Source organism: Diceros bicornis, chromosome 16, assembly GCF_020826845.1.
Source record: "Diceros bicornis minor isolate mBicDic1 chromosome 16, mDicBic1.mat.cur, whole genome shotgun sequence".
NCBI lineage: Eukaryota > Metazoa > Chordata > Mammalia > Perissodactyla > Rhinocerotidae > Diceros > Diceros bicornis.
This window is the reverse complement of record NC_080755.1, coordinates 58,483,804-58,627,982: the sequence shown is the minus strand read 5'-3', so window position 1 is coordinate 58,627,982 and position 144,179 is coordinate 58,483,804. Positions and strand designations below refer to the sequence as shown.

The window sequence follows — 144,179 nt, the reverse complement described above, 5'->3', positions numbered from 1 at the left end:
CACTTCCTGAATCATTCTATGAGGCCAACATCACCCTGATACCAAAACCAGACAAAGACAATACAAAGAAAGAAAATTACAGGCCAATATCGCTGATGAACATTGATGCAAAAATCCTCAACAAAATATTGGCAAACCGAATACAACAATATATTAAAAAGATCATACACCATGATCAAGTGGGATTTATACCAGAGACGCAGGGATGGTTCAACATCCGCAAATCAATCAACGTGATACATCACATCAACAAAACAAAGAATAAAAACCACATGATCGTCTCAATAGACGCAGAGAAGGCATTTGACAAGATACAACATCCATTTATGATAAAAACTCTCAATAAAATGGGAATAGAAGGAAAGTACCTCAACATAATAAAGGCCATATATGACAAACCCACAGCTAACATCATACTCAACGGGGAAAGACTGAAAGCCATTCCTCTGAGAACAGGAACGAGGCAGGGCTGCCCACTCTCACCACTCCTGTTCAACATAGTACTGGAGGTTTTGGCCAGAGCAATTAGGCAAGAAAAAGGAATAAAAGGAATCCAAATAGGTAACGAAGAAGTGAAACTCTCACTATTTGCAGATGACATGATTGTATATATAGAAAACCCTAAAGAATCTGTTGGAAAACTGTTAGAAACAATCAACAACTACAGCAAAGTTGCAGGGTACAAAATCAAAATCAATCTACAAAAATCAGTTGCATTTCTATATGCTAATAATGAACTAACAGAAAGAGAGCTCAAAAAGATAATACCATTTACAATTACATCAAAAAGAATAAAATACCTAGGAATAAATCTTACCAAGGAGGTGAAGGACCTATACAATGAGAACTACAAGACATTATTGAGGGAAATCTACGATGACATAAAGAAATGGAAAGATATCCCATGCACGTGGATTGGAAGAATAAACATAGTTAAAATGTCTATATTACCTAAAGCAATCTACAGATTCAATGCAATCCCAATCAGAATCCCAATGACATTCTTCACAGAAATAGAAAAAAGAATACTAAAATTTATATGGGGCAACAAAAGACCCCGAATAGCTAAAGAAATCCTAAAGAAAAAGAACAAAGCAGGAGGCATCACAATTCCTGACTTCAAAACATACTACAAAGCAATAGTAATCAAAACAGCATGGTACTGGTACAAAAACAGACACACAGATCAATGGAACAGAATTGAAAGCCCAGAAATAAAACCACACATATACGGACAGCTAATTTTCGACAAAGGTGCTAAGGACATGCAATGGAGAAAGGAAAGTCTCTTCAATAAATGGTGTTGGGAAAACTGGACAGCCACATGCAAAAGAATGAAAGTGGACCATGTGCTATCGCCATTCACAAAAATTAACTCAAAATGGATCAAAGACCTGAAGGTGAGACCTGAAACTATAAAACTCATAGAAGAAAATATAGGCAACACACTATTTGACATTGGGTTTAAAGGAATCTTTTCAGATGACATGCCTACCCAGACTAGGGAAACTAAAGAAAAAATAAACAAGTGGGACTTTATCAGACTAAAGAGCTTTTATAAGACAAATGAAACCAGAATCAAGATGAACAAACAACCAACCAGCTGGGAGAGAATATTTGCAAAACATACATCTGACAAGGGGTTGATCTCCATAATATATAAAGAACTCACACAATTGAACAACAAAAAAACAAACAACCCGATCAAAAAATGGGCAGAGGAAATGAACAGACACTTCTCCAAGGAAGATATACAGATGGCCAATAGGCACATGAAAAGATGCTCAACATCACTAATCATCAGGGAAATGCAAATCAAAACAACACTAAGATACCACCTCACGCCCGTTAGAATGGCTATAATCACCAAGACAAAAAACAACAAATGTTGGAGAGGATGTGGAGAAACAGGAACCCTCATACACAGCTGGTGGGAATGCAAATTGGTGCAGCCTCTATGGAAAACGGTATGGAGATTCCTCAAAGAATTAAAAATAGAGATGCCCTATGATCCAGCCATCCCACTACTGGGAATCTATCCAACGCACCTGAAATCAACAATCCAAAGAGGCTTATGCACCCCTATGTTCATTGCAGCATTATTCACCATAGCCAAGAAGTGGAAGCAACCTAAGTGTCCCTCGACTGACGATTGGATTAAGAAAATGTGGTGTATATATATACAATGGAATACTACTCAGCCATAAAAAAGACAAAATCGTCCCATTTGCAACAACATGGATGGGCCTGGAGCGTATTATGTTAAGTGAAATAAGCCAGAAAGAGAAAGACAAACACTGTATGATCTCACTCATATGTGGAATATAAACCAACACATGGACAGAGAAAACTGGACTGTGGTTACCCGGGAAGTGGGGGTGGGGGGTGGGCACAAGGGGTGAAGGGTGTCATATATGGGGTGATGGACAAACAAAAATGTACAACCCAAAATTTCACAATGTTAGAAACCATTAAAATATCAATTAAAAAAAAAAAAAAAAGAAAGATCCTGATCTCTGACAGACCTGGGTTCAAATATCAGTTATGTGTGCTCAGAGTTAGATCTCTGAGCCTCAGTTCCTTCATTGATGAAATGGATATTATAATCTATGGAGAAATTCTAAGGGTTAAGAGAACATGAACATAAAGTACTTAAACAGTACCTAATACTAAATAAATTAAAGCTATCGTTAGCAGTAATTATTTTAAAAAGCAGTTATGTTGATCTAACTGCAATGTCTACAAAATAGTTTTAAAGCAAATTTTTATATTCTAAGTAGGAACATGAAGCAAATGTCGGCTTGGCCCAGATATGACTTATTTCACTACCTTCCTAAGTGGTAGCTTCGTAGCTGTAATCTTCTGTCACCCAATACTTGGGCTCTGACGAAGACAATTTGACACATTACATATGCTTATAATAAACATATGATGAATTTATCTTTGTGAGACTTTGAACATTTTAGGAACATTCCTTGGGAATACCTACTTATAGAAAAAATGGCCCAGAGACAAATACTTTCTTTTTAAATAATCAGATATATTTTACATAATGAGGATTAAAAATTTAGTCATTGGATTTTGATCAATCTCATAGGCAAATTGAATGGTTAACTGTTCTTTCCTTGATTAATAACGGTGCAATGTGCTTCACTTTTTGGGAAGGATTTCTCAACTCAACACTGTTGACGTCTGGACCAGATAACGCTTTGTTATGTGGGGCTGTCTTGTGCTAGGTGTGAGGTGTTTACCAGCATCCCATTGCCTCTACCCACTAGTTACTAGTAGCACATCCAAATTGTGACAACCAGAAATGTTTCCAAATGTCACCAAAGGGGTAAAATCACTATCAGCTGAGATCCGTTGTTCAGAATGATGAACTGGAGTGGAAAGACGAGACTAAGACATGGCTTAGCTCTGCTAATAACCAGCTACCAGCTGTGGCCTCGGATAAAGTGACTCCATCATTTTAAGCCTTGTTTTCCTCATATATATAAAGTGAGGAAATTAGACTAGATAATCTTACTAAAATATTAAGTGTTTTAATCTCTCTCTCTCACATATACATAGACACACAAACACACACACACACCCTACCACTCTACTCACATCTTTCAAACATTGTCACTCATGTAATCTGCATGAATTAGGGTACCAAATGCACAAGGAATGAGAACAAAAATTTTACAAAACCCATTTCTAACACAGGGAAGCAGTGTCACAGTGCTATAATTAATTTTTCTTAGCTACATCAACTCCAGGATTACCACATACACAGAAACAAAAACACTTCTCCTTGATACATCTAAATTGATAAGGCCAAGAATTGTTTTTTCTCAAAAGAACACAACTCAATAATCACTACCTTGAGGAAAAGTGCTTTTTACCACTCAGGAACTATATTAAATTACAATTTAACTTGTTGACCAAACTGAGGAAAGGCAGTCCACATAGAGAAAAATTAATTTTACTAAGTTGATTTAGGAAACGTATATTATTTCTGAATACTTAAACTACAACCATTGGACATCCCTTGCTAAATAATCTCACTCAAGACAGAACTAATCCTCCTCAATGCGTAACTGTTCTGATTAATGTTAATACATATTCTTGGTATCCGTAGTAAACTACTACTTGCTAAGGCTTATGAATAAATTTTCTCCACATAGCACAACTTTCCTTTCCTATTTTCAAAATGGGTTTTAGCAAATCTATCTTTTTGGAATTCTTATAAAAAAGAATTACCTGCACTCTGTGAAAGAAAAAAAATTTTATTTCCTTACATTGTAAAGGGTTGCCATTTTTTAGTAATATGCCCCAGCTACAAATAAAAACGCAAAAAAAATGACCAAAACACAGCAATGCTTCATAGCATAATCTACTGTTTTAAAGAAGATTTGAATCAAGTCCTAAGAAATCTGGGTTTGTTCTTGATACCAACATGTCACCTATGTTAGACCATATATTTAACTTCACTGAAAGAAAATTTGAGCAATAAAAATGTATATATGTATAAAATTATTATTTTTCTCACGTTATAAGGATCTCTATAAATGGCAAAAATACTCTTTGATAAGAACAATGTCATCTATTATAATTATGAGGCATGAATTCTTAAAGTATTGTATTCAACCAGCCTTTCAATTCTTTGTAGCATGCATTATCATCACAATATTAACCAAGATTGAAGACTCTTAATAAATATTTAAAATTCAGAGTATATTTGAGGTAAACCAATGCAGTTCAAGGATTAAAGTTCCTATGAGACAGACTGTGATTTGTGATTATCGAAGTATTAGACTACTAAGTATTATTTAGATTACTAATACTAAGTATTAGATTAATGCTAGATTAATAACCATGATTATCAAAATATTAGAATAGTTATAAAATTTCCTTTCAAAAAAGAGCAAAACATGGAGTTTAGTTTCGAATGTCAATTTTTAAATCTGAGACAAGGTATTTCATGAAACACATAAATGGTGTCAGCAGACTTTAGTTTACTACAGTGGACTCCAAATACGTGTTTTCCTCTCTTCACACCCTATATCCCACTGGCATAACAAAAAAGTGATGTTGTTGTTCTTGTTTTAAAAATAAACCCATAACAGTGCTGAAATCAAAAAAGAGTGCTTATATCAGAAAAGATATTTTTGGAAATTTCTAAACATCAAAAGTATAAGGGATCTGATGACAGGAAAACCAAAGCAAGGGAAACTACAAAACCCAACATCCAAGAGAGATGGCTGCCACAAGGTAAAATTCCGTGTTCCCAGACTGCCCAGGAGAAAACCTATGTTCAGTGTAAACCCACACCGATGGGGTACTCGTCACCAAGATCATCCTGCACCACCTGCCTAACCACAGGGCCGGGGCATCCCACCTCTCCTTCTCACACACACAGCAGACGCTTGGAAGACAGAGTTGAATGCCTACAGAAATGACTTTTCTTTTTTTTTTTTTTTTTTTTTTTGTGAGGAGATCAGCCCTGAGCTAACATCCGCCAATCCTCCTCTTTTTTTTCGCTGAGGAAGACGGCCCTGGGCTAACGTCGGTGCCTATCTTCCTCCACTTTATATGGGACGCCGCCACAGCATGGCTTACCAAGCAGTGCGTCGGTGCGCGCCCGGGATCCGAACCAGCGAACCCCGGGCCGCCGCAGCGGAGCGCGCGCACTTAACCGCTTGCGCCACCGGGCCGGCCCCTACAGAAATGACTTTTAAATCCACCAGAAAACCATTAGAAATACTGAACAGCTACAGCAAAGTTGCAGGGTACAAAATCAACATACAAAACTCAGTTGCATTTCTATACACTAATAACGAACTAGCAGAAAGAGAAGTCAAGAATATAATCCCATTTACAATCGTAACAAATGAATAAAATATCTAGGAATAAATTTAATCAAGGAAGTAAAAAACATCCACTGGAAACTATAAGACATTATTGAAAGAAATTGAAGATGACACTAAGAAATGGAAAGATATTTCATGCTCATGGATTGGAAGAATAAACATAGTTAAAATGTCCATATTACCTAAAGCAATCTACAGATTCAATGCAATCCCAATCAGAATCCCAGCGACATTCTTCATGGAAATAGAACAAAGAATCCTAAAGTTAAATGGAACAACAAAAGACTCTGAATAGCCAAAGCAATCCCGAGAAAAAAGAACAAAGCTAGAGGCATCACAATCCCTGACTTCAAAATACAATCCAAAGCTATAGTAATCAAAACAGCATGGTACTGGCAGAAAAACAGACACACAGATCAATGGAATAGAATTGAAAGCCGAGAAATAAAACCATACATCTGTGGACAGCAAATCTTCAACAAAGGAGCCAAGAACATACTATGGAGAAAGGAAAGTCTCCTAATAAATGGAGTTGGGAAAACTGGACACCCACACTCAAAACAATGAAAGTAGACCATTATCATACATCTTACACAAAAATTAACTCAAAATGGATTAACCACTTGAATGTAAGACCTGAAACCATAAAACTCCTAGGAGAACACTCTTTGACATTGGTCTTTGACATTGGTCTTAGCAGTATCTTTTCGAATACCATGTCTACTCAAGCAAAAGAAAACAATAAACAAATCAGACTAAAAAGCTTCTGCAAGGCAAAGAAAACCATGAACAAAATGAAAAGACAACCCACCAACTAGGAGAAAATATTTGCAAATCATATACCCGACAAGGGGTAATTTCCAAAATATATAAAGAACTCATATGACTCAACAACAAAAAAAACCAAACAACCTGATCAAAAAATGGGCAGAAGATATGAACAGATATTTTTCCAAAGAAGATATACAGATGGCCAACAGGCATATGAAAAGATGTTCAACATCACTAATTATTAGGGAAATGCAAATCAAAACTACAACGAGATATCACCTTATACCCGTCAAAATGGCTATAATTAACAAGATAAAACATTTAAAATGTTGGAGAGGATGGAGAAAAAGGGAACGATCATACACTGCTGGTGGGAATGCAAACTGGTGCAGCCGCTATGGAAAACAGTATGGAGATCTCAAAAAATTAAAAATAGAGATACCATACAATCCAGCTATCCCACTACTGGGTATTTATCCAAAGAACATGAAATCAACAATTCAAAGAGATTTATGCATCCCTGCGTTCATCGCATTATTCACAATAGCCAAGACATGGAAGCAACCCAAGTGCCCATCAACTGATGAATGGATAAAGAAGATGTGGTATATATATACCATGGAATACTACTCAGTCATAAAAAATACAAAATTGTACCATTTGCAACAACATGGATGGACCTTGAGGGTATGATGTTAAGCGAGATAAGCCAGACGGAGAAAGACAAACACCGTGTGATTTCACTCATATGTGGAAGATAAATAAACACATGGATAAAGAGAACAGAGTAGTGGTTACCAGAGGGGAAGGGGGGTGGGGTGGGGAGGGCAAAAGGTGTAAAGGGGCACAAGTATGATGACAGATAAAAACTAGACTATTAGGGATGGGCAAAATGCAGTCTATATGGAAACGGATATATAACAATGTACATTTGAAATTACACAATGTTATAAACCATATGACCTCAATAAAATAATCAAATAAAACAAACAAACAAAAATGACTTTTAAATAAAGTAAATCATCTCCCTGTGGATGGTTCCTAGCATGAGCACCAGGGACAGGGAGAGAAGTATAACAAAGCTCAGGAAAATGCAAGACCGCAAAAGACACTGAAGAATAAAGAGACCCCCCTGGTAGTGAAATACACTAAAGGAATCCACTCAAACATAAAAGACTGTTGTTTTTAAGACTGCGGACATACTACAGCTTGCTTTCCTGCTCTCCACCCACACACCGCAATGGAAAACCTGCCTAGAAAAGGCTTTGTCCTCCCTCAAACCCCTTGTCGGGGGTCCTTTCAGGGGCAGGGTCTACTGGGTAAACAAATGTACCCACTACACCAACCCTCACTGAGCCCCAGTCACCTCATCTGCAAACAGAGGCCAATAGGTTGTTGTAAGGATTATTCTGAATCTGCAAAATAGAATCCAGAGTCTGGCACGTAGTAAGCACTCATTAAATGGGAGGTATAATAATAATAAAAACAATAATAATAATAGTAGATTCAATTATGCAATAAACATGAAAAAATGAATGATATTCTTTTTTTTCTAAGACTTAAAAGGAATAAGTTTACCTCAGGATTTCATTTAATTCTGGTTAATCATTATCGATGAATTCAAATCTTTTATATCTGACTATTGGAAATCAGAGAGTTAAAATGGCATCTGTGAACTGTGGGAGAATAATATTCCTCTGGTCCAGATCTAGCAGAACTGATAATATTAAAACTCTAATGAAAGGCAAAAGATATACAAAAACATCCTTTTAGTTTAAAATAGGCCACAAAACAAGTCTACATAAATTTAAGAAGATTGAAATAATACCAAGCATCTTTTCTGACCACAATGGTATAAAACTAGAAATCAACTATAGGAAGAAATTCAGAAAAGCCACAAATATGTGGAGATTAAACAAAACGCTACTGAACAATGACTGGGTCAATGAAGAAATCAAAGGAGAAATCAAAAAATACCTGGAGACAAATGAAAATGAAAATAACGACATGCCAGAATTTATGGGATACAGCAAAAGCGGTTCTAAGAGGGAAGTTTATAGCGATACAGGCCTATCTCAACAAACAAGAAAAATCTCAAATAAACAATCTAACAATGCACCTAAAGGAACTGGAAAAAGAAGAACAAACAAAGACCAAAATCAGTAGAAGAAGGGAAATAATAAAAATCAGAGCAGAAATAAATGAAATAGAGACCAAAAAAACAATAGAAAAAATTAACAAAACCAAGAGCTGGTTCTTTGAAAAGATCAACAAAATTGACAAACCTTTAGCTAGACTCACCAAGAAAAAAAGAGAGAAGGCACAAATAAGTAAAATTAGAAATGAAAGAGGAGAGGTTACAACAGACACCTCAGAAATACATAAGATTATAAGAAAATACTATGAAAAGCTACATGCCAACAAATGCGACAATCTGGAAGAAATGGATAAATTCTTAGAATCATACAACCTTCCAAAACTGGATCAAGAAGAAGTAGAGAATTTGAATAGACCAATCACCAGTAAGGAGATCGAAACAGTAATCACAAACCTCCCCAAAAATAAACGTCCAGGACCAGATGGCTTCCCTGGTGAATTCTACCAAACATTCAAAGAAGACTTAATACCTATCCTTCTCAAATTCTTCCAAAAAATTGAGGAGGGGGGGAAGCTCCCTAACTCATTCTACGAAGCTGACATTACCCTGATACCAAAACCAGACAAGGACAACACAAAAAAAGGAAAATTACAGGCCAATATCACTGATGAACATCGATGCAAAAATCCTCAATAAAATACTAGCAAATCGCATACAACAATACGTTAAAAAGATTATACACCATGATCAAGTGGGATTTATTCCAGGGATGCAGGGATGGTTTAATATTCGCAAATCAATCAACATAATACACCACATTAATAAAATGAAGAATAAAAATCACATGATCATCTCAATAGATGCAGAGAAAGCATTTGACAAGATACAGCATCCATTTATGATAAAAACTCTGAATAAAATGGGTATAGAAGGAAAGTATCTCAACATAATAAAGACCATATATGAGAAACTCACAGCTAATATCATCCTCAATGGTGAAAAACTGAAAGCCATCCCTCTAAGAACAGGAACCAGACAAGGATGCCCACTGTCACCACTCCTATTTAACATAGTACTGGAAATCCTAGCCAGAGCAATCAGGCAAGAGAAAGAAATAAAAGGGATCCAAATTGGAAAGGAAGAAGTGAAACTGTCACTATTTGCCGATGACATGATTTTATATATAGAAAACCCTAAAGAATCCACCAGAAAACGTTTAGAAGTAATAAACGAATATGGTAAAGTTGCAGGATACAAAATCAACATACAAAAATCAGTTGCATTTCTGTACACTAACAACGAAGTAGCAGAAAGAGAAATTAAGAATACCATCCCATTTACAATCGCAACAAAAAGAATAAAATACCTAGGAATAAACTTAACCAAAGAGGTGAAAGATCTGTACACCGAAAACTATAAAACATTTCTGAAAGACATTGAAGAAGACACAAAGAAATGGAAAGATATTCCGTGCTCTTGGATTGGAAGAATTAACATAGTTAAGATGTCCATACGTCCTAAAGCCATCTATAGATTCAATGCAATCCCTATCAAAGTTCCAACAACATTTTTCACAGAAATAGAACAAAGAATCCTAAAATTTATATGGAATAGCAAAAGACCCCGAATAGCTAAAGGAATCCTGAGAAAAAAGAACAAAGCTGGAGGTATCACACTCCCTGATTTCAAAATATACTACAAAGCTGTAGTAACCAAAACAGCATGGTACTGGCACAAAAACAGACACACAGATCAATGGAATAGAATTGAAAGCCCAGAAATAAACCCACACATCTATGGACAGCTAATCTTTGACAAAGGAGCCAAGAACATACAATGGGGAAAAGAAAGTCTCTTCAACAAATGGTGTTGGGAAAACTGGATAGCCATATGCAAAAAAATGAAAGTAGACCCTTACCTTACACCATACACAAAAATTAACTCCAAATGGATTAAAGACTTGAATGTAAGACCTGAAACTGTGAAACTTCTAGAAGAAAACATAGGCAGTACGCTCTTCGACATCAGTCTTAGCAACATCTTCTCAAACACCACGTCTGACCGGGCAAGAGAAACAATAGAAAAAATAAACAAATGGGACTACATCAAACTAAAAAGCTTCTGCACAGCAAAGGAAACCATCAACAAAACGAAAAGACAACCTAACAATTGGGAGAAGATATTTGCAAACCATACTTCTGATAAGGGCTTAATCTCCAAAATATATAAAGAACACATGCATCTTACCAACAAAAAAACTACCAACCCAATTAAAAAATGGGCAAAGGACCTGAACAGACATTTCTCCAAAGAAGATATACAGATGGCCAACAGACACATGAAAAGATGTTCAAAATCATTAACTATCAGGGAAATGCAAATCAAAACTACAATGAGATATCACCTGACGCCCGTCAGAATGGCTATAATTAACAAGACAGGAAACAACATGTGTTGGAGAGGATGTGGAGAGAAGGGAACTCTCATACACTGCTGGTGGGAGTGCAAACTGGTGCAGCCACTATGGAAAACAGTATGGAGATTCCTCAAAAAATCAAGGATAGAACTACCATATGACCCAGCCATCCCACTGCTGGGTATTTATCCAAAGAACTTGAAAACACCAATTTGTAAAGGTACATGCACCCATGTGTTCATTGCAGCGTTATTCACAATAGCCAAGACTTGGAAGCAACCTAAGTGCCCATCAAGGGACGAATGGATAAAGAAGCTGTGGTATATATACACAATGGAATACTACTCAGCCATAAGAAACGATGAAATCCAGCCATTTGTGACATCATGGATGGACATTGAGGGTATAATGCAAAGTGAAATAAGTCAGAGGGAGAAGGTCAAATACCGTATGATTTCCTTCATTAAGTAGTAGATAATAACAACAATAAACAAACACATATGAACAGAGATTGGATTGGTGGTTACCAGAGGGGAAGGGGGGAGGGAGGAGGGTGAAAGGGATAATTTGGTACATGTGTGTGGTGATGGGTTGTAATTAGTATTTTGGTGGTGAACATGATGTAATCTATGCAGAAATAGAAGTACAATGATGTACACCTGAAATTTTTACAATGTTATAAACCAATGTTACTGCAATAAACAAAAAATTAAAAATAAAAAAAAATAAAATAAAAATTAAAATGAAATATGTAGTACCATTGGCTACTTAAATAAAGACACCAATATTTTCATTACATATCTCCCATTACCCAGGCAAAACTTCTATTGACTTTGAAAATCTATGGTAGAGAAGAAAAAAGGAATAGAAATTCATATTTCAAAAAAAATATTTATGAAAGGCAATTTTATTTTAGTATATTCCTACACAATAAGGACATAGAGATGCATATGCTGATTTTTTTCATGAATTTTAAAATGTCTGAAATCAATAAGAATAGAAACATTTTGGTGATAAGCCAAATAAAAATGTATAATTTCATCCCAATCCTACAAGTATAAACATAAAAATATGCGAAAATTGGGCCTATAAACATTACTAAATACATTTCCAAAAGAATTCAATGATAATGTGTTTGGCAGGATAGTATAAGAACAGGACAACAATTGTTTCTTCAAATAGATATTGCTTTCTTACTGGCTCAAACTAGTGAAAATTTACCTTTCTGGTTAAATGATAGAAATTAACAAAAGATAGCTATAATAAACTTATCTGTTGATTTCTAAAAACCTTCAAAAATATCTCAATGACTATTATTCTATTTATAATCTCTCTTAGATCTTACAAATTAAAACTAATGTATTTTGTCACTTAATCTACAAGGGCTTGGCAATACACGTTATTATAAAAACTTTTAAAATATCCATAACCCAATACTTTCGTCTTCTATTTATTCCCCAAATCATTATATAGGCCAAGCTCACATGACGTTCCAGGCAATTTGAAAAATAACAAAATAATAATCATATTTTAATATTTTGACAGCATATAGTCATAATTAACCCAAGAAATTATTTTTCACACTGGCTTTCAAAATGTTTTTAAAATAATAGAGTCCCTTCTTTTAAGAATAAAAAAATATATATATTACACAGAAGTCCTGTAAGTAAAAGTGGAACTGCTCCCATCAATGCTCATAGGAGGACTTGGATACCCGCCCACTTGGAAATTCTCATCACGTCTAATTTCCTCCAACAATGGTCCTTGGGAGGTCATCCATAGACTTCCTAGACTCTAAGGAGCAATTTGGAAAACAACTAATATAATAAAATCATTATTTTACAGATAAAGAATCTTGACTTCAGTGTGGAAAAATTATATGTCCAAATTTTTTTCTGTCCATCCACTTATTCTTCTCTTATTAATTTTCTGAGAATTAAATACGTTTTTATGTGAAAATAATATTTATTATATAAGTAGTGGATCTTTATTTTAAAGAGATCAGAAAATACTAATAAGTACAAATAAGACTATTATCCTTGATCCCCACGATCAGATAAGAAACGAAGACATCTTGTTATGTACCATTCACAACATTGTTAGATAATTACTACAGATGACAGACAAGTTATGCTTCCTTTATCGTGGTGGGTGATGCAGGATACGCTAATCTGAATGTGTTATCCGGTATACCCAAACTTTTATTGATGTGGTAGCGTTTTTCCTTCACCCCCTGTAGGGCCTATGTCTTAGCAAGGCCATCAACATGCTGGCCACTTCTTCCTCACCTGGTGTAATGACTATTATGTCACTGTTCTCACACTGGTTCCGGTCTCTTCAGACCATATTGTGACATAAGATAGAAGAGTTCACATAGATCCGTGGCAAGAGTGTCCATTCTAAGTGAATGCAAAGTATTTCTGATGCAAATTACATCAGCAAAAAGGATGGAGTAGAGAACTGTGGAGCTCAGAAACACTGAAAACTTGTTAAAGCCGCCAGAATCCACCTGTTGGAACTCTGAAAGATAGGAAAAAGCTTACGGCAACCAAGCAAATATGTAACCAGGAGAAAGTCCACTGAAACAGGGCAGGAGAGCTTTGTGGCTCAAATTCATAAACTAACTTTACTCCTTAAGGGACTATTTAACAAAAAGAACACTAAACCCAAAGCTAGCAGAAAGAAGAAAATAAGGAAGAATAGAGCAGCAATAAACAATAGAACAGAAAAATAATGCAGAGCATCAACAAAACCAAAAGTTTGCCTTTTATCTTGGATGATAAAAATGTTCTAAAACTGATTGTGATGATGGTTGCACAACTCTGTGAATACACTAAAGCCACTGAATTATATACTTTAAATGGGTGAACTGTATGGTATGGGAATTATATCTCAATAAAGCTGTTTTATTAAAAAAAAACAAAAAGCAGCCAATGTGTGAGGGAGCACGTTTGCCTAAGTTATCAGAGCTCCTTACAATCAATAGCAAGCCTCTGTAGAATTACTAATATAACTCATTTCTATAGTATCTATATTTTTCACTGCCTTTTTCCTTCCCCCACTGCATGATTTCCTGCTTCTCTACTTTAGTAATCTCCAAACATTTTTGATTATGCAACCATCAGCAAATTATACTTGGTATGAAGCCACAATATAATTGCATGTATTCATTTATAATATATATTCATGTACTCTCGTGCCAATATATGATGTATATTATTATGCTATGAAAATACAAATTTAAGAAAGATGAGATTTAAAAATGTAAATAACTATTTATTATTCTCTTTATACTTTCCAATTGCCTAAGCAATCCACCCACCTACTACATGGAAAGGATGTAATTCCCAGTGTGCACTGTTAGTAGATTTTCTATTGTCATATTCCCTCATAATTCTTTTCTGAAGAGGACTATACTTTTTATAATTTCCTGCTGTACTTCCAGCTCACACACCTATATAAAGACACGAACACCTACGTGTGCACAAAAATGTCGTGCCAGAATAAATTTTTGGCATTTGCATTCTTTGTTTACCAGGGTACTGGGGGGACGAAAGCAAGGCATTTGGGAACAACATCTGCTAACCTCTTAGAAAAACACTTGAGAGTGGCTGTCCAGTTCTCTGGGCAGTATATGTCATTAAACAGGAACACATAGAGCATCTTTGTACTGTCATTAAGAACAACCTCTATCAAAATTGAGGATCAGTCAGATGGGGAAGATTAGTCATTCACATACCCACTCTATCTGCCCTGTAAGTGTCTTCAATTCTTCAAAATTCTGGCCCTAGGTTTTCTCAGGTTTTGTTTTGTTCCTGTGTTTCCTTGAGTTTTGCCCTTTTTCTTTGCAGTGATAAATTTGCAAAGGATGCATTAAAGGCTATACTCAGAAATTATTTTGACCAGCAGTCATAACTACTTCTTTACAGTAGTACTCCTCCAACTCTGTGCCTTCCGTCAGAGCAGCTCCCAGGCCTTGTTCACCTTTTATCCCCTGTTTCCAGAACATTGGCTTGATAAGCACTAGGTTTTTAATAAACATATTTTGAATAAGCATATGATTTACTCAATCAGTTATGCATCAGGGATTTGGATAGTTTTTTTTTAACATAAACATATTTCAATTAATTCAGTGACTTTGGGGAAAGTTTCTCACATCACTGTGACTTGATCTTTATTTGAATGTTTCTTATGAAAAAAAAGAAAAGATTTGGTCTGATGACATCCAAAATCCTGTTCATCTTTGATTTTGCCGCATCTGGTGAGACAGCAAACTAAAACTGGGTACATCTCACACCAAATGGTGGCAGCTACTCAATGATAAATACAAGATCGTCAGAGGTAAAAGAAGGCATTCTTGGCAATGAGATTCACACAAAACTGGTGGATATTCAATATGAACTCATAAAAAGTAAATCAGTTGACAAAAAACAAATGACAAAACTTAGATAAAGCTAGATGATGTTATACTTGGAATATTAATCAAGAAAATTTCTTCACTGGCAAATAAAGATTTTGGACCCAGTAACCAGTAACTTTTGTCATTGATTAAAAGAAATATTCTAGGACAGTTAGGCATATGGGGAGAGAAAATATCGATTTTCTCAGGATCCTCAAGTATATCAAACTATCATAAAGTTGTTTTTCTACTATTAGATTGTATGTGCAAATATCTTGAGTTATGTCTCTCATCTCCTTGCCAGAAAGTGCTACCTAGAGCGGTGGTTAACTAATATCCTCACACAAGTCCTATCGTTCTAAACTAGTTTCTAATCTAGTACCTCTAACATGCCAGCAAATTACTTCGTAATAAGAATTTTCCTTTAAAAGATCAAAGAAGTATTTCCGTTTAATTCATTGCAATATGCTTGTCAACCTTGAATCTTTCTTTTGCCCCTTGAGAATTGAACAACTGTAATAACTGTGTTTGATGTATTTAAGAAACTGTTCTTAGTTTTTGTTTGGTTTTTTTTACTCCCAGGCAAGGAATTCTTAGAGTTACTCTTTAATCTGCTTAATTTGAGGCACATGACATTGAGTCCTTTGTTTTGGATAGTTTATCACTTACACCATCTTTAAAATTCTATATGCTATGAAATAGTTTTCTCTCTCTGGCAGCATAGCGATCTAAATACTCCCTTAAAACTCTTAATGATAAGATTTTAAATAGCTGGGATAAAAAAGAAACAATGTTTTGCTGAACCGTAAAGAAAGTAAGAAACATCAGGCCAAACATGAAAGTTAGAAATCAAGGGGGAAAATAGTACTAATATCAGCTTTCGTTGTGAAGTAATTTTCCTAAAATCGGTAACCTTGAGCCTCCATTTTGAGGACTTCTCGGGATACAGGAGAGCGGAAAGCCTAGAACCTGTCAAGGAGGGGATCTAATAGCAGAGATCTTCACACTGAACTGGAACTTCAGATAGCTATTCCTTCAGCACAAACGTAAATGATCGATTAGCCTGCTAATCGCTGATGCAGAACGTGAATGACCAACTAACATCTGCCTGTCTTGAGCTTGTTTTGAAGGTTGGCGATGGAAGTATTCCCTGAATATCTGGAAGCAGAAACTGGATCTGCATGAGTTTGCAGCTCAACTTCCCATGACCTGCTTGGTCTAAAAATTCTCAGCAAATTTATTTTAAAATGGTTCTGAATTGAAAGTACTCCCAGACCTCAAATAGTTCTCACAGATAAAGTTCCAAGGGAAATGATCTACACACACACATACACGGAGCACAAAATATGAGTATACATTATGTGATGAGTGGAAACAGGAAAAAAAATAGAGTATAGTAGAAACTAGAAAGACTTCATGTATTAGAATTATTTGAGACAGACTAAAAGCAATTATGTTCAATGTGCGTCAATATAAGCAAAATCAAGAGATTATGAAAGTTGTCCAAGTAGTTTTTAAGTAAACAAAGAGACATTCTAAATATAAAAGCTAAATGATCAAAATTTTTAAAATTCATACGAAGTGGTTAACCAGCAGATTAAACCCAGGCTAGGTGGCAATTAGTGAACTTGAAAATAGAAGCAAAAGAAAAATCTAGAATGCACTCCAGAACAAAAGATATGGAGAATATGAAATAGAGGTTAAGAAATATGCAGGATGATGTGGACATATAAAACATATATAATCATAATTCCAGAAATAGAACACAGAGAGAATGGGGGAAAGAAATAATAAAAAAATATATTACAATAGAATTAGAGTATCATCATTCTGTGTATCACTAAGTAATAATGAATCCAGGAAATAGTTATCAATGGCTAGCAACATCACACAAGGAGAACCATCCAGTTATTACGTGTCTCCTGATGGGAGTATCCAACAATTCTTGTATAGAAGTTTTTGGCACTTCTCGACAAAAAAAAGAATCTAAACCAAATAAAACCTCTAAATCTAGCATTTAGTTTATAAGCAACACAGGGAAGAGAAGAAAATGAAATTCTGTACACGGTTACATCAACAAATAAATTTCAAGGGAAAAAGAAAGAACAGGGATATATAAATTAAAAGAAACTTAAAATATGTATCAGCCAAATGCAATGAATGGATCTTATCTGGATCTAATTCTAAAGAAAAAAACATAAAAAATAAGCTCATATAATAAAAGGAATTTGGCACCATCTAGCAAAATTAAATATACCTTGTACTTTTTCATGCAATAGAAAAACCCCTTTTAGAAATATATACCAAAAATAAACTGGTGAAGATACAAAAGGACATATACAAAACACCATTAATTACAGGAATAGTTGAAGAAGCAGATTAGAAGTAGCACAATTATTTGTCAATATTAGAATGGATGAATAGGTAGCAGCATATTAACACAAGAAAGTATGTCCAGTTATAAAAAGAAATGAGGAATTTTCTATTCTTGACAATAAAGTTATGTCTAGGACATAGTGTTAAAAAAACGGAAGAAAACACAGAAAAGAAAGTATGGTATGCCACAATTTATCTAGGAAAGGCAGGACACAAATATATACATATATTTTAATATATAATATCATACATACATTATAATATATTTTATATATTATCTACTAAAAATAAATGGATAAACTATACTATTTTAAGTGAAAACTGTGAGTGGTATTGATTATATAACCAATATACATTAAAAATTAAAGGATAAAACATAATAATTTTTTGTGTGTGTGTGTGTGAGGAGATCAGCCCTGAGCTAACATTCGCCAATCCTCCTCTTTTTTTGCTGAGGAAGACGGCCCTGGGCTAACATCGGTGCCTATCTTCCTCCACTTTATATGGGACGCCGCCACAGCATGGCTTACCAAGCAGTGCGTCGGTGCGCGCCCGGGATCCGAACCAGCGAACCCCGGGCCGCCGTAGCGGATCGCGCGCACTTAACCGCTTGCACCACCGGGCTGGCCCCAAAACATAATATTTTTTAAATGACAACTATTGGGGTTATTGGATGGGGAGAATAGGATAGAAGTTAAACTTCTTTGAGTGCATCTTGTTTACTAGATTCAACTTTGGGACAATGTAAAATTAAATTAAAAAGCAGTAAATATCTAAAACGAACAAAATGAAACAAATGAACTTATGTTACGTATATGTTCAGTTAGTGGCATAAGTATACAGTGGTTAACAATTCCAAGTTATTTAAATCATGATAATTTGACCAAAAAAACTGCAAAAAATTTAAACTATTTTCAGATATCATATTCTTGGTAGTTAGCATTGCTACTCTGAGATTGCTGTGTGCATATGATAAATAAAGCAAATGAGAAATTATGTGATCTGTGATATGCTAATGCTACCATTCTCAGTGTCTTCAAGAACCAAGATTTGCAATATGGGAGAAAAGAGATACAGATGGAAGACGGAAGAGGTCAGTAGAAATCCTAGTCCTGATTGCTAATGGAAGTATCAGCGATAATTCATTTTGTATTTTATACAAATATATATGTAATTTTTATATATAACTATATGTAAAGTATATAGTTTATAAAACTATATATATAGTTACATATATATAAACACACATACATATATATATATATACACATATACATACACATATATTTATCTTAGCTTTGTTAAATGAAAGGCTCTAGGAATAATGACAATCTTGGTAGCAGAGATTATCTCTAACACAAAAAAATGGTCTTCAAATACAATTTCTCACTCAAAGGAACCAGAATAAAGAGATAGAACAATTAAGCATCGATATAAATAATAACTTCAATGTTGCCTATTGGAGGATGCTAGTGAACCATTGCCCCAATTTTAAATTTTATTGTCTTTTAATGTTTCCTTTTTTATCAGATTTTTAAACTAATAACACTATAATCACTTTTACTTGACCCTTTAACAAAAAATAAGTACTATTTAAAGAAAAAGTGTACATTTTTGCAAACTTTTTTTCTCTTAAACACAAGCAAAATTTCAATCATGGGCAGAATTCATGCCTAAATTGATGGATATAATATTTGACTAGAATAATTGTGATATTATTACTGTTTTTCTTGTTCAAAGAAAGGAATGGATATTTGAAGAAGAGAATATTTAGTCAAAACTAAGTATGTGCTAATGTGAAAATCAGTTATGCCATCTTACTGTTTTTCCATTCAAATATTTTAATATCAGTCAACATCAAACATGCTTTTATTTCAGACAACTATCTTTAAAACGAAAGAATAGGAGTCAGCCCTGTAGCGTAGTAGTTAAGTTCGCACACTCTGCTTCGGCAGCCTGGAGTTCACAGGTTCGGATCCCGGGCATGGATCTATACACCACTTGTCAAGCCATGCTGTGGCAAGCGTCCCACATATAAAATAGAGGAAGATGGGCATGGATGTTAGCCCAGAGCCAATCTCCCTCAGCAAAAAGAGGAGGATTGGCAACAGATGTTAGCTCAGGGTTAATCTTCCTCACCAAAAGAAAAAAAAAATTACAGAATGTTTTATTTCTCTCAAAATCTACACCCTTAATGATATCCAATAAATAATATTCTTTACATTTTTATATACATGAAAAAAATAATTTTATTAGGAAAAATTATGTTCAATTTTAAGAAATTTAAGCATAGCTGCTGAAAAACAATCATACTTTAGTATTAATTTACTATGAGGATAAATTTATGTTAGGGTGCTATATAGCAAAGGTTTTTTTTTTTTACAAATTCAGGTGGATACACTTAAACAAAAACATTATAGAAAAAAATTAAAATACAGAAGATTAACTTTAAAAACCTTCATTTGGGGTAAATTCTATCTGCTCTTCACCACATATGAAGTAAACTGGCTTCTTGGATCCTGCAGGACGTGTCAAATTAACCTTCCCTCTCTCCCTGGCTCCTCTCCAGACTTCCCTCTGCCTCATTCTGACAACTTTTGGAGTTCAAATTATCTACAGCTGCAGATATCCTCCAATAATGTAAACAATGATCAGATTTAAAATGGAAGGGAGAAACTCAACCCAATTCCTTTGTATTGGCATTTTTTTTCTAGTTATGAAGAGACTACTTCCAAGAAGGAAAATATGTTACTCTGGAAGAAGTTCTTATAGCTAACGACACAATTTTGAGTGCATGTTGATATTGATTCAATCCTTTTCTTAGTTTTGTAATTTTTCTTTCAGATTCCACCTTTCTTGGTCCATATACCAGAAATCAAAACTCTGTAATGTTAATTTGCCTTTTTTCCCACTTACCAGAAAGCTTTAACTCTCTTTTCCAGACTCATGCCAGTTTCGTCTCTCTCTCTCTGTCTCTCTCTTTTTTATATATATAAATATTTTTCATCTTCTTTATATCCTTCCTTGCGTAAATTTTTCTGTTAAACTATAGAGCTTTCTGGGAATGTGTACCACCTAGCTCTCCCAAAGAAAATATTAATTCTATTCTTTTAATTATTCTGTTTGGAGTGACCAAGAAAAATCTGGCTCTCCTCCAGTGTTAACATTCCTTCTTTCCTTAGACTAGACAAACTATTTCTAAATCTCAATTTCAAAATAAACATAAAATTGATATTTTGAGTATTTAAACTAATTATCAAGAGAGAGTATATCTCAGTGAATAATAAATGATTTGCTAAATAATTCAGCTTTATTTTACAAAATTAAGAACAAAATTATCCAGTTCCTTAGCAGTGCAGATTTTACCCCAGCCTGTAAAGCACAAAGAAAAAAATGGAAAGTTGGCCATAATGCTTGTGGAAAGACAAGCCAGACAGTTTGGGTCAAAAAGTAAAATTTTATTCCACTGTTTAAATATTAGAAGTTTTTAGCAGCTGCAGATAGTTTGTATTCTACAAGTTCTAAGAGTATAGTGCTGAGTGTGGCTTAGTTCTAATGATCTGGTTTGGCTGCCTCTGCTGACAAGCTTTTCAGGCTTATTTCCAACTTTCCATTTCACCTGGTGCTGGCAACAAAAAGATCTCACTAAAATAGATCCATTTGAGTGAATAAATCTTCATTCTGTTGAATGGTACTCGATTGGGTACAAGGCTCTGGCAGGTTGTGACTTTGATAGTCGAGCCAAGGTGTTCAAATCTGGGGTCGAGAACTCTTGGATCTTTGGCTGACATCACAGGAGAAGAATTTGATTCTGTTCCTCATTACATTTGATTCTGCACTTTATTACATTAATCTCTAACCTTGGAAATGTGTGGAAGTGAAACAATAAAAATCAAAGCAACTGCATGGTGAAGCAATAAGTCTTGAGAGTTACAAAACAGAAGAGATCTATTTACCTTAAGAGACTCTGACCAGACATTTAAGAACTAAGCATCTTGAGAAGTCTCAATTCCAAATGGTGTGTGTGTGTGTGTGTGTTTATATTTCATAGTAACAACTCCTATGTGCAGAAATGTAAATTTCCCTCTTTTTTATGAATAAGCTCGACTTCTAGGGGACCTCAATTTTGACCTGTACTTCCACTGATAGCACAAAGCTCTTATTTTTCCCAATTCAAGGTAACAGTCACTTCCAGGTTGAAAATTTAGACTCCGTTGGTAGATATCCAAATGCGTTCACAGCCACATGTCTACATAGCTCTAAAGCCCTTGCTCCTCTGACACCACCCCTCCTCATTCTGTAGAGCAAGTGGTCCCACCACTCCCTGTTTTACAAACTCGCACAATATGACACAAGCATTTAAAAACGGTGACAAAAGGTTTCTCCAAACCTCTTTCTCCTTTCCTTTTTTATAGGAGTTACCTAAATCCCAGGGAGCAAGAGGTAAGGAGAGGCAGTCAAATAAAGGGTGTGTGGTTTGCATTCATCCTGAGTGGGAGACGTGAGCACCTAAGCCCATCTTTAGTCATTGCTCTCTGTACCCTGACATACACCATCCCTGATAATTTTAAGTGTTTAGAGGTGGTATCAGCCATGGGTGTCACCAGTCCCTCATGGTTGCTCATCTTGACTTGTCATACATTCTACATTTTCTTATTCTGACTCAAGGTCCCTTCAAAGGGCCTTTCCCCTTTACAGGGCTTGGGAACTCTTGGTTGCTTAGACCACACCACTCTGGAGTATATCAAATTCTACAAGGCTATCTTCAGGCCTATTTGCCTAAATACCATCCCTTAGCCATTTGTCATTTAAACAGATTTTATGTTTTGCCCCTTGCAATCTGGAAGGCCAGACACAAAACCCCTAATTTGCGAATCCCCCAAATCTATGATCTCCCCACTCAGAGGCCTTCTTACCTGACCAGTATTGATGCCAATCTCAGTCCCCTTAGAACCACCTCTTCTAACCTACTGACTACACTTTTCTTTCTTTCATAGTAAAGCAATAAGTATTTTACAATATCAAATATTTTTCCTTTGGTAGTATAAAACTCTATGCTTAGTACTCTGGGCTTAGCTCTCAATTTTTAAAACTTAGCTTTTTAAAATCACAGAAAATTCTTTTTGCCTTCTACAAAGCCTGGCTCGTATGAATCAAAATATGCTTGGCTTTCCAAATGTCATTACAACTTTGCATTTGAGAAAAACCTTAGAAAATTACACAGACCTCTTTGTAAATGAATTCATCAACCATCCCCCTAAGAACAATGTACATAGAAAGGAAACACTCTGCCCCACCCACTAGAGCACTGATTTAATCCAGTTCAGCCAGGGCATGCAGCTCACCCTAGGGACTGGCCCCACCCAACAACAAACCCTCAGGCAACTTGTGGGCCTGCATAGATTGGTTAATGGATTCTCTGCAGCCTGGTGACTGGGCCCACTTCAGTGGGGCAGGGCATGCACAAGGAGCAGGTGGAGAGTGTGGGGTGGTGGTCGAGTGTGTGGGGCCACCACCACAGAGAGACTGGGTCCATTTCAGGAGGTTGGGGTGTGCACAGGGAGCAGGACTGTGTTGACTGTGTGTGTGGACCTGTGGGCAGTGGGGCTTGTCAGCTGAAGAAGACTTGTGCTTCTCAAAGACCCACAGAGGGGTTTGCCCCACCTTCAAAGCCTGAAAGAATTGGGTGCTTCCATACCTGAGGCCAGCCCCACCCAGCTGCAATCCTCAGAGAGCTGACAAGAGACCTAAAGGCTGGAGGCTTATAGCAATTGTAATCCCCTGAGCCTAACAACCTGCCATGCTGGGGGTCTACTCACTGAAAAGAAATACTAGAACACAAATGTTCTATTAGAACTTGCAGCCAAATGTGCCGGGGCTCCCCACACCCAATAAAGAGACTGAAGGGCCCACAACAACTACAAGCAGCTGAGCATTACGACAGCTGGCCAGGAGCATAACTAGGCCTCCCTGGGCACCTAAAGGGAGAGCAAACATGCCACAACAGAAGAACACATGTAGCCCACAAAGGGGTCACTCCTGGAACATTCAGAACTGAGGGAAGCACACTGTGGGCCTCATAAGGCATCACTTACATAAGGTCACCTTTCCAAGAGCAGGAGACGTAGCTGACCTACCTAATACATAGACACAAGCACAGGGAAAGAGGCAAAATGAGGAGGCAAAGGAATACATTCCAAGTAAGGGAACAGGACAAAACCCCAGAAAAGGAACTAAGTGAAACAGAAATGAGCAAACTTCTCAACAGAGAATTCAAACAAAGAGTGTTAAGGATGTTCACCGATCTTGAGAGAAGAATGGATGAACTCAGTGAGAATGTCAACAAAGAAATGGAAGATATAAAAAAGAACCAATCAGAAATGAAGAATACAATACTGGAAATGAAAAATTCACTAGAGGGACTCAAAAGCAGAGTAGAGGATACAGAAGGATGGATCTGCGAGCTGGACGAAAGACTAGAAGAAATCACCCAAACTGAACAGGTAAAAGAAAAAAGAATTAAAAAGAGTGAGGACAGTCTAAGGGACCTCTGGGACAACATCAAGCACACTAACATCTGCGTTATAGGTGTCCCAGAAGGAGAAGAGCGAGACAAAGCGGCAGAGAATCTATTTGAAGAAATAATAGATGAAAACTTCCCTAACCTAAGGAAGGAAACAGACATCCAGGTACAGGAAGCACAGAGAGCACCAAACAAGATAAACCCAAAGAGGCACACACCAAGACACATCATAATTAAAATGTCCAGAATTAAAGATAAAGAGAGAATCCTAAGAGCTGCAAGAGAAAGACAAGTTACATACAAAGGAAACCCCATAAGGTTATCAGCTGACTTCTCAGCAGAAACCTTACAGGGTAGAAGAGAGTGGCACGATATATTTAAAGTGCTAAGAGGAAAAAACTTACAGCCAAGAATACTCTACCTGGTAAGATTATCATTCAAAATGGAAGGAGAGTAAAAAGTTTCCCAAACAAGCAAAAATTAAAGGAGTTTGTCACCAAGAAACCAGTACTACAAGAAATGCTAAAAGGATTTATTTTAAGGGGAAAAGAGAAGATCACAAATAGGAAAAATTATCTATTTCTGTGATAAGAGGGTAATGGATACAAATGCACAAAAAAGAGGTTAGATATGATATCAAAAACATAAAATGTGAGAGGAGGGGAGTTAAAGAGTAGAGGTTTCAGACAGAGGTCAAACTAAAGAGACCATCAATTCTGTATATGGACCCCATGGTAATCACAAACCAGAAGCCTATAATAAATACACAAAAAACTAAGAGAAAGGAACCCAAACATAATACTAAAGAAAGCCATCAAACCACAAGGGAAGAGATCAAAAGAAGAAGAAAGGAACAGAGAGGGACTACGAAAACACTGAGAAAAAAAAAGTTAAAAAATGGCAGTAAGTACCTACTTATCAATAGCTACTTTAAATGTCAATGGACTAAATGCTCCAATTAAAAGACATAGGGTGGCTGACTGGATAAAAAAGCAAGACCCATATATATGCTGCATACAAGAGACACATTTCAGAGCTAAAGACATTCACAAACTGAAAGTGAAGGGATGGAAAAAGATACTCCACGCAAATGGCAATGAAAAGAAAGCTGGAGTAGCTTTGTCTGATATGAATACTCATATCAGACAAAATAGACTTTAAAACAAAAACTGTAAAAAGAGACAAAGAAGGGCATTACATAATGATCAAGGGAACAATCCAACAAGAGGACATAACACTTGTAAATATCTATGCACGCAACGTCGGAGCACCTAAAAAGAGAAGTAGACAGTAACACAATAATAGTAGGGGACTTTAACACTCCACTTATTGATCAGAAGGTCAATAAGGAAACATTGGCCTTAAATGACACGCTAGAACAGATGGACCTAGTAGATATATACAGAACATTCCTTCCAAAAACTATTCTTTTCAAATGTACATGAAACATTCTCCAGGATTGATCACATATTAGGCCACAAAACAAGTCTACATAAATTTAAGAAGATTGAAATAATACCAAGCATCTTTTCTGACCACAACGGTATAAAACTAGAAATCAACTATAGGAAGAAATTCAGAAAAGCCACAAATATGTGGAGATTAAACAAAACGCTACTGAACAATGACTGGGTCAATGAAGAAATCAAAGGAGAAATCAAAAAATACCTGGAGACAAATGAAAATGAAAATAACGACATGCCAGAATTTATGGGATACAGCAAAAGCGGTTCTAAGAGGGAAGTTTATAGCGATACAGGCCTATCTCAACAAACAAGAAAAATCTCAAATAAACAATCTAACAATGCACCTAAAGGAACTGGAAAAAGAAGAACAAACAAAGACCAAAATCAGTAGAAGAAGGGAAATAATAAAAATCAGAGCAGAAATAAATGAAATAGAGACTAAAAAAAACAATAGAAAAAATTAATAAAACCAAGAGCTGGTTCTTGGGAAAGATAAACAAAATTGACAAACCTTTAGCTAGACTCACCAAGAGAAAAAGAGAGAAGGCTCAAATAATTAAAATCACAAATGAAAGAGGAAAAATTACAACAGACACCTCAGAAATACAAAAGATTATAAGAGAATACTGTGAAAAGCTATATGCCAACCAATTAGACAATCTGGAAGAAATGGATATATTCCTAGAATCATACAACCTTCCAAAACTGGATCAAGAAGAAATAGAGAATTTGAATAGACCAATCACCAGTAAAGAAATCAAAACAGTAATCCAAAACCTCTCCAAAAATAAAAGTCCAGGACCAGACTGCTTTCCTGGTGAATTCTACCAAACATTCAAAGAAGACTTAATACCTATCCTTCTCAAACTCTTCCAAAAATTTGAGGAGTGGGGGAAGCTCCCTAACTCACTCTACAAAGCTGACATTACCCTGATACCAAAACCAGACAAGGACAACACAAAAAAAGAAAATTACAGGCCAATATCACTGATGAATATCGATGCAAAAATCCTCACGAAAATATTAGCAAATCACATACAACAATACATTAAAAAGATTATACACCACGATTAAGTGGGTTTTATTTCAGGTATGCAGGGATGATTCAACATTCGCAAATCAATCAATGTAATACACCACATTAATAAAATGAAGAATAAAAATCACATGATAATCTCAATAGATGCAGAGAAAGCATTTGACAAGATACAGCATCCATTTATGATAAAAACTCTGAATAAAATGGGTATAGAAGGAAAGTACCTCAACATAATAAAGGCCACATATGGCAAACCCACAGCTAATATCATCCTCAATGGTGAAACATTGAAAGCTATCCTTCTAAGAACAGGAACCAGACAAGGATGTCCACTCTCACCAATCCTATTTAACATAGTATTGGAAGTTCTAGCCAGAGCAATCAGGCAAGAAAAATAAATAAAAGGGATCCAAATTGGAAAGGAAGAAGTGAAACTGTCACTATTTGCCGATGATGATTTTATATATAGAAAATCCTAAAGAATCCACCAGAAAACGAATATGGTCAAGTTGCAGGATACAAAATCAACATACAAAAATCAGTTGCATTTCTATACACTAACAACGAAGTAGCAGAAAGAGAAATTAAGAATACAATCCCATTTACAATTGCAACAAAAAGAATAAAATACCTAGGAATAAACTTAACCAAAGAGGTTAAAGATCTCTACACCAAAAACTATGAAACATTGCTGAAAGAAATTGAAGAAGACACAAAGAAATGGAAAGATATTCCATGCTCTTGGATTGGAAGAATTAACACAGTTAAGATGTCCATACTTTCTAAAGCAATCTACAGATTCAATGCAATCCTTATTAAAGTTCCAACAACATTTTTCACAGAAATAGAACAAAGAATCCTAAAATTTACATGGAACAACAAAAGACCCCTAATAGCTAAAAAGAATCCTGAGAAAAAGAACAAAGCTGGAGGTATCACATGCTCTGATTTCAAAATATTCTACAAAGCTACAGTAACCAAAACAGCATGGTACTGGCATAAACACAGACACGCAGATCAAATGAATAGAATTGAAAACCCAGAAATAAATCCACACATCTATGGACAGCTAATCTTCGACAAAGGAGCCAAGAACATACTATGGAGAGAAGAAAGTCTCTTCAACAAATGGTGTTGGGAAAATTGGACAGCCACATGCGAAAAAATGAAAGTAGACCATTACCTTACACCATACACAAAAATTAACTCAAAATGGATTAAAGACTTGAACGTAAGACCTGAAACTATGAAACTACTAGAAGAAAAAATAGGCAGTACGCTCTTCGACATCCGTCTTAGCAACATATTTTCAAGCACCATGTCTGACCGGGCAAGAGAAATGATAGAAAAAATAAACAATTGGGATTACATCAAACTAAAATCTTCTACACAGCAAAGGAAACCATCAACAAAATGAAAAGACAACCTAAAATTGGGAGAAGATATTTGCAAACCATACATCTGATAAGGCGTTAATCTCCAAAATATATAAAGAACTCATGCATCCCAACAACAAAAAACCTAACAACTCAATTGAAAAATGGGCAAAAGACCTTTGCCCATTTCTCCAAAGCAGATACACAGATGGCCAACAGGTACATGAAAAGATGTTCAACATCATTGACTATCAGGGAAATGCAAATCAAAACTACAATGAGATATCACCTCACGCCCGTCAGAATGGCTATAATTAATAAGACAGGAAACAGCAAGTGTTGGAGAGGATGTGGAGAGAAAGAAACTCTCATACACTGCTGGTGGGAGTGCAAACTGGTGCAGCCACTATGGAAAACAGTATGGAGATTTCTCAAAAAATTAGTGATACAATTACCATACGATCCAGCTATTCCACTGCTGGGTCTTTATCCAAAGAACTTGAAAATACCAATGTGTAAAGATACATGCACCCCTCTGTTCATTGCGGCGTTATTCACAATAGCCAAGACTTGGAAGCAACCTAAGTGCCCATCAAGGGATGAATGGATAAAGAAGATGTGGTATATATACACAATGGAATACTACTCAGCCATAAGAAACAATGAAATCCAGCCATTTGTGACAACATGGATGGACATTGAGGGTATTATGCAAAGTGAAATAAGTCAGAGGGAGAAGGTCAAATACTGTATGAGCTCACTCATTAAGTAGTAGATAATAACAACAACAACAAAACACACAGAGACAGATTGGATTGGTGGTTGCCAGAAGGGAAGGGGGGAGGGAGGAGGGTAGAAGGGATAATTAGGCACTTGTGTGTTGTGATGGATTGTAATTATTTTTTGGGTGGTGAACACGAGAACATGATGTAATCCATGCAGAAAAGGAAGTATAACGATGTACACATCAAATTTATACAATGTTATAAACCAATGTTACTGCAATAAACAAAAAATTTAAAAAAAATGAGATGGTACAAGTGAAAAATACGTTCACTTCAAAATGGGTCTTAGTAAAAGCTTGAAAGATAAAAAAAAAAAAGGAACCACTTTTGAGCAAATAGTGGGAAAACAATTGGAGTAAAATGAATTGTCATAAAATCTTCCAGGTTTTATTGGGCAAAATATGATCTAGTTTAGTTTTTGTGACACGTTGAATTATTAGCCGCAACTCTCCTCTCCCCTGTAGTAGTAGTAAACATCTCCATCCTTGCGTTGCCCTCATGGAGGCAGAGTACATTTCCCCAACTCACTGATGTTGGTCTTCACCGTGCAACTTGCTTTGTCCAGTGGGATGTGGGAAGAAGTAGCACTCTGCCACTTCTAAGCCTCAGAAGCATCAGTTATTTATTCTTATGCTTCTGTCTTTGCCATGGAGAGGGCTTTCCCTGGGTGGCTGTGGCAACTGCAGCCTGGGTCTCAGAATGATTACTCATGAATCATACCTAAGCCCAACCCTAGAGGGGATCCACACCCCCCATCTTGAAGCAGAAACCACAGTTGAGCCTAACCAAGGTCAGCTGACCCCAGCTGGCACACAGAGGCATAAAAAATAAACAATGTTTGCTACTGCGCTGTTGTGGCGTCTCTTCAGCAGACTGATACTGTTTGGAATGGAGAGATGTGGGTATTGTTTTCCTTGTACTCTATCAACTGGTGGAGATTTAAAAGCAAAAGAAAATTGAGGAAATAATGATTTTTAATAAGTTTCTTACCTTTTAGTGAAATAATCAGACAGTCTCTCACAGGAGTATTCAGAGGAGCCACTATAGCCAACTGGTCAAATCTTTCATTAAATGTAGAAATGTTCTTTTCAAAATCCCAAGCAAGGTTCCTATGGTCTCTGCTTTCAACCTCCTTCTAAGCTACCACCCTTTCTCACCTGAACTAATGCAATAGCCTCTAAACCCATCTCCTGGCATCCACTCGTCACCACCTACCCCTTTCTAGTCTGTTCCTCACGCTAATATGTTCAATGCAAATATGACCATATTGCTCCACAGCTTACAACCCTTCAATGCTTTCCCATTTGTTTTGAGAGAAAGACCAAAGGGTTCAACATGTCCTACCAGGATCAGCATGATGCACCCCCATTCTACACCTCCAGCCTCAGTTCTTGATCTCGGCCGTGCTCCATGCATTCCAGCCATAACAGTACTCTGTCAGTTCTCGGAACAGAGCTCGTCTCTTTTTGCCTCGCAGCCTTCACTTACCATTAGCCACAGTGTTCTTGACTATCTGCCAGTGAGTTCCACAATCCCAACATGAGAGTTTGCTTTCCAGTGCTAACTCCTTAGTCTGGATTCTTGTTGAAAAGAAAGCCTGAGACAAAAGTTTGAGTACAGTTAGCTTATCTGGGGATGATTCCAGGAGCAAGAGTAGGAGTAGAGAGAAAGGCAAAAAATGGAAAATGGGGGGTGATATGTACTAAATTGTATCCCCCCAAAATTCATATGTTGAAGCCTTACCCCCCAATATGATAACATCTAGAGATGGAGGCTTTGGGAGATAACTAGATAAAGATGAGGAGAGATACCAGGGAACATGCTTCCTCTCTCTCTCTCCACTATGTGAGGATACAGTGGGAAGGGGGCCATCTGCAAGCCAGGAAGAGGCCCTCACTGGGGAACTGAATCAGCCAGCACTTTTATCTTGGACTTCCCAGCCTCCAGAACTTGTCATTTAAGCCACTCAGTCTATAGCATTTTCTTATGGCAGCCTGAGTTGACTAATTCAGGGTGCTGTCAAATTTTTATTTATTGAAAATCTAGTAGATGTATAATATTGAAATTAATATTTTCTTTTTGGTTAGATATTTTTGTCTTGTTTAAGAAATCCTACCTTGTTTAAAAAGAAGTAGATATGCTATCATTCTACTAAAAGTTTTTCAGTTTGGCTTTTTATATGTATGTCTATAATCTACCCAGAATTTTTTTAAGATGTGAGATAGGAGTCCAATTTCATTTCTTCCCATATGGATATTCAACTCACTCTGGTATTACTCCCCAAAACTCATTTACATACTGCTCCATACTCGTAACCTTGTTATAACATAAGTTTTACCAGGTTGTTCTCTTGCTTAAAAACCTTCAATGTTTCCCCATTACTTACCAAATAAAGTCCAAGCTCCTTGGCATTCCATGTGAAGTTGATTACAGTGACAGCTCCCACCGTCTTCTAATTCCTTATGCTCTAAGCACACCGAATTATTAATTTCACAAATATAACACATATTCTCTTCCCAGTGAACTTACCCTTGACTCATTTTCATTTCTAACTTATAGTTTGTTTCATGTATGTCATCCTCGACTTCAGAATTAATACACATCAATATTTGTATACCCTTTGTCTTTGATTATTCTCCCCTCACTCTGAGATAGCTTTCATCCACTTCTGCATGTGTGAAAAACAAGTCTATATTTACATTTTACCATATTTCTCTTTATCCCAGTTAAAATTATCCCTTTGTAATAACTTCTATAGCATGTTATGGTGTTTTAAATGAATTCGTTATGCATGTTTCCCTCTTCATCTTGGAAGCTACTTGAGGGTGATAATACTCTATCTCATATATTCATTGCACATTAATACAATGATGATTAATTGAATTAATCCAGAAATGAATGTTAATACATCTAATTCTATTCATTGAACCTAGGGGTACAGATTACATGACATTTTGAGGCAGAAAAGAATAGTTTATACATATTTAACTTGCATTTAACAAAAACACTGAATGTCCCCTCGTTGAACTTTTATGCTTTTGATTTTTGTTGACTAAGTTCTTTCATTTCCCATTTGGTAGCCACATGCTAAATAATTTATAAAAGTTTGCAATGTTCCAAAGGAAAGTAATCAGAACACAAAACGAGAGGAAATAAGACCAATGAGGCACTCAGCTTCATGACTCTGGATAAGAGACAAGTAGTGATGCCGTGACTGTATATGTTTAGGTACAGGAAGGTTATCAGAAGTGATGTTTACTAGCGGCTCTTCCTTTCTGAAAAGAAGAGTATGAATTTGGCAAGACTAAAAGAGAATTCTCTGGCTGAATATGTGATTAAGCCCTGAAAAAAGCTATCATCAGGGGAGCAACTACTGTCTCTGAGATAATAAAACCCATCTTTCCTGGTATAAGAACAGTCCTTTGAAGTAGGAAACTGGGCCCATTGCCCCACCATGCAATGGGAAATCAACAACTCCATTCTGTAAAGTCTTTCTTCTCATATTATAACCCCTGTAGACTCCCATTAGAGTGTGGCCTTGTAATGCTATCAATGTGATTACCAGTTGCAATAAATTAGCCTGATAGTTTAAACTGAATATTGATAATGGCAAACCACAAAAAGACTCAGAAAAAGATCAATCTCCAAAAGTAAGTGCTTATTTAAGTACCACCATTTTTATTTTGGTTTATTCTTAAAATATATACAGGTATAATAATGATAACTTGAAATCTCGAATTTAATTCCCAATTCAATATACTAGACATAAGTATATAATGATTTTAAAAATGCTTGCACATATTTTATAATATATGATTTCTCATACTAAAATGTTGTATTTTGTGGAAGAATAAACTTGAATATATTTAACATTAATTTTGCTCATTTTTGTTGAAAATTTTAAGTGACTGTAAATAACTATTATTATTACACTATTCTTTGTAAATCACATATTAGTGATTAGAATAAGCTTTTCAGAACATTACTATGTTTAATACAACATTGTGAATGTACTCAATGCCACTGAACTATACACTTTAAAATGGTTAAAATGGTGAATTTAATGATATGTGTATTTTCCCACAAAAAAAATTATATTGTGCTACTTGAATTGTGGATTAATGTTTTTTAATTCTTCTGTAAATATTGCTGTTAGTGTTTCTTTTAATAATTCTCTCTGCTGTCTTCTCTTCTTCTAGGACTCCAATTAGTCATTATTCCATGCTTCATATCTCCTCACCTCTCTTTCTGGTTTTTCCACCTTCTTACCCTCTTAGCCACATTCTAGATTATGTATACATTGTTCTGAATTCTAAGTTCACTAAGTCTTTTTTCAACTGTGTCTAATCTGCTATCCAACCTGTTCACTGGGATTTTATTTCAATAGTTACTTAATTCTCATTTCTAAAAGTTTCATTTGTGTTCTTTTTCAAATTTATCTGTTCAAATTCCTCATTGTATAACTACATTTTTAACCATAGCCTTTATTACTTTAAATATTTATACATATTTTTCTCATATTCTGTATTTGACAATTCCAACACCTAGAGTTCCTACATGATTAAATCTATTTCTTGTTACTGTTGAATACATGACTTCTTATCTCACTAATTTTCAGAGCCAAGCTCTTTTTAATTCTCTTGGCTTACATCAAGGACCCCACTTAGCTGAAAACGAACCTGGGAAATGTAAATGTAGTGGAGCGTGTGTGTGTGTGTGTGTGTGTGTGTGTGTGTGTGTGTGTGTTTCTAGCACATAATCCCCCACCTTAAAAAAAAAATGGAATTCTGTTAGTAAGAAAGAAGAAGAAAATTGTCATTGCCACAGTGTTCCTGGAAAACTCCATGCTACTTAAGGTTCCTGGGTATCTGTATATGTTTCTCAACCACCTGGAATATCATTCTCCACATTCTTCATATGGATGATTCCTACTTTTACCTCCCAGGCCCATCACAGGCATATCCTCCAGAAAGCCTGTCTTGACACTCCGTCCATTCCTCCACAGTGCTCCTGAGCACCTCTTACCTACTTTTATAGAAAAGTTCACTTCCTTGCATTATCATTTTCTATTTTGTATTCTTAGTCCTTCACTAAACTATGGAATCCCTGAAAGCATATCCTATCTTTTTCCTCATTTTTCCCTATCTCAGTCTTAGGCACTCAGTAAACATTTGGCAAATAAAACACTGAATACAATGAAAATCTGGAAAGTTGAAAAAGTGAGTTTATCTACCAAGGTATTTAATAATTGTGCTGGATATTTTCCCCTCTCCTTTCCCCTCTCTCAGACGCGCTCTCCATTCTACCTGCTCTGTGCCCCAGAGACTGACACTTATGGACTATTTCTGATTCACTTGCTCTTTGGCTTCCTGCTACATCAGGCCAATGAGAAGCACAAATCAAAGATGGGAAGCAAAAGAGTGTTTCCTCCTTTCATGGAGTCTTCTCCATTCAGCTATTTTCCTTTGGGTTCTGTTGTATCCCCTCCCTTTCCTCCAACTGAACTGTGAGTGGTACTGCCAGTCCACTGAGGCTAGTTCCAGCATCCTGCATTATCTCTCATCCATAATATCTTGCCAACAGCTTTGCAAATATTCCCTTTAAACTCTTCTCAAATTACTCAATTTGAGACTGCTGGCATTTGACTGATAATAACATAACACTGCAGAATTGCTTGTGATTGGGGGAAAAAAGCTACCATACCTTATGAAAGACAACATAATTTCAGAAGAATTCTTAGAATGTAGTACACAAAATTCAAATAAAATGTTCAAAACAACAGGATGAACCTGGAGGATGTTATGTTAAGTGAAATAAGCGAGTCAGAGAAGGACAAATACTGCACGATTCCACTTTTATGAGGTATCTAAAATTGTCAAACAAAAGCAAAGAATAGAATGGCAGTTTCCAGGGGATGGAAGTGGGAGAAATGGGAGATGTTATTCAATGGATATAAAGTTTCAGTTATGCTAGATGAATAAGTTCTAGAGATCCGCTGTACAACTAACTAGTTCCTATAGTTGACAATACAGTACTGTGCACTTCAAAATTTGTTAAGAGGGCAGATCTCACATTAAGTGTTTTCAACACCAAAAAAAAAAGGTGTGGGGGGATGACACAGGAAACTCTGAGAGATACGGGGTATGTCTATTACCTTGATTATGGTGATGGTATCATGGGTGTTGGCATATGTCCAAACGCATCAAATTGTACACTTTAAAAATGTTCAGTTCTTTGTATATCAATAATTCCCTAGTAAGGTTGTTAAAAATGATATAAATTATTCAAGGTTTACCTTTAAGGCAGAACCAAATGTAATAGTAATTGCTTTTCTTGAAAAAAGATGAAAACCTTAGTATAGATTCTGTGGGGCAGAATCAGAAAAAATAAGCAGCTAATTTTAGGGCTAATATTCATAGGACTGGAGTATAAAGCCAAACACTCAGAAGGAGAATTTCAGAAGTAAATTTTTGTCTATAGAGGTAAAAGTTTCAAGATTGTATTTTTCTTAAGATCAAAGAAGATATTGGGCTATTGCTAGTTCTGAAGCCATACCAGTACTGTTCCTCCAAAATTCTATGAGTAGGGACTTCCTTATCCCTCTGTGCAATCTCAGTATGATTTGGATGAGAAAAGAAGCCTATCACATTGGGTAACAAACTGTTTAAGATTCCTTTCTGAGAAAAATTTAATAAATCGTCCAGCAGCCCTTTGAAATTTCTTTTTGATAGAATAGGATTCCCACCTGAAAACATTTAAAGTGTCTTTTTAGGAATCTCCAAAAGTTTTGTCTCCTCTTCAGATGCTGAATTGTATTCAGAAATAGTTGAAGGAAGGGTAACTCTAAGGGCCCAGAGGTTATGCAAAGTTCAGTTCCTTTAAAAGAAGCTCTTAATATGGTAGTAATACATTGAGAGACTGGTTTCCAAGAATACATATGGAGTCTGTTCCTAAGGATTAGAACAAGATGTCATACATTGTATTTTTTTTTAATTTGCTACAGGTTATCAAAAACATTAAAGGTCTACTCTGTCCTGTATTAGATAATTCACATGACAGTGTAAATAATATGACTGAGTGTATGATATAAATACAGAGGAATTGTCTTGGCATCTTAAGGAAGCCCAGTAAATGGCATCCTTCATCCTTACCTGAATTCCGAACATAATAAAAATTAAGCTAGGAATAAGGCCTTTGGAGGACAAAGCATCATCCTTTTTATTCATAAGAGTAAGTTGTAGGAGGCAGCACACAGTAGAGGGTGAAATAAGCTATCTGACCCGCAGACTTAGTCCTAGTCACAGAAGAAGCTAGAACACCACATGCTTTCCTTACAAGAGCAGGGCCCCCTAAGAGTAGGACATGATCAAAGGAGCAGAAAATGCGTGTTGCCTATGGTCAGACTGGCTCCCAAAGAGAAAAGCAGAGGATCTGAGCTGAAACAAGCGTAGTCCACTTCTTCTCAAATTTCCAACAAGTACATCACTCCCTCCCACCTCTGAGAGAGTGACTGAGAAGGTAGAGGGATTGGAAGTGTTGAAACAAAGTCTCTCCTCCTGACTCCCGAAGTGGGGAAGGACAGGTCTGCCCCAACATCGCTCAGATCTTCATTCTCTTAGCTCTCTGGGCCAACCCCATGATCAATCCAGTTGTGTCTATACTTCTAGAGGAAGGAAACCAAGTGTCAGTCAGGATGTCCTGCTTCAGCCTTAATTGGGTTGCATCCCCAATGCCAGCTACTTCTCCCTTGGATAGACTTCTGAATCCATGTGCTGGTTATAGTTGCCGCATCACTAATCACTAAAAACATAGTGGCGTACAACAATGATTTTTTTGATGCTCACAGATGACACACTGTGTGTGTCTTGTCTCTGCTCCACCTTCTCTGGGGCTTTGACCAGGGCAACTTGACAGCTGGGGGTAACTGGATATGATGAGAATCATTCGGAGGCGTCTTCACGTACATGTCTGGTGATTGACACTAAGTGGTTGAAGCCGTTGGATGGGACTTCAGCTGGTGCGTTCGCCAGAGCACTACCCACTGCCACTCCATGTTGTCTGAACTTCTTTTCCTCCTGGAGACCTCAGTGTGGTTGGACTTCTTACAGAGCAGCTCAAGGCTCCAAAACAAGTGTCCTGAGAGAACCCTATGGAAGCTGGATGGCTTTTCCTGACCTAGTCTCAGAATTCAGTCGCTGGAATTCTGCTGCATTCTATTCTTTACAAGCAAGCCACTAAAAAGGTCCAGATTCAAGAGGAGGGGGCATGAACTCTCAACTTACATGAGAGGAATACCAAAAGATTTTCACACATGTTGTACACCTCCACAGTCCAGCTGTTAGTGTTGATTTTGTCTCGTATGGATCTGAAATTAGAAGAATACATTAACTCCAAGACAAGTCTGCCACCAAGACTGAAAATTACTTCTGTTCTATTTCCTATCCAAACTGTGTTCAGTTAAGCAATTCAACAGAGTATATCAGAAGACCTTCAAAAAGATTAAATGACAACAATAAAATATTCTAATAAGTTGCATAAAGATACTCCAATAGTAAAATTCCAACAATATGTAATATTCCACATATTGAATATAGTTTCTCATTAATAAAATTCCCTGGAAGAAATTAAATGCGAATACCAAAAGTTTTCAAGTTCAAAGACTTCAAAACCCAAAGGAATTAAAATCCAAGATAAAAATTTCTTGCACTCGTAAGTTAAAAGTCCAAAGAAATTAATTCCTCCTCAATTTTTTTTTCTTCTCAGTCTCTGCTAAAAAAGATTCTTAATAACTGGATAGATTTGAGGTTCTTTCAGCAGCAACAGGCTGGGAAATCGCTCCCTGAAATGACTAAAGTTCCTTCAGGCCTCAAGAGTTGTACTAATTCAATCCCAAGTCTTCCATCAGCCTCTGCAAAGATTTGAGAAGTTCAGATATATGAAAGGACACAACTGCACAGCGCTTACTCATAGGAGGCTTATTTAAAGGCAAAGTACATGATCCATTAAGAGAAAGAGATTGGAGTGTAGGCAAGCATTAAGGTTCGGAGACATCTGGGTGATAACTCCTCAGGGTACTTATTCACACACTGACCTACTCTCTGGATTGAACCACCAAGATGTGTGCAATAAGTCTAGGCTTCTGGAGAGCTCAAAGCAGAAGCTCCAAGAGAGATTTTTCATGTGCCTCTAATCACGTAGTCAGGCCAGACTGTCTAAGCCATTATGTTGAAAATCATAAGTAAACAAACTGGCTCTAAGGGTCGGAATTTAAACAGCTCATTATAAAGTCTATTTTCCTTATCTTGGCCAAGAGTCAAAGCCAGGCATCAAACATCCTCAGAAATAAAGACAGAGTTATTACAGAACAGCTGTAAGTTTCCTTAATCCTATATCGTCTCCCTTTTAAAGAGTTCAAAGATTATCACTACACTGTCCCTATACCCAGCAAATTTAGAAAACAAAGCAATGCGCAGCCCATAAAGCAGTTAAGGAGGCAAAATTTGATTCATATTACCCAATACTTAGTGATGCCAAAGAACATAGCAGAAACTCAAAGGCATTGGAGGAAAGAGGGTAGATGGAGAAAATTATTTCTTTCAGGTCTACCAGAACACCCACCAATGTGTGGTAGTGCAACATGACCAATTAACTTGAACTTACAGTAAGGATAAATTTGCCATCAAGAAGTTAATTCTGCCATTATGTTTACCGTATATCCAGGCATAAATCACTTCTGTCAAAGAGTGACATATGGAATTTAATAGTTGGTTGTGGGTTGAATTGTGTTTCCAAAAACGTATACTGATGTCTTAAGCCCCGGTATCTATGAATGTGATCTTATTCAGAAATAGAGTCTTTGCAGAAGTACTTAAGATGTGACTTAAAATAAGGTCACACTGGATTGGGGTGGACCTTTAATCCAACATGACTAATGTCCTTAGAAGGAGACGAGAAGAGACAGACACTTAGGGAGAATGCCATGTGAAGACAAAGGCAGAGATGTGAGTGATGCATCTATAAGCCGAGGAATGCCAAGGATGGACATCCATCACCAAAAACTAGGAAAGAGGAAAGACACAAATTTTTCCCTCAGAGCCTCCAGAAGGAGCAACCCTACAGACATCTCAGTATTGGATTTCCAGCCTCCGGAACCAAGAGACAATAAATTTCTGTGATTTAAGCCCTCAGTTTGCGGTCATTTGTTACGGCAGCTGGAGGAGACAATACACAGCCTGACTCCAGAGTCTGATGTTTGACTGCTGACAGGTTTTGAGCCCCACCCTCCTGCCCACATCTGAGGAAGCAGGTAAGAATGGCCGGGTGCTTTCTCCTTTGGCACCAGCCAGAACTTTAACCTGCAGGAACCCTCACTCTGGCCGCCCCCACCAACCACAACAAAAACCCCAAGCCAGTCTCCTTTTGCTGCTCTCTGTAGCCATTTTTGGACCTGCTATGGAGTCACCCTGCTCTCACCGGAAAGCCTCATGATGCGAGTAGTAAACATTTTTATACCTTCTTTGTTTGTTTATGGTATCATCACTCTTGACTTCCGGGCCGAATTTTAGATAGGGTAGCTTTCTCTTTCTTCAGGATGACCCAACATGAAACATATCTGCCGCATTGCAAAGCGGAGACATTTGCAATATTGGCAAGCCTATCCCTGAGCCTTGTTTGTAGCGCAATTCTATCCGGTTCACTATATTCAGAACCTCTTCATCTTGTTTCCCTTAGAGCCCCACATTTCCGCTATCCCAGGACTGCACTGAAAGTGGGCTCTGTTTAGTGACAGAAGCATCAGGTTCCCTTGAGGAAGAAATTGACTCCCTGGCTCCATCACGCCTGCTCAGGAAAGGTGCGTCTCATTGGTGCAGCCCATGAACCTTTGCTGAAGCTGGCTTGACCCCCCGGGTATAAGTCACAGCGTTGCGACCAACTGTGCAGCAGGGGCTATCATTGGTCCCACTACCCCTCCTCCTACAGTTTTTGCAGAAAACGTACCAACTAGAATCCTGGAGAATCAGAGCCTGCACTGAAAGAACTTAACATGAGAATCAGGTGTACGCGAGCAGTGCTAGGACTGTAGTGCATGCAGACTTCGTTGAACGCCCAGACCCTCTTCTTGGCAGGTACGCCCATCCCCCAGCTGGCAGAACTCACAGAGGACACCTTCTCCTGAGAATTGCCCTCGTCAAACAGGAACCACTGCATCCTCCCAACTCTGAGGGCAGATTACGGCCAATAACTGACTGAAATGGAGGGTACAAAGGTTGACTCCTTTGCCTCAAGATAGGGCCAACTTTTGTGCAACTGATGCTCCAGAGCCGTGCTGGTGAAGATGGTAGCCACTAGCCACATGTGGCTATTGAGCACTCGAAGTGAGATCTGCTGTTTACACATTGAATGTCAAAGATTTAGTATGAAAAAAGAAGGTAAGATATCTCATCAATATGTTTAATATTGATATATGCTGAAATGACAATATTTTGGATGTACTGGTTTAAGTAAAATAAGTTTAAATCATCTGTTTCTTTTTACCTCTTTAAATGTGGCTACTAAGTTTAAATTTACATAGATATATGGCATGCATCATATTTAATCTATTTCCTCTGGGCAGCGTTGCTCTAGAGCCTACCTGTGGAATCAGTCTGAATGTAATCTCCAGCTAGGACCACATTCTTGCTGAGCTGGATTCTCCTGTGCTGTGAGGATTTTCCCAATGCCCTTCTCAGAGGACACTCCCTGACTAAATCACCAAAACAGAACCCCACCTCAGGCTCTGCAAGGAACCAAACCTAAAACACTTAATGTTTTGTATGTTAGGTCTTCAGTGCTCTGTAAATAACTAGGTATGACATAAATAATCAAAACAAAAATATATGAAGAAATAGTACAAATATAATAACTAGCACTATGGCATCAAAAAAAGTTTCCATCAGAACGACGTGCTTAACTCACAGCATTAGGACACGATGCTAAGTGACATGCCTGGAGCAACGACATTAATAATGGTTTTGATCAGAATGCTAGAAAAGCACTATTTAAATCATACAGGTCTTATGTTGGCTCATTCTCAGTTAATGATAATTCACTCTCAAGCTGGGGAGAGATCTTTGTGTTTTAGAGATGCCATTCCCGGGCTCAATATTTAAGATTACCATCACTGCTTTTGATGAGCAAATAAAAATCACACTTCTTTAAAAATGTAGGAACTCATAGGACAAGAGTGATTAGGATTCAAATTTTAAATGACCTTGAATTTAAGGCCTTCTCAAAAATGACATCCACTGGGGAGTTTGGTACTTTTGATTGAGTTTGTTCTAGGTTCATCTTTAGAACTGTTACTCCAAATATTAATTTCAAAAACATACTTTTAAAAAATCCTGAAAATTCCTGTCCAGTTCAACTGCATTATACATATATATTGTTTTCGTATAAAAGGGTATGGTATTTGGCATAAAAGAACTGTTAGAATAAGTGTATCCAGTCAATGAAGAGTTGCGATCTCATGAGAAAAGTGATTAAACAAGTAATGTTGCTAACAAACCTGCCTGCATGACCTCATGCAACCACACGATGTCGCTCTATTGTAAGGCTCTAAGGATGGAGTAAACTCGAGAAGAAATTGTCAAAACACATACTCTGCAGATAAAAATGTTCAGTTAGAACCTTGTGAGCAACACAAATCTTATAATATTAGGTGTTTCTAATTGGTGAGTTCATACTGAGTCTCACGTCTCACTTATCAAAAAAAAGGACTTCTTGTTGGAGAGGCCGGGACGTGGCAATCTACAACTTGGTGAGGATACGTGGTAAGAAGTGTCAGCAGTCCAGGAAAGCCAGGGGTGTATGCACTTGAGTTTCCTTACCAGATCTGCTTTCATGCCAAACAGCATACACAAAAAACAACCTACCCCTGGAAATGCTAGAGTGAAATTTAAGAACATCAAAGACACAGAGAAATTTATAAAGCAGTGAGTTACAGCAGATCACAAACAAAGGAACAAGGACCAGAGCATCAGACATCACGACAGAAATGGAGGGAAGAAAACAAGGAGTAGGACGTGTTTTAAGTATTTAAGGAAAGAATTTTGGATATAAAATTATATACCCAAGCAAATGTCCTTCTATATAGGTTGTTATAATAAAAACTTATGTCAACAATATAAGGCTTCAGAAATTTTTATGCGTAAAGAAGTCTTTTATAAACATTCATGAAGGAAATACTAAAATGAGTTGCTGTAAGAGATATGAGAGGGATGATCACCTGACATCATAAAGTACTGTGTGGTCTAAAAAACCAAATGCCAAAGAAATTCAAAAGATACGATATCCATAAACAGTTCTAAATTCTGGAAAACATTAGCAGGTTGAGGAGGAAGAAGAGAAAGTAACCACTCATACCGTCCACACAGTCTGTCTTTGTGTTGCCAAGTTATGGAAAATGTCTAGAGAATGGGAACTAAAAAGATCAAGTGTTTCTTTCAGAAATGCGCTTAAATGATTGTGATCTTTAGCCTGAAAACACGTCTGAAAAGATTGACATTTATAAAGTCTGAAAGGAAATAAATGGGAGAATTCATTTTCAGAATACTGAATGAGGAGGCATTGCTTTAAATCTGAAATAGACTTAACAATTGTGAATTTTCAGTCACTACACATAAAACCTTTGGCATTTATGGATTCCTATTTGTGGCTTAAATATAATGATACACAAAATTTCTCCCTAAGCAAGGTGATGACAGTAGTCTCTGGCTATTGTCATCCTGTGGCATTCAAGACATACTGCATCATGCTGCCTGTAAACTGCAGCTTGGACTTGAACATAATACATACATCAGTACCCTGCTGTTTTGGCTAATCTCTACCCCTCTGATGCAGCAGCCTCATGCAGTAAACGTACTTACACACAGACACTTGTCTAGCTGTTTGTCTTTTCCGTGCTAGGTGTCTGCTGTCACCCCGGGCCTCTTAATAAGCGCTGAAACCAACTTCCCTGGGGGAAGCTAGCTGTTCTTTCCGTTCTTCCCGGAGGACAGGTTTACTTTCGCTACTATAGCAACCACCTCTAACTGCTCTCTCTCTGAATTTTTAAGCTTTTTAGTAGTGAGGTTTCCTTGCAAAGATATTCTAGAAGCCTTCAGCTCTTTCGAAATCTTGTCTTCAAGAGCTTGGCTTTGTCTATAATAAATCTCTATTATAAATAAAGCATGGACTTGATCATTTCTCCATTTGCTTGCGTAACTGTAACCTCTCCTGGGAAATGCAGGCATGACTTGAGTCAAATTAGCTGCCGAGACCTAGCTCTTCGATGCCGAAACATGTCGCCGTTCTTATTACTAGCAAAAGTTCCAGCCTAAAGGTCCTTCCAGGCTGATAGAAATAATTTTAGCTCATGTGAGAGATATACCATCACAAATGAAAGGAGCAAACACATGCAATCCAGTGTAAATTTCCTTTTTAATAATTGAATCTACAGAGGCTGTTGGTTGGAAGGCCTCTTAGGTAAGTTCTCATTTGAGACAACTTATTGGTAGTTTGCTCCCTAAATCTCAGTTTCCTCATCTATAAAGAAGGGTTACCAATTCATAGCACTTGAAGTTGTTATGAGAGGGTTATATAGCAACATATGGGATGTGCCTGGCATGCGATACACTTTCAACAAATTTGTTTTGCTTCAAGAGTATAAGTATTTCTTTTGCAAAGACAAATTATGAAGAACTCAGCCCCTAGGTAGTCAAAAGGTAGTTTGAGCAAGATAGAGCCTCAACAAAATGATACACCCTTAATATTTTTGTTAGAAAAATCTTATATGAATATGCACAGTTTACTGTATGGCAATTATACTTTAATGAAGCTAAAAAATAATAATAAAAATTAAAAAAAAAGAAAAACCTTGTGACCCCATTGAAATCTATATTTTCAATGCCTCTTCCAAAGAGCTTCTTGAAGCTTCCTAACTTATAACTGGAAGTTTGGCCTTCCTCTCCGGTGATTGGTATCACCACGTCTTCTCTTCCCTGACTGTGTGCCTGTTAACCACAGGTAATTCTCAAAGAGATTTAAACAACCAGATTTGTAATTTTGATATATTAAAGAACCAATTATGTGATGTGTATTCCTCTCCTCTCATTTATTTATCATGCAGTTCTTTGTAAACAACACTTATTTTTAATTCTGAATCTGTGGTCTTATTTGCCAGGACAAAGACAGAGTATGTGAGAGGTATGAGTCATTGTGTCTTACTTTCAGACCCAGCTCGTTATCCCCCCTCGCTGTCTGGGGCTGACATCACTGGCTCTGGCTCCATTTCTGAGCTGTTTTAGTTCAGAAAGACTTGTGAATTCACATAATGATCACAAACTGACTCTGTTTAGTCTCTGCATACCAGCTCTTACATCCTCTCTACATAGTTCTCCTTATAAATTGGAAGCCTAGGCTAGATCACTCTACAGGATGTCCTCAGTCCAAGGATGGGGAAGGGGTCCCTGCCATTGTTCCACTGATGTTAAATTATTATGGTCCCTGGTCTGTAAATTTGTCATTGGCATGGCAGAGATGACTCAAAATTACAGTTTTCTATCCATGATTCTGGGAGCCATAATATCTTAAAGCATTTAAAAGAAAACCAAAAAACTTCAACCCTGAATAGATTAACTCACGTTATCTGTGGGCGGTGAGAGTTACAAAAGAAAGATAACCAGAGACATTCCTGTGAAAAGCCCTCAAGAAATGCCAAACACCCATTTAGAGGACTAAGACCTCAAGGAAAGATTACTATTTCCTGAGCCCTCTGTGGGGTCCACCCTAGAAATACCTAAAATACACAAGATACTCACATAAAAGCCCTGTACTTCAATAAATTCTGTCTGGCCCACACAAAAGAGGTTCAAGATTCCTTCCCCGAAGCGGTATATTTTATTGAAATTAACTCTTCCACTCACTGAACATTTAACTAAACATATATCAAAATGGAGAAAGTTCCTCAGATTGATCTTAGAATACTAAAGTCAGAGGATTGAGAAATTATTTTTATTTGAAAGAAAAATAGCAAGAAATTTTTAGCAGATACTAAAACTTAATCTGGAAAAACTGTAAACTATTCTCCTTTCCTATGAGACATACTCACAATTTTATAAAAAAAAAAAACACATATTTCCCCAAAAAAGAGCTTGGACTACACTGATTCATATAACTTTCTGAACTTGAACTGAATTCGAAATGATGTTCAGAGATTTCAGAGTCTTAAGAACAATTGTCTGTTTGAAGAGCATCCTTCCAAATGAATTTGACAACTGATATGTACCTGAATTAACGTTATTATGTAGCAGATTATATAACAGATGTGTATTTATATATATAGGTAATATTATATATTTATATATTTTTTACATATATTTTAAATATATATAATTATTAATAAAATTATTTCTCCCTCTGTCCACTCAAATGGCCTAGAGGCAATGGCATCTCAGATGGGACCATATGAGTGATGAGTGATCACATTTGTGATTGTGACAATATGAGCATCAAAAATGCAGTAATAATTGTGGTTAATTAAAATATATTAAATCTATCAAAGTCCTGAGTCCATGATACAGAATAAGATAAACATTAATTTAAATATACCAAAGAAGGTCAAGAGATCAGAATATATTCCTCTTGGATCTTATTACTCAGTCCTTTTGATATTGTTGACACATTTATCATACTGATGAATGATACAAACTCTGGTATGTATTCAATACATCATTTAAAAGACGTTTTCTGACTAAGGGGAATGGCGTCATAAGTGTGACATCCAGTCAGGTGAAGATATATGACATCCATAATCAATCTGCCATCATTTTTAAAATCAGTAAGATTTGTATGCTTTTAAGAATGTGAATGAGAATAAGGTTGCATTAATGTTTAAAAGTCTTTAAAATTCAGGGGAAAACTTCAGCTGTTTATCCTAGGTAGAGCTGCAGACTTCTACGAGCAGACAGAGTTGTCACGTTAGTCACTCCTATGCTGAATTACGAAAAAATTGGCATGATAAGTAAACATAAATTCAAAGCGTTCCTTCTGGGTGATAGACAAGAATCTAAGTTATTCCCCTGGGCTAACTCACTAGACGTGAATAACCTAATTAACTGGAATATTAACTGACTGCCATAATTGGGTTAGCACCTTTCAACTCCGGAGAGATTTAGAAGTAAATATATATTCACAATAGCCAAGACTTGGAAGCAACCTAAGTGGCCATCAAGGGACGAATGGATAAAGAAGCTGTGGTATATATACACAATGGAATACTACTCAGCCATAAGAAACGATGAAATCCAGCCATTTGTGACAACATGGATGGACATTGAGGGTATAATGCAAAGTGAAATAAGTCAGAGGGAGAAGGTCAAATACCGTATGATTTCCTTCATTAAGTAGTAGATAATAACAACAATAAACAAACACATAGGGACAGAGATTGGATTGGTGGTTACCAGAGGGCAAGGGGGGAGGGAGGAGGTTGAAAGGGATAATTCGGTACGTGTGTGGTGATGGGTTGTAATTAGTATTTTGGTGGTGAACATGATGTAATCTATGCATAAATAGAAGTATAATGATGTACACCTGAAATTTTTACAATGTTATAAACCAATGTTACTGCAATAAACAAAAAATTTAAAAAAAAAGAAGTAAATATAGACATTTTTATAAAAAAAGAAAATAGAGCATTAACATTTTTGTATTTTTATATTCATAATGGGTAAGAGAATCTGGCCTATTATAATGATAGCCTGGAATCTAATTTGAAACACATAATCAAGGAAATTTATTTAGACGAAATCTTACATTTTATATGTAGTATAAAAACATCTAAGAGAAACTTAGGTGGACTGTATTCATAAATATAAATTTTACTCACATTGATAGTGTGTGAGAATTCCCAACGTTCTACAACCACATACAAAACGAAAGGCAAATGGTACGTTAGAGGTCTTATTTTGAATGTAAAAAATGTTAATCCAATAGAGCATCTTCGCGTATTGTTTGATATGTTTTCTGTTTTGTAAAATGCCTGTTCACGTGTTTTGCTCATTGTAATGTGCTTTGTACTTTTTTCTTCTCGACATTCTTTATTAACTAATCCCTTCTCAGTTATGTATGTTACAGGTAATAGTTCCCGTTCCATTGCTTGTCCTTACACTTCACTTTCTCCACGGTGTCTTTCAACAACAGTATCACTCTTTTTCATTTGACTAGCAATTTTTGTGTTCAAGAAATTCTTTTCTACACCAAAGGATCAAAGATATTCTCATATATTTTTCTAAAGATTTTGATATTTTGCTTGGCCAGTTGTCTTCTTTCTCACTGGAGTTGATTTTTGTCAATGGTGTCAGATTTGGATTCAAATCAATTGTTTTGTCTTTATGGATATTAAATTGTCTCAGTGCAAATGTTCTTTTCTCCAGTTTTCTCCAATGTGATCTCTGTCACATGTCAAGTTTCTATCTATGCATGAGTCTGTTTCTGAGAAGTCTATTTTATTCCATTGGTCAGTTTGTCTATCCCTGTGATAATACCATATCATCTTCATCATTATGGCTTTAAGGCTTGATATTGAGCAGAATAAGTTCTCTCACCTTATTCTTTTCCTGGATGGATGTCTTGGATATAGTTGGATGTTTGCTATCCTATATAAATTTTTAAATCAGCATGTCAAGATCTTTGAAAAAAATTTCTTAAATTTTTCAATTACACGTCATTGAGTCTATAGATAATCTGGAAGATAATAAATACTTGTATGTTGTTGAGTTTTCTATCCATCCAAGTATTCTGTCTCTCCATTTATTGGCGTCTTGTTTAGTGTATTTAAATAATGTTTATAATTTTCTCCATGTGGCTGTTGCACACCCTTAGTTTATCACAAGGCAACATTTTTTTGTTAATAATATTAATTATATATTTTTAAAGTATGTTTTCTGTTTATTGCTATTTTAAAGAAATATAATTTTTGCATAATGATCTTATATCTAGCCACTTTTTAAACTTTTATTAGTGCTAATAATTATCATGAGGTTTTTTTTTCATTTAAAAATTTTTTAAATTTTTATTTATTTTTTTATTGATGTAGCATTGGTTTATAACATTATATAAATTTCAGGTATACATTATTACTTTTCAATTTCTGTGAAGACTACAGCATGTTCACCACCCAAAGACTAATTACCATCCGTCACTGTACACATGTGCCCTATCACTCCTTTCACCCTCCTCTCTCCCCACTTCCTCTCTGGTAACCACCAATCTAATCTCTGTATCTATGTGTTTGTTTGTCGTCGTTTTTATCTTTCACTTATAAGTACAATCATATGGTATTTGTCTTTCTCGACCTGACTTATTTTACTTAGTATAATACCCCCAATTTCCATCCATGTTGTCACAAATGGCTGGATTTCATCGTTTCTTATGGCTGAGCAGTAGTCCATTGTGTATATTTACCACATCTTCCTATCCAGTCATCTATTAATGGGCACTTAGGTTGTTTCCAAGTCTTGGCTATTGTGAATAATGCTGCAATGAACATAGGGGTGCAAATATCTTTTTTGCATTTATGTTTTCCTGTTCTTTGAATAAATACCCAGAAGTGGAACAGCTAAATCATATGGTAGTTCTATTTTTAATTTTTTGAGGAATCTTCATACTCTTTTCCATATTGGCTGCACCAGTTTACATTCCCACCAGCAGTGTACGAGGGTTCCTTTTTCTCCATATCCCCTCCAACAGTTGTTGTTTCTTGTTAATTATTGCCATTCTGACAGGGGTGAGGTGACATCTCATTGTATCTTTGATTTGTATTTCCCTAATAATTAGTGATGTAGAACATCTTTTCATGTGCCTGTTGGCCATCTGTATATCTTCTTGGAAAAATGTCTGTTTACATTCTTTGCCCACTTTTTAATTGGGTTGTTTGTTGTTGTTATTGTTGACTTGTATGAGTTCTTACATATTTTTGATATTAACCCCTTATCAGATATGTGATTTGCAAATATCTTCTCCTAATTGTTAGGCCGCCTTTTGGTTTTGTTGGTGATTTCCTTTGCCGTGCAGAAGCTTTTTAGTTTGATGTAGTCTCATTTGTTTATTTTTTCCCTTGCTTGGTGAGACATGATATTCAAAAAGATACTGTTAACATCAATGTCAAAGAGTTGTACTGCCTATGTTTTCTTCCAGGAATTTTATGGTATCAGGTCTTACATTCAAGTCTTTAATCCATTTTGAGCTAACTTTTGTGTATGGTGTAAGATAGTGGTCTACTTTCATTCTTCTGCATGTGGCTGTTCAGTTTTCCCAACACCATTTATTGAAGAGCCTTTCTTTCTCCATTGTATATTCTTGGCTTCTTTGTGGAAAATTAGCTGTCCATAGATGTGTGGGTTTATTTCCACGCTCTCGGTTCTGTTCCACAGATTTGTGTGTCTGTTTTTCTGCCAGTACCATGCTGTTTTGATTATTATAGGTTTGTAGTATATTTAGAAATCAAGGAGTATGATACCTCCAGCTTTGTTCTTTCTTCTCCGGATTGCTTTGGCTATTGGGGTCTTTTGTTGTTCCATATAGATTTTAGGATTCTTTGTTCTATTTCCATGAAAAATGTCATTGGGACTTTGATAGGGATTGCACTGAGTCTATAGATTGCTTTAGGAAATAAGGAAATTTTAACTATGTTAATTCTTCCAATCCATGAGCAAGGAATATCTTTCCATTCCTTTATATCTTCTTCAATTTCTTTCAATAATGTTTTATAGTTTTCAGTGTACAGATCTTTCACCTCTTTGGTTAAATTTTTTCATAGGTGTTTTATTCTTTTTGTTGTTATTGTAAATGGGATTGTATTCTTAATTTCTCTTTCTGCTATTTCCTTGTTAGCATATAGAAATGCAGCTGAATTTGTATGTTGATTTTGTATCTTGCAATTTTATTGTATTCATTTATTATTTCTAATATTTTTTCCAGATTCTTTAGGATTTTCTCTATATAAAATCATATCATTTGCAAATAGTGACAGTTTTACTTCTTCCTTTCCAATGTGGATCCCTTTTATTTCTTTTTCTTGTCTGATTAACATACCAATACTATGTTAAATAAGAGTGCAAACGTGGGCATCCTTCTCTGGTTCCTGTTCTCAGAGGGATAGCTTTCAGTTTTTGCCATTGAGTATAATATTAGCTGTGGGTTTGTCATATATGGCCTTTATTATGTTGAGGTACTTTCCTTCTATACCCATCTTATTCGGAGTTTTTAATCATAAATGGATGCTGTATCCGGTCAAATAATTTCTCTGCATCTGTTGAGATGAACATGTGATTTTTATTCTTCATTTTGTTAATGTGGTGAATCACGTTGATTGATTTGTAGATGTTGAAGCATCCAGGCATCCCTGGAATAAATCCAGCTTGATCATCATGTATGATCCTTTCAAGGTATTGTTGTATTTGATTTGCTAATATTTTGTTAAAGACTTTTGCATGTATATTCACCAGTGATATTGGCCTATAATTTTCTTTTTTTCTGTTGTCATTGCCTGGTTTTGGTATCAGGGTAATGCTGGCATCATAGAATGAGTTAGGAAGCATCTCCTCCTTTTCAGTTTTTTGGAAGAGCTTGAGAAGGATAGGTATTAAGTCTTCTTTGAATGTTTGGTAGAATTCACCCGAGAAGCCATGTGTACTGGACTTTTGTTTTTTGGGAGGTTTTTGATTACTGTTTCAATCTCCTTACTAGTGATAAGTCTATTCAGATTCTTTATTTCTTTTTAATTCAGTTTTTTGGAAGGTTGTATGATTCTAAGAATTTAACCATTTCTTCTAGATTATCCAATTTGTTGGTGTATAGCTTCTTAGTATTCTCTTATTATCCTTTGTATTTCTGTGGTGTCTGTTGCAATTTCTCCTCTTTCATTTCTGATTTTACTTATTTGAGCCTTCTCTCTTTTTTTCTTTGTGACCCTAACTAAAAGTATGTCAATTTTGTGTATCTTTTCAAAGAACCTGCTCTTCGTTTCATTGATCTTTTCTGTTGTCTCTTTAGTCTCTATTTCATTGATTTCTGCTTTGATTTTTATTATTTCCTTCCTTCTCCCAATTTTAGTTTTCATTCGTTCTTTTCCTAGTTCCTTTAGGTATATTGTTAGATTATTTGAGATTTCTCTTGTTTGTTAAGGTATGCCTGTATTGCTATAAAATTCCCTCTTAGTACCACTTTTGCTATATCCCATAAATTTTGGTGTGTCGTATTTTCATGTTCCCTAGTCTCCAGGTATTTTTTGATTTCTCCTTTGATTTCTTCGTTGATCCAATAGTTGTTCAGTAGCATTTTGTTTAATCTCCACATATTTGTGACTTTTCCAGTTTTCTTCTTGCGATTGATTTCTAGTTTCATACCATTGTGGTCAGAAAAGATGCCTGGTATTATTTCAATCTTCTTAAATTTATTGAGACTTGTTTTGTGGCCTAGTATGTGATGTATCCTGGAGAATGTTCCATGTGCGTTCCAAAAGAATGTATATTCTGCAGTTTGGGGATACAATGTTCTGTATATATATACTAAGTCCGTCTGGTCTAATGTATTATTTAAGGCCAATGTTTCCTTATTAATCATCTGTCTGGATGATCTATCCATTGATGTAAGTGGAGTGTTAAAGTCCCCTACTATTATTGTATTACTGTCAATTTCTCCTTTTACGTCTGCTAATATTTGTTTCGTGCATTTAGGTGTTCCTATGTTGGGTGCATAGATATTTAAAGTGTTATGTCCTCTTGTTGGATTGTTTCCTTTATTATTACGTAATGCTCCTCTTTGTCTCTTGTTACAGTTTTTGTTTTAAAGTCTATTTTGTCTGACATAAGTATTGCTACCCCAGCTTTCTTTTTGTTTCCATTTGCATAGAATATCTTTTTCCATCTTTTTACTTTCAGTTTGTGAGTGTCTTTAGGTCTGAAGTGTGTCTCTTGTATGCAGCATATATATGGGTCTTGGTTTTTTATCCATTCAGGTACTCTGTCTTTTGATGGGACCATTTAGTCCATTTACATTTAAAGTAACTATTGATAAGCATGTACTTCTTATCATTTTGTTACTTTTTTCTGGACGTTTTTGTAGTTCTTCTCTGTTCATTTCTTCTCTTGCTCTCTTCCCCTGTGGTTTGATGGCTATAATTAGTGTTATGTTTGGGTTCCTTTTTCTTTATTTGTTGTGCATTTAGTATAGGTTTTGGTTTGTGGTTATCATGAGGTTCACATATAATAACCTGCGTAAATAGCAATTGGTCTCTTAATTTTGACCTCTTACTAAAAGCCCTACACTTTTACTCTCCCCTCCACTTTTTAATATAGATAGTCTTATCTATGATTAGTGAGTTTCCTTTTCTTCCCATCCTTTTGCTATCCCATTTTATTCTTTATTTTACTACATGAGCCAGGACTGTCAGTGCAATATTTAATAGGTATGGTAGCAATAAACTTCTCATCTGGTTCCTAATATTAAGGGAAATTCTTTTTTTTTTTAACCATTAACAGTAATGTTTGATGTAAGTTATTGATCCTTAGTATGTATCCTGGTATTTCCCAACCCTTTGAGCATGATAACACCCATAGAAAACGATAAGTTTTAAGGGCATATTGATATAAATGTATGAGGCTGCTCAAGGCAGGAGACAATAGACTTGGTTGTTCTGCCTACTCCAGGCCACACCAGCTGCACCTAAGGCTGAGAAGATAATATCATAGCACAGCTGCAACATATTCTTGGTTCATGGGTTGAAAGCTTTGCCTGGTTCTGAGGAATGTAACTAGGAGGACCAAGCTGGCCCAATATTTTTGTTTCTGTTGTTCAGGAATAGAAAGAGAGTCAGTATAATCTACCTGCCTTCTCTGTGCTGGGCCCTAAGTATTCTCTCCTAGGAATACTTCCCAGAAATAACTGCAAATGTTGCCTCTCCTGTTGGCTAGCAGTGTAATTTTATTAACAATTTGAGCTTAAACAGAGCCCAGTGATATATGTTGCCATTCAGCCCCTCACTGCACAGTTTGAGTTCTAGCATGGTCACTCATTGCAGGGGCCCACACTGCCACTTCAAGAGACAGAACTAGAGCGTCAACTTAATTCCAGTCACCTTTAGAAACTGGAATAGTTCTTTGGTGAGCAACAGTATGTTCTACTTTGATTTGCACTCAGAAATGCTATAGTGATTTCCAAAGAGCAGTACCTGACACAGGGGTCCCTTTATTGTTCATTTATTTGTCAGACCAAATTGCAAGTCTATAGGCAATTCCAAGAGTCAATACACACCCAACTGTGGAGATTTTATTTGTGTCCAGTTCTCAACCTGCCAGGAACAGGGCCTGTAACTCAGCCCACTGGGTGGCTGACTTGCTTTTGTCTTTTTCCATGAAGAGTTTACTATCTGCTTGTCACAGGACAGCTGCTTTCCCTCTGGAGCCATGGCACTCCATTCTGGAACTGCCACCTATGAACCAGGCCAATTCCCTTGTATCCTTGGGAAACTGATGGAAAGTTGATGCCCACCAGTAATAGCAGCAGGCAAGTCTTCAGATGGCTTTTTATGAAGTCCTAGTGGGAAATAGGCTACTTGCTCATGAATACATTGAGCCCCACTGTGTATCATGGCAGAATGCTTCTGTAATATTATTTTCATTTTATGATAGAACTTCTTTTGTAATTTCCCTCCTCGTTGAGATACTTTTTTGACATTACTCATGACTTGAGGGGTAATTCAGGAGTTGATATAATTTTATGTCCTTCAGTTAATGGAGTTGTCTTAGTAAATGCCCAATAACTAGCTAGTAACTATCTTTAAAAGAAATTTACCAGAGAGCAGTATCAAATAGTTTTCTTGTCCAAAAACCCAGAGGTCACTGTTGACCACAGTTATGAGCTTTTGCCAAAGACGTGAGTCTGCATGAAGGTAGGTGGTTGATATTTTGAATATCATTTCAGCATTAGCACCTGTATTAGTCTGCTCAGGCTGCTATAACAAAATACCATAGACTGGGTGACTTAAACAACAGACATTTATTTCTTATAGTTCTGGAGGTTTGAAAGTCAGAGATCAGGATGCTAGCATGCTTGTTTCTGGTGAGGGCTCTCTTCCTGGCTTGCAGACAACTGCCTTCTTGCTATATCCTTACATGGGAGAGAAGAGAGCGCTCTCCTGTCTCTTCTTCTTCTTATAAGGACACCAATCCCACCATGGGGGTCCCATCCTCCATGACTTCACCTAATTACCTTCTAAAGACCCCATCTCCAAATACCATCGCATTGGGAGTTAGGGCTTCAACATATGAATGGGGGCCCACAAACATTCAGTCTACAACTTTATGTCTCTGGCTCCTCAAAAGTCGTGTCTTTCTAGCATACAAAATACATTCATGCCATCTTAATAGCCACCAAAATTTTAACTCCTCCAGCATTAAGTCTAAAGTCCAAAGTCTCATCTAAATATCTAAATTAGATATCCGTGAGACTTCAGTTATGATTCATCCAGAAGCAAAATTCCTCTCCAGCTGGGAACCTGTGAAACGAGATGTTTCAGTCAGTTCAGGCTGCTATAACAAAATACAACAGACTGGATGGTTTAAACAAAAACTTATTTTGTACATTTCTGGAGGCTAGCCGTCAAAGATTAGAGTGCCAGCATTGTTGGGCTCTGCAGCCCTCTTCTTGGCCTGCAGATGGCTGCCTTTTCTCTGTATCGTCACATGGAGGAAAGAGCAGGCTCTGGTCTCTTCCAAGTCTTTTAAGGATACTAATCCCATCGTGGCCCATCCCATGCCACCCTTTAAACCTAATTGCCTCCCAAATGCCCCACCTCAAAACACCATCACATTGGGAATTTGAGCTCCAACATATGAATTTGGGGGTCACAATTCAGTCCATAACAGCAACATATGGTCCAAATGGGATAGCCTGGGCTACAGTCTCTGCAGTTCCAAGAAGGCTTGTTGTTGTTCAGGCTTCCAATCAAATATTACCTTTTTCAAGGTGATTTAAATGGATTGGGCCCAACAGGATCCTTAAGTGGGGGGATATGATTTCGCCAGAAACCAGATACACCTGTTAGGCATTAGGCCTCTAGCCTAGTCTGTGGGGCAGTAGCAAGAACTTTTATTCCTAGTGGTCTGCAGTGTATCACAAGACAGTCCAGCCCATGTAATCCTCTCAAACTTTACAGTCTATGCACGGTCCTCGATTTTCTTCAGGGTTCATTAACCATCCTCAACCAATCGTATAATTTACGATCATAATAAAGTTGCTTTTAGCTTGATTCTCACTTTCAAAAATAATCATAATGTCATCAATATAGTGCACTAGAACACTGTACAGTTGTATTACACTAGATCTGCCTTGCTAGATTGTGACAATACACAGGGGAGCTCAAATATCTCGAGGCAAATGTAGATTGGAAACCATTCCACATGAATGCCCATTGGTGTTGACTAATTGGTGTTGTTAATTGAGCAATTAACATTGAAAAAAGGCATTAGCCAGGTCACCTACAGAAAACCGGTCACCTTTAGCTTGTTGAAATAATCTGTTTAGCAGTTGAATAGTCTGGATTATAGTGGGGACTGCTGAACTATTAGGGTTACTGTTAATGGAGCCCCCTGTAGTCCACGGACAGCCTCCACGATCCGTCAGCCTTCCCCACTACAACATCAGGTCACTGTAGAGTGAGTGTGTGGGCACTAACACACCTGCTTCTAACATGTCCTTAATTAACACAGTGACTTTTTGTTGCTATAGGCCTGTGATAGTGTTTCAAATTAACTATTTGAGTAGGCTTGGGTAACTCTTACAGCTCCCATTATTCATACCCAATTAGTACTGGATTTAGGGTATATCTATAAGTTATTTCTTTTTCTCATTTTACTCAGTAGAGAGAGGAACTTTTACCCATCATTATATCCATACCAATTTTATATTCAGATAAGGGAGACATCCCCACAGTATACTTTTTAAAATCATATATTTCAACTTTTAATGAGACTTTAATTTTTATTTGTTTTACAGCAGCATCTCCCTGTCACCAAAAATTAATGTTATCACCACTAAGGGGCTCATTAGTAGGCCTAGGCAGTGCTCCTTTATCCAGATGATCTAAAAGAGCTTCTTCTCCATCTGCAGGCCATTTCACTCACACATTTGTAAAAGGCCTTGGTTCTTCCATAGGGATATGGCCAGGAGACCCTGTCCTTCACGTCATTCATGTCTTTCTCCATTACCAGGCAGAATTCTGAAGGTGTCCTCTCAAGCTTCTTATACCCTACTTATTCAGTCAGACACTAACCCAGGAACTGCTCTGAAGGGATTTTGCAGATGCAATGAAGGTTACTAACTGGTGATTTTAAGATAGAGAGATCATCCTGGATATCCAGGTATACCCAGTGTAGACACCTGAGCCCTTAAAAACAGAAGAGGAAGGAAGAAGATTCAGAGAGGTACAGCAGAAGGGCAAGTTAGAGAGATCTGAAACAGGAGATGGACTGGATCCATTGTTGCTGGCTTTGAAGGGGGTCACAGTCAGGGTATGCAGGTGGTCTCTAGAAGCTAAGAACTCCCAGCCACCAGCCAGCAAGGAAACAGGAGCTGCAGTCCTACAACCACATGGAAGCTAGCAACTTGAGTGAGCCTGGAAGTGGGTTCTTTCCCAGAGACTTCTGACACCTTGATTTTGGCTTTGTGGAACCTAGAGCAGAGAAACTAGCTTAGCCTATTAGACTTCCAATCTATAGAACTGTGAGATAATAAATTTCTGCTGTTTTAAGCTGCAGTGATAGAAAACTGATAGCTTGTCTTAGTATTAAAAGTGGGTACTTTGGAGATGCTGTATGCTCATGAGAACCTTTCTGTATCTGAAATTCTTCTAATCTTGGACAAGACAAGCATATCTGCTTTGATATTTGTATATCTTGGGAAGTTTGAGGAGAGGCAGTATAGACATACTGGTCTCATTGGCTTCCTACAAAATTCTATCAAAGTTTTGGTGGGCACTCGGCCAATTTCCTCCTTCTCAATGCCATTTAAAATTAACCATCTAATGCCTTCCACACCATTTAGGTCCTGAATTTTTGCCTTTTCTTGTTTTTGATTCTTTTCTTTTGTAATACCCAACCTTTGTATTATCTTGAAGACTCACATGAGGAAGCTGGAAGAAAAGATGCCAAACTGCCTCTTTTACAGCCTCTGAGGTCCCAAGAGCAAAATCGCAAATGGTATCCATGGTGGTGGGGCTCCTTTTATCGTAACCTGGGTGAGGGGCGTCCCACAGGGAGCTCGTCATGTAGCCAGTGCAGTACTGTCTGCATCTGCAGCATTTCTGCAGCTTCCATAGACATTGACATTTAAATGACAAGGGAGGGGCAGAGCAATTCCCCTGCTCTAGCATGAATGTCACCTGTCTTAATCTATTCTGGTTAGCAAGGACTTTTCCTTGAACCATCCTCACAAAGACAGCAGCCAAAAAAGGATCCAGGATGAGCACAAACTTCCCCCTCCACTCAACAAAGTTCAAAGCCAGAGACACAGCTACTTGACGTAAAATTCTCAGGAGACATTTTAACAAGGGTCATCAGGACAATGCTTGTAACAATCTACAAAATGCCTCCATTTCATTACTGAATAATCCCTTACTTGACTGGTTTCTGGCCCTCCATCCTCAACTTGCCCCACTTGAGTTATCTTCTTGGTTGTAGTGGGTATCACAGGCTAAGCTGACCCGTCAAAAGTTATAGTGCCCAGGTTCCTTTGGTTGGAGATCCACTGTCCAACAAGAGAGGATAAAGCTCAACCAAAGGAGATTGTGAACTGTCACTTTTGCTAATGCTGAAAGCAGCAACCAGGAATTGATTTAGCCAAACTACCATCAGTTTGCACTTGTCTTCTAATTTTGCTATCTCCTGGAGTTCAGGTTCTATCATTTCTAGATTGCAATGGAAAGTCTTATAATCAGTAACTGATTTCAAAGTCTGTGCTATTTCAAACCAAGGGTAGCTTGGCAACCTCTGCATAATTCATTTTAATCTCCTTTATCAGAACTAATTGTTTTCTTTCTAAATAATGCCCAGGCCACATTTTTAGCAAAGAATGAGTCAGAAGTCTTTTAAGCAATCCCACCTCTAATGCCAACTGTATTAAAACAGGCTTCGATTACTAAAGAAGGCTGTTAGGACCCCCAAATAACAATACATATAAATCTATAATTCATTGGAGAAAAAGGAAACAATATAACAGCAATGTTGAAGTAAGGATTTGGATCCCTGTCAAAGGCTGTCTTGCAGTAAGGGGTCTGGGGAGGTCTGGTACAAGCTTTTGTCTTCTACCTTCTGTAAGGGTCATGGTTGTACGCACTTTCTCTCTTGGGTCAGGAACCACCTACCTGTGCATAGAACACTTGGAACTAGGGAGCCCGGGAGCCTCACTGGGTTTTTATATTTGGCTGGTCACATAGACATATTCCTGCTACAAAGTCAGCTTCAACAGCAGAGCTCTCTGAGGGTCTCACTAAGACCAGTTGCAAATCATCAATCTTACTCTTACAATAAACAATGCTGACAGGCTGGTAAAAACCAACCTAAAACTCCTCAGATCCATGGTTACAAAAGTGACATTAATAGTCAGCATGTTTCAGAGGTGAGTGAACAGCAGGAACTTGAGCAAAACAGCTCAGGTTAATTCCAGGACTGCTGGAAATTAACCTGTACAGCACGTCATGTTGAAGAAGTGTCCTTCTATTCCTAGTTTACTGTTATTATTGGGGGTTGATATGTATCAAATTCTTTTACTGCATTTATTTAAGTGATTACATATCTTTCATCTCTTATCTGTTACTGTGGAAAATTTACACAATTTTTCCCTCTAATGTTAAACCACACCTGCTTTTCTAGGAAAAAACCCAATTTTATGATTTTTTGTGCACTACCAGATCTGGTTTGGTAATATTTTATTTGGAATTTTTTCCATTTTTGTTCATGAATGAAACTGACTTGTATAATTCCTTTCTCACACCTGCTCCTCTGGTTTTCTTAACAAGTTTATACTAGCCTCATTGAACAAATTGAGAAGTGTGCCTTTTTTTCTGTTCTCTGGAAGAGTTTGTAACAGATTTTTTTTCATAAGTCAGATAGCACATTTTCTTTATGAAACAATTTTAAACTTCTGATTCAATTTCTTTAATGGCTATCCAATTATTGTCTTTGTAATTCTTGAATCGACCTTGGTAAGTTATATTTTTATACCTTTCTGATTTTGTTTAATTTTTCAAATATGTTGTGATAATGTTATCTTTTTAACCTCCACTGTCTATATTTATATCCGTCTTTTGGTCCTAATATTATTAATGTAATTAATATACTGAATAAACAATAATGGCAACATAATTAAAATACAACTGATTGTTCTCCCATCATTCTGTTAAACATTTTCCAGTGTGGGTATTCTCCCCATCCCTGTATGAAAATTCCAATGAACCTACTTGGATAATAGATAGTTCTAACTAACTTTAAGTTGCAAACACAGTCTAATAATTTGCATATCCAGTCCTGGTAGTAATCAAAATTCTGAACTAGATTTCCTATCAAAAATTTTTCCCCTTCCCCTCCTAGAGACTGTTTTAGGCTGGAAATGTGCAGTGGGATAGGGATAGGGATAGGGATAGAGGGTCTTGATCTGCCTGCTCTCTTGTTGGCCTTCCCCAGCTAACTGCCTGGGGCTATACTCTTCTAGGGTTGGTGTGTAGAGAGAGAGAATGGGATGGGGTAGGAGCTGTCTTACTTGAACCGGCCCAACATTAAATTGGCTTCCACTTCTCTGGGCCTGAAGGATGATTCAGCCTGCCTTTCAGAAGGTATCCTGGTGATTTCTGGATGTGTTATTTTCTCATTTCTTCATTCTCATAAGCTCTCACTCTATTTCTGGATTCACTATAAATTTGTCCATTTTATTGATTGCTTCAAAAAACACACTTTGGGACTTACTTCTTTGAGTCTATTGTATCTTTTTCTTCCTATCTCTCTAAACGAGTCAATGTAGCATTTAGAACCCTGCTCGACTACATATATGCCATATAAGTGATAACTCTTATAACCTACTAGGAAGTGAACTGCGCTAGGGTCCATTTTGTTCAATGCTATGTTCTCAGTGCATAGCACAGTTTCTGGGATAATGAAATAAATGTCCCTGTTTATCTTTTGCGCCTTCCTTCTTTTCTGTTGTTTCTCCCACTTCTTGAGGAGAATATGTAGTTCACTGATTGTCATTCTTTCTTCAATCTAAAATAAAAAAGCATTTATGTCTTTAAGTTTCTCTGAATGCACAGATTTTGCTTCACTCCACAATTTTAATAGGTATATTTTCTTTCTTGTTTAGTTCTAAGCATATTTTAGTTCTCATTATTATTTTTTACAAAGATGTTATTTATAAGTGTGTTTTTGAATTTCCAGATTTTGGGGGGGGGTATTTTTATCTTTTATTATAGATTTAAAACCTAATTGTCTTGTGGTCAGAGAATATATTGATAATACCACATTTTTCTCAGTCTGTTGAGCCTTACTTTATGATATGCTAGGTATGTGAATTTCTTTTACCCCTTCGATGCATGTTAGAGAAGAGTATGCATTCTCTGCTTGTTGAATGCAGAGTTCTGTAAACGCCCACTTTGTTTTCAAACTTTTGTTCTCAGGACCTCCACACATTTTTAAAAATATATTGAGGACTCTAGAGATCTTTGTTTTTAAATGTGGGTTATATCTAACAATATTTACCATATTAGAAATTAAAACTGAGACATTTAAAAATATGTAATGTTATTTAAAATTAACAACAAAACCATTATACACCGTCAAGAAATAACAATTATAAAAATTTTGGTTTTTATTTCTAGATTTGTTTTTACCTCATGTATTTTACACAAAGCAATATAAAAATGAATGGTATTTTCTGGATTTATTTTTCCTCAACACCACTGAGATCTGCAGGCCAGTGCAACAGCGTCACCTGGGAACTTGTGAGAAATGCTAATCCAGACCTACTGGCTCAGATTCTGTACAGAGTGGTCGGAAACTGTGTTTTATCAAGTTCTCTAGGTAACTGATGGTTAGTACAGTTTCAGAAGCACTGCTTAACACTTTATAATGATCATCTTTCCATTAAAAAAAATTACATAGCTTTATTTATTTTTGTTTTTAAACTTTTGTTAGAGTCCATATACAGAAAAGTACAAAACCATAAGGGCAGAGCTCAATGCATTTTCACAAACTCAACAAATCTGTGTAACCAGTACTCAGGTCAAGAAACAAAACATTACCTGTACCCCTGACTTTTAACATTATGGATTAATTTGCCTGTGTTTGAGTTTATGTACATAAAATCATACAGTGAGTACCTTTCTTTGGTTTCTCGCTTCTTTTGCTCAACATTTTGTTCATGATATGCATCCATGTAGTTCCCAATAGTTCATTCATTCTCACTGCTATATAGTATTCTTCTATAAGAACACAGCATGACTTATCCAGTCTACTAAGACATGTGAGTTTAGTTTTTCACAATTACCAACAGACCTGCTATAGACATCCTTAAACATGCCTTTTGGTCAGGATGTGTACGCGTGATATACAAGGCATATATATGTATAATATGTAGTTCATTTAAAAGGTTTTTTAAAATATTGTTACATTTACTACAGAACTTTCTAAATCTCAAGGAAATTCATAACCACTAGAGACAGATAAGCAGGAAAAACACAACTTTTTCGTTAGTTAAAACTGTATTCCATATTGTACTATGAACTTACTAAACATAAGTTTTAGCATACGTAAATTTAGCCTTTTTCTATTCAAAAACTCTAAAAAATTTGTTTTGGTTATCATTTTCAGATTAATGCTTTATTTTGATCATTTGCATATTGTCTAGGTCAGTGGCGTGCAATGGAAATACAATGTAAGCCACAAGTGTAATTTTAAATTTTCTAGGAGTCACATTGAAAAATAAAAATAAACAGGTTAAATTAATTTTAATAATATATTTTAACTCATATCTAAAATATTATAATTTCAACATATAATCAACATAAAAATATTGAGAAATTTTACATTCTCTTTTATATGTCTTCAAAATCCAAGGCATACTTTACATTTATAGTATATATCATTTCAGATTCCAAAATTTCATCAGAAATATTCATTATTTAGATTTCATAAAATTTACAGTTGAGGGGCCGGCCCTGTGGTGTAGTGGTTAAGTGTGCACGCTCTGCTGCTGGCAGCCCGGGTTAGGATCCCGGTGCGCACCCACGCTCTGCTTGTCAGGCCATGCTGTGGCGGCTTCCCACCTAAAGTGGAGGAAGATGGGTCGGATGTTAGCTCAGGGCCAGTCTTCCTCAGCAAAAAGAGGAGGATCAGCATGGATGTTAGCTCAGGGCTGATCTCCTTACCAAAAAAAAAAATTTACAGTTGAAAAAGTAGATTCACATAATCAGGTTTTTCCAGCCATACTTAAAGTTTTCCAATAAATGAATCAAGTATCAGTTTTAACATCTAAGTTTATTAAAATTAAATTAGATATTGTTACTCAATCACATTAGCCACATCTCCAGAGCTCAACAGCCACATGTGGCTGGTGGTTCCACTATTCGAAAGCTTAGGTCTAGGTCAAGCGTGGTTTAGGCTGTCCTCCACATGCCAACTGAAGCTGTGATGCAAATTCTAGAAGATTATTCACATGCTGTGGAAGACGGAGAATTTTGAAATAAACGAGAATGATAATTTTTTTAGTCTACTTATTTTTTGGGGATATCTTTGCACTTTTCTTTCAATTTTGCTGTGAACCTAAAACTGCTCTTAAAAAAATATGGCTTTTTTAAAAGAAAATGTAACATAGAAGATTTTTGCTAAAATAGCAAACATGCTGATGGTAATAACATTCAATCTAACTGATGATGAAGATTATTTTACAAAAGGTACAAGGGATGGAAACAGCATGGCTGGTTCAGCAGGGAACTGTCACTAGTGGAGTACAGTTAGGGGAGGATGGGACTAAAGGAGAGAAGTTGGAGAAAACAATAGATGATGACTGTACTTGCTCATAGTACAGACCTGATTTTATTCTGTATTCTAGAGTGTAGGATTAAAGTTTAAAGTAATCTGTTTTGATTTGTATTTTTGAAACAACAATCTAGCAAGTGATGGGCACAATGGCTTGGGGTGAAACTAGAGGCTAGGAGTCCAGTTGGGAGGCTATTTCAATTATCCAAGCAAGAGAAGATGAGAACCTGACCTGGGAGTAACGGAGATGGAGAAAATGGGGACAGATTCAAGAGATATTTAGGCAATAAAAGCAGCAAGATGTGACCACTTGGATAAAATATGAGGTTGGCAAGTACCTAGCATAACTCTCCTGGCAACTGACTGCTCAAACATTTGTACCATTAGCCAAAATAGAATGACTGAAAAAGAAGATAGAGAAGAGGGCAGGAGATAATTTTAGGGCAGAAAGAAATCCTGCCAGGCAGTGTAGTGTTACAGAAAGAACACAAGCTCTGCAGTCTGAGACTTTGTTTCAAATAGCAACTCTATCATTTTTGGTTATTAAGCAAATTACCTTCTCCGAGACCCAGGATCCTAATCTATAATATTTCCTACTTTGAGAACTTTTATGAGGATTAAATATTTATGTATGTGAAGCTCTTAGAATAAGCCAGATAATTAAAAAATATATTTGAATCTGCTGAAGGCCTGCACTGGTACTATGCCATATGCATAAAAAGGATGAAACCTGTAGCTTGCTCAATCAGATTATAATTTAATCTTCTAGTCATTAGGAATAGCAATGTTTTGAGATTTCTGCCTGTTGGAATTTTGAACCTAAGGTCAACTGGCTGACATCATAATCCGTTTCCGTTCTCATAACACACGTTCAATAATTGACTTAATCTAAATCTTTTGATATTTTATGTCCCATAAAAATTTCATCTAAGTCAGACGTAGTGACTGCTGCAGGAACCATCGCATAAAACTATTGCTTTTATAAATCATTTTTGTTGCATAGAATAACAAACAGCAATATAAGTATTTTATAATATTTTACTTATTTCAAAAATAATCAAAAAACAGAGGAACAAATAAACAAAAAAATTATATCCTATGGTCAACTTCATTTTTTCAGGTTTCAACAGAAACAAAATTTTAAGAAGGGACTCCTTTAGTTGGCAAAACTGCATTTATGGGTCTTACTACTATAAGACCGATCTCCCATTTTGCAAACAGGTTCAAAGAAGATTCCAAATTCATTTGGGAAATATATGGAGAGTCACACAGCAATCCACAGCCTTCCATCTTTCTACCAGTGCTAACTCCCACCTCTTTTCACCAATTGGATCGCTCACTGCACAGGAGCAGCAAGTGAAAGAGCTGGCACAATTCAACCTCAGGCAGCGTTGTCCGAGACGAAGTCGTTTTCCAAGTTTAGCTAGTATTTAACTTCCGGGAAACGCCCCCCAACCCACACAGCCTGCCCCGCCCCCACCGAAAAGCACCCCCTCGCTAGGTTCCCACGCTCCCGGAGGCAGCACAGCGCGCAAAGGGTTCCAGAACGCGACTGCGCGTGCGCCGCAGTTCCGCGCATGCGCTGTAGTCCCGCGCATGCTCAGAGGCGGAGGCCGGCCGGGTCCTGGGAGGGTACCGGAGGCCGGCCTGCCCCGCCCCCGCCCTCAGCGCGGAGCTTCCCTTCCGCGCCCGGACGGGCCCGCTTCCCTTTCCGAGAGCGCAGGCGGCGGCCGCCGGTGTTTCTCTCCTCTCCGCCAAGTCGGCTCTGACCGCTCCCCTGCGGCGAGCATGGCAGCTTGGAAAGGCGGGGCTGCTCTGCGGCTCTGCGCCACAGGTAAAGGCCGCGCGGGCGATGGGGCGGGCGCGGGGACCCTTCCCCGGAGGGATCGGGCCTGGGCAGGGGTCTGCGGCCCCGCTGGGGCGAGGCTGCGGGCTCTGCCCCAGTGCTCCTCCGCTCCCGGGCCCGCCTAACTGAGCGGACGCCTTAGGGTCCTGCCCCCACCCGCTCTGCGGGGACCCGGGCCCGCCGCCGGGAAGATGCGGCTGGCTTCCGTTCCTTCTTTGCTGCGAGTGGCAGGAAGTTTCAGGAGCGCCGACTCCATTGATCGGCGTGAAGGGTGATGCCGCCTTCCCAGCTTGTGGCCAAACCTTGCTCTGGCTTTAGCTTCCGAGTTTTGTCACGTCTGAAGAATTTTTACCCACCCAGGGTCCAAGAGGGATGGCCGAGGACAGAGAGATCACGGGCAGGTCGCCGGGGTTGTGCGGTGTGAGAAGTGATCTGAGTGCGTGGTGGCGTTTCTCAGCCTCCTCCTGCCAGCGTGGGGCACCGTGGTCCTCACTGTGGTGTGTTCACTCACTCAGCCACTGTTTACTTCCCACTACGTGCCAGACGCTCTTCTGTAATAAGTGTTAGAGGTGGAGCTCAATTTTGTTTCTCTCAGTCAATTTGGGGGGAAAAAAACATAATAGTATTTTGAATGGCATTTGGAGTTTATACTGAGGCGGTAATTGCTACTAGAGAAAAAGGAGAATATAGAAGAACGATTTCTATTTCTACTCCAAAAAGATGGAATGGTAAACAGGAAAAATTAGGAGGAGAGAAAAAATATGTTTGAAAGGAACTTCTATGTCTTAGACTTACCAGCCTACATAGAACTTGCCTGTCACAATGGTTGCATGCAGAATAAATGTTGATTCAATGGATGAACTCCTTATGCTTACATCGTTTGTGCTCTGGGATGAATCAGTGATGCATTTTTTGTTAGGTTGTAAAAAATCAAAAAACATTTTATGGGTGACTGAGCGTATAGTACAAGCTAAATGATAAATCAGCACTTAACTGTGTTGTGTATATTTTGTTTTTTCTTTTCTTTTCCAGTTGTTTTACTTGATATGGCTTTCTGTAAAGGATTTGTAGAAGATTTAGATGAATCGTGAGTATACATATTTTTAAATAGTATATTCTTTCAACTCTAATGTTATCTGAATATTTGCTTAAATATAATCTTTTAATAGAGACAGTAATGACCAGTGCTGACAGCACTCATTTTGTGGCAGGAGCTGCCCTCAGTGCTATGTAAGGACAAAATGGGGTTATGCTCAGAGTTTTACTAACAGTTTTAAGATCAAAAAACTGTGGCATACTCTTCTATATTCTATTTTATCATTTAACTGTGTACTTGTTATGTTTTTCTGCTTTAGTCACTACTGAGTGGGTGCTGAAATTCTGTAACCACACTGTATATTTATCTTTTCAGTACCACAGCATTAATCACAAGGCCTTGCTTATAGACCAGATTCCTATGTGTGATCTTTCAGTCCTGACCAAAGGCAATTACAAGGCTTTTCCTAGCAGGCCTCAAGGGAGAAGCTGCCGTCCCCACATCAGACTTGGTGTACTGTAGTCTCTGGAGGGAGTTGTAGTCATAGACTCAGGCCCCCTGGGCCAGCCATGCTCATGGATGTCTGCATTCCTAACCTCGTTGCCCTTTTGGAGGCCTCCTTACTGGGCACCTTACCTAAGGCATTTTCTAGGCTCCTCTGCTGAGACCTCCTAATTGAGGGGCTCGGCTGAGGCGCTCTTCTCCACTTGGACTCAGTACCTTTCCACTCCTATGCCTTTTCCTTCTCCCTCCCTCTGCCCATGGGTCCATAAAGAGGCAGCAGCCTCTGATTCAGTGCTCCTCAGCAGTGGGATGAATTCCTCGGTCTGTACTGCCTTCACCTGACACTTGGCTGTGCCTGTTCCACTCTGAAAAATGGAACGCCAAGGAGCTGGTGCCTTTTTTTGCCTCTTGGCTTGCATCGTCACAGTAAGTGATAAAAGGCTTGATGGTTCCTTTTAGTTAGACTGTTGTCCTAATTAACCACCTCTACACAACAAAATTGATGCAGCAGCAAGGTGGTCACTTGAGCACAGTGCTGTTCTGGAAGAGCAAAAAGCCTGCGAGTCCCATGGGGCACTGCACCAGCCAAGTACTAATGGGTACTGGGGAGTGCTAGCAGGTTATTTGCAGAAACTCTTTGATTCCAAAGAGAACTATTGTTGACACAGAGGTAATCTTGTTAAACTTAGTGGTACCTTGAGGCGTGTGACACTACAGACCTCCTCCTTTAGCATGCCCTAAAGGCGTGAGGCGTGACTTTGTCTGAGGAGGAGGAGGAAGGGGGAGAGCAAGTGCAGACACCCAAGACCCTCACCTTCCTCAGCTGGGTGCTGTGTGGACTCGGACAGGTTTGGTCCACCCATGATGAGTTTCCTGTCACCGAATAACATATCTGGCCCCCTCACAGAGGCTATAGTGGCCCTGCAGCCGCCCGGGTGATCCTTGGGTGTACAGTGCGGGATTAGGGACGGTGGATAATGAGACTGTTAACCACACTGGGATTTCTAGGTTTGTCCTTGCTGGTCCTGCTTTTTACCAGATTGAGTTAAGCCTCCTCATGAAGTCAGGTCATTTGGTCTGTGACACAATTCAGGTCTCAGCTGACAAATTTCCAGGCATGGAAAAAGCAGCCACCACCAAGATAGCAAAGATTGACCAACACAAAGAGTGACAATAAGAGTGAGAACTGGGCACCCTCTCCTGGGGGACCCATGCAAAAGCCTTTCCGAAAAGATCTCCAGGTCTGATTACGCAATAATGGGGTCTCAAAGGAGAAGATTAATAGGCTGTTCACCAACGACCTCATGGCCAGGTACCAAGCATGCGGGGTCTGATGGTGGTCCCGCTACAGTCAGCACGATGACAGCCCTGTGAGTATTGTAAGTACTGTCCCCTTCATTCTACCCAGTGAGTCTGGAGATGAGTCGGAGAGCCCCGAAACCTTTACCCAGACCTTGATGATGTGTTAAGTTGAGGCCCCTCTGTCCGCACTGGGGGCTGGAGATCCTATGCCAAGGTCAGAGTTTGTTGGAGAGGTGGGGAAGGATTGCACTTCTTGGGCCTTTTGCATATCAGTGCACAGATGAGTGTGATCCCTACAGTCCCTGCTACCAGCATGAGGAGGATACATGTAATACTCTCTGGTTTTGAGTTTGTGACAACCGTTACCAGCACCCTGGCCGTGGCCTGGCTCTGGGTGAGTACTTTCGGGCCCCTACTACTGAATATGTTATTAGTATAGAGGTTTTATCCATGTGCATTCTCGGTCACCTTTGTCCCCAAGCCCCAGTGGGAATTGCTGCAGTTAGGGCCATCTTAGTGGAGCATGTAGAAGACTGAACCTACCAGACTACCAGCTCCTAGTGCCGTTGCCTCCCCAAACAATATTGGCTGCCTGGTGAGTAAAAGAAATAACTGCCCCAATTGCTGAGCTGGAGGAAGCCATAGTGCTCTGTGAGACTGTTCCTCATTCACTAGCACCATGTGGCCTGTGCGCAAGGCCTTGGGTACCTGGAGACTCACCATTGATTATAGGTAGCTTAGTACCATAGTGCCACCCTTGACACTGGTGGTACCTGACATCGGGAAGATGCTGCTGGAGGAAGCTTGGTCTGCAACATTTGATATTGCAAATGCCTTTTCTAGCATCCCTCTCTACTGGGCCAATGAGGATCAGTTTCCTTCCTGTGGAATGGATTCCAGCACACCTTTAATGTCCTTCTACAAGGCTATCTAAATTCCCCACGTATCTGCTATAAATGGGTAGGCCATGACCTGGAAAAGCTCCTCCTAGAGGGAGCACTGGCCTTCCACTGTGTTGATAATAACCTCCTAAAGGGCCTAGGCAAGGGCACTGCCCAACAAGGACTGGACACCATAGTGACTCACAAGTGGCAACATGGCTGTGCTGTTAATGCAGACAAGGGACAAGAACCTGTACTCAACTGAAATTTCTGGGTGTAATCTGGGAAGCAGTATAACATTTCATTCCAGAGAAGATCATTTCCAAACTTTTGGCCCTTCTGACTCCCCCCAAAAAAAAGAGGCCCAGGAGTTGATGGGCCTCTTTGGCTGCTGATGCTCTTATAACCTATGCAGGGATCTTGATGGTACCCATCTGCTGGGTTACCAGAAAGGCCACTGCCTTTGAGTAGGGCCCTAACCACCAGGCATCCCCTCTCCTGCGCCCCAGTGATCCACATCTCTCATTTGAGTTACATGTCTCAGAAACCTCTCAGTTCACTGGAGCCCATGGTAGAAGGACAACACCACAGGCCAGCATGGACCGGTAAGCTCCCTGAGTTGGCTGCGAGATAACCTGCCCTTTGAGAGGCAGTTATTGATTTGTTGGGCCTTGGTGGATGAGGGCAGTAGGAGGCTCAAGAGCAGAAATTCCAGTCATGTTGCTGAATAGCGACAGCTCTGGAATCTCTAGTGAAGTGGAAATGGCACATACAGTAGCCCAGCTGGAATCTCACAGCTCCATGAAAACGTCTCATGAGTGCCCCTCCACCTCCCAGGAATAACACACAAGGAGCCACTGCTTCCTCTGGCCCACTGGGGACCCAGATGTAGAGACCTCTCGGACCACCCATGGGCCTGGTTCACTGATGGCTCCTCCTGGTTAACTTGTCCTGGGGTGGAAATGGGTGTGGCTGCCTTCCAACCTGAAAGAGACCTGTCCTTCACCAGGCATGGTAAAGGGCGTTTGCGCAATAGGCAGTTTCATGCAGTGTGGAAGACTGTAAGATTATCTGCCTCACTGTTCCCCTGCCTCCTGCTCCTCGCTCCAGCCCCAGCGAATGAGCCCTGCTGTATTTTTGCTGACTCATGAGCTGTGGCTAATGGCTTGGTTATTTGGTTGTGTGGCATATAAAACAGGATCCCGGTGAAGACGAGACATTTGGATAAAAGATTGGTTCTCCTTCTAATAAACGTTTTGTTGTGTATATGGATACTCACCAGAAAGGCCCCTTTGCTGACAAAGGGAACATCACCATTGAGCATGCCATGCTTGTCAGCTAAATGGGGAAACTGAATTGTTCTTCATCTCAGAGCAGTCAGATGTGCAACTAATTGCCTCCTGGATCCACAAGAGGATGGCCCATGAAAATTCAGATACCATCCTAGATTGGGCTGGCATGCTCGGACTGCCACTGTTACTTCATGTCAATGGACCAGGGCGTTCTCATGAGATAGAACATGTTGGACCCCTGATTCCATCCATATTGTTCCCCTGGATCATGATTGCATTGACACTGTCTCTGGATTTGGTCTAGCCGTCCCCATGCATTCCACTGACTCAGGCCACATTATCCAGGCCCTGCAAGACCATATTTGTTTCCTGTTCGTTTTCCCTGAGAACACGGCATCTGATAACAGCCCTGGATTTGCAGCCCAGGCTACATATCAGTGGGCCCAGTCACGGGGCGTACAATAGACTCTTCGTGCTCCATATCATCCCTAATCCACAGAGGTAGTTGAGCATTTTAATGAACAGTTAAAGGAGGGGCTTAATCAGCTGATGGGTAGCCCCATGGGATGCATATCAGTATATAAAATAAAACTTTTTACTAAACCTCAAGGTGAGCAAAGCCAAAATATTTGGATTTACCAACCTGGGGGATTGAATAAGGGTGCTATCCTTGCCCATGGTACAGGACAGGCTGTGTTGCAGGTGGATAGATGTGAACACCATTGGACCTCAGAGCTCAGATATGGGGGATATACTCTCTTTGTCTTAATTACAGGTTTAAAAATCTTATTAAAATATTCCCATAGAAAACTTTTGTCATTCATCCAGTAGATATTGAATATAGATCACTGTGCAAGACACTAGCCAGATGAAACAAATATACTTCTTCCCTGGATTAGCATATTTGTGGTTGGATAACTACAATGTGTGGAAATTGATAATCATGAAGAGGATAAGGGTGATATGGAGAGATTGACTGCAGCTGTGAAGAATTTAGGAAGATATTATGGAGTGATGCTTTTAGCTGGATAGGAGTTGAACATGAAAGAATGCAGAAAGTCAGATAAACATTGTGAACTTAGCTGTGATAAACATCATAGTCTTGGAAATCATAGGGTGCTCGTATTTGAGTGGAAAGATGTGTTGGAACCAGATACTAAGAGTAGCAATTTGTCCTTTTTTTGTAGGTGGCAGGAGAGGGCCTAGAAGGTGTCAAATGAGAGTGGCATGATCAGAACTGTGTTTTAGGAAAATCCTTTGTATTGTGTCACTGTCCACAAAAGCACCCCCAGGTTTGGTTATTTACTAGGAGCACTCACAGGAGTCAGCCTATAGTCGAAGTCACAGCTATGATCTATTACAGTGAAAGGACATGAAGCAAAATCAACAAAGGAAATGGCTCATGGGGCAAATTCTGAGGGAAACTGGGAACAAGTTTCCAAGAGTCCTCTCCTAGTAGAGTCATGTAGGATGTGCTTAATTCCTCCACCAGGAGTTGTGACCACATGTGAGGAATGTTATCTCCCAAGGTGTTCATTAGACACTCAGTGCCCAGGGATTATGATTGAGGGTTGGTCATGTAAGCACCCTTCTGCCTAGCCTGTACCCAAATTTCAGACTCTCAGAAGGAAAGCACTGTTTGTCACAAAACCACATTGTTTGTACAATGTAGGAACAATGGTGGGAGCCCTCCTAAAATTGGCCCTCCTGGATGCCAAGTGAGGGCCAGTTTTGCAAGCAGACCTTTTTAAGGATGGCAGCCTCAGGCTTGCTGTGTTAACTTTACTGCACAGGTGTAAATGGAATAGAGGGGCTAGGAGCTGAGGCGTATATCTGTGTTTCTACCAAGTCCTACTTTAATTTTTTTTTTGATTCTTTATTCCTAACTACTTTATCAGTCCTCTTCTTTTATTACGATGTTTAATGGATAAAATTTAGAGGTCACTGAGTAAAACTTTTACATAAAAATTTATTTAAAGAATTTGTTCTGTGCTTCTGTATTTATCAGTTTATTATCCTCACCTATACTATTCAATTGCAAAGTGGAAATGTACAATCAGAGATTTGTTTTCTTGTTGTTTTTTAGGTTTAAAGACAGTCGAAAAGATGACATTTGGCTTGTAGATGTGAGTATGTAAATTTTTTGTACCAATTAACCACCCCTACCATTCTAAGTGTTATTTTCTATTCTCCACCCCAATATGGTAATATGCGGTTAGTGCTTATGTATATTACTAAATTTGTTTTCTTAGGTAGTACGGTTTGGGTTTTTGTATTAAAATCAACCTCAGAGCTTTAAGGTTCCTGGCAGGGGAACCTGTTTTTGATGAAATTCTGATGAGATCAACTTGCAGTTTATGTCTGAGGGAGATTAAGTATGATTTTATTGCAGAATTCACTCTCATTTTTTCATATTATCCAAGAGATTAAGTATATTAGTATCACTTGGCAGTCAAAATCATATTTTCATCTTAAGAGTGAACAGAATTAAATTTTCATCTTCCTTTCCTCACTTTCAAGTTTGGAATGTATTTAAACCGTGTAATGTTTGGGATTCGTTTTGATGTGCCTCAGTGAAAAACAAGTACAGTGGCAGCAAACGAGAGGGAGTAATAATGGCAGAGCTGACAGTCATTGAAGCCAGGCCATGGGCGTTAGGGCCCATTGTTTAATTCTTTCTCTCTCTTTTTGTGTGTGTTTGAACATTTCCACAGTATAATGTTGAAAAATAGATAAATCTCATTTCATGAAAGTGCGCCAAGCAGTTTGTGACATCATTTAACTAGAGGACCTAAGCACTAAGTCCCCAGTCATCTGATGGTTCTGGAGAAGGAAGAACTGTGGTTTTAATTTAGTCAGCCTGACTTGTCCCTATGCCAAGCCAGGCATCTTAATGATCTCCCGTGTCTTACCAGTGGTGATGCTTGAAGTAGCAAAGGCACCTGCTGTGTTGGAATTTCTGTAATAGAGATAGATGGATGTTGTTCATTAACCCTTAGGGGGTGTGCATATGAGGTGTGTATATGTACTTGGTGGTTTCATTTTATGTGTAGACACACTCACTTGGAAGCAAAGACGTTTTTATTGTAAATCGTATTTCTATTTTTTTTTTTTTTCGTGAAGAAGATCAGCCCTGAGCTAACAGCCAATGCCAATCCTCCTCTTTTTGCTAAGAAAGATTGGCCCTGGGCTAACATCCGTGCCCATATTCCTCTGCTTTATATGGAAGGCCGCCACAGCATGGCTTGACAAATGGTGCGTTGGTGCACGCCTGGGATCCGAACCTGCGAACCCTGGGCCGCCAAAGCGGAGTGCACGCACTTAGCCACTGTGCCACCAGGCCGGCCCCTCATATCTCTATTTTAAATAGATATCAGCAGTCATTTTAAATGAACTTACGGTAGTATCAGTGTTGAGGATGTGTTAGGAGTTAACCTGTCTAGGTTTATGTGTGTTTTATCTTTTATTATATAACCACTTTAAAAACTATATTTAGACTTTCTGTCTAAAACAGATTATTATCAGATCATTTAGTCAAAGCGATTCTTTAAAAATTAAGATTGATATCCACAGTAATACAACATTTTCGTGGTTGTCTTTTTTTTTTTTAAACAAGTTTTATGCACCATGGTGTGGCCACTGTAAAAAACTGGAACCGATTTGGAATGAAGTTGGTCTTGAGATGAAAAGCATTGGTTCTCCAGTTAAAGTTGGAAAGATGGATGCTACTTCCTATTCTAGTAAGCATTTACTCAGTTTATTATTTTACCATTCTCATAATGAAAATGTTTTAATTACATGAAGCAGTATTCAAGGTAAGAAGAAGAAATTTTTTTTTGGTTATGTAAAATTAAAGTTATCTTAATAATTTAAAACTGTACACTTTACAGTTAAATGAATTAGCCATTGAATGTTAAATATGCAGTATATGTTAATCGTATGCCTAACAAAGAAGTGTAAGCCATTGCTCCTACTTTGAGCCCACTTGAGATGATCAGTTTCCCTGAGGCATAAATACAGAAATTTGACTGTTAAACTATTGATGTTGGTTTGTGAATTGAGAGTGAGGTTTGTTGTCTGTTTGAGTAGCCTGAGATGACATAGTAGAGGAGTAAATGGGAACTTGAAAGATGAGTTGAGTTAGGATAAATACAAGTGAGCATCAGAAAAGTATTCACATTGGAGAGAATATTAGAGCAAAATCTTAGAGGTAAAAATGAGCTTAATAAGTATGTACCAGAGAATACAATGTCTTAAAGCAGAGATTGGCAAAAAAACTACAGCCCATGGACAAAATCTGGCCCGCCGCCCGTTTTTGTAAGTAGCGTTATTGGAACACAGCCACACTCTTGGTTCACTATCGTCTGTGGCTGCTTTCATGGTCCAAGGGCAGAGTTGACTAGTTGCAACAGAGACTGTATACCCCACAAAGCCTAAAATATTTATTATCTGACCCTTTACAGAAAAAGTTTACCAATGCCTATCTCAAAGGGTTTGAGAAAAGAAGAAATTAAGTTTAGAGAAGTATGATGTATCATAGAAATTTGGAAAAAGCATGGCTTCAGAAAGCAGACCTGGATTCAATTCCTGACTCTGCCTGCTGCTTTTGCTATGTAACGTAGGGAAAGTTTCTTTGTTAACATCTCTAAGCTTTGATGTCCACATTGGTAAATATTTATTAGTAATGCATCCTTTATTGTTTGTTTTTAGATTTGAGTGATGTAGCACATGTGAAGTCTCTTGTAGTATTCAATAAATGTAGGTTCTCTTTTCCTTTAATTAATGAAGAAAGTGGGAGTACGTAATGTGTATTTCTTTTTAGGAAATCAGCATTGCGTACTCAGGATACAACTTTGGAACAAGACAGACCTATATTTTAATCCCGACTCTGTCATGTCCTACTTTTGTGGCTTTGGGGAAGTGCTTAACCTCTTAACTTTAGCTTCCAGGTCTATAAACGGGAGAGTGATAATCCTCAAGGTTGTGAGGATTGTATTAGTATTTCACGTTCACAGTTCTTGGCACAGTGGCTACCCTGTATTACACGCTAAAGGATAAGACCAGATTTTAAGGGCCTCCCAGTTCAGACAAAGTGTTTGGATTTTATCAGTTGTCAATTGAGAAGTAATACATATTTTTGAGAAGGCAGGTGACTTGATAAAAATGTTTGTGGCAGCAACATATAGGATAGAAAAGAAGAGCATTTAGAGACAAGAAGATCATCTAAGTCGACCTTTGTATGCATCTTGGTGTAGGATGCTGGGAGCCCAGACTTGGGTACCAGCAGTGGAGTCAAGAGGAAACAGGAATTTTTACAGACATTTTCAAGGGTGAAGTCACAGATGTGATAGATTGGCTCTGTAGTATAAAGAACAACAATCGAAAATAATAGTACATATAAGAATCTTAGTGTAGTTACTGAACGACACTGCTACTGGTTATATGGGAAAGAATAATTAATTTTGTGTGCATTTTCATGTTAGCAGCTGTTTTGAATTTATGGTATTTTCCTTTATTGATGTTTGGGAATAGGGAACTGGAGTGCAGGTGAGATGTTAGAGCTGGATTTATTGTCACAAATTAATTATTGAAACTTGGAGAGGAGAAGAGATCAGTGGCAGGAAGTTATTGGAGAGAGAGAGAGAGTAATATGCTTGAGTTGGCATTTCTTAAAATAAACTTTTAACAATGTTTAAGAAATTATTCCTTTCTGCCATTGCTCACGAAAGTAACTTTTTGTGTCTAGGCATTATGTGTTGATTGGACGTGCGTACACGTACATTTATTCATATAGTCATTCATTCATACTGACTCAATCAGTATATATTTAGTAACTACCATTTGTCAAGCCCCGTACTAGTCTCTAGAGATTAAAGAAAGACCAAAACAAAGCCTTCTTGTCCTGGAAGTGCTTACAGTCTAATACAGGGAGAAAGAACAACAAACCAAGTGCAATAAAATCTTACACATGGCAAATTGTTGTGATCAAGTCAATCATTCAATGGAATAATAAAGTAAAATAATGTTTAAAGGAATGTGGGAGTATGGAAAAAAATAATCAGTAAGAAAAATAGTATCTATAAATCAGTAAAAATCTTAGTGGTGGATTATTCGTGTGATTCTACAGGGATAGCACTTTACATCAAGTCAAATTCTTTTTTACAGTACCTAATTTGTTAGTTTATTATTTAGTTTGTATTAAGTGCCCCTGTGTACCACTGTTGATTAGGTGGCACTATGATTAGGGAAAAAATAGCCAAGACTTTTTGCCTGAGTAGCTTAGAGGAGAAAGTGTTTTTAATGCTGTGATTAAAAAGCAGTAGTATTCTTTTAGGTCTTAAGACTTCATGTATGGTAGGTAGCCTTTTAGGTACTTTATGGTGGGACTTTTTTTCATTTCATTTTTCATAAACCATTAAGAGGTTTACCTTTTTGCTTCTGATGTATGATTGTTATCTTGTTCACTTAGCATTGTGTAATACATTATATTGAATTAATAGGAGGAAAAAACCTCTATGGAAGGTGCATAGCACATTATCTCAAGCAAACCATCTGGCTTTGGGAAAAGAGAAAGGGGAACTCGTATATACTGAGGCCCACCCTCTGCCAAGCATTGTGATAGGTGCTTTATATGGAATAAACCTCCTCCACCTACTTTCCCACCCCAAACCCCAACCTGCATGGTGATGCGTGCTTGTAAATCCCTGTGACTACTTGGATCATATAAACATAGTTTATTGAAAAGTCATTCTTTTGTCAGAGAGTTGTAGAGTCAGCATTCGGTCAGCAGATATTTAATGAGTGCTTCCTGTATGCCGGGATGTGCCAGGCACATTCTAGGCATTGGTGATACGTCCATGAGCAAAACAGACAAAAGTTTCTACTCTCATGGAATTTATGTTCTAGTGGGGAGAGAGAAAAAATAACCAATAAACGTAAGTAAATTGGTGTTATTTAGTGTTTGAGGTTAGTGATGGATACACTTTCCACTTTGTTACAGAATCAAGGAGATGTTTTATGTGCTATGGAGAAAAGAAATATTATCTTCCTAGTATTTAAAAAAAAGTTAAAGTATTCAAAAACTACTGTCTAGAGATTACAAGTAGATTTTTGGCATATAATTCTTAAAATTTCCTTAAATACTTTGACAGCTCCAATATAGGCATTTTAGTAGAACTTGGAATCAAACAGGTGAAGAAATAGAAGTTTTTTTCAAGCTAGCTGTCAACATTATTTTAGGTCTAATTATAAAATACTAAAGAATTGGCTGTTGTATAGGTATCTCTTCTACCCGCCCCCGTAAGTTGCTCTTCAAGCAGTCACAGCATCAGTCTTTCTCAGTGTTTAGTCTGCAGACTACTTGCCTTAGGATTACTTGAAGTGTCCAGTATAAATTCAGATTCTGAAGACCCACACCAGCCCTACCAAATGAAAGTCTTTGAGATTGGGTCGTGAGAATCTGTATTTTTAACATGGACTTCAGGTGATTCTGCTGCACACTTAAGTTGGAGAACCACAAATTAAAGTATTGTTTTGATGGGTAGATAGTCGTTTATGGGATTTTGGTTTGGGGTGGGATAGAATTATTCAGTGCTGAAGTGTAGAATATCTCTTAGAGTATTTGAGGGTAGCTTATTTCCCAATCACATAATTGCAGTGATTAGGAACAAAAGCCCTCACGCTCAGTCCAACGAATCTTGGCGTATAGAATTCTTCAACTAGAGAAATTTGAACTGTCGTGATTTATCCTGCCCTTTGTTTGGAATTGTACCAAAAATTTCTCAATGCGTGGTTTTAACTAATAATATTATTTATCAACATAAAAGGTTGTATATTATCGGATGTAAATTCAGATATGTATTTTAACCTCTCTTTTTTGTACATATCTCTTCAAAAATGAGTACTAAAATTGTTTCTTATTCAGAAGTTAAAATATGTTATGATGCTACGTGTAATGGTGTACTTTTTTCCATTATGAAACCACTGAAATTCTGTTTGTTCTTTAACCTAAGTGTGACGTCATTTTATGATAAAGATCATGGTTTACTTCTCTTTGATGTGTAAACTTGCAGCAGCATTTGGCCAATAATATTCTTATTCTGATTTCTTGTTCGCAGATTATATTTGCAAATTAGTTTTACCTTTCTAGACTATAAGCCCTTTTGCTCAGTGTATATATTTCAGGGTTGCTCATCCCTGGCAGTATTGACATTTGGAGCCAAATAATTCTTTGTGTTTTGGGGAGGGCATTGTGGGATGTTTAGCAGCATCCCTGGCCTCTTTCCCTACATCCCAGTAGTACCCTTCTCTTCCTGCTCGAGTTGTGGCAACCAGAAATGTCTCCAGACATTGCCCAGTGTCTCCTGGAGGGCAAAATCGCCCCCACTTGAGAACCGCTGCTATATTTTATTTCCTTTTCATGTTAGATACATAGTGATACTCAACAAATACTAAGAAAAACAGAATTTTGAACTGAAAATGACTTCAGATTAAGTCCAGCTGCTCTCTTCTTCCTACCTCCTATTGTATAGATGAAGTCGCAGAAGGTAGGTAGTGGTGAAATAACTTTGAGTAATTTCAAACACCAAAGTTAGGGGCATAATTAGGCCCAGAATCCAAGATCACCAGGATTCACATTGAAACTTATCTCTACCATAAAGTTATTATCATTTCAAGGAGAAATGAAATTGGGGGCTTCATGTTTAACCTCATTTTATGAGCATTTAAAATTACAGACTTCAGGGGAAGTTATTCATGTTACAATGGAGTCTTCAATTTGTGCAGGAATTGATCTTAGGTTTCTAAACAAACCGTTCTTGTCTAATACAAGAAAAGAACAATAAATTTAAACTCAGCCTTGAGTTTCAGTCTCAGCCCTGCTACCTAATCAATGCTTGCTCTCAAACCAGTTACCAGATCTCCCTAATATTAGTTTCTTTATCTGAAAAATAGCATTAGCACCCTTTGCCCCCTTCACAAAATTGTTTTGAGGTGTAGTGGGAGGTATATTAAAGCCAGTCATAAGGTATTCCACACATGCTAGTTCTTGTTAATATTATCTGGACATTGATGTGTCACCAGATGATTACCTAACGATGAGATCAGGATCAAGAATAGAAAAGAAATGGACCTAGCATTTAAGGATCTCTATGTGCCAGACTCTGCTAGATTGTTTTCCGCATGTTTTCTCATTTTAAAATACGCCCTCCTCCCCCCCACGAGATGAGTGGTATCCTCAGATGGGAAAGCAGAATAAGAGAAGTTAAGAAACTTATGCAGAGCTGCACCGATAATAAATGGAGAAGTTGGAATCCTGACCTGGGTCATCATTTGTCTATGACCCATGCTTTGCTTGTGTGCTTTTTTAAATTATACAACCATTTTCCTCTAGGGAAACCTAAGTTTGAAGTTTTAGGAGTCATTGTCAATTGAAATTCTGTCAGAAATGAAGGTTAATGCTCAGGGAGCCAAGGGACCATAGAGTGGGTGGTATCAGACATTTCCATCTGTAGATAAGAAAACTGAGGGCAAGTTATAGGGTTAAATGTGGAGCTGGGATTTTCTCTCTGAAGCCTCTCATGAGAACCACAATGTCACGCTATAAAATACTACCACTACATTTTCTTGTTGAGTGCGTGTTTCCTTTTCTTTATTTGATTTGTGTATAAATAAATTTTACAATAAATTATATAAAGAATTGCTAGTGGGGTATACCCCCCCGCAGTCAATTATATTAGTCTTTAAGTTATGGCATTTCTTAATAAGTTTTAGTTGAAGGTAATAAGGGCTAGTATTTACCTGCCTCCTTATTTTGGCAAGGGGGGCATTAAGAACATACTTTACTCAGATAATCTCCCCCTAATCATTTCTCTGTTTTTACTGGGAAGAAGACAGTCTCAATAACAGCAGTCCTCAGTTAGAATATACTAGACAGAACTAAGTCCTAAATTAGAGACGGGCGCACATAGTCAGAGGCAAGACCTGTATCTTCAGAACCTGAGTTCTTATTTTTGTTACCTCTTCTGTTTGTATTGCCTCTAGTTAAAAACCAGTGTTCATCACTGTCCAGATGTTTCTCCTCTCTCCACATGTTTAAGAGAGAAGCTCTAGAGTTGACAAAGCAAGGCAGAGAGATTTTTAGATGTTGTTTTGCCACAATTCACTTTGTCATTATTCTTGTGTATTGGTGGGGAGTGATGAGAAACCAAAGATTAATGATTACCAATGTGATTGGTAAACGGGAACACACGTATAGAAGTCGTTTCCTTTTACCCAAGTGTGATAAGAAAATATCCTAGAAATAAAGAAAATTGACAAAGGGAGAGATCATATGAGTAAATACTGTATACTTTGCATATACTAGTATAGTTGTGTAAATATATTGTACATTGTCTATTAACTGAGACTATTTTATTTCTTCTTTCTTGCTTTAGTTGCCTTGAATCTTTAAAGTAGTATAGTGTTAATTTGCCATATGCTATAGTGATTTGTATATTTCTTAAAATCTTAATTCTCTGTCGTTTGATTGTTTTTATTTTTGTTTCTTCTTTCCCTCAAAAAGATGCCATTGTAGCAACTATATCTTATTTTAATTAACGTGTGGTTTCAGAATAATCTTTGAGATAATTGGAATTATTCTAGGTTATTACAAAAGCAGAAACTTCTAAGTGAAGTTGCTTTTAGATCATATATTGACTGCAGAAATTAAGTAATTTTGCAAACATGATTTATGTTTTTAAAATTAAAATACAATGCAGTTCTTTTAAGACTCAGAAAACACTAAAGGACGAGATGGGCTTTTGCAGGTTTTTTTTGTTTTTTTTTTTTTTTAAGAAAAGTCAGTGAGATCTAGATGAAATATTTGTCCTGGAAAATGAAGTCAAATGAGAAATGAGACTTTATTTATATATATTTTTTAACAAGAATATCTTTTAAAATAAGTATTTTAGAGATAAAATTATAACTTTTCTTTTGGCATTTATTTCTTATTTGTCATAATGTTTTGTGCAGGCCGTAGGTTGGATTATTAAGTGATGGTTTTCTATGGGAATGTGATGTTTTTTCTTTTTTGTGTGTGGTTTTCTCTTCTTTTTTAAGACTTAAAAACAACATATCTGTATGGGTTTGTATAAATATATCTATATATTTTTAAAGTAAAAGGCTCATTTATTACCTAGTTTCTCATTTTTTAAAAAAATTTAGAACTATTTATTCTTTTTCTTATCAAGGCATTGCTTCAGAGTTTGGAGTTCGAGGTTATCCAACAATTAAGCTGTAAGTTGAGTGTTGTATGTTTATATGTGTATTTTTATTAGTTCACTCTACTTACGTTTTATTACGTTAATTTCTAGTAATTTCCTTGGAGGACTGAAGATTGGGGTTCAGCACTTCTTTCTAGGCATAGTATGTGATCAAAGTATATGCATCTTTATGCTTTTCTTTGTACTTAAGTAAATGTGTTGTCTAAGGCTAATTCACTAAACATGTTTTGAGTGCTTACTGTGGACAGGCACTATGCAAGGGATACAGTTGTAAATTGTGAAAGGTCTTTTACCCTTGAGGGGTTCAAGAGTGTATTCTGCTGTATCTTGTGAATCCTGTCTCCTAACAAATTTTACTTTTCTATAATTAGAATAGACTTGTTTCGTTAGAGATGAAAGAAAGAGAATCAAATTGATGGATGTTAATTCTAATCAGCAGATGTTGATCAAGTCTAATACAGAGGTATAAGTTGGGAGAAATGGTGTGATAATTCTAAAGGACTTAGAGTCATGATTTTATTGAATTTTCTCATCAGTATCATCCTTATTTTGGTAACATGGGGAGTTGAGGAGTTATTTTGAAACTTATTTTTATAGTAATGTGAGTTTTTATTTCAGTATTAAAATTTCAAATTTCAAAATTTGACTAAGTTTAATTTTTTTATTTCTTGAGTTTTCTGTTGACCTCACTCCTTCCCCCACTTTTTAAAAATGTTTGCTAAGCGTCTTTTACTTTGTTGTGTTAAGTAAATTATCCATTCTATTCTTTCTGCTTAACTATAGATGTTCTATTGTGTTTTCATAATTTTAAAAAAAATCTCAGTTACTTGGACACATAATTTATTGGCAGTCTTTTCGAAAATTATCTAATTTTCTAAAAATGGTATTTTTATGCATTGTTTTACTGTGTAATCTTGGAGCATCTATCAAGCTACTATGATGTTGTATTGCTTAAAATTTGTCTTACCTTTACCAAAGTACATTTAATTCCCTGCCCTTGAACTTACCTTTTAACAGAGAAGGTAGTGAGAATTATAATGTTTTGACAAGCTCTTGACCGTGAATGTGCAGATTATTCCATTTTTAGAAGGCATAGACACAATGCAAATATCAAATGCAGTCATGCGTCACCTAACAACAGGGATACATTCTAAGAACTGCATCATTAGGCGATTTTGTCATTGTGTGACAGATGTACTTACACAACCTAGATGGTATAGCCTGCTACACATCTAGGCTATATAATACTAATTTTATGGGACCACCATTGTCTCTGTGGTCCGTTGTTGACTGAAACGTCGTTATGCAGCGCATGACTATAGAGAGTGAACTTATTTCGTGTAATTTTACTAAAGTATAACCTTTTCTTTGTATTTTAAGTTGTTGGTCCCTTGAAGCCACTTGCCTACTGTATTTTACATGGTTATGCTGTTTCTAAAACTCCTCTGCAGTAATTATATACTGTAATTTTATGTAACAATAGAGAGTGATTAGCATTAAATATTAAAACAGTTGCAATAATCCAAGGGTTTTATATTTCTTTTTTTTTTTTTTTAAGATTAAAAGGGGACTTGGCATATAATTATAGAGGACCACGAACTAAAGATGATATTATTGAGTTTGCTCACAGAGTATCTGGGTAAGTTTTTACTAAGAAAAGCCTTTACTATATAATATTAATATTTGAAAATGTATTTTAATAGACCATATTGAATGTGCATATTTTTAGGGACTTAAATAAACAGACAGATTTTATTTAGGTTATGAGAAAAGATAGGGTTATATAGCATATGCAAAGAGATCCTTTAAAGAAACAAAAGGGACCATGATTTGTATTATATACTTGTTAACCTCACATTTAAATTCATTTAGCGTATAGAAGAATATTTTCCCTCATGGATTTTTAATACATTTTCAAAATATGATTACTTCTAACAACTTTGTGAATCTTAATTTTTATTTTATTATAATTTTGGTTCTGTACTGCCTTGTTTACATCAGTTAATTTTTCATGTTACGTAATTGCAGAGTTTTAAGAGAAACCCCACAATATTATTGTTCTGAGTAGACTTGGGCTTTAATCCCTAGCCTGTGATACTGGAAAATGCTTTTTAGATACAGCTAAAATACTTGTCCTGATCTATCACGTGCTACTTTATGCTGATTGTGAGGTATTATTGCACGTTTTGCTTAGAATGTGACATAATTAGAACCCAGAGATCTATTTGAATTACAGATCTCTGAGGTTTTACTGATAAGGAGACAGAAATTCTTCCATAAGCATTTTCTGTTGGTTTGAATTTGGTGATTTTGTGTTTTAATATATGTCTTGCTGGGATCTAAAGAAAGTTGGTGCTTATGATTGTATAGTGTGATTCTGTGGAACTTCCTGAAGAGAACATTTATCCAGATAGATTAACCTATATTGACTTTGAAAGTACAGGCACTTTCTTATGAGTTTGACAGGATATATTATATTGATTACTTTAAATAGCTTTAAATTGAAATATTAGGGTGGATTTATTGGGTGGCATGATACTATATGGCTTAAATTATTTGAGAAAAGGCACAGGATAGGAATAATCTTTATATATTAAAGTTTGCAAAGCTTATTAACATAATTTTTACTGTATTTTCTCATTGATTGCATATTTCATTTTCTTTATTTGCTTGATGAACCAATAAATTTTGAGATAACTTTATATGAGAGGATTGTAGTAGGATTGTAGTAGGATGTACTTTATTCTCCATGACCTAGATTAGTCTTTATGTTTTGGCAATTTTTAATGAGTTTTAGTTTAAGCTTAAGAAGGGCCCTCCTGATGTAACTAGGGGTGACTGTTGCAAGTGAAGTTTCAAGAGTCAGTTCTGGAGTTGCATCACAGACCTGTTAATTACTGAAGTATTGAAATAGAGGCTACAGTGGAGTGATGCAATGCATCTAGAGAATTGTGCATTTTGAAAATACGTTTGCCTTGGCAAAATATGTTTTGTTCTTTTTGCAATTTTGGTGGAGTAAAAATCTGATACCGCAGACCACATTTAAAAGAAGACTGCCTCCTCTGTTAGTTTTTTAATAATATTGTGTAACTGGTATGTTTTATAGTGACCTTTGATGTGCTTCATTTCTCAGTCTATTTGGCTTTGAAATATGCTTGATAATAAAACTCTTAGTAGAGATTTGTTTTCTCTTTATGAGGTTCTTATGTACTATTATGACTATCATTTTCCATTTTATTTTTCCTGAGAAGAATAGCATACTTATGAAACATTTTAGATTTTAACCTCTGTAGGGTATTTTAAAACTATATAGCATTTAAATGGACAGAATAAGACATACATATTCTTAACATAGTATTATAAACTCCTGGGATAGTACTTCCTAGTGTGTTTATGTGAATGATCTTTTGAAAGGAAGAAAAAAATAATTCTCATGTGGATTGTTTTGTTTTGATCTGAGGACTCTGAATGGATTATAGTTCTGTTTTTGCCTATCAAAATATTGGCTAAGATGATACTCTCTAAAGGAATGTATTTGAAACATTTTTTAAAGTGATAGATTACATTGTGGGTACTATATTTTTATTATATAGATATAATAGTGGTCATGGGCTAGAGTTTTATTAGATTTATTTGTATTGAGTGATACACTTAAAATACAGTTAATATGACATTAAAACTTTATAACTTTAGACATGATAGGGTATCATATAAATAGGAGTAAATTGTTTACTGTCTTTAGTTTAAATGCAAGTTGGTTTTTTGTTTGTTTTATTTTCAAACAGGGCTTTAATTCGGCCACTTCCAAGTCAGCAAATGTTTGAACATGTGCGGAAGAGACATCGTGTATTTTTCGTTTATATAGGTGGAGAGTCACCTTTGAAGGTATCAGATGATTTTTATTTTTTTTTTATTTTTTAGTGAGGAAGATTTGCTCTGAGCTAACATCTGTTGCTAATCTTCCTCTTTTTTTGCTTGAGGAAAATTAGCTCTGAGCTAATATCTGTGCCAGTCTTCCTCTATTTTGTATGTGGGTCGCCACCACAGCATGTGTTGAGGAGTGGTTTAGTCCATGCCCAGGATCTGAACCCATGAACCCGGGCTGCTGAAGCGGAGCATGCCGGACTTACCCACTACGCCATGGGGCCAGCCCCATTATTTTATTTTTTAATCCACAAACACAAGTGTATCGAAATTTAATTTTATCGATAGCTAAAACTTCACCAAAACCTCAAAATTGCTTTACTCTTATTGGAAATACTTTAGTTCAATTTAAGTATTTTTATTAGAAAAATACTTTCTTATATACCCTCTATAGTGTTTGCTTTCATGAAACAGAAGTGAGTAAAAAGTCGATAGATGTTGCCTGCTTTAGTATTTCTTAGTATTTCTGCTGTTATTGACCTGGTTATTTAAATTTTGTATGGCTTTTTAGCATTTTAAGTTTTTGAGACTGCAAAATGCAATTTGAGTGTAGACTTTTTGAAGGCAAAAGGTCATTGTCTTAGGTGTGTGTGTGTGTATATCGCATATCTATTCCTATAATCATCAAATTAAATTAATAAATATGAATCGAGCTTATATCATACTTAATGAATTTAACTTGAAGGAGTATAAAAGCACCTAGTTACAGTGGTCTTTTGCCTTAGAAGCAGTTTATTTCATTTGCTTATGTTCCATCTTTCCACATAAAAGGACTCAAGGTAGCAAATTATGATGACACTACTTAGTGATAATACTACTTGCTCTGAATGTTTAATGAGGAGCGACTTGATCTTAATTAATACTTAGAAGTTACCTTTTTTCTTTTTGTCTTCACAGGAGAAATACATAGATGCTGCTTCAGAATTAATTGTGTATACATACTTCTTTTCTGCCTCAGAAGAAGTGGTTCCCGAGGTAACATTTAAAATTGGATTTTAATGACTTAAATTTCATTTTTTAAATTATTTCTTGATTTTATGTGTCTGATTTATTTACTGTGATATGTCTGGAAACAGTAAACTTGTTAACTCTTTACTGCTGGCACCAGATTGCTTATCGTTAATAAGCAGCTATCACTAGACTCATAGCATTTAGGGATTATGATTATTACATTAGTGCTTTTTTTCTCTTTAAAATAATAGCAGTAGTGGGGCCGGCCTGGTGGCGTAGCGGTTAAGTTCGTCTGCTCCACTTTGGTGGCCCAGGGTTCACAGGTTTGGATCCCAGGCATGGACTGACGCACTGCTTATCGAGCCATGCTGTGGCGATGTCCCATATAAAGTAGAGAAAGGTGGGCACAGATGTTAGCCCAGGGCCAATCTTCCTCAGCAAAAAGAGGAGGATTGGCAACGGATGTTAGCTCAGGGCTAATCTTACTCACCAAAAAATAAATAAATAAAAAAAAAGTAATAATAATAGCAGTAGTGAGAAGTGATACCTCAAACCCTTAAATTGGTTTATAAATAGTAGATTAAGTAATATATATTATAATAATATGTATAATATATATTAATAGAAAAAAATATATATATATAAATTAAACAACTACTTCTTATCCTCTAATCACTTTCCATGCACGGTTTTAAGTCCTGGATAATTGATGACAAGCAAGATCATCAGGATCCTGGTAGGATGAAGCTTACATTCTCATGGGTGGAGGAAGTGGACTGAATTTTAGTGTTGCAGGGGAGGTCTTCTATTGGGTCCTCAGATCGAGATAGTGATCATCAGTAAACAAATCAATAAACAGGATATCATAACTGCTATAAAAAAGTAAAGGAGTAATGTGATAGTAGGGACATTTAGAGATGGGATGGCTGCTCTGGCTTGGTTGATTAAGAAATGTCTGTCTGAGAAGAAAATATTTGAAATGGGACTTATATAACATGAAGGAGCTGTGGAAAGATCTGGGCCAGAGTAGACCAGAAATGGACAGATGCCCAAGGTGAGAACATGCCTGGTATATTTGAGGAATGGAGTAGTAGGCCATTGTGGCTGTAACACAGTGAGAAAGGAGGTAGGAGGTAGCCAGAGGCCAGTGGAGGCCTTGCAGGTCGTGGCCTTGCGTGTGGTGGGCTGAAGTTGGTGAAGAACTTGGTCTCATGTTCTTTTTAAGGACATTGCTCTCTGCTAAGCACAGAATGAATTGGATAGGGATGAGAGTGGATCCAGAGAGATCAATTGAACTCTTGAGGTAATCTAGGAAGTTTGAGCTTGGAGGTTAGTAAGAGAATTGGGGAGAAGTGAAAGAATTATTGTGTTTGGAGACAGAACTGTTTGAACTCGCTGATATGAAGGAAAAGAGATGAATCAAGGATGACTCCTAGGTTTTTGTTTGAATAGCTGGGTAGGTGGTGGTATTACTCATGACCTTGGAAATATTGCGGAAGGAGCAAGTTGGGGAATGAGGGCATGATCAAGAGTTTTGAATTGTTCATTTTAATTTGATTCAGCATATTAGACATCCAAGTACAAGCATCCAAGTACAAATATGCAGTTGGATATAGGGGTCTAGAGTTGAAGCTGCATAAAGAAACTTCTTAGACACGGGATACAAATTTATAAGGAAAATAAGAAGGCCCAGGACCTAAAGATAGCAAAGGAAAATGAGAAGTAGGAAAACACAACAAGTGGGAAGCCAAGAGAAAAAAGTGTTTACAAAAGGAGCGTCTAGTTGTACAAGATTCTTGCAAGGTGATCAAGATGAGAAGGGGACGGTAACCACAATATTTGTCCACATGGAGGTTGGTGGTAGTTTTAAGAGAAACAGTTTGAGCATGATAGGGAAAAGTGCTTCACTGGTGTTATTTGAGAGAATGCGGGTAGGAAATTGGAGGCCACAAGTATAGACTTCTCTTTAGAAAAGTTTTACTGAGAAGGGGACCTGAAAAATTTGGCAGTAGCTGAAGGGCAACATGAAATAAATCAAGGGAGCTTTGTCCTTTTAATCACTATAAGTTATAAAACTTTAAACAATTTTTTTTCACAAAGGTATGTCATATTACACATTTATTACTTTTTTGTTTAATATTTTTTAGTGTTTAAATATTTTAAGAAGATTACGATTCCTTAGAGTATGTGTTTAATACTTCCTGCAAATATACATAGATGTTTACCTTATAAATGTGTATTCTGAAATGATTTTCACCACCTTGGGGAACTGCAGACAATTCCTGCTCAGCCTAAACTGATGTAGGTTTACTTAGTTTGTCTAAGAAGTTATTTTGCAGTATTTTATGTGTATGCATTTACTCTTGATGGGGAGGGAATGGAAGAAGAGCCATACTTGCCATCAGAGTCTCAAACAGTGCCCCAAAAGGTTATGAACCACTATTCTGGAATGTCTTAGGGTATCTTAATGTGATACAAAGGCCTAGAATGGACTAGAACTATAACTTTTAATACGCTTTTATCTCCTAAGTCCAGTGGACCACGTTTTAGTATTAGAGATCAGTATATATACTGGACTCTCATCTGCAAAGCTTTCCAAGCAGTTTCATTTGGAGTGCACCAGAGGGTTTGCTGCATTCTGGGCCCTGACTCCATCTGACACCATCTCAGTCCTCATATAACGATGGGATGTCTTAGATCAAAATCCCTAGAACCTAGGAGGTCTGGGTGAGCACAAACTGCATCTGCTACATGGGCATACTTCTTGGATATTATGTATTATTTTTATTATTATTAGCCTTCTCAACTAGTTTCTTTAAGCATTCTTTAATTATTTCGGCAAATATCAATACTTGTCATCTCTTTTTTAGCTCTGAGTATGTGATTGCAGAAGTCTGCTGGGGGAGTAATAGTTATTTCGGAGTAATATGAGGATTTTTACTCTCATAGAGAATTCTCAAATAAAGGCAAAGCCTATGATTTTATGTTCTCATATTTTGAATTTTAATGTTTGGTCACACAAAACTTCCTTAGCTGTACCACTAGTATTTATGAAAACCCCACTAAGTGTAATAAGGGAATATGAAGATAAAAATAAGAGACTTTCTGACTTCAGGATACTTAAAGATGAATGGAGAAGATTGGCATGTAGACAAATAACTGTACTATAAGATAGTGAGTTTAAAGGAACAACAGGAAAGAGGAGGAGGGATTCAGAATATGTAGAAATAGATGGCTGCCAGGTTTCAACTATTTAGTAATATTATAGTATGGCCCACTCAGGGATGTCCTTGAAAGAGAGAGATGCTGAATGTTAAAAAATCCTTCCAAAGCACCTTTGTGGATGAGTTGCCAAGAGCAAGTGAATAGAGGCATACTTGGTGATGGAGCCCCCCCTAAGAGCTTTACCACTGCCCTTAAAATAGTTACGTTGATGGTGCTGTATCATTTTTTTACTAGTAAGATAACCAGATCGTTCTGTGCTGCCTGAGATATGCCTCCTCCCCTTTTTAATCTTTCCAGGACAGTCTTTATTTTTATTTTATTGTTATTATTTTTATTTATTAGTTATCTACTGATTTATTTATTTGTTGTTACTTTCGGTATTACCACACTCATGTAATAATTCTATGTGGCTTACCCAAACTATCTCCTCTGCTCTGATAGTGATTTCTCTACAATAATCTTACTATTTTGAAGTAATTGCAACACAGGTATAAGAAGCAGATGCCTCCTGAATGAATCCCTTATTACTAATTACCATTATGAGTTCCCATTTGTAAAGCAGTTTATAGTGTAAGCCTGCTCTCACATATGTTAACAAACCCAACTCTCCTAACTCCCTGTGAGGTGGGGGCTCAGTGTCCTTGCTTTACAGAGGACCAAGCCGACTGTCCAGGTAAAGCTATGGACTCATCGTCACACAGCCCAGGAGTGGCGAGGGAAGAACTCGAACCTACTCATGCTGACGGATACCTTAGCCCCTGCTCTTCTGCCGCTTCAGAGTGCCTCTTGTCCGTTACTCCCCGTGATGTCTTTAGGTCTGTTATCAACTCGAAGAATATTCCATGGTTTTCACCACAGCAAACAGGACACATCCAGAGGATGTATAAAGAGATATCAAACCCAGTCCTTGCATGAGCTTGAGATTGACTGTGCTCTTTTTAACTGTTTGTAGCAATTTTGTTATTGTTGTGTTTTTTTCCTGATATCCTTCAATACTTTGACATCATAGCTACCAACTGAAATTTTTTAAATGATAATTAAAGTTATTTACACTTCTTGTTTTTCAGTATGTGACACTGAAAGAGCTGCCCGCTGTGCTTGTTTTCAAAGATGAAACTTACTTTGTTTATGATGGTAAGTTCCAAAGTTTTAACTCATATAAAATATCTTAAAATTAAAAGGCTGTGTTTATCATAGGATTTAACTGTTGCTGAAAGATTTAGTAAATGTAGCTACTGCTTACGGTTCCCGTTAGTTGAAACACTGATGACCTTTTCTTACCCTTCAACTTTAATTTTTCCATCCAGCGTTCTTTCATTCTGGGTTTTGCCTACAATGAATTTTTTTTGTTTTATGAGGAAGATTAGCCCTGAGCTAACATCTGTTACCAATTCCCCTCTTTTTGCTGGGGAAGACTGGCCCTGGGCTAACATCCATGCCTGTCTTCCTCTACTGTATGTGGGACACCGCCACAGCATGGCTTGGCAAGCAGTGCATCAGTGCGCGCCTGGGATTCAACCTGCGAATCCCGGGCCTCTGAAGCAGAACGCATGTGCTTAACCACTACAACACCGGGCTGGCCCCTGAATTTATTTATTTTTTATCAGTTCATTTGCCTTTTTCAGAAGTGAACCCTATGCAATTTTTATACATTATTTTAAAATACTCTAAATTAATTTAAAGAAAGACCTAACACTTCAGGCACACAGAAAGGTAAAGAAATAAGACAACTTCAATAGTGGAGACACGCCCAGCGTGTTTTTCCCTAGCTCCAGCCCTCCCTCCCTGACAAGTAACCACTCACCTGCTATTCAGCATTTCTTCATTGAAGCAAATACTTGATGTATTTTTAAAATGTTTTTATTATATCAAACATACACCATTGTGAGGAGAACGCTCAAATAATAAAACCCTACATACATACCCATCAGCCAAGTTAGACAAATTAGCAAGGTCTTACCACGTTTGCTTCAACAGGTTTTTTCTTTGTTGTAGTATTTCAAGGCAAATCCTAGTGGCATTTCATCCCCATGCTTCATTATGCATCATCTCTTAAAAAACGTGGACTTTTTTTTTTTTTTTAGACAGCCACATGCTCTTACAACACTTACCAAAATTAACAATAATTCCTTGGCATTATCAAATACCTCCTCCTACACTTCCCAGACTGTGCTCTGAGGTACCTTAAGACAGTGGAGGAAACTCACAGGGGCACCAGGAGATGTTTTAAATTTTAAGAAAAATAGTGAAACTCAATATCGTTGGCCACCACACAACCACTCAAAAGCGAAAGTGAGTGCAAAGTCTCGCCTAAGAGCTGTCCTGATAGCATTCTAAATTACAGTTTAATAAAGCAAAACATTCACTTTCTCATTCTCACTAGCTACATTTCAAATACTCGGTGGCCTTGTGTGGCTTCTGGTTACCATGTTAGAGAGCACGGATGTGGACTATTTTATTCACTGCAGAGACTTTCTAGAGTGTTGTTACTTTATATCAGAAGAGAAGCTAGAATTACTTGAGAGCTGTAGGTTTTGAGTTGCTTAAATAACTCGAATATAAGATCTAATAAAAGGGATATTTTGATTGTTTAGTTTTAGTAAAAGGAACATTTTAATTGTTTTGACAGTCTTGTTGTGAAGACTAAGCATTTCTAAAATCTTGTACCTTCATTATCTTTAAATAAATGTGAGGACTGAATTTTATTCCTTGCTGTAGTATATAAACCATTTATGTGTTAGTTTTTATACAGCAGGTACCATCTATGTACTTAACTTGATATTTTCACTTTGTCCTCACTGTAATTTATGAGGTAGGTGGTAAGGCAGATAGATTAATATCCTGAGATTACAAAGGAGGTAACTAAGAATGTTAGATAAGGAGATAGATGTATAATTAAATTGCAGATTCATTCATTTGCTCATTCATTCGCTCATTCATTCATTGAGTATTTATTAAATGTCTGTATTAGACATTGGGCTTGAAAAGGAAGTTGAGAGGCAGTTGCATATGTGAAAACAGGAGAAGGAAAGTAGTGCACCTGCACCGATTCCAGCCACCTGCTCTTTGATTGCTGCGCTCTGTGTGTGATAAGCACTTAGTGTATGTTGTCTTATTTGATCATTACAACAATCTTTTGAGATCAGTATTTTTACTATTTTACAAATAAATAGGATTAAAGAGATTTTTTTTTTGCCAAGTTAAAATAGTCAGTGGTATAATCAAGCTTCAGCCTTCAAATCTCTGGTTCTAGTTCTATTCTGAGTCTCTTAACAACTCAGAGAGCCGCTTGGTTTCTTTTTGGAAAAAGTCTGATCATACATATCTGTTTAGACTTAAATGTATTTCTATAAGTGGGTTAAGAAAGTGACCCTCCTCAAATGTGGCCCCCTGTGCATAAGAAACACAGGAGTAATGCGTTAAGTATCTACAGCTATTGTAAAGCCCAACATTTTCTAACATGCAGTCATCAGTATTTAGAACCTGCCTGAAGGCTTCAGATAAAACAAAGAGTTTCCTTTGAACCTTATTCTAATATTTAATAGTTAATAAGTTTGGAAACATCGGGGTAGGGGCTCAGGAGGATAGTTTATCTTCCAGTGAGTTTCAGATTTATCAACTTTGTACAGTCTTTACAAAATAGGCTTTTGACCTGGAATGGAGAGTGTGGCCCAGTAATCAACTTCTGGTTTTATGTTTATTTTTCTAATTTGTAAATCCAAATCCATAAATACTTTCAGATTTGCATTATATCACTTACTTTATAGGTGTGGTAACTTGAAAATGTTTTGTTTAGCAATGCAAGTGACAGAAAAAGCACATCTTTCAAGAAATCAGTAAAATCCGTCTTCAACCAGACATATTGGTAGGCGTTTACATCAGCTTCTTTTTCATGAAGTTGTAATAATTTTTCAGAATTACTTCAGAATTATATTTCTAATCAAGACATAATATTTCTCTGGGATGTTATAGATGTTTTCTATCTGCTTAGCAAAAGAAGTATTTGATGTTGGAAAAAGGCTAAAATACTGTGGCTTTATATGTGTGTTTGTATTAGTTTTACATATGAGAAAGTGTTGTAAACTGAGGTGGAAATGTCATAAAATAGAGAAGAGCAAAGAAATTGTGATAAAAAGTTACCTGTACTGCCATCATCCAAGGCTAACTATCAACCCACAATAACCATTTAGTAGGAGTATATACGCCTTCGTTTTATCATTTTCTCAGTTTTTTTCAGACTTTACTTTTTACAAAGTTATAGTCATGCTGTAGTATTATTTTGTAATCTGCTTTACCACTTAATTATTACAAAACTTGTAATCTATAAATCATCTTCTTTGATATATACTATGATTATTTATTTTCTGTTTAGAATATTTCAATTATTCCCTTTATTTTTATTTATTTATCTTTTGCTATTTTTAATGTTGCTGTAGTGAAGAATTGCTTTGTGCATTAATCCTTTTTTACATCTGATTGTTTGCTTAGATTAGATTCCTAAAAAGAAAATTTGTGAATTTAAGATTATGATCCTACGTCAGGCATTTTATACATATTGCTAGATTAGAACATTATAAACATTTTAAGGCATATTTACACTAAAATTTATCAACTTTGTTTTGTTTCTAAGAGTACGAAGATGGTGATGTGTCATCTTGGATCAACAGAGAGAGATTTCAGAATTATCTTACTATGGATGGCTTCCTCTTGTATGAACTGGGAGACACCGGTAACAAGCATATATACAACTCTCCATCACTACAGAATTTTTCCTTGTTGATTGCTTAAATCTGATTCTGTAGGAAATGAATTTTAAGCTCTGTTTCATTGTTTTATTCCTTCTTTCCAACCTGAATGCCAGTTCTGCTTTATGAGAATATAGATTAATATTACCAAAGAACATACCTTTGTATGTGGATCAAAGATTAACTAGAGAGGGTTTACTAATACAACTGATCGTGACAGAGCAAACAGAGCCTGAATAATAAGGAAATGAGAGAAAATAACCAACCAAGAAGCTGTACTCAGGAGGCTGGTTTTGTAATAGGAGTTGGAATACAGCTTATCACAACCTTGTAAGTCCCACTTTTACTTGTGAGGAAAAAATGGGCATCAAATTGGCATGGTTTCTCAAAGTTACATGATTGAAAATGACAGGCAAAGCAAATATAAATATAGATGCAAAAACGAAAGCTGTAAGAAGCTAACTGTATGGTCTCAAATAGATGGAAACTACAAAAATGATAAGAAGCTAACCATATAGGTTTTAGGAAGGAGTGTTGTATAAATTTATAATGAATTACAAATGAGAAATAAATCATGGATACTGTTGTCACATTTTTTTCCATTCACAACTTTATGATAAGTAGGATGGAAGTATAGTTTTAGATTAAAAGAATGAGAAAACTTTACTCAAGGCTCAGTTTTTTTAAATGAGAAGTATTGGGCATAGAGTTTCCTCTTCGTGATTTCCTGATCTTCAATCTGTTTAAGAATACAAATTAGAAATATTTGAACATGTCCTCCTGTTGCTTTGTAACTCTTAGGATACTTGTTCTGGTTCCTGAGCCAGCTTTTTGTGTGCTGTGTCTGCTGATGGTTCTGCCGTGGCTTCTCCTTAGCAGAGGGAGGTGTGCATTAGCCCAGTGTGGGAAGTTGACGTGGATACTGTCAAAGATTGTGGGTTTTCAGGCCCATGTGAAGGTGGAAGGGGTAAAATGTAGGAATTCGGTAGTTTAGCTTTCACTGCAGTAATCATAGGAGTCAGCGTGATGTCGAGGTAATTAAAATAGGCACCTTTGGCTCTATTCAGACAGTTTCTTCTCCCAGATGAATTTGGAAAGCAATTGGCTATGGCAGCGTTCCTTTTGTGTCCAACATCATTGCCTTTGTTAGGTGTCAGCTGTGCCCCCTGCACGTTGTCCCACCTGGGCCACTTACCGTAAGAGCACCACAGCGGACTCGTGGCTCTCAGCGGCTTCAGACATTTCTTGTCTTTCTCAGCAGTTCTGGTGACCTCAGGTTCCTGCCTCTTCCGACTCCTGTCTGAATCTCCAGTCTCGTCCCACTCCAGTCTTTCCCTGCCCTCTCCCTTCTCCAGCCACACTGACCTTTCAGTTTCTTCAAAAGGCTGTGCACCATGCATCAGAACACACTTCTGTGTTCTCTTTTCTTTGCCTGGAAATGTGTAGTTAATTTAGATTCATCTGTCAAGCTCAGACCACATGTTGCGTCCTTAGGAAGTTCTTTTACTGCCTCCCTCAACTACATTAGTTAGCTCTGTACTACGCTTCTGTAACACCACGTTCCTTTCCTTCAGAATGCTCCTGATTGTTAACCATACATCTGTTTGTGTGATTATCTTCCCTACTAGCCTGTGCTTTCCCCAAGTGCAGGGCTGTGTTGCGTGTGCTCATCACTGTATGCTCAGAAACTAGCCCAGTGCTAGGTACGTTGCTTGGCACTCAGTAATTATGAAATTAATACGTGAGAAACTGCCTGTGGGAAGGTGCTCTGCGTGTTGTAGGCATTTTGAAAAAAGCACATAAAGCACTTGAAAATGAAAGAAGCACAATGAAAATAAAACACTAAACATAGGTGAAATAATATTTCTCGAGAGGAAATAATCATTATGAACTAATGTTTTCAGTTGAGAGTTAAAAGAAGAGTCAAGATTGTGTAGAATTTGAAGATGTGTTTGAGTAGGATGGAATTAGAGAAGAAGCATTTAGATGTGGGGATGATACTGAAAGATTGTTAATTCAGTCTTACATTTATATTTCTGAGCCGGAATCTGCCCCAGTGTTTTTGTGCATGTAATCTCATCCAACGCGCCCACTAACTTTGAAATAAATATTCATTTCTAAAATAAGTTGAAGTTTACTGAGGTGAAGTCACACAGCTAATAAATGATGGTGCTTCTCCATTGTTCTCCCGGGATTAGAACTGGTTTTCTGACTCCAATACCAGTGCTCTAGTTATTACGTCGTGCTGCCTTCCTGGAGGATATCAGAGATGAATATGATTTATGTTCTATTTAGGGTTAAGTGAATTGGAGTCAATTTTATATTGTGTATTGTTACTGGCAAGTAGTGACCCATGCTACCAAGGGGCATAGAAATATAAAAATAATTTTCCTATGGTTATATGCTGTTCTCTTAGAGCTACAGTCATTAATAGTGAATTTCTTTTATCGACTTATTCCTTTTGGCTTTAGCTTTTGACAAAATACTGATTTTAGTTGGTTTGTGAGTTGTGTGAGAAAAATACAATTTGAGTATATGAATTGTTAAATATTTACTATTATTTACATTTTGGAGATGGGAGGTAGGAGGGAGCTTATCTCTTGGAGTCACCTAGTTCACTGGTTCACCCTACTGAGTGTAACATGTAGGGTAATAGGAATTAAATTCTAGAAACAGTATTTACTACTTCCCTCTTTGCAGCTACAGTAATAATTGAAAAGCTTGTATAATGAGGATTATTGAATCTAGATGTGTCCTCCTTAATTTCAGGGAAGCTTGTGGCCATTGCAGTTATTGATGAGAAAAACACATCAATGGAACACACGAGGTATGATGCCTTGAAATAGTTTTAAGCTTCAAATATCATCTAATTCAGACTATACATGGCTTCAGATAAATATGATATCTTACTTTTCCTGCAGTATTAAGTAGGACAGCAGATATTGTAATTGAATAATTGTATTTTTCAAGTGAAGAGATGAAATTTTCATGTGTTTGTTCTTCCACAGATTGAAGTCAATTATTCAGGAAGTTGCTAGAGATTACAGAGACCAGTTCCACAGGTAGGTGCTTGCTTTCTGGAAGATTCCTTTATCTTTATGTTTTGTAATATAGTAAACCAAAAGTAGTAGTATTTCATACTTCTAAAGGTAAATAAAGGAGCTGAAGTGAGTTATAGCATGTTGCATTTCAGTATGAATTGTCTGGCCTTGAAATTTGTTGATAAATGTCCTACAAGTAAAAAAAAAATATGTGTATTTTCTTTATAATTGGTATCATACCTGCTTCTTGATAGGGTTTGGGATAAGTTTGTGGTAAGAAAATATGCACATACACATTTGAGATAAAGGTAAATGAGCAATCACAAGTCAGATATGGACAGATGATGATTGTAATAGGAACTCAAAGAATAACAGAATGTAAAAAATAAGTGATTTTTTGCTGTGTGCTAAATCATTCTGTTTGTTGTTGCTATAAGAGACAATCAGTATAAATTTGTTATATTATTTAATTATTATTCCATTTTTATTCTGAGTCTTCTAATGATGTATCAGTGATATATATTTCTATTTCTCCTGTTACATAGTATGAGCATCTTCTGATTAGTCCTTTTTTAGAGTAAATGGGTAACTTTTCTTAAAATATTTTAATTAGAAAAGCTTATATTGGCCTGCATTTTAAGTATATATAAACAAAGTAGAAATGTATTAGAATTTGCTTAAATCTACTCATGTGTATTTGTATCTCAAAAGCCAGTAGAATTGACATTCTTTTCTACATTTATTGTATGTGATGTATATGTTAAATGTTTATAGCGTTTACATGCTTAACAAGCCCTAAAGTTCAGTTCTTTGTATTTACTTCTTTTTTTTTTCTTGGTTGCTGTTGTTGGTTAGGGATTTTCAGTTTGGCCATATGGATGGAAATGACTATATAAATACCTTGCTGATGGAGTAAGTAAAGTGCTAAATGATTAAGTGATTTTGCTATCAACTTTTAAATTTCTGTTTCTGAGAGATAGACAGAAGGACTAATAGCTGAAAAAAGCAAACCTTTGGTATATGATGATGCAGACATTCTCACATTAAATATTTTACTTTAGCTTTTAAATCTATATTTGAAACCTACTGAGCTTTAATATTGTATACTAAAAAAAATTTATCTTTCAATTCAGTGTTAATAGTTTATAGTATTTTGAAAAGACATCATTCAAAAATTTGTCTATTTTGTAGTCTCTGTTTAATATGCATTTTAAGTTCAATTTTAATGAATAAATGTAACTTAAGTAGAAAATTTTACCCTTCAAGAATTAATTGCTATTCTAGAAGAATTTAACAGAAATAACTTTACAGGAAAAATGTACAATTTTAAAATAATTTCATCGATTATGTTTATGATGTAAAGATCTGATTTGTCACTTCAGAAAGTTGATGTTAGAAAACATTTACCATACCTAAACTAAATTAATAAATTTCAAATAAGAGCCCTCTCTATGCAGTGGACATTTACTGAGTATTTACTCTGTATTATATACACTGTTTAGCACTGTTGATGGAAAATATGAGTCAATTAGAGTCCCTGTCTTCAAATGCTGATAGTCTGCTTGGTAAGACAACGTGATGATTACAGAACTGTGTGAAGAGGTCTGTGCGGTAGAGAGCTCTGGAGACCCCCACCCCAGTGCTCGCTAAGGCTGAAGGGATCAGAAAACGCTTGCCGGAGGAGGCGGTAATTAAGAGAAGTTCTAAAGAATGAGAAGTTAGCTGAATGAAGAATGCAGAGAGGTTATTTCAGGCTGAGCCTAAGAGCAAACACAAGAGGTGGTAGGACGGTGGGTCTTAGGAGAGTGGTGGAGCCTTAAAATAGCCCCTGATGAGAAGGTGGGGAAAGCTCAGTCGTGGCAGATGAACGTGTCCAGCCACAGTGAGGGCCCAGTTCCAGTTAGCAACAGTATGCTGTGTTTTGGTCTTCTCTAGCTTTGTTTAGTAGCATAGGTGTAGCAAATGCCTTCTTTCATTGTTGTAGTGGTTTAGGTTAAATTAGTGTCTTCCATTTTTGAAGAAAGAACACTGGGGAAATAAAAACAAAATTCACAAACCCAAAGTAACAGTCATAATTTTCAGTTAAAGCCTGAAATTATAAAGTAGCATTCCTTTATTCATTTATATTCAATTTATTATCCCTCTTATTCCAATAACAATTTGAGAGGTTTTAGAGAAGATGTAAAGTACCAGATATAATATATAATGAAAAAAATCAAGACAAAGCAAAATAAAATAAAGGATCTATACAATTATTAAAGGTACTTGAAAATTTTTTAATACTTAAAACAAAGTGGAAAAACATTATTTATACACTTCCCATTGCCTATAAAATAACTTTCTTATAGGAGTATGGTTGACATTATAGAAACCTAAGAGAAACTGCTATGCTGTATAATCTCGTAAAGGGGGACACTCTATCATAGAAGTATATTTTTAGTAGGATTTTTACAGTTTATGTAGTGGGGACTTTGATACAGTCATTTCTTATAATGTCCTTTGAGGCAAGCGAATATAGTGACTCAGTAAAACATTGTTTGCAAGAGGCCAAAGCAATTGGGTCAAATAAGAAAATCCTTGATTCAGGATAATATTCAGAGTATCTGGAGATGGATGGACATTCCTTCATGAGTATTATTTCTAATGTGCATTGTGAGATAGAAATTTTGAGCTACAATTACGGTCCGAGAACAACAATAGTCTCTATCATCAACCCCTTATTGTTTGGGGTTTTTTTAAAATTCGTATTTTGTTTTTGCTTTTTTTGAGAGAAGAGAGAAGGTGTATAATGATGGTTGTATAATAATAATTGAAAGTCCTTATTGAGCACTTACCCTGTGACCAACACTGGACTAAGTGGTCAATGTGTATTTTCTGACTTTTTCAGTAACTCAGTAAGGTGTAAGTACTATTATTATCTCCGTTTTATATAGATGAGGAAATTGAAATTTCTTAGAAGAAACTCAAGAAAGTTAAATAATATGCCAGAGGATGCCCAGCAAGTAAGTTAAAGAGATCCAGTCCTCAAATCCAGATCTCTCTTACTCCAAAAGCTCTTAACTACTATAACATTAATATTAACAGATAAATTCGTGGAATTTAATGGGTATTGATGCCTAAAATGTTGTTAACTTAAGGCAAATACATGATGTTATATAAGATAATTACACTGCAGCATTGATACGTTTTTTACTTTTTCTCGAAATAAAAAGAGTACTATCAGACTTTTGGTTTATTAAGTTATTTTGTATTGGGTTTTTTTGAGTATAATTAAGAGGAAAATGGATGAGATGTTATTTTCCATCATTATTCAAATTGAATTATTTCAGAACAAGTAGTTTCAACTGTGTATTTAACTTTTTCATTAGATGTATTTTTATAGCAAGGCCAGGTTCTAATTCATTCTATAAAAATAGAATTTTTTTGCTACTCTACTCACGCATTATGAAAACTAACAACTAAACTGCTATAAATCAAAAAGTGCCTGTTGTGTTTTTATGAACAAGAAAGAAGCTAAGATTTTATTTATTATACAGTTAACTACTGCCTAATAATAATACTGGATAGTAAATATGCCTGATACCTAGTCGCTTAAAACAGTAATCATTTATTCTCTCTCACTTGTCTGGGCTTGGCTGACCTTGGCTGGGCGCAGCTCACTGTAGCTCCAAACTGCCAGTTAGGTTTAGGTCTACTCCACATGTCTTCCATGTTCTTGACCCTGGAAGGATATTTCCTGGGGGATGTTCTTCGCATGGCAATCACAGGGACACAAGAAGGCAAGCCCAGCCATGCATACACATTTCAGACCTCTGCTCTGTCACTTCTGTTACCTTCCTGTTGACCAAGTCCCATGGCTGAACTCAACATTAGGGGTCAGATGAGCACGGTTTGCCTCAGTGGGGAAAGGGTGTGGCATGCGGAGGGATCGAGAGTTATGAACAATGATGCAATCTAGTGGACTCAGTTACTCATGTGCTGGTAATATAGTGGTGTAAATTGTTTCTGCTGTAGAGTTTTGTGCTTTTGCACAATACTTTCATATAAACATACAAATAACCATAAACTGATGTGTAGATGGCATACGAAATTAAGCACCCTCCTTTTATGATTACACAAAAACCTATCCTTGAAAGAAAAAAAATTAAAATTATTTCAATTAAATGACACATATCGGTAATATTATGGTTTTCCATCTGCAGACTGAATTATGTCTAGTATATCACTGAATCACTTCCTGAGGATGGGGTAGAATATATAGGGGGATAGTGGGAGTTCAGAGAATGTGGAATAGTGCTTACTGAATGTGTATTACGTATAAGGTACTGTGCTGAATATTTAACTTGAATTTTCTCATTTAATTTTTATAATAAATAAGCATTTATTATAAATAAATAAACACACAGCAGTGTGACTCCAGAGACCATTCTCTTCCCTGTCTAGGTACCTGAGTGCCATTTGACGGGGGTGGGTGTATGTGACTAACACTGATGTATTTAAAATAAATCTGTGGCAAGGAATAATATAGCCCAGAAATTGATACTTCATACATAATAATTATTATCCTTAATTTTAATGGTGAATACTCAGCTATCTAATATTGTACATTAGAATGTTTTTCATATAATCCTTATTTAACTATTTTTTAAATGGATGCACAATTTGAAATATTCTTCGTGCAGGCAAAAAGAGGCAAAGCTGTCAAATAGCTGCCTCCTTTTATAATTATAGTTACTTAGATATAAATAAATATCAAAATATTTGTTAACTCTGCGTTTAATGTGTATTTTGATTTGTTTTTCTATTGTCAGTGAATTGAAAGTCCCAACTGTGGTTGTACTGAATACTTCAAACCAACAGTACTTTTTACTAGATAGACCAATTAAGAATGCCGAAGACATGGTCCAGTTTATTAATAACATTTTGGATGGCACGGTACAAGTAAGTCGTTCCCTTCCATTTCAAGGGGATGATGGGAGGAGGTAGAAGAGAAATGAGTTCTCTTCTGATTCTGAAAGGAAGAGTCGCCATCATCTGGGGTGAGGGAGCAGGCCTCCGTTCCTTGCTTCTCGCACATTATAGACAGAATCGCATTCTCCAAGGCATAGTAGGTTCTTTTGTGGCAGAAGCTGCTCATGGTCGAAATGTCCCTTTGAGAGTTATTTGGAGGGCGTTTGGGGTTGTTACAGTGATTGGGAGGTGCTTTTGGCATTTAGAGTCAGGGCACCCAGGATGCTAAGAGATCTGCAGGTACAGAGATATCCGGACAGTGAACTTTCCTGGCTCTTAGTGCCTTTCTGGGCTCCATAGTACAATTGGGGTAAGTTATTCAGATTGGTTTTCTAAGAAAACCTGTGAATAAGACCATAGTTTCTTTAAGAGATAAGGAAATGTATTGAAAATCAGAGCCCCAGTGGAGAGTTCCAAATATACTTTTGGTATACAAATATACCAAAATACTTTATAATCCTATAAAGTATTTCTCAGAAATAATGAATGGATGTTTTTAACTTTGTCTTTTTTCTATAAATCTTACTGCCATGTTTTTCACACTGTGGGTTGCAACCCATATTAGAAGGTCATGAAGTCACTTCAGCAGGTTGCGACCAGCACACATCTGAATTCAATAGACTGGAATAAAATACAGAAGAAAAGATGAGACTTACATGCTTTCATGAAGTTTATTATTTTGTGAGACTTTTGTTTCAGCTTTACACAAACTTTATTTGAAAGTTGGCTCGCAGAATAACAAGTATTTCTTCTTTGGAAACACTCAATCACGTAGTGGGAATTTTATATTTGTGAAAATAACACTTGTTGAAATGAAACACACCTGTGTGAGTGAGCCCCTTTCTATCCGTAAGTTAATGAAACCCAACTCAGACTGTTCAACCACAGATCTTACTGGCTCATGTAGCTTGGAAATTTAAGGAATGACCGAGACTTCAGGGATGGCTCAAAGCAAGGATTTGTTGATTTTCGTCAGGATTTTTTCTTTCTCTGCCCTTCAACACTTTTGCCCTTTGAGATTCATTCTCAGGGACTCTCCCTACACCATAGCAAAGATGTCCTGAGGCAACTTTAGTTTAACAACCTCAGCTAAATTCAGAAAGGGGACAGACCTGGACTCGGGGGGGTCAGCCTAGCCAAGCTGCTGGGATTGTGAATAGGGAGGGTGGATTCTTCAGAGGACAATCAGACGGCATCACACGAGAAAGCAGAAGGAAGGTGGGGGGGACGGGAAAAACAGTTAATATTTACTACGTGGCTCTTGCAGGTGTGTTATGTAATCTTTTTTAGTCAACCCTTGACCTGCAACTGTAAGAGTATATGACAGAAAAATGAAGTAATAGTACTGAAATAACAATTTCATTGTTTTTTCCTGTTAAATTTAAGGCCCAAGGAGGTGATAGCATTTTGCAGAGATTGAAAAGAATAGTATTTGATGCCAAATCTACTATAGTGGTAAGTTGTGACAGTTTGTTTAGTGTCATTGATAATTGAGTGTATATGGGTTCTTTATGTCTAACTAAGGTAAAATCTGGATTTCAAAGGATTAGGTAAAAATCCTTTAATTTGCAAGATAAAAACTAGTCCATATTTACATTAAGAAAATATATTCATCGGGTGGAAATTGTTTTGCTAGTTATTCATTTCTGTCTGATTGGTGAGTTAACTGGAATTCAGAATCAGCGAACTTGGTAGTGTGGCTTAAAATGATTTTTAGAGTCTTCTTCTTTCTGCCCTTTTCAGTCCGTGGATCTGAACCCTTCTTGCTTAGAGCTCTAAGAAATCTTTCTTAACGATCCCGGCTTTAACTCTTAATCAGCCTGACAGCAGCTTTCCTAAACTTGTTTGAGCCTTAAATTTAGTTGCAGTTGTCTGTTTTGAGCTACTCCATGGGTATTTTTATTCATTATGACCAAAAGCAGTCGTCGAAATAGAGCTAACCTTTTTCTATTGGTGAGAAATAAATTCTAATAATCTTTGACTTATTCCATGCATCCTTCAATTTATCTGCGACCTTTCTTTATTTTCCTGTTGCCACCAACATGGATTGGCCCTTATCCCATTACGTCTGTCTGCTGCTCTGGCTTCCACTCGGTTTCCTCACTTCCTCTTGCCCTGTCTCCAGTCCATTCTGTACACTACTACACAATTAATATTACTAAAATCATCATTTGATCATTTTCCTTCCCTTTTCCAGCGATGCTCATCAGAATACTCTGTCCATCTCAAATACATTCTCCTCCTTAGTCTGAATACAGCGTAAGCTTCGCTGGTGCTTCCTGCTCGTGCTCACACTGTGCCTGAGCATGCCTCATTCTAGGTCATGCTTAAATTTCCGCCTCAAAACACCTTTATTCTGTGAAGCCTTCTTCCAGTATCTCAATCCAAAGTGTCCTTGCTCTCTTCTGAATTTGTCTATATAGTTCTCAAGAATTATGGTCACAACCCATAGGATATATTATAGTTGAAAAACCTATTCAATAAAATTGCTTTTACTTTTCTGGGAGCTGAGGAGATGGTATATAATAAACTGAGGGAAATTATTAAGTTAATATGGCTTTACTACTAACCAGATAAGTAAAAAATTTTTGAAATATCATGTGAAGAAAATATGTGTACACCTTCTTTATGGTAAATAACCAACCTTCTCAGTGAGCACATTCCTGTAGCCCAGGATACAACTCTAAAGCTCTTGGGCACATAGAAGCCGTCTCAAAGAAACCTTTGTGGATAATGTGAGAAAAAGAAATGTCTTTAGATCAGGTTATAGAATATTTGCTGCTGTTAGCTGGTTACACATATACACACACACACACGCACACACACATATAAAATTTCCCTTACAGTGTCTTTAACATGGTAGTCACTGCAGAAATATTGATACTGATTCATTAGAACTGAAAGCAAATTGGATGGCAGCAAGAGGAAGAAATCTGTAGTGGTTTTAAATTTTTTCATGCTTTTTATATCAGAATACATCTGAGGGGAACTGAGTTGTAATTGTCTTTCCACAGTCTATATTCAAGAGCTCTCCACTTATGGGCTGCTTTCTCTTTGGCCTGCCACTGGGTGTCATCAGTATCATGTGCTATGGGATCTACGCAGCTGACGCAGATGGAGGGCACATAGAAGAACGATATGAAGTATCCAAAAGTGAAATGGAAAGCCAAGAACTGATAGAAGAGAGCAAAGAACGAGAGGAGCCAAGGAGGGAGGACTCCCCAGTGCCTACAGTGCAAGAACCCAAAGATGCATTAGAAAAGAAGACAGACTGAAACTCACGAATATAAAATATCTGCTAGGATTTCCAATTATGAAAGTCTGTTTACTGAATTTAGACATTTAATCATGTTCTTTACAGAAGAGAACATGTTATTTGTATTTTGGTAACCTCAACTGCATGGATTAAAGTAGTCCTTCCACAAATGGGGAGATGCTTGGAGCAAAGAGATGAAATGTTTGTGTGAAGCAGACAAACAAAATCAAAACATGCCATCCAAGTTTACCTTATAGATGTTTAATAACAGATCAGTTCTATTTGCATGTTTCTCTATCTGAATATTCTGTGACAAAATTAAGATTCTTGGGCAGAATATTTAAGTTGGTCAGTCAGGTAGAAGATACATGTTTGGTAGAGAAAAATAATACCTCCACTTCCTACCATCCATTCTCCTCATATATTTTGAATATTTATATGGACAAAATTAAGTCTTTAAAATTTAGGCACTTTAAGGAAAACTAATCACTTTTTCCACAGATCAGGTTAAGATTATGAGATTAAAAATAATTTGGTTTTGTATAGCATAGCGATTTTATTTTGTTATTATTTTTAAAGGAGAGGAAATGTTACTTTTTAACTTTATACTCAGTTGCATTGTAAAATTTTCATATGGGCCTATATAGTGGGGAAAAAATAGTCTTGTGTTTAATCTCTGCAACATACACAGGATTTGCCTGGAGCAGTGACTTCAGACCGGCCCCAGACACTGTTGGCAGGTGTCTCAGTGGTCGCTGCAGGAAGGGAATGGTCTCTGTTACTCCTGCCCTGCTTTAACCAGAACAGCCTCCTTTTTTCCTCCATATTTTATATATTGGGATTTCCTCTGAAAATTTCCTTTGATAAGAAAGCTCCTGCTGCTTTTTAAAAAGTAATATGTACCATATTTTTATGTTTATTATGTGGTAACTTATGATCTGTGTGTGTATGTGTGTATATATATATACACATATATGTATATATACATATACATATACATACATATGTATGAAATTTATTGACATACACCTGTTATGTAATATTATGGGCATGTCTGTGTTCATAATGAGTAATAAGTGACGTAATCAGCCTGTCAACAAAATTCATGTCCAGTGATTAAAGAGATCTGCCAGTTAGCTTCTCCATCCCCTCAGTTCTTTCAGCCATTTGAGCCAGTGACCTCTCATCTTCTCTCCATAATGAAATAACAAGAATTCTAGCCCAAGTAATGTATAAAGATTGGTATTTTTTTTTAAGTAATAATATGGTATGTTTATTGTAGATTAGCTTATTTTCGAAGCCTTCATTTTAGCTAAGTTTAGGATTTTTATTAAGTGACTTTTATTTGGGTGATTATTCATTGAGTTACTGAGTTACCCAGTGTAAAAGATTTTATTAAACATTTAAAAATCTTTAATCACTTTAAAAATATGTAATTCATGGTCCTGATACTGAGTTGTTTAAGGTCTTTGGTCCCCAAGGGCAGCCTTTGGTTATTTCTGGTGCCAAGGTGATCACAACTAAACTGAAACTCTTCTATCTTACATACTAAGGAGTTATAGTGATGGTTTTATTGTATCCATGTACTCTTTTAATATATAATAAGTACTTTTAATATTTGGCACCCCATTATTATTATTTTAAATAATGAAGCACTATGCAGTGGAATTTCAGGAAATACTAGAATGAAATGTTCTTAAATGGAAATTGGAGATAAATGCTGTTAATGTAACAAGTAGCTTCCTCTCCAGAGAGTGATGAGGGATTCTTTTGGAAGATAAATATTAATGTTCCCAGTGGTGAAGCTTGTTGTGCAGCATGAGAAGCTTGGTGAGTACAGATGCTGCACTTGAGTCTCTGTCTAGTGAGGAGGTTAAAACTCGGCTACTGCCAGTGACGGGAGGACATGGGGGTAGACATGTCATGGCTTTTTCCTTCATGTTTATTGCTGTCAGATGTCCATCATCTGCATGTTTTTGTCTTCTGTCAAGCATGGCCTATAAATGAAAGACCCGAAGAGGGAAAAAAAAGAAAAAGAGTAAAACTCAGTATGTATCCACAAAGTCCAGTGATGTTCGTATTCTGAGATTTTCTTGTCTGTAAACTAATGCCTAGGTCTCTGTTACCTTTTTCACAGCTCTGTACTGTTGCCCCATATTCTATTTGAGTTTTCAGTGGAAAACAAAATGTGTAGATGGTTTAAGTGAATAATTTTATTTCTTCCTTTTTGTATTAAAATTTTGCTTTTTACTTGTCTCTACTTTAGGATATTGTCAGACTCCTCACAAAACATATTTAAAATTTTTACTCACTAGTATGCTTTTCCCTTCAGTGTGATATCAGACCTCACTAGGAATGCTGTTTTCATTTCAGGGAAAGTTACTTCAGAATAAAGGGAGGTTTCTTAAGGAATCTAATAGAAGAACATCAATATCATCCTAATTTAGTGATGAATCTTACTATGATCACATATCAATAGGGGAGGATTGAGTTGGAATTTTAGTGAGTTGGAATTTTGCCTTCTCTTTCAGTTGTGATAAAGTTCTGTTTCTAACTACTAAAATTCAAAGTCCTAGATGCTTGCTGTTGTTGAATCTGGTGCTCAGACAATATTTAAAGATATTTTAAAGAGAGAAAGTACATTTTTATTAAGCTGTGCGCACTCCATTATAGCTTGCAATCCTTTTTGTTTGTTTCATTGTGTACATTAATATTTCTGTAGCTACTGCTGTCTGAAACTGATTTGAGGTGGATTAGACCTGGAATTTTTGTTTTCTTCACACATAATGCTTGCTGGTATTTGATTTAGAAATAACATTAAGAGCCAAATGTCTAGAGGTTGAAGGAAGGGTCTATATGAGTAGTTAAACAATTAGCTATATTTTTTTTGTTTAGGGGTTTTTTGTTGTTGATGTTTCTTGTGTTTTGTTTCAGGGGCTTTTTTGGTTTGGGTTTTGCAAAATAATTTAAATAGTTTTCATGATTGATTCATGTGATATGGAGGTAGGTTAGGAAAAATCACTCAGCTATTATGCAAAAATTGTTCAAATAAACCAGTGTGGGGTGTTAAGATTATCAATTAATTGGTGGGATTAGGTTTGCCATTTTATTTTTATAAATATATATTTTTTCTGAATGTGAGTCCAAGAGTGGGCAAAAAATAATTTTCTACATTGGACTAATCTATAAAGGTTTTTGAAAGTCTGTGTTACTAACTTGTTGAATTCATGATACCTTGCCTTAAGGCACCAATTGTAAACCTTTGGTTTTCTAAAATAAATTAATTGAAAGCATATGTAATTATTTTTACTATTTATCTTTTGGTTGTTTGCGCCATGAATAGTTCTCTGTGCAGGCAAAGAGGAAGGCTAAGACTCATCTTCCACAAAGTGTTTTTTCATTTTATTGTAAGTTATTCATAGTTATAGAAACATAGAATTTTAGAGTTTAAACAGACTTAAGAGAGAGAAGATTGTAATCTAATCCTTTTATATTATAAATGGAGAACCTGAGATTTATAAGTTTGATATATTTTATATTTGTAAAACCTGGTCATTTTTAAATATTAATTATAGAGTTTAAAGTTAGAATAATTGGATTGAGTCCTTGATCAACTGCTAAATTGTGATCTTGGACACAGCCACTCTTCACTGTCATTGTCACTAAAATGGGAATCTAAAGCTTCAAGATTTCCTTTTTTAGAATAGCATCAAATGGGAAGAGTATGTTATGAAAAAACAAAAATTTAAACAACTGTTAATTTTTAAATAATTTATATTTCATACTTTTTACTCTGGCACAGAAATAACAGCCAAAAAATTGGTCCCACACGACGTGTGAATGTATACAGACTAACTGGCTAGAATGGGCCTCTGCTGATAGGAGTGACAACGTGCGTCAGCTCTGTGTGAATTCCCTGGGAGTAGGATGGGCTCCCTGTCCCTGCTGAGTGGCTGTATCACACTGTGGGTGGGGAGGCCCTGGTGTCACGCTGCCTGGGTTCCAGTCCTTGCTCCATCCCTCACCTGTGTAAGGTCAGTGAGCCTCTTAACCTCTCTGCTTCTGCGTTGTCTGTAATTGGAGGATGATGGCATCTGTCTCATTGGATTATGAAGAGTAAATGAGTTGCATGTGAGGCATATTAAGAACATGAATGGCACATAGTAATGGTTCAAAAATTATAACATTTCTTTATCCAATTTATTTCTCTTCTCACTTCATTTAGCATTTATATCATTGTTTACCACAGAGAAAAGCCAAGGCATTAGGAATGTGAAATCCTAATATGTTTAAATTTGCTTAGCTACTTATTGCAATTTAAGTTCTAACATTTTGGATAGAAATGAAAAAGGTATTTCTTTAACATTGAAATTACGCTTAATTACAAATATTTAGGTTCACAAACATCTCTGAAAATACTTTGGATTTTGTGCTTTTAGTGAAAATGAATAAGCGTAAGAGGATATATGTATCCAGTAAGATTATTTGTGTGTGTGAATAGTTTAGATAGATGTAAATATGATTTAGACACAGATTTAGAATACTAATGGATGTTGAATATAGATAAGAAAATTGTTTGATTTTCCTGTCTGCCTTCCTGGCACTAGTTGTAAGCCCTCAACTTTTCTCTAAGCCCAAACAACTAGTGAAAAAGTGGCAATTATTTTCTTGCAGTTTATTCTTTCAACAATTATTTATTAAATGTCTTCTATGTACTAAGGATACAGCAGTAAGAAGCAGTCATGGCCCCAGTCCTCATGGAGTTTTAGGCTACTGTAACTGATACTGAGTTTTTACTTAAAATGCTCTATTGCAAGTCTTCTACTTTTTCTTAGTTTCCTTGCTGATATATCTATTGTTCAACATAAAATAATTGCTCTTAGATCTTTGGGATCTTTGGGACTCGTAGAGTAAGAGACCAGAACAAGACAGAAGAACACATCACTTTCTTCAAATATATGAAGGGATTGGATTTCCTCAGCATGTCTGCAGCTCTGACAGTACTGTGGGTGGGTAACAGGGAATTGGAATGCAGATGAAGGTAAGGGAACACTCAAGGAAAGAAATCTCCAGAGACAGAATGGGTCAGAGTTCCCACATTGACAATGTTTAAACATAGGCCAGACAGCCCTTTGGTATTAAGTTTTCTTCTGAGACCGGAATTCTGTGAGGCCACAAATGTAAGCTCTAAAGCCACCCTCTCTCCCCATATTTACGCCAGTCTCTTCTTTTTCCAACAAAAAATCCAGAAGAAAATTTGGCCAGCTTTTATATATTAAATTTTATTTGAGTGGGTGAAGCAGTCAAGTGAAACTGCAGAATAGATAGTAGAAACCGAGGATAGTTTTCCACTCATTGAAATTTTCCCATGAATCTTGGCGTCACTGTCTTCATTGCTATGCTCACCGATGGATTTATGTAATAGTGGTTTTCTTCTCTCAAAATTGTTTGATATACTGCAGTTTCTGAACATACGTTTGATGCTATCACTAGAAATTCTATACCAAACAGTAAGAACGCAGTCAAAAATACAGTAAATGATTAGATTGTAATGACTGGTACAATGACATTTAATATTTTGAGGTTGTACACACAATAATCTGTGTAACTAGTTAATCTGTGTTAAAGTCCGTTGTATTCTTTTTATTCTTAAACTGTTAAGGGAACTTTATAAGATTCTAATTTGGCATTATTGAGATTTCAAAATCGTATGACTTCTCCAAACAATATTTCATTGTTCTAAATCAAATAATTGAGAGAGTGACTTAAAATAATCTGAAAGATTTTTGTAAGGTAAAAGGTGACTTGGGGCCAAGCTGGTGGCATAGCGGTTAAGTTCGCACACGCCACTTCGGTGGTCCAGGGTTCACAGGTTTGGAGCGTGGGCCTGGACCAACGCACCACTTATCAAGCCATGCTATAGTGGCGCCCCATATAAAGTAGAGGAAGATGGGCACGGATGTTAGCCCAGGGCCAATCTTCCTCAGCAAAAAGAGGAGGATTGGCAACAGATGTAGCTCAGGGCTAATCTTCCTCACACACACACACAAAAAAGTGACTCCCTTTTTTACAAGGGATAATTCTGGAAGGAGTAAACGAATTCACAAAATTCACTTTATGTTTGGACATAGATTAATTCACATTTTTCATGAAAGACTAATTAGGTAGCTTAGTTTTCAAGATTATCATATAAATTTCTTGCACCCAAATTACCACACTTAGTACAATCTATTCTCTTTTGTTGGTAGTATAACCTCAAATTCTGAATCGGTAGCCTTCAAAGTAATGAGTTTTTCTCTAGGGTTCTTGTAAATACATAGAGTCATTCTAATATTGGTGTGTGAAGCATAATGGTAATTTTCACAGGGGCCAAACAACCTCTAGGAGGATATACTAGGAACATTTTTTTTCCAAACAGATCCACAGTTATTTATGAAATTATGGGGTATTCCTCAGATGTATTACGGAGGAAAAGTCGTTGGTGATTGATTTTTAACATTTATAACAAGTATAGTTCAAAAGAACCTTTGAAGATACACTCTGGTTGAGATCTGAGTAGAATCACTCAGAACTTGCATAAATCTGAACAAATCACTTAACCACCCTTACTCATTATCTCGTTGGCTGAAGTCAAAATGGGATGGGGAGTCAGTGACCTGTCCCCCATTCCCTTCCCAGCAGTGAAGTTGGAACCTTAAAGAATTGATGGTGTCATCATGTATGTGCATAAAAAGGCTGAAGTTTTATGAGACTTGGGTGAAAAACATCATGATGTTAGGCGTGTTGGCCACTCCCTGTGATCTTCAGGGAGGTCCTTACAAGAAAGAGATGGTGTGGGAAACAGGAAGGGAGCGTACAGCTTTGCTGAGAGAGCCTTCTGCCTGGAGCCAACAGTACAACATGACGGCGAGGTCGCCATTTTCCTTTTTTACTTGGAAAAAACAAATTCCTTGCTCCAAGCTTAATTTAATTTGAGTTAAGGATCACTCTCATATATAGCCATGGGGAACAACGGACACATGAGAGTCTTCTGACCACATAACTCACTCTGTGCCAAGTGCTGATCTCCTAGGTAGCTATCTGGTAAAACATGGTATTTCTAGAGAGTAGTAGCTGATGTGTGTTGTTTTCTTATCTAAATTCCTGCGTGGGAAAGGATTTCAGTAAATCGTGCTGAATCAATTGGCAATCCCTGTGGGGAAAAAAAATGAACAAAAATTGATTCAAAATGGATTGTAGACCTAAATATGAAAAATAAAACAATAAATTTTTTTGTAGAAAATATTCATGATCTTTGGTGTAGAACAATTGCTTAAAGAGGACACAAATAGCACAAGTAAACATGAAAAAAGTATCAATTGGATCTTATTGAAATTAAGAATTTCTGTTTATCAAAAGACGCCATTAGAGAGTGAAAAGGGAAAGGTATTCATAATACTTACATCTGGACTTGTATCCAGACTATATAAAGAACACTTGCAAATCAATAAGGAAAAGACAACCCAACATAAACAAGGAGCAAATGACGTGAATAGAAACTTTACAAGAGACTATCCAAATGGTCAATAAGCCTCTTAACAGGTGCTCAACGTTATTACTCATTCAGTCTCTTGATTTGAAACATCCATGCGCGGACATCTCACAAATTTGTATCTCCAGCTTGAACTCCAGGTTTGTATATCCGACTTGACATCTACATTTGGGTGTTTAATAGGCAACTCAAACAACATATCCAAAACACTTTGATTTACCACCAAATACCTGCTTCTACTCAGTCTTTCTCATGTCAGTAAACAGTAACTTCATTATTTTCATTACTCAGGCCAAAAACCTTTCATCTGTCTCTGACTTCTTTCCTTCAACACCTGTATCTAATCTGTGAGAAATTCTTGTTAGTTCTATCTTTAAAATATACTTAGAAGCCAAACCTCACACCCCTTTCCAGGTTAGCATCCTGGTTCAAGCCGCCATAACCTGGTACCAGGCTCCTCAGCTTCCCCCACTGCCTGACTGAGTCTACTGTTGACAGAGCTGCTGAAGGAATCTTTTTACAATGTAAGGCAGATCGTGACATTTTTCTGCTCAAAACATTCCAGTGGCTTCTTATTGTACTCAGCATAATAGCCAAGGTCCTTAGCATGGCCCATGTTAACTGGTTGAAATGTCCCCCCAAATTCCTATGTTGAAGTCCTAACACCCAGTACCTCAGAATGTGACCTTATTTGGAAATAGGTTTACTGCAGATAGAATTAGCTAGCATGAGGTCATACTGGAGTAGAGTGGATCTTAATCCACTATGACTGGTGTCGTTATAAAAATGGGAAATTTGGACACAGACACACATACAGAGAGAATGCCATATGAAAATGAAGGCAGAGATTGAGGTGAGGCTTCTACAAGCCAAGGAATGCCAAAGAGTGCTACCAAAGCACCTGAAGCTAGGAGAAGGCCTGGAATGGATTCTCTCACACAACCCTCAGAAGGAACCAACCCTGCTGACACCTTGATCTTGGACTTCTGGCCTCCAGAACTGTAAGACAATAGATTTCTGTTTTGTGTGTGTGTGTGTGAGGAAGATCAGCCCTGAGCTAACATCCTATGCCAATCCTCCTCTTTTTTTTTTTTTTTTTTTCCCGCTGAGGAAGGTTGGCCCTGAGCTAACATCCGTGCCAATCTTCCTCCACTTTATATAGGAGGCCGCCACAGCACGGCTTGACAAGCGGGACGTCGGTGCACTCCCGGGATCTGAACCTGTGAACCCCAGGCCACTGAAGTGGAGTGCGAGCACTTAACTGCTGCACCAACCGGGCCAGCCCCAAATTTCTGTTATTTAAGGCCCTGGTTTGTGATACTTTGTTATGGCAGCCCTGGCGAACTGATAGAGCCTGTAATGCTTTTTACAATCTCCCGGCTGGCACTCATTATCATTTATATCCCTATCTGCCTCCCAACCCCTCTTGCTCATTCCATTACAGCCTGTGCCCCCTTGCTGCACCGGAGCACACCAAGTGCGTGCTCCTTACACTTGCTGTTCTCTCTGACTAGTGTTCTCCTGGATATCCTCACAGCTCACCCCCTCCTTACTTTAGGTCACCTTATCATTAACACCTTTATGTCCGTACTATATAAATTAGACCTCCTGGCCTCCAGCTCTAGTCCCTAACCCCTTTACTTTGCTGCTTTATTTTTTATAAGCACTTCTTTATAACATTATATATTAATTGTTTATTTCCTTCTTCCCCCTCAATACACACTAAAGGTGAGCTCTGAATGATCAGACTTTATTTTTTTTGAAGGTTATATTCCCAGTTCCTAAAACATGCTTGGCGGGAAGTATGCATTCAATAAATATTTGTAGAATGAGTGAGTGCGTAATTGAATATATTGTATTTATACAATGATTTATTTATCACTGTGTGCTAGAGTTGAAAGTTTCTGACTTTTAAAAAGTCAAAAGCATACATTTTATTTTAATTGAAGATTTTAAATGCATGTTCCAAAAGTATCTAAATGCTTAATGATTAGGCAATAAAAAAAGATAAGTAATTAACATAAAAGAGTCATAAGCTTTGGAAGTATTTTATGTTTTAATATAAAAGATTTTTATATTATTTAGCTTAGGATCTAAAATGTTAAACTCTATACAGTCTTTGAAAATAAGAATAGATTAGAGGTCAAGAACTATGGAAACTTAGATAACCAAATATTCTCCATCCCTTAAATATTATGGAAAAATAAATAATGAGCTCCTTTGCAAAGGTCAGTCTGAAATTGTTAGCCTTTGTGGTAATAATTACTATATTTTAAGTCATGGATTCTTAACCAGTAGTGCTTATCAGAATTATGAGAACCTTGATTGCCTCAAATGATTTATAAAACTACACATAAACCCTGGAACATCTACCTGGTTGGTCTTGGACAAACTTCTGCTTGAAGCCGGAACAAAGGAAGAAACCTTCCCCAGTTGATTTTGATGTGTACTCCAAGTTGTGAACCAAAGGTTTAAACGATTATGAGGAGGGGTAAAAGTGTCAGTGCCTTTGAGAGAAGTATTTTTTGTGATTTCCTGGTGAGCATTCAGGGGTCAAGTACAGAACAAGAGCAGGATATGCTTCAATAGCCCCATCATGACCCCTCGGCCTCGGCCCACAATGAGTAAACCTGCTGGCACCATAGTAGCAGCTTGAAGAAAGTGGTCTTTATTCTTGTAAACAAGAAAGTGGGTTATGTCCAGCTGGGATTATTTACATCTCTTTTCCTTCTCCCAACCCTTCCTCTAGAAATGAGCAACGGCTCAGCAGACTGAAGTCAGCCTTTGCTGTTGGAGACATGTGTGATGGGGGAGCACTAGTGAGGCGTGACCATCGAAGGTTCACACTTTCTGGCTTCATCCTCATGAGTCATTTGTATAGCAAATGAAATTTAAATTATAAAAGTATATTCACAGTTTTGCTTCTTTCTTCTACACTATCTAATGTAAGACAAGATTTTATGTAACCAGTCCCAAATATAAAATGTGTACCAAGATGGCCACTTAGTAATGTAGGACAAAAAGCCGGGAAGTATCCAAAGCACAGCTCCACAGGAGAGCATCTCTGCTCAACCATCGTGTAGTGATCAGGTGCAGTTCTTTCTAGATAATTGGGCTTTTGTGATCTAAAGCAGTTTCTTCCCTAGGAAACTGGATTGTGTAACTTCAGACTGTAGAATAATAAGACGAAAACAAAGGAGGAAACAAAATCCCCAGTTTCTGCTGGAGTGATGCTCGTTAGAAAGGGAGTAAGGGATGGCACCGTGGCTTTGACCCCGAGCACTCTGCTTTTTGTGTTCTAGTTTTTGAAAAACATTATAAAGACTTCTTATTGTATATATTTAGGGAGACAACTAGGTAAAGCAAATGTGGCTAAATGTTTACAATTGGTGATTGTAAGTAAAGGGCATGTAAGTATCATGTACCCTTCACCTAGAATCACCAATTGTGCTATTCTTGCAACTTGTATGTCGGTTTGAAAAGTTTCAAAATGTTGGGGGAAAAAGTAGAGTAAGCATTATAGTAAAATCTTATTTCACGGTGGTAATCTTGAACAGACACCCAGAGATTTTTTCCAAAGAGTTATAAATTTCCTCCCAAGACTCGCTTTTAGCCCAGGTCCCACATTTGCTCAGAGAGCAATGCAGAATTGCTCACAATGTAGAAACGTAGAAATATTTTCCTGAAAAGCTCCTCAAGGGGTCAGCAAACTTTCTTCTGCAGAGGCCAGGTAGTCAATGATTTAGGCTTTGAGGATCAGGTGTGGACTCTGCCACATATTCTTTTATTTTGTTAACTCTTTAAAAATGTAAAAATCTTTCTTAGCTCAAGCCCTCTTCAAAAACAGGCTACAGGCTGGATTTGGCCAACAAGCCATAGTTTGCCTGGTAGAGCGATGAAAAGAATTCACCAGATCGATACTTACTTACCGGATACAAGGGGATGTGTTAATTTGCTCCAGCAAAAAAACCACATCTGGAACAGCTGCAAGTGGAATCTCTGCCTGATTAAATTTTCAATAATCTGCTTTCATTCTTCAGTACCCTTCTGTTTTCTATCCTGGCAAAACAGGCAATTTGAATGGAATCACCAGTCCTGCATCTTTCAAGTCCTTGATGATGGCAGTAATTCCTGCAGTCCCTCAGGACTGTGCTGTTGCCTTTCGTTTACTATTTTCAAAGGTGGAGGCGGTTCCGGTGGCTTCCATTTTACTCTCCCTGTCATAGCCCTCACTCCATGGTCAGGTAACATGGAAATTCTGCAAGTTGCTATACATATATTCTAATTATCCTTTCTGGACCTAGGAAAATAATCAGAGAGTGGGCCTACTGTGAGATGGACTCGAGACCAAACTCCATGGATTATCTGACCTTCAAAGCTCTCTACTCTGACTGTCGGTCCACAGGAAGTTCTGTAAGTTTTGAGCCGACATCTATAAATCCTCAATATCTGATTATTTTTCCATCCCCAAAGCTGTCACCCTGATAAATGGCTGCAGGACCCTTTAGAGGAAGGCAAAGAGGATGATTTACAGTATAATTTTTTTTCTTCTTTTTTATTTTGCTGTATAGCAGCATCTTTTCCTCAGTGGGGCCTGGCCTTCCCTTTACCTGAGGCTCTGGATCTGTGGACTGGGAGCTAATTCAGGGGCATGACTCGCTTTTTCAGTGATTCAATTCAGACTTCAGTTCACCAGACCTACAGCTTTTCAACTTATACGGATCAAGTAAGACTTTACTAGACTGTCCACTGGTTTCAATTCTGGTTTGACTAATTAGAATCAAACTACTTGCTATTACAGTAACCACACTCACCTTGCCTTTGGCAATAAGTCCCTCATTTCACTCCTATTACCCTGGGATCCTGTTATCCCCATTTGTTAGAGAGCCCTTAGAGAGTGTAGCAGATCCCTCGTAACCTGTGACTTATGGAGGAGAAAAACCGCATAGCTCTTTAAAACTATTAGAGCTCCCCTCGTGAATCTGTTTCTCACAGCTGTGGTGCAAGATGTGTCTTCTGGGCCTTCCCAGAGCAGATCTTATGTGATATATTCACTCTAACATCCTGATGTCCTGAAACCTTTTTATTGGACAGCTTTATTGAAATGTAATTCACATACCATAAAATTCACTTCTTTAAATTGTATAATCCAATTTTTTTATATATTCACTTAGTTATGCAACTATCGCCACTAATTTTAGGATATTTTCATCACACCCAAAAGAACCTGCACTCATTAGCAGTTACTCCCGGTCCCACCACTCCCCGGCCAGCCCTAGGCAACCACTAGTCTACATATGGTATGAAGGTTCCAATATCTTCAAATCCTTATCAACACTTGTTATCGTTTGTCTATTTTAGCCATCCTACAGGGTAACGAAATATCTCATTGTGGTTTTAATATGCATTTCCTTAATGACTAATGATGTTGAGCATCTTTTCATGTGTTTGTTGGCCACTTGAATATCTTCTTTGGATAAATGTCTATTCAGATCTTTTGCCCACTTTTTTAAATCTGGTTATTTGTCTTTTAATTATTGAGTTTTCAGAGTTATTTATATATTCTGATACAAGTCCCTTGGCTTCAGTAAATATGAATTGGCAAAATCATACAATTCTTTCAGTTTGCATTGCATGTCCTTATGGGTCACGCTTAGTTGTGCATGATTTTGGGCCTATTGGCAACCACCTCCAGGGAGGTCATTGCAGGTTGTTTGGGCAAAGGGAGACTCACCTGCTTCTGCCGGCCAAGAGGGCTCAGCGGGATTTAGATGTTTGCGGTACCCAGCGGGATTTAGATGTTTGCAGTACCCACTTTCATCAGAATCTGCCCACGTGTCCTCAATGCCTATTTTCAGGATTTCATTTATTTCCAGTCAATATCCTAACTTCAGCAAAAGAGACTCTGCAAGGTTGAGGATTCAATTTGTGTTGTAATCCAGACATGTGTAAGATAAAACTTTAGTTCGCTTTTTAGAAATCTCAATTCTGTGGCTATGGGAGGCAAGGGTTTCTTTCAGGACAGTCATAGAAGCTTTTAGGTCTTTTATGCAGACATAGAGCTGGGAATTTAAGGCCTTGAGCTCATCATTTCTTCCTCCAATTTCTTCAACACAGAAGCAATAAACCAATCCATTATACTCCTCATTTTCACTACAATAAACTAAGACAGCAAATACTTGGTCACCTAGAGCTTCCCTTTTATAGGCACTTGATTACAAGTATCTAAATGGTTTTGCCACCGCATGCCATGGATTACTAATGCCCTATTACCACTGGAAATCAGGTCATTTATGCCTTTCAATCTATTCAGATCAGAGACCAATTCTGGAAAATCCAGAACCAACCTTTAAGATTCTGTTCCTCTGGAACCGTTCTCAGTATCAAATTCTGTATCATTCTGACTCAGTAGAATTCAATCAGTGAAGCAAAAACATTAGAAGATATATATGTATATGTATATATACAAAGACACATGCACATACGGATTAGTTACAGGGATTTCTTGGAGCTGGTTAAGCGGTTAAGCAATCTAAGGCTGCTGTGTTCACTTCTGATGCTGGAGCTTGAAGTTCACTTGAACTTCACCGAGGTTCACAGGTAGGCAGTTTGGAAGGAAAAATGAATGTGAGGTGATGGAGATCAAGGAATGAAACCTGCGTTACGTCCTGTTGTGTCGACCTTGTGGTATGGGTGTCATGCATACCATTCATTGAGGACTTGGCCTAGGAATCTTAGAAGCAGGAGTACCCAGAGAATGGTGGAGCATTTGCAGGCCTAGCAACCACCTCATGCCGATGATGAGTCAGCAGAACAGCAACACAGTGGTGAGGCACAAATGTCTACTACTTTACTTCCTTCTACCCTCCAAATCTCACTCGAAAAATTCTCTCGTGGCCCATCCTAATGGGAAACCTACAGGAAAGGGAATTCTGGGAAATGTTTGTTAGCCTAGCCAAGTGGACACATGACAAAGCCATCTCATGTGGTTATATAATTCTTTATTTTTCGACAGCTTCATTGAGGTATAATTGATATACAAAAAACTTCACATATTTAATGTTTACCATTTAATGAGTTTGGACAGGCATACATCCATGAAACCATCACCACAATCAAGGTAACAAGCATACTTACCACCCCTGAAAGTTTCCTCACGCTCCTTTGTTTTTTGTTTGTTTGTTTTTTTATAGTAAGAACACTTAACGTGAGATCTATCTACCCTGTTAACAAACCTCTTACGTGCACAATACAGTAATGCTAAGTACAGGCACTATATTGCACATTAGATCTCTAGAACTTATTCATCTTGCTTAACTGAAACTTTATACCCATTGAACAACAACTCCCTGTAATCCTTGCAGCTCTATTGTACATTAAGATTTTCAAACCGTCGTATCATTCCTAATTTCATTTGACATTAGCAAAGTGAAAAGGAGCAGAATTATTTTCATATTTTTGAAATGAGAGTAGTAAAGCTCCAGAAGGTTTAGTGATGTGGATAATGAAATTAAACAAGAAATTTTTTGACTTGTCAACTTCGTAAAGTTCATCTTTTATAATAATGCCAATCTTCCAACCTATAGAGAGCACTCAGAACACTTTAACTCTGAACACATCGTTATTATCTTCCATGTTATTATATCATCAGAAGTGAAGGAAACAGCCTTACATAGAATTATTATTACAGAGATTATTTATTAGTGGTCTAATAATGTAGTATTTTAGATGCCACAAAATCATTCACTATTATTGATTTTTTATAGTCAATGATTAGATTTACCTATATGTTTTCTAATCTCTTTGCTCACAAGAGTTCTGTGTCTTGTGCCTTTATTGTGCATTCGTTGTGTACTACCAGATTACATTTTTAAAGTAACTCCTTTCATGGCATCCCTAAAGTAGTAAACACCCTCAGTTTAGCTGAAAATGTCTATTTTATGTCTACTATTTTATGACATATAGAATATGGGTTTGAACAAATTATAATGACAAGTATCCACCATTATAGTATCATACAGAGTACTTTCACTGCCCTAAACATCCTCTGTGCTTCTCTTATTCATCCCTCTCTCCCCCCAACCCCTAACCCCACCACTGATCATTTTCTGTCTTGATAGTTTTGACTTTTCCAGAATGTCAAATAGTTGGAATTATACAGTATGTAGCCTTTTCAGATTTTTTTTTTCACTCAGTAATATGCATTTATGATTTCTTTTCATGGCTTGATAGCTCTTTCTTTTTAGTGCTGAATAATATTCCATTGTCTGGATGTACCAAAGTTTATTTATCCATTCACCTACTCTAGGACATCTTAGTTGCTTGCAAGTTTTGGCACTTATGAATAAAGCTGCTATAAACCTTCATGTGCAGGTTTTTGTAGGCACACAAGTTTTCACCTCCTTTGGGTAAATGCCAAGGAGTGTGACGGCTGGATCATATGGGAAGAGTAATTCAGTTCTGTAAGAAACTGCCAAACTGTCTTCCAAATGGCTATACCATTTTGCATTCCCACCAGCGATGAATGAGAGTTCCTGTTGCCCCACATCCTCACCAGCATTAGGTGTTGTCAGTATTCTGGATTTGGGCCATTCTTATAGGTGTGTAGTGGTATCTCATTGTTTTAATTTGCATTTTCCTGATGACGTATGACGGGGAGCATCTTTTCATATGTTTCTTTGCTGATGATCACGTTTTAATTTTTATACAATGGATATAACTTCACTCCTCTGAGTACTCTGGAATTAAACCTCCAATCTGTGTGTGTGTGTGTGTGTGTTATAATTTTTCATGATATTTCTGTGTAATTGATACCTTCTTGTGCATTTTGGAGTATAAGAGTCCTATTCAGTATTGCAATTCAATTCTTACATGACATATCTACCAAATGAAGAAGACTACAATTCCTAACATAATTATTAAATTGCTTTTCTGTTAAAAATTGAAAAAGATTTGGTTATTACAGGAATTGAAATAACGCATGTTAGAAACCTCTAGCACTTAAAGCTCCAACGAAATCATTGTATCTATGGATTTCTACTGGAAAGTTGTATTTCTTGGCAGTGAATCTTTGTTCCATTACTTCCTAGATTTGTTATCTTGAGGGGGTTATTTATTTGTAAAATGGAGACAATTCATATTACGGACTTGAGGAATAAATGATATAATGTATCATTTAGCATTTAGTTGCCACATATTAAAACACATAACACATATTAGCAGTTAGTAGCAACATTATCATTATCATCAAATTTACCACAACTACCATCTCCTCCACCTAGTCAGTTTCAACTTAAACAAAATAAGACATTCTTTCTGTTTTCCTGGAGAATGTAAAGAAAGATATAAAAAATGGTAATTTAATATACTGTATTTTTTCATTGCTTGTCTTCAATATTTAATGTGAAAATTTAATGCTATTAAGCGTTTTAAGTAATAATCCACTTTTTTCTTTTTGTTAAGCTGGGCTTTCTTCCTATCTGTTAACCAGCTTACCTTACAGCATAGAGAATATAGTCAATAATGTTGTAATAACTTTGTATGAGGATAGATGGTAACTAGACTTATTGTGGTTATCATTTTGTAATGTATATAAATATGTAAACACTATGCTGTACACCTGAAACTAATAGGATATTGTGTGTCAATTATATTTTAATAAAAACTATTTTAAAATAATTAAGTTGTGCCTGAAAATAGAATCACTGGAATTAAAACTACATTTTTTAGGGCCAGACCCAGTGGCCTAGTGCTTAAGTTAAGTTTGGCACACTCTGCATCGGTGGCCCAGATTTGGTTCCTGGGTGCAGACCTACACCACTCATCTATCAATGGCCGTGCTATGACGGCAGCTCACATAAGAAAAAGAGGAAGATTGGCAACAAATGTTAGCTCAGGGTGATTCTTCCTCAGTAAAAAGAGGAAGATTGGCAACAGATGTTAGCTCAGAGAGAATCTTCCTCAGGAAAAAGAAAACAAAAAACCTTTTTTGTGTGTCAACTTCTAGTATTTTCATTACACCTTATCAAAGAGGAACTAGTAACAAAAAATTTAATACTCCACTTTTCCTAAATGACACAAATTGCAGTGAGGTAAATAATATTGCATATGTTTTTCAAGTCAATGAATTTCATTCTTAAAACCAGTATTTTCATAGTTTCATCTTAGGGAATTTTCTGTTGATCACATCTTCTACACTCCTAGGAAGTAGATGACAGCTGCTTGCATTTATGTGTGTGAAGAAACTGAATTTAATCAAAGTTCATTTCCTTGATGCTTAGTACAGTTATTATATTTGAAGAGACTAAAAAATGCTTTGTAAATTGAAAGACATACAAGAAAAGGACAGATAGAAAAGGAACAAGTTACTCTAAAATCAAAGTAACTTAAATTATAATTTTATTTAATTTATACATATATCTTAACTGACTATGACTTGTTCAAACATGGGAGACATAAAAGGAAGTAAATGTCTAGCCAATTTTCTCCCTCATAACAAGTGTGTTTGAATCAGATGAATGCTGGTGTTATGGACTCATTGGTAGGGTTACCAGATTTGGGAAAATCAAAACAAAACAGAATGCCCAATCAAATTTGGATTTCAGATAATCGACAAATAATATTTTAGGATAAGTATATCCCATACAATATTTGAATACATTAAGTAAAGAACATAAAGATATATATCCTCCTGGGCTGGCCCCGTGGCTTAGTGGTTAAGTGCGCGCGCTCCGCTACTGGCGGCCCGGGTTCGGATCCCGAGCGTGCACCGACGCACCGCTTGTCCGGCCATGCTGAGGCCGTGTCCTACATACAGCAACTAGAAGGATGTGCAACTATGACATACAACTATCTACTGGGGCTTTGGGGAAAAAAAAAGGAGGAGGATTGGCAATAGATGTTAGTTCAGAGCCGGTCTTCCTCGGCAAAAAGAGGAGGATTAGCATGGATGTTAGCTCAGGGCTGATCTTCCTCACACACACACACAAAAAAAGATATATATCCTCCTGGGCTAAATGAGATAAATAAAATGCATGTCACCAGACTAAAGTGAGAGGGACATACGTATAGTCGGGACATAATCATATTAAAATATTATTTGTAGTTTACCTGAAATTCAAATGTAACTGGCACCCTTTATTTTTTCTGGAAAACTTTGTCAGGTGAGCCATGCTGGGTGCTCCTTAAGCTTTGACTCTTTCCGTGGACAGCATCCATTTAGAAACACTCAGTCACAGACGCAGCCCAGAGGTCCCTAAATACCCCATTGCAATGCAAGGATTTAAGCTGATACCTACTTTATTTATCTCTTTTAGCCCACTGGGATATTTTTTATGTCCTTTACTTAACATATTCATTTTAAAATTATGTATTATTTCATTCATATGAATACACATGTGCTAATCCACTTAAAGTTGTAAATAATCATAATAAATAAACATATTATACTCTCCGTCTACAAAACAGCCAGGTCCTTCCCGACAACGCTGAAGCCCCGTGTCCTCCCGGGCAGGTGGCTTCTCCCGCTTCTCCACAGGGCACGGCTCTCCTGAACTGCATGCTCATCATTCCTTCAGTCTGTTTTCATGATTTATCACGCATGTATATGTCCCTACACGATGTGTTATTTAGTTCTGCATGTTTCTAAACTTTATATAATGATATAATAGTCAATGAATTCTTCTGTAACTTGTTTCTTTCTTCACTCAAAATTCGGTTTTTGTGATTCAGTGTCTTGGTTCTGGTTCTCCCAGAAGCAGACCCTGAAACAGGGATTCGAGTGAAAGTAGTTTTTCTGGAAAGTTCTGGGAACACCAGTAAGTGTGGGAAGGATACAGGAAGGTAGAGGCAGCCAATAAAGGGCACCTACTGAAGCATCAAGCACAGTGAGTGACTGAGGCTTCATGCGGCAGGGGAACAGTCGCTGTGCCTGTGGAGGGAGACACTGGCGGCTGAAAGCTGGCTGAAGCAAAGTCCACTGAACGACTGAGAGAAATCCTGACAGTACAAACGAATACGTTTATTTCTCCTCAGAGAACCAAATGCTGTAACATACAAAGGATCAAATTTGGAAATGTTGACTCCAGGCTCCACTATTTACTGTAAAAAAATTGCTTAACCTATTTGAATGTGTCCATTTTCTCATATGCAATATGGGGGCATTAATCATATTTACATCATGGGGTTATTTTGGGAATTAAACATGGTCATCAATGTATAACATGCCACACGTGTGTCAAAGAGTCCATCTATGTCTGTGTTGTCCTCTTGCGGGAACAGAACCAGGATCCTTTCTCAGTCATGCCCTGTGGTTAGCCATGACTCTGTGATTGAGTTCTAACCAATGGGATATGAATAAGAATGACCTGTAACATTTCCAAGCCTGGTCTATAAGATCCTCCCTTACTGTGTGCCCATTCCAGCAGGCTGGAAGAGAGATAATCCCTAGGGAAAACTAAATTAAAGATTAGTTTAATTAACTGGAAATTAAAGATGGCAGAACCTTTCTTATCCTGAGTGCAGAAATGACTGCGTGAAAGTGGGCCACACGACTGACGTTACCTGACAAATATTGTTAGGCAGGCAAGAAATGAACTGCTGTTTGTTTCTTTATACAGTTGGGGACTAAGTGTTACAGTAGCTTGCATTAACTGAAATAAAACACTATTTATTATTTTGAAGTTCATGACTGGAGGCAGGGTTCTTATGCCAAACCCTAGAGAGAATATTTTATTTATGAGTTATTGAATTACAATATAATGAACTACAAAAAATGCTTATTGCATATCTACTTTGTGTAGACTGAAAATACATAAAGGTGTAAATAGATTATCTTCAAAATAAAGGACTTTGAAATTTAGTATGCAAAACCAAACGTAAAGAGCACATAAAATTAATGGCACGTGGTAAAGAACAAGTAAGTGCTATGTCTCAATTGTTTGTTATAATTTGCTTCTCAGAGGCCAGAACGCTCGCTATTATACCATGGGACTGCCACAGGCTTTTGGCTGTTTGGAGATGCTGGGAAATGAACGCAGAACAAACACTGTGTTCCGTTTCATCTCCTTTATATGTGGAATCTAAAGAAGTGGGACTGACAAAAGCAGAGAGTAGAATGGTGGTCGCCGGGGGCTGGGGAGTGGAGGACACGGGGAGATGTTGGTCAAAGGGGACAAAGTTTTGGTTATGCAGGATGAAGAAGTTCTGGGGATCTAATGTGCTACATGGTGATTATAGTTAATAATACTGTATCGTATGCTTGAAATTTGCTGAGAGTAGATCTGAAGTGTTCTCACCACTCACACAAAAAAGGTAACTAGGTAAGGTGATGGATGTAACTAGTTGATTGTGGTAATCATTTCACGATGTGTACATATATCAAAATATCACCTTACCTACATACACCTTAAATATATACAATGTTTATTTTTCAATTATACCTCAATAAAGCTGGGGGAAAAATTTTCTTCTCAGTTCCAGAACAGCCAGTGATGGTACCTGCAGAGTTTATTCCTAGGAAAATATGTTGATTTATTCCTACATCCACCTTCTTCAGTTGTGTCCCTAAGTCAGTCACAGCAATCCAATTTCCCTAGCCAGTGACTGATTGTGTATCAGTGACTGGGGCATATTTTCTGTCAACTCTCCCTTCAGAAAACTTACCCTCAGAATAAAAGACACGCAGGAAGATCGTCCGTCTCTTTCTGCTAACAGTTGTGAAATCAGCATGAGACGACTGGAACTCTGGCATCCATCCTGTGATTGTGAGACACTAAGCTGAGGCCAAGCAGGTTGTGTGGAAGGATGAAGAGAACCCTAAGTTTAAGCTTAAGCTATACTCTCACTGAGCCCTGGAGCCACTCTCCTCAGGACTTCTTGCTATGTGAGATCATGCATTTTTCTCATTGTCTAAACTAGCTTGGGATGTGGTTTTCTGTTACCATCAGCTGTATGCAACTTAAATCTTCCGCTATCTTCAGGAGGTTTTTGAGAACACTGAGGAACAAATAAAATCCAAACACTTGTTCTTGAAATTTTCCAAACTGCTTCTCACTTAATCTCTATTTTCTAGTATTTAAATAGAGAGAGGAAAAAAATCCTTGAAGCATGGCACCTTTAAGAAAGTAAAATTTTCATACTCTTACTCCTAAGTTAGTGTGGTAAGGATGTGTAGTAAAGAAATTGCTTCACAGGATGAAGGCATAAGCAATCGCTGTCACATGAATCAAGTGAGACACCAAGTATGTATTTATGGATATGTTTCTGCTTTATGATTCTCCATCATGAACTGGCAAGTTTAGACTTCCTAACAACGAGTCAAAGCTGAGCAATCCTCTTAATTTGCATATGAATAAAGCAAGTCACTTTTCAGGAAAAAACCCAATGCCTAACATACTTATTAAATGAGTAACATTATATTTGCAACACACCTTTTCAAAGTTAGCTTTTAAACAAATCAGCTCTTGCCCAGGTCTCAATGGACGGCAGAAACTGAAACTCTGACGCCCGTGTGTGTGTGAATGTGTGTATTTCTCACTGCTGCTGGTGTAGTTTCTATTAGTTGGTTACAATTATTTTGAATACATATTGATATATAATGTAAATTATACAATATCTAATTTCCTAACAGTTCTTCAGTCTATTTTAACAGATTATAGTCATTTTATATTTTAATACACTGTAAACATGTTATTTTTGAAAATAAAAGTTAATCTGAAAGTATGTAAAAGTGGCTTAAATTTAACCTTTTTGAGAAACAGGTGAGTACCATCTAAATACATACATGTTTGCCTTACTCTGGTTTATGCCAAGGGAAAGGGCCAGGAGTTTTATTGCTGAGTTCTTCCGAGTTAAACAGAGAAAAGATACAGCTAGGAACCAAAACCAGAACAATAACAAAGGTGTTACATGAATTGGAATCAGGTTAGGATGGACATGGAAATAAGGAATTTGAAAACTGATTTTTAAAAAGCCTGCAGAGAGGAACAAGGTTAGTATAAAGAAGGCTGAACACGGGGCGGGGTTAAGGACATACAAGTTTCACGTTCACAGACGGAAACTGGAAGGGCCATGTGGAACCTTCACGACGTGACTGCACCTGCTCTTGTCTCCTTCATCTGCCTCAAGCTCGAATGCTAATTTACAGCATAACTAGTTTGGCAATTGTCTTAAAAGTCATTAACAATTTATACTTATTTGTACCTCTCTGGATGTTTTAAGTTTTTTTTTTTTTAAATAAACTTTTTTAGAGCAGTTTTAGATTCACAGCAAAATTGAGTGGTAAGTACGGAGACTTCCCATATATTCTCTCCCCCACACATGCACAGCCTCCCCTATTATCAACATCCCCCACCAGAGTGGTACATGTCTTACCAGGGATGAATCTACCTTGATACATCATAATCACCCAAAGTCCATGGTTTACCTTAGGGTTCACTCTTAGTGCTGTACATTCTATGGGTTTGGACAAATGTATAATGACGTGTATCCGTCATTAGGGTATCATACTGAGTAGTTTCACTGCCCTAAAAATCCTCTGTGCTCTGACTATTCATCCCTTTCTCCCCTGTAACTCCTGGCAACCACTGATTTTTTTTTTACTATCTCCATAGTTTTACCTTTTCCAGAATGTCATATAGTTGGAATCATACAATATGTAGCCTTTTCAAATTGGTTTCATTCACTTAGTAATGTGCATTTAAGGTTCCTCCATGTCTTTTCATTGATAGCTCATTTCTTTTTAGCTCTGAATAGTGTTCCATTATCTGGATGTACCAAAGTTTATTTATCCATTCACCTACTGAAGGACATCTTGGTTGCTTCCAAAGTTTTGGCAATTATGAATAAAGCTGTTATAAACCTTCATGTGTTGGACTAACCTTTTTATGTAGACATAAATTTTAAACTCCTTTAAGTAAATACCAAGGATTGCGATTGCTAGATTGTATGATAAGAGTGTCTTTAGTTTTGTAAGAAAGCACCAAACTGTCTTCCAAAGTGGCTGTACCATTTTGCATTCCCACCAGCAATGAATGAGACTTCCTGTTGCTCCATATCCTCACCAGCATTTAGTGTTGTCAGTGTTTTGTATTCTACATTCTAATATGTGTGTAGTTTTAATTTTTAATTGTTTTAATTTGCATTTCCTTGATGACATATGATGTTGAGTATCTTTTCATATGCTTATTTCCTGTCTGTATATCTCCTTTGGTAAGGTGTCTGTTCAGATCTTTTACCTACTTTGAAATTGGGTTGTTAGTTTTCTTATTTTCGAACTTTAAGAGTTCTTTGTATATTTTGGATATCAGTCTTTTATCAGATACATATTTTGCAAATATTTTCTCCCAATCTGTACCTTATCTTCTCATTCTATTGATAGTATTGATAGTATCTTCTTTAATGAAGCAGAAGTTTTTAATTTTGATGAAGTCCAATTTATCCATTCTTTCTTTCATAAATTATGCCTTTGTGTTGTATCTAAAAAGTCATCATCATTCCCAAGGTCATCTAAATTTTTTCCTATGTTGTCTTGTAGGAGTTTTATAATTTTATATTTTACATTTAGGTCTATGATCTATTTTGAGTTAGTTTTTGTGAATGATGTAATCTAATGAAATTTTAACAGAGATTTTTGTATTGTGTTACATGAAATCATTACAGATAGCGGCATAGTTTATTTGGTGTTAGGAAACTGTTTTTTAGAAAACATGCTACATAAGTCAGAGATAAAGGTTTAGTTTTCAGTTAATCATAAGAAATATTAAGACCCTGGGTATCTGCTTAATTATGTTAGTTAATTATCTACTCAGATTTGATCATTCTAGTTTACTCCTCCTAAGACTAACGTTTTAGAGGAAATTCTCCAAAGTTAGAGAACCAATCAGAGAGCTTGCTTTTTGATAAAATTAACAATTGCTAAAAATTGTTCCCTGCTCTTATGAACCAGGTGTTATTATGCCCCATTTTATAGATGAGGAAACTTGTAATCAGAATTTAACCTACTTGCACAAGGTCTCAAAGCTAAAATGTGATGATCACTAAAACTCCTACTTTTTCCATAGCTTCCCAATTGCTCTCAGTGCGGCAGGAACTTGGACTTGTCTTGGGCAGACCGTTTTCAAATTCCTCTATTTCCTTTCTTGGCTAACTTCTACTCAGTTTCAGTTCTTCTCAGTGTATGTAATCTTCTTTTCAACAATTTTTATTACTGCTTTATCCTAAAACAATGTTTCATTTCCACTTCCAAAAGAGGATACCTGTTTTTTTTATTTATTCTTCTAAAGTTTTGTTCCAGAAAGAAACTCTCTTAATCAAATAACACAAATGCCATAATCACTTTTGAAGAAAAGAAGTAATGAGATGTCAAATGAGATCCATCAAGTTAAATTCCTTTTGTCAATATAAATGTTTAGTCATCTAGTTGAATGAATAAGAGAAAGAACCAATCCACCTGTAATCAAATTTTACGGAATCAGGCGTATGACTTGCATAGCACAATGCTGTGCAGAACACAATAACATTACTGCATACATTATTTAGCTTCACAAAGCTTGCAGTCTATTCTGCGAGGTAAGACAGAAAACAACGTGTTAGTCAACTGCTAGGTGATATGATAGACTCCAAGTGTAATAGTAGCTTGTGGAAATTTAAAAACAATTTACACGTTATAACTTTGATGATTACTTTTTTTGAATTATTTCACTTTAGAATAATTGTACAATTGAGAAGTGGGCATAATTATCATCCACTTTTACAAATGAGGAATCTGAGGCTAAGTGAAATAAATGATGTGCCTGGTGTTAGAGGAGTAATAAACACCCAAGATTCAAACCCAAGTCTTCTCACTATGTTTTCATTACACACTCTTGAAGAAATCTGTGGATTACAGTAGTTGGGGTAGGTTCTTGAAGTGAATATTGGATATGAAATGACTGTTGGGATTTAGATGAGCATTGATAACAAGGAAAGAAATCTAAGATCATAGAATAGAATCACAGCAGGTGATGAATCAATGTGTTGTTATTAATAAGTGAATTAGTGTGCACGGTCTGAGGGGTTTATGATTGAGAGTAATGTGAATAATACTGTATTGTACAAACACCAATCAATACTGTTGTTGATTTGCAGTTTCAGTTTGTAACATTGTGTCATTTACTGCTTCTGAATTCCTGAAATATATTGACATATCACCTGGGATATATAAGCAAATGATGCTGAAAAATGCTAAAGGCATCATGATTCATAACTGATATATTGCTGAAACAATATATTTATTAAAAGCCAAGAAAAATCTAAATGTACACTCTGTATATCCAAGTTTTTATTTTTTCTTTAGTTGAAGATGAAATATGACTATCCCCAGGGACCCAGAGTCCATAATGTGATATAAAAGAAGAAAAAAAAAAGTCATAGAACATGAGAAATCATGAGCGGATCAGTGATTTACTGACAAGTCTGATTCAGCAGAAAGCTGGCTTTAGAAAGTTGAGTGCCCTGGAGAAGGCTCAGCCGTTTCACATGAGTAATAATAAATCTAAATTATACGAAAGTGGTGTGATCTAATTCACATTATACTATTTATTCCAAAGTTTTCCACTTGGTTGAAATATTAATACTCTGAATAAAACTCTCAAACTAATACTGTGCAAGGACATCCCACTAGATCCCTTATTTCTCCTCTTAGTGATGTATAGAAAGAACCAGAAAGTAATAAAGTACATTTGGAATATGGTTACTCATCAAAAGTATGATAGCCAAGAGAATAAAAATTATTATAAAGCACTTAGCAAATCCAAAGTGCTATAGGAATGCTAAATAATGGGGCAAAGCTTGTCAGGTGAGTGATTGTAATCTGTTAAGCAATTCCGAATGTATTTCATTCTTTAAGAGAGAACCAAATGGGCATAAGTCATAGAATTCAGAGGGAATCAGAGTGATATAAAGAAAGACATACAGTGTGGGTTTGTGTGTGTGTTTTTGGCTATGACTATGGTGACACACAGAAAAGAAAGATAATTTCAGTTATTTTATTAAAAAAATCTGTATCTTAAATAAAGTGGGTAGTTTGAATTGAATTGAATTCAACTAGGCTTTATTCATCATTCTCTATATACCAAATGCTATGTTTGGTAACTAGAATAAAAAAAAAAGATGTAGATATTAGGGATCCCTCTCAGTCTTGAGGTGGGGAGACACATATATAGGAAAATGACAGTAGAATGTAGTTAAGGCTGTAAGGTGAGTCCTACTGTGGAAGCACAGAAACCAGTACAACTATCCTAACCTCCCCCTGTGCCCACCCTCAGGGAGCACGAACTGGGGGTGAATCATGCTTTTGGGTTTGTTGCTATTGTTGGAGTGCTGTTTTTGTGGTCTCTTTAAACCATCTTTAGTTGAGATTGCTGAAATTGTACCTTAGTGATAATTTTGAGAATAAGAAAATACTTGTCACAAATATTAGAATAAATCGTGAGAAGCTTACATTTACAAACCATGGACCTAGCTCCAAGAAAATCTGGAATTATAAATTGTTGATATTCTGGTTGCTTGTGTGAGTTAGAGCAGAGAACTCATCAAAACTAAGCATATTTAAAAAGTAGAAAGGACCCCTTAGCGCTCCTTTTGTATACAGCACAGAGGATATATTTTGCTGTATGACACAATAGTATCTTTTTCCTTGTCCCACCTCCTGTAGATTGGTATACTGATATGTTGCATAGCTTGTTATTAACTCAGCTATTGAAATAGGATAAAAAGAATTTTCTCAGCCTTCCAAAGAAGAAAAGAACACTCTTCAAGGTAATTCCTCAATATTTAACTAAAGGTAATTCCTTCATATTTAACTAAAAATCTCCTAATTGCTAACAAATGGTAAGTAATATTTACAGCTTGCCATATTTCATATTTTCTTTCTATATCCAGGAGCCTGACCTTATAATAAAATAGATTGTTAACTTATAGTCCAATTAATAAATATATCATTTAACATTAGTCTCTTGTGAATCAAAATGATCAATATTTGATCACTCTGGCATCGGTCTTAAATCATAAAGAAATTCATTCTAATAACTTTCTTTCCTTACTCTATGCAATTATTTCAGTCTTATCATTTGCCACTCATTTTGATCCTACCTGAAATTTTAGGGATCAACTCGGCATCTGATTAATTAAAAACCAGAGATGCAGCTTATCTTATTTTCAAGAGGAAAGGAACTCTCTGGTGTGCTAAAAATTCCTCTCGTTGTTTATACTTATTTTTAAAAATGGAATCCTGGCAGCATATAATACCACAATCTGTAAGTAATAACCTGTTGGGATGGCTGGAGGGGCAGCAAATTGACGACGACAATTATAATCAATAGTGTGGGAGTCAGTAATGTTACATGAATTATTTAGTTTTATATTTCTTCCTTTGGAAAAAAAAAAAAACCCAGTGGTTGAGCAAACAAATGTTCTCATTACATGCTGTCACTCATCTCGAATCACACGTTACTGGGTGGTTATTTAGAGAAAGATTATATCTGGAGGAACAAGTACCAACTCTGTGACTCTCCAATAAAACACAGAAAAACTTTGAAAGAGCAGGTTTCCAGGGAGAAATCAACCCCCGTGGCTTCCCAGTAAAGTTTATTATCTCTAAGCCATGCTGAGCAATATTTCTTAAATAAAATGGTAGCTCTGCATAGATCCTCTTGAAAGAGTCGGCAGAATCAGTGGGATGATATTAAGCCAAAGTGTGCTGACCTGGGGTGACAAGCTCTATTTGAGAATGTGGATTCATTATGAATGAGCAAACCTGACGTGGCTCCCCTTCAGTCATTCCTCCCCAGCTCTCTAACCAGCTCGGGGCATTCTACTGAGGACCGAGAGGCAACATAAAAAACAATCAAGAAAGACAACTCCTGACATTACTTATACGTGGAATTTGAAAAAGCTGAACTTGTAAAAACAGAGAGTGGAATGGTGGTTACCAGGGGCTGAGGGGGTGGGAGATTGGGGAGATGTTGCTTAAGGGTATAAACTTGTAAAGAGTAGGTAAATATGTCCTGGAGATCTAATGCACAGCATAGTGATTATAGACAATACTGTATTATAAACGTCCAAGTTGCTAAAAGACTAGATCTAAATTGTTCCTGCTACAGAAAAGAAATGATAATTGTGTGTTGTGATGGAGGTGTTAGGAGGTGTTGGCTAACACTATGGCAGTAATCATATTGCCATGTATAAATGTATCACATCAACAGGTGGTATGCCCAAACTTACACAAGGTTATTTGTCAATTATATCTCAATAAAAAAACAGAGGCAACTCCTCTCCTCTCCCTCCTTTTGACAAGACTACTTTCACCTCCTCTGTCCAGGGACTAAAAAACAAGACAAACAAATGAAGAAGGATGATAGTATCTTCAGGGTTTTACAGATAAAAATTTTTATATTGTTCTCTGCATCTTTATCAAAGAACCAACAGAAAACTATGCGAGAGGGTGTTGAGAACCCAAGCAGCAGCAGATTTAGCTGCATCCAGCCCTCCACTTTGTCTGCAGAACTGCATGACGACCACGTACCAAAATATAAGTACAGGTGCCTAGCAACTAGAAACGGAGCTTCAAGTCAGAAAAGCAAGCCATGCAGGGCACAATGAATTGCAGAAGAAAGGCAGTTTCCTTTTTAATGCTAACTGGTGCCCCAAAAGGCTGAGAGTGTCTTTATTCCCTCAGGATCTCCAGCTCCATCCTCAAAAGTGTGTTGTTATGGGGGAAAAAAAGTCCAGATAAATTCCTTAGCTGTTCCATCCATAACTCCCAACCAAATTATGGCCCCTAATCTCCTCTACAATAGAACTTCTGGAGCCACTGCTTCTCCAAATTGAATATCATACTTAAATTGAAAAGATTCTATACAGTGCTGGAAGTAGAGAATAGTGAGTCAATGTATCTTATTTTAGAATTACGGGACCAAGCAGCCACTCAGCTGATTCAAGGTGAGGTTGTAGGGTAAAAGCAGCTGTTTCTACAGGTGCAGATTCTGGCACAAACCCCACTCTCTATGGGGTTCTTCTCCTTACCCTGTATGTTAGCTAAGTGAAAATTGGTAAAATGAAAACCAGGGGCTACTGTCAGGAAAAAGATCACCAAAAGCAGCCTGGAAGATGTGCACGAAAGGGAGGATGGGCAGCCTCTCTATTCTGTGTTGGGGATCACGGTAGTGTGTGTGTGTGTGCGTGTGTGTGTGTGTGTAGGGGCAGGGTCTGGGGTGTTGTCAGCGGGGGCGAGAGGGGAAGAATGGCCAACAAACTGCAGGTTTCCAGTCATGATGCAGTGGCGCAGCCTCTCCCCCCGCCCACCTTATTGAATTCCCACCTGTCTTAGTCCTTTCAGGCCGCCATAACAAAACACCACGGACTGGGTACTTCATAAACAGAAATTCATATCTCACACTTCTGGAGGCTGGAAGTCCCAGGTCAGGGTGTCAGCGTGACCGAGTGAAGGGCCTCTTCCTGGTGCATAGCCAGTGCCGCCTCCTGTGTCCTCACTTGGTGGATTCTCCATGAGCTAAGGCTCTCTAGAGCCTGGCTAGGGCCAGGAATCTCTCTGGAGCCTCTTTTATAAGAACACTAATCCCGTTCAGGAGGCTCCACCCTCATGGCCTAAGCCCCTCCCCAAGGTCCCACCTCCTAACACCATCACACTGAGCCTTAGGACTTCAACACGTGAATGTTAACGGAGACATAAACTTCTGACTATAGACCAAGCATCCAAAGGAGAGGTAAAGTGCAACCCTGCCCACTCAGTCAGCTCTCTCTGAGGACTGGAAACACATTCATCAGGTTCAGGGAAAGAGACTAGGTATAGGAGCAGGGTTTTCTGCATTTAGATGAGATCAGCTCTCTGGAACAGTAAAATTTACATATTACCATATTTCTGCAGATGTGATCAAAATAACATCGTTTTTAGATATGGAACGGCCTTTTCCAACTCCCCCCGCCCCCCGCTGATGTCCCTTGTAACAGCATATTTATTCTGTGATCAGACTAGTAAATAATTGTTTTACCTAAAACTCAGTCTCTCACATTACACAGAAATTCTTAGTTAAAAGTCAGGGTATTTTGTTCTCAATTGTGTATGCATGTGTATGTAGTTCTATGCAACTTTATTACACATGTAGGTTTGTGTATAAACCACCACAGTCAAGGTACGAACCAGTTCCAACACCAAAGGAACCCACATTTTGGTCTTTTATGCCACACTTACATCCCTCCCCACCCATTCTTTCCCCACCCCATTCTTAACCATTGACACTAATCTGTTCTTTTTATTAATTTTGTCATTAAAAGAATGTTACATAAGGAATAATACAGTGTCTAACCTTTTGGGATTAGCTTTTTTCACTCAGCATAATTCTCAAGAGATTCATCCAGGTTGTTACCTGTATCAACAGTTTGTTCCTTTTTATCTCTGAGTAATATTCTATGGTATGGAAGTACCACAGTTTGTTTAACCATTTGCCAATAGAAGGACACCTAGGCTGTTTCTAGCTTTTGGCTTTTACTCATAAAGCTGCTATGAACATTGGTGTAAGGCTTTTGCATGGTTTTATTTCTCTGGGATATATGCCAAAGAGTACAACCTCTGGGTCATATGGTAATTGCCTGTTTAGTGTTATAAGAAACTGCTCATCTGTTTTCTTGAGTGGCCATGCCATTTTACATTCACACCAGCAACGTATGAGGGAGCCAGTTTCTTTGCATCCTCATCAGCATTTGGTGGTGTCACTATTTTGAAAGGGTTCTAGGATATATCATTGTGGTTTTAACTTGCATTTCCCTGATGGCTAATGAAATTGAACATCTTTTCATGTGCTTATCTGCCTTCTGTATTCCTGTTTGGTAAAATGTCTGTTCATGTTTTTTGCCCATTTTCCAATTGGATTTGTTGTTATTTTTACTGTTGAGTTTTTATATGTTCCAGATAGTAGCCTTTTGTCAGATATGTGGTTTGCAAATATTTCCTCCAGTCTGTAACTTGTCTTTTCATCCTCTTAAAAGGGCCTTTGGAGAGGAAATTTTTAAATTTTGATTAGATACAACTTGAAAGTTTTTCTTTCTTTCTTTTTTTTTTTTTTTTGTGAGGAAGATTCACCCTGAGCTAATATCCGTTGCCAATCCTCCTCTTTTTGCTGAGGAAGATTGGCCCTGGGCTAATATCCGTGCCCATCTTCCTCCACTTTATATGGGACGCCGCCACAGCATGGCTTGACAGGAGGTGAGTCAGTCCGCTCCTGGGATCCGAAAATGTGAACCCTGGGGCCACCGAAGTGGAGCATGCGAACTTAACCACCATGACACCGGGCCGGCCCCAAAGTTTTTCCTTTTTTATCATGGTTTTGGTACTAAGTCTAAGATCTTTTTTGCTTAGCCCTAGATCATGAAGTTTTTCTCCTACGTTTTTTCTTAAAGTGTTATAGTGTTACATTTTACATTTAATTCCATGATCCATTTTGAATTAGTTTTTAAATAAAATGTGAGGTTTAGGTTGCGGTTAATTTTTTTTTTCCGCCTGTGGCTGTTCAATTGCACCAGCACCGTTTTTTGAAAAGACTATTCTTTCTCTGTTGATTTACTTTTGCATCTTTGTCAAAAATCATTTGCGCACATTTGTGTGGAGCTGTTTCTTGATTTTCTATTCTGTTTCTCTTTCATTGATCTTTGCATCTATTGCTCGGCCAATATTACACTGCCTTGATTACTGTAGCCGTATTGTAAACCATAGTATTGCGAACAATGATTCCTCCCACTTCATTCTTTCGTTTCAAGATTGTTTTAATTATTCTAGAGTTTGTGCCTTTCCATATAGACTTTAGAATATGCTTACCTATTTCTACAAAATTGAATAACCCATTTTTCTTTCTAACTTGTATTCCATGTGTTGGCGAGAGGAGGTTGTAAGTCCTTTCATTCCCATGTCGCTGCTTTAACCAAAGCCAATAAGTTGAATTTTTCCTTGGATTATGATATCTTTATACATCGTTCCTACCTCTTATTTCTTTTCTTTTTTTTTTTTTGTGAGGGAGGGCAGCCCTGAGCTAACATCCATGCTAATCCTCTTCTTTTTGCTGAGGAAGACTGGCTCTGAGCTAACATCTATTGCCAATCCTCCTCCTTTTTTTTCCCCCAAAGGCCCAGTAGATAGTAGTATGTCATAGTTGCACATCCTTCTAGTTGCTGTATGTGGGACGCAGCCTCAGCATGGCCGGAGAAGTGGCGCGTCGGTGGGCGCCTGGGATCTGAACCCGGGGCGCCAGTAGCGGAGCACGAGCACTTAACCGCTAAGCCACGGGGCTGGCCCTTACCTCTTATTTCTTGCAATTCATTCTTTTTGGAAGGCTTGTCTAAGGTAATGAAATTTAAGCTAATAATTTGGATGTAGAGGTTAACTTCTGTATGTCATCTTCTTCATTATGAATGTTATAACAAGTTTAATTTCCATTTTCTACCTTTAAAATTTTCTTTTACTCATTTAGTCTCTTCCTATGTCTTCTGGAGACCACTTTAAAAGGATTAGGTGAATAAAGAGGAAATAAAAACAGTAATGGTAATAATAAAGATGATAATTATAAATTATAAACTTTTAAAAATGCTGTGCAGGCACCGAGTCTATTGCTTTAAATGTATTAAATATGTACTCAATAATCTTATGAGGTAAATATCATTATTACAAATATTTTTTATTCAAGATTTTTACTATGTCTCGATAATAGATTAAATCCAACTCCAACTGGCTTACTCACAGAGTTTTATCTCTTGCTTCTAGTACATATCCAGCTTGGGTCAGCAGGTGTAAAGCTTTGCTATATATATAATTACTCAGCGGCCCAGACTGTGGGAGACTTTGCTATCTTGTGCTAAACTATCTAAAACATGGGGACTGCTTGGTTACCAAAACAACTTATGTTCATAGCCAATTGGCAAGGACCAGTTATATGGTCCTGCTCTATTTTAGGGGTCGAAAAAACCAATTTGACTACATACCAAAATGAGAGAAGAATTGGTATGGATAAACACTAGAAGTCTCTACACACTCTACTTTACAGTTTAGAAATGAGTTTTAGTGAGACTACGTAATTTTCCAAAGTCTACATATCCAGTAAATTTACAGTTTTAGTAAATTGAGCTACAAAGATTTGAACATGAATCTGTCTGCATTTAAGGTGTGACTACTTAATAGAGTTTAGGGACAATTATAGTAGAAGAATTTTTTAAATGTGATTTGCACTGGAGAATTTAAGATAGATCTATTAATACTATTATATATTTTGAGATAGAGTCATAAGAACTACAAAGTTCATCATCTAGAACAATGCTATCAAATCAATATATCTGTCCAAGGTTTTAAATTTCCAGTGAAGAGTACATCCTTTTGGTCAGCTATAGCACCTATCTTGGCATGAACCGTATAGTTCTTTGTAGTCATTTCAATATCAGAATCAATTAAAGCCACAGATTTCATTTTTAGCAAGTGCTTTCATGCAAAAAATTAGACGATATTCTTAATGTAATGTGGCTAAACTAAAGTGATGACTCCTCCTGGAAATAATAGCTACCTTCTAAAGTACATTTTTATGTCAGATAACTTAAGGTTATAGCTTGTGAATTCATGCTTTCAATTTGCTTATTCAGCAAATATTTAGTGAACTTCAAGTATGTCGCTGTCACATTTCTAGGTTCTGTGAGTACAGTAGTGAACAAAAGTGAAGTCCTCCATCATTGCGTGTATATACTGGTGGGGGAGACAGGCAATACATAAGATAAGTAATCAAAAATAGAATGTTAGTGAGAGCTAAAGACCAAAAAGAAAGCAGGAAAGAGGGATGAATAATTTGGGGGTTGTTAGGTCCAGGCACAGTCTGCATTTCTCAGGTAGCTATCTGCATGTCAAATTGCTGAGTAAAGGAACTAGCATTTCATGTATTTGTCCCAGGACCATAGGTAGGAATGTGGTCCTCCAGGGCCAATGGTGGTGGCATAGTCATGCATAGAGTCCTTCCCCTAGTAAAGAAAATTCCTAAATATGTTTGTGTTCAATAAAACTACATTGATATCATCATAGAAGTATCTATTAAAGTCCTAGTCTCCAGCAGTAATATATTAAAAAAAGTAATGTGTCCATTAATTTCATGTTCTAATAGATAATTTTACTTTTAAGTAGTAAGCTGTTGATATTAGTGTCACATAGGTTTGTACAGCAAAATGTCACTGCAAAGATTCAATGACTTAACGTTTACCATATCAGACTCAGGTGACAATATCGGTTCAACTTACCATTACACAGGGGTTAATGCCATGGACTGAGTTTCTTTCCTGAAAGGTGATTGTATGATTCATCAACGACTGCCTTTGATGGAAATGGACACTATAAAAATTGTATATATCCCTAGAATCCCTGAGACTCTTCCTTTGCTGTTTTGTGCTTTTCTTTGGAATGAATAATAATGCTATTTTTCTTTTTAGAGTGGATATTAACTTTTCATTTTTCTAAATTTTATTTTATTGTGGTAAGAAATTCCATATATACAATTTTAAACAATAAGTATAAAATTATTTTTCCCAACTCTTCATATGGATCTGTAGGAATAGATGAAATTCAGAAAAATGTTTTCATGATAAGAAGTATTATTTCCTGAGAGATTCAAGTCAAGAACAAAGACTATGAATAACATTGGAGGAGGTTAGAGTCAGTTAATGACTATTAAAACTAGACATGTCTACTGACTCCTCATTATGAAAAATGAGTAAATCAATCTACTTATACTTCCTCGCACATCCATTCTCCAAAACTATTGATTCTGTTATGTTTTTATTTTTAATAAGGTTTATAATTTTTACATTCTGTTTTATAACTGTGGTTCTCAGAGTTGTTTAGTTACAGTTTTATACATAAATCAATGTAATGCTCATCCCCAATCCATTTAGCACAGATTCCTTTCCTGAGTTCTTTGTTTTATATCTGCTCTGGGTTGACTGGATTTCACCTTAAAATAGATTTTTCTTTTCAAGACGAGCTCATGGGTCTCATATTCCCTGAGTTATATTTGCTTGAAAATGAATATCTATTTCCTTAATGCTTTTAGGAAAAAAAAATGAACAGGAATGAAATTCTCTTTTCACACTTTCTTTTACTCAAAACTTTGCTGACATTGCAAGTTCAGTGGAACACTGAGATACTTGATTTTTCCTTCTTGCAAAAAATATATTTTTCTTCCTTCACCTCAATATCAGTAAGTATATGTTCTGGAATTAGTACTTCTTTACCATTTTTTCCTCTTTTAATATGAAAATTCAAAACTTTATTTCAGAAAGTTTATTTTTCTTATTATATATCTGAAGATAATTTTTCTCTTCAATTTTAAAATTTATTCTCTAGAGCCCTAATTATGTGTATAAACGGATCATTCTGTTCTAAACATATAATCTTTCTCTCTTCTTTGATTTCAGGAGCACAGAATTGAAATAAGCATGATGCTAAAAATGTTCTCATTTTGATCCTTACATGGCCTACTGTTATTATTTATTAATTGATTTTGACATTTTTCCAAAGACATACAAATGACCAATAGGTATATGAAAAGATGCTCAACATCACTAATCATCAGGGAAATACTCATCAAAACCACAGTGAGATATCACCTCATAGCTGTTGGGCTGGCTGTGATCAAAGAGACAAGAGATCATAAGTTTTGGCAAGTGTTGTACACTATTGGTGGGATTGCAAATTAGTACAATCATTATAGAAAACAGAATGGAGGTTCCTCAAAAAAATTAAAAGTGAAACTACCATATGATCCAACAATCCCACTCTGGATATTTCTCTAAAGGAATTGAAATCACTGTCTTGAAGAGATATTTGTACTCCCATGTTCATTGCAGCATTATTCACAATTGCCAAGATATGAAAACAACCTAAGCATTCATCCACAAATTAATGGATAAAGAAAACGTGGTGTGTATATATATATATATATATATATATATATATATATATATATACATATTAGAATATTATTTCAACATAAAATGTGGAATCTAAAGAAGTCAAACTCATAGAAACAGAGAGTAGGATGGTGGCTGCCAGGTGCTGGGGGTGGAGGAAATGGGGAGATTTTGGTCAAAGGATACAAACTTGCAGTTATAAGGTGAATAAGTTCTGGGGATCTAATGTGTAGCATGGTGACTATAGTTAATAATATTATATTGTATACTTGAAATTTACCGAGAGTAGATCGTAAGTGTTCTCATCACACAAAAAAATGTAACTGTGTGAAATGATGGATGCGTTAATTAAGTTGATTGTGTAGTCATTTCGAAAGGTATACATATATTAAATCATCACAGTGTACACCTTAAATATATGTAATTTTTAGCAATTATACTTCAATAAAGCTAGAAAAAATTTTAAAAATAAAGTTTGAAAAAAAATAGTTTTCCCAGGTTGTAGAATTCTATGTTCTAAGAATTGAAAATGCTGGCAGATCTTTTTTCATTATCATATTTAGGGCCTTGTAACATATAGTAATCAGTAATACCTTTGTAGATTTAAATTAGGTTATATAAAATAATACATTTCATTTCACATGGAAGGACAAAAAAATGTTTGTCGCCTTAGGTGATATGGGTTTATTGTAAGGATAAACTGGGGAGTATAAATGTACAGGAAATTATCTCAGTGATCCAATTCTGCAAACAGGCCTATACTGGCCAGGAATTCTTTTCAGGATGTAACAATAGCCTTATGGGCCCACCATCTGCCCCCTCAGAGCTGGGTATCTGTTGCTTGTTCAACATGTGAACTCTTGTCATAAACTTTTTTTTTTAAATTTTGTGTTTTCTCTGGTGTTCTTATCTCTCTTTGTGACAATCCCTGCTTTTGGCTTTATTCAACTTTCACCTGCCGCTTCTCTTACTTCCTGTACTGCTCTTTGTATGCCCTGTAAAGTTATTTAATCGTCTTTCATCATGAAGCGCTTTTATTGTGCAGTTTTCTGTGGGATTTATATCAAACAGTCTAATTTGTGCAGACTGTATGGATGGTTGTCATGGTTAGGGAACCAGATCAGTGGGTGCAATCAGGTAACATAAATCGAGACAACAGCACAGTGCGATCCTTAATGCCTGCTTTCTCCATGGGGACCGGAGGGTGGGGCGGCTTTAGAGTCTCACGGATCCCTCTACAAAGGTTATTTTGTACACCAGATAAATTGTCCTTTGAAATATTTTAGGCTCAAACCTTTTTAGTTTCCCCTTTTTAACGCCTTCTTTTAATTTTTGCATCCTACTTCTGCAAAGACCAACAGGGGGCAGCAAACCCTCTTGAGAAGAGAAAACCAGCACCAATGTGTGCGATGTGTTAGCAGTTTATGGGTCTTCCCTTCCTGTCTGACGTTTTCACTCTTCTCTCCTTATTTTTAAAAATAAGGCTTGAATCTTTAAAATGATCAACTCTCTCTGTTTCCATGCATGCTTACTTTCAAATCTGTAATGTTAAAAATTACATGGTTATTTTCTGCAGAGTAGAATTAACAAATTTGGATTTTGAAATTTGATCTGCATAGAAAAAATGCAAGTATAAGATAATTTAGGTAATTTTCTGTAAAATGACCTTTATTTTAGAAGGCTTTCTAAAATCATGATGCTTGGATAAAATAAGATAGAGTCATGATCTAGATTTCTAGAAGAATATTTTAAATAAATTTAAGATAGGAAAGACATTTTTGTTAATTAAAAAAAGAAACTAATTAGTCTTTCGTTTTTTCCTTTTAGCATAATTTGTTTTTTGCCACAGGTTTTATTATTTTATGAAAAGGAAAAAGAAGACAGAGAGTGAGAGAGACAGTGAGCATGAGAAAGAAAGAAAGAGAGAAGAAAGGAAAATAACCCCAGGCAAATATTACTATTAGAAGTTTTGGCAATATTATTCCACAATATAGAATTTGATATTAATAGCATTTAAAAGAAATCTAGAGAGATATTTAATATAGAAATTATATTTCATTATGTTTCAGATAGAATATAAAATCCAACAAGGAAATATAAAAATCATGAATGTTTACACACATTACAAATTTGAAATATCTGAAATAGAAATTGATGAAAATACAAGAATATGAAAACAAAGCAATCAGA

The 144,179-nt window shown here is 36.9% G+C and overlaps 1 protein-coding gene across 3 annotated transcripts; it reads left to right on the top strand.

Annotated features, from left to right (window-relative positions):
- Positions 1 to 64,891: 64,891 nt before the first annotated feature.
- Positions 64,892 to 105,649, top strand: TMX3 (thioredoxin related transmembrane protein 3). Of its 3 annotated transcripts, XM_058557282.1 has the most exons (16): positions 64,895 to 65,035; positions 66,080 to 66,134; positions 72,149 to 72,188; positions 73,679 to 73,802; positions 81,291 to 81,336; positions 82,882 to 82,962; positions 85,109 to 85,208; positions 86,145 to 86,222; positions 90,491 to 90,557; positions 94,054 to 94,152; positions 96,938 to 96,995; positions 97,177 to 97,230; positions 98,065 to 98,121; positions 102,021 to 102,150; positions 103,606 to 103,674; positions 105,234 to 105,649. In XM_058557282.1, the coding sequence occupies exons 1-16, from the start codon at positions 64,990 to 64,992 to the stop codon at positions 105,492 to 105,494; spliced, it is 1,365 nt and encodes a 454-aa protein (XP_058413265.1). In that variant the 5' UTR covers positions 64,895 to 64,989; the 3' UTR covers positions 105,495 to 105,649. The 3 variants fall into 3 exon arrangements, 2 of the variants coding, with proteins under 2 accessions (XP_058413265.1, XP_058413266.1); XR_009222469.1 differs by lacking the exons at positions 103,606 to 103,674; positions 105,234 to 105,649 and adding an exon at positions 100,143 to 100,211 and having other exon boundaries at positions 64,892 to 65,035; positions 102,021 to 102,086; XM_058557283.1 differs by lacking the exons at positions 64,895 to 65,035; positions 66,080 to 66,134; positions 72,149 to 72,188; positions 81,291 to 81,336 and having other exon boundaries at positions 73,755 to 73,802.
- The last annotated feature ends 38,530 nt before the right edge of the window (positions 105,650 to 144,179 follow it).

Excerpts from the sequence above, each read along its gene's own strand:
- TMX3 (XM_058557282.1), top strand. The coding sequence starts at position 64,990 with ATGGCAGCTTGGAAAGGCGGGGCTGCTCTGCGGCTCTGCGCCACAG. Across the intron at positions 81,337-82,881 it reads GGTTATCCAACAATTAAGCT|ATTAAAAGGGGACTTGGCAT; the intron begins GTAAGTTGAGTG and ends TTTTTTTTTAAG. Across the intron at positions 94,153-96,937 it reads GTATGAACTGGGAGACACCG|GGAAGCTTGTGGCCATTGCA; the intron begins GTAACAAGCATA and ends CCTTAATTTCAG.